General features: G+C 48.7%; 1 protein-coding gene across 2 annotated transcripts; it reads left to right on the forward strand.

Annotated features, from left to right (window-relative positions):
• The first annotated feature begins 17,317 nt into the window (after positions 1-17,317).
• Positions 17,318-97,299, forward strand: LOC126532370 (anionic trypsin-2-like). Of its 2 annotated transcripts, XM_050180094.3 has the most exons (6): positions 17,357-17,511; positions 57,908-58,094; positions 63,192-63,282; positions 77,009-77,192; positions 93,277-93,422; positions 97,107-97,299. In XM_050180094.3, the coding sequence occupies exons 1-6, from the start codon at positions 17,421-17,423 to the stop codon at positions 97,275-97,277; spliced, it is 870 nt and encodes a 289-aa protein (XP_050036051.1). In that variant the 5' UTR covers positions 17,357-17,420; the 3' UTR covers positions 97,278-97,299. The 2 variants fall into 2 exon arrangements, with proteins under 2 accessions (XP_054927536.1, XP_050036051.1); XM_055071561.1 differs by lacking the exon at positions 63,192-63,282 and having other exon boundaries at positions 17,318-17,511.
• Positions 97,300-110,074: the final 12,775 nt, after the last annotated feature.

Raw genomic sequence — 110,074 nt, forward strand, 5'->3', positions numbered from 1 at the left:
GAGACAGAACGTTTTAATACAATCTCGTCTGGACGACTTGGAAGACCGTTCCAGACGTGACAACCTTTTGTTTTACGGCATCCCCGACAATTCAGCTGAAACATGGGCTCAGTCAGAAAGCACTGTGCGTGATTTTCTCTCAAGACAGCTTAACTTGCAATTATCCGATGGCGATATTTCTAGAGCACATTGACTAGGCAGTTTTAATGACAGAAAACCCCGCCCTATTATTGCCCAAATCTCTTCAGCGAAGCTCAAGGACACGATCTTCTCCCAAAGAAGTAAAATTAAAATCTCCGGCATAACTGTCGGTGAAGATTTTTGTAGATCAACCCGTCAATCGCGTAAGAAGTCAATTGAATTTAGTAAGTCGAAGGGCCAGTCAGGTTCACTGCGATATAACAAACTCATGATGAATAATAAAATGTATGCTTACTGCGCAGTTACTGACTCAGTGCGCGAAATAGAACCTGTTGCTAAGACGCACACGCGCGGCAATGGGGGCGCAACTTCAAGTTCATCATAGCTGAGAACCGTTAAGAAAGACGGAAACGATGTATCGCTGCTCTTTACAAATGCGCGAAGCGTTCTTAGCAAGCGTGTCGCGTTATCATCAGCCATAGATTCATGCACTGCTGATATAATTGTTATAACCGAGACCTGGCTCTCTGTTAAGATAAAGGACTCCGAAATATTCCATTGTGAAAAGAATTCCGATATATACCGCTGGGATTGTGACGTCAGATCTGGGGGTGGTGTACTTATTGCTGTTAGTGACATGTTCGCATCCTCGGCTGTTCCAGTCGTATCGTCTTTGGAACTTGTTTGTATAAGTGTATCTATTGCAAATTGTGAATTTATTTTCTGTGCATTGTACCGTCCTCTAGCTACCTCATCTTTTTGTAACGATCTTTATGATGTCCTTAATAGCCTTGTAATTAGGTTTTCCAATTCGCCTCTGTTTACTTTAGGCGATTTCAACTTTCCTACAATACTATGGAACAACGATTCCACTACCGTGAAAAATGTTTCACCTGAATGTTTGCAATTCCTTAATATTTGTGCTGACTTCAACCTTACTCAACTCGTTCATGAGCCGACCCGTACAACCGCAACATCTTCCAGTATCCTTGACCTACTTTTACTACGATTCCAGAGTTAGTTTCTGAGTTAGCTTACCTCCCAGGATTAAGTGACCACTCATTGATTCACTTTACCTTAAAAACAGGACACAGAAATGCGAAAATATATAAAATAATACGGGACTACAACAGAGCTGATACAAGTTCAATATTAGCTGAGTTAGAATTATTTACGGAAGGCTATATCAGCAGCTTCGGCAAACATTCCATAGAAGAAAACTGGACCATCTATAAAGAAAAGATTCTACATCTGGTTGAACGATATATTCCGAAAAAGAAAATCATCTACAATTCCTGGTCACCATGGTTCAACTCTTCGTTAAAGCGCCTATCAAATAAAAAGAAAAGAATGTTACGTCGCGCAAAGTGAACTAACAATACTGATCATCGGGCAGCATATCAGCGAGTTCATGAAGAATATACCGGTGCGATTCAGTGCGCAAAAGATTATTTTCTTAACAACACCCTGCCATCGGTACTTCGAACAAACCCTCGCAAATTTTGGAGCATTGTCAGAGGTTCAACAACACGACTCGTACAGTTATCTGATAGTGATGGCACTATCCTTCCTCTTAGGCTGTCTTACAAACAACGCATTTCTTTCCGTCTTCAATACAGCTGCTCCTGCATTATTACCCCGTTTACCTGACCAAAACTTTCCCCTTATGGACCCCATTGTTATAGATTGGGTTGGCGTTACCAAGCTCATTGACAATCTGAAGATCTCCTCTTCCGCTGGTGCTGACCTACTAAACTCAAAGATGCTAAATATAACCGAAGTGTGCTCAGCAATCATACTTTCAAAACTTTTTCAACAATCGTTACGGTTACCCAGCGACTGGAAGGTGGGGAAGGTGATTCCTATCTTCAAATCGGGTAATGCTCATTCAGCAGATAACTATCGTTCGATCTCACTGACTGCAGAATGATAGAACACATGATACATTCGCAGCTAATTGACTTTTTGGAGAACAATTCTTTTTTTAATAATTCTCAACATGGATTTAGGAAAATGCTTTCGTGTGAGACCCAACTACTAACGTTTACTAATGATCTATTTATAGCTACTGACCTCGGTTTCGATATACACTGCATTTTTCTCGATTTCGCAAAGGCATTTGGCTCAGTACCTCATGACTTACTCCTTGTCAAGCTTAGTAAACTTAATATCGACACTAGCGTATCTCACTGGATTAAAGACTTTCTTTCAAACCGTACTCAATATGTAACTGCTAACGATTATTCTTCTGCTCTTTCTTCTGTTACGTCCGGCGTACCACAGTGGTCTGTACTGGGCCCTTTGTTGTTTCTTGTATATATAGATGATCTTCCTGAAAGTATTGTTTTTTCATCAATTAAGCTTTTTGCAGATGACTGCGTAATTTACAACAATATAAGAAATCTATCTGATTGACTAAATATCCAAAAAGATCTCGGTCAATTATCTCTATGGTGTGACAAATGGCTTATGCAATTAAACATTAATAAATGTAAAACCATGAGAATAACCCGGCGCCCTCCCAGTACAAACCAGTTATTACCTTAAAGGAGCCCCCTTGAATCCCGTTAGCTCCTACAAATACCTTGGCATTAATATTACTAACGACCTATCCTGGAACATGCACGTTGATTACGCATTCGCAATGCTAACCGCACCCTTGGCTACGTGTGCCGTAACTTTTCCAAAGCGCCGTCTTCTTTAAAATTAATTCTTTATAAAACTTTAGTCCGTCCAAAACTAGAATATGCATCCAGTATCTGGGACCCCAGTCAATCCACACTAATCGCTTCCCTTGAACCTGTTCAGAATCACGCAGCCCGGTTTATTCTGTCAAATTATTCCCGCTTCGCTTCTGTATCCACAATGAAGAACACACTTAACCTGCCTGATCTGTCTTTACGTCGTAAATTTCTTCGTCTCTGCCTCTTTCACAAAATCTACCATCAAAATGAAGTGTTAAAAAGCAATCTTTTTCTTGAACCGACGCACATTTCATCGCGTGTGGACCACAAGTTCAAGGTTGGTGTGCCCTTTTGCCGAACCAACTTATATAATTATTCTTTCATTCCCAAAATCAGCGCAGAATGGAACCACCTTCCTGCATCCATCGCTGCCATTATCGACACTAAATTCAGAAGTGCCATTGAAGATTACTTATTTTGTTCACTTGTATTTTCATAAATTGTATTATTGTACACTTGTATATGTATTAACCACTCCTTTCTGTAATGCCCTTGGACTCTGAAAGTATTTGTAATAAATAAATAAATAAATAAATAAATAAATAAATAAATAAATAAATAAATAAATAAATAAATAAATAAAAGCATGTTGTTCTGTTTTATTTTTTGAGCAATGGAAAATTTTCGCGATTTAAGACAGGTTTCTTTCAATATGTAAGATATGAGCTTTGTTTATGTTTTGTTAGAGAAGCTCCGAGATTTGAAAGATGCGTTTTATGTAAACCTGTAGTTTCGCGAGGTGTTCATTACTGAGTAGATAGGCTCTTTTTTATGCGTGTGAGTAACCTGAGTGTCAAGGTTATCGGTGAGAGGCCTATGGTAACGCGTGTGCATATTAGTTAACCTTCTTTTTTTCTATATAAGTGTTTTTGAATTTTTTAAGGTTAAGCGCGTAGATTTTCAGTAAATGCGTAATTTGCACTGAGAGGCGTTCGTAGTTCCATTAGCGCGTGTCCTGCACGGACGGAAAGAAGCAGAAGGTTTATGACTGGGGGTGGGGGGTGCTCGTGTGTGTTTAGGGCAGCCGTATTCTGACTTCTCTAGTTTGCGTGCATGGAACTAGTTATTAGAAGACGCATTATATTAAGGGTTCTGCGGAGTGCGTAAGTCCCGCAAGTTTAATTGTTCGTTTAAGTTACGTGTCCTGTAGGGACTAAAGGAAGAAACGTGAGTAAGCGTAATGAAAGGCTTACCTACGATGCAAGTACGCGTTCTGAATAGTGATCACAAAGCTAGAGTGCTTGTGATTACGTACTTGTGGAGATGACCGGACTGATCAGTGGCACCAGCACCTGCTATGAGTACGCCACTGCGATAGGGTAAGAACAGGCTGTTCGTGAAGTTAGGCGCCATAAGTTATGTTCGGCTGTCTTCATTAATTGTTTAACTTTCTCCCCTTGGTTTTGCAACAACAATGCCACTCTGGCCTTGTCGGCATTCGAGGAGATATGGATAGCAGTTTAGAAAGGTGGTTGGAACTGCTTTATCAAAATTGGGGAAAGAAAAGATCAGGGTTCATTTTGACTTAGTAATAGCCTGGCGAGTCAGAGGTGAAGAGCCTGCGCTTGCGCGTGGTGCACCACTATGTTGTTTTGTTTGTTTGACGTACGTTCTCCAGGGTCCAGGATCCCGAAGTTCGTCAAACGAGGCTCGTCACCAGTACCCTTCATGTTCTTTCAGTGTTCCTCATGGCCAGCGAATTGATTTCACCGGCCATTCCGAACTTCCGGGGCGAGGGGGAGCTGTTAGATACGGGACCTTTTCCTGAGCCTCCTTCGAGTTCACCAGACCACATCGAATCGCGTCACACCTAATTAAGGAGCGCATAAGCACATCTACCACGTTCCCGAGGCGCGGCACATCCAAACAAGTTGGCGTCCCCCTCCTCGTGCGCCGCATGTGGAGCTGTTGTCCCACTGCTTGACCCTTCCCGAAAGTGTAGCGGGAGCCTGGCACTGTTCCAGGTAACGTGGGTCCCGAGCAAAGCTGCTTTGCGGCTCTGAAAGGTCGCTCGAAGACAACCCGTCTCCCCCCATCCGCCTATTGTGACGGCGCTTGCAAGCCGCGAGGCAACGACGGCCGTAATGGACCGTGAAGCCCTGGGAGCAATCCCCCCACGTCTGCCTTTGTGACGGTAGTTGCAGACCAGAAAGGCAATACCGCAGACAAGTAATACCTCGGACAATTGGAGCCCAAGGAGCGACCCTCTGCGCCGGGTGTGACTTACATTCGCACGGGCGCCTACAATTGGCCAAAAATGACGCCACCTGAGCGGGCTCGCCGATTGGCCGAACGTGACGTGACTTCAAGACACCGAAGGGGTTAAAAGCCAGAGACCGGGAGCAGCAAGAGAGCATTCCTTCATTCATATCTTTTGAGCTTCTTGCCACGGGCCGCAGCGTCCGAGTTGCTGCCCGCCCGTAATGACTTTATGACCGTTAATTTTTTTGTACTCTCACTAAGTAAACCTCCAGTTTTCATCTCGAAGTCCTCCTCAACCACGGCCAACTCCCGCACCCAACGGCAAGGTCTAAATGGGACAGCAATTGGGATTGTCCTCCTGATCCAACAGCGAGCATCCGATGCCGTAGCGTACTTCCGAGGCCTACCCCGCAATCCGCTCGGCCCCAGGCGAGCGTCCTGACGGCGATGTCTCTCTTGCTTCGCACTCGACCGTTGCCACAACCGCCACCGCGTGACGTCAGCGACGCAACACCTGTTTCAGTCTGTCTGCGCGCGCCGCTCGTTCCCTCTGCACACGCCGTTGGTGCTCCTTCCGTACCATTATCAAGGTGATGCGCTGTCTCTTCGGGTTCGCGACAAGCAAAGCAGTTACTTTCGATCAGCTTATTTGAGGGCGCTGCTTTATGACGTGTGGGGGAGCGCAGTCACGTGGTATTTTTCATGTTTCGTGGGGTTTTTTACCAGTCGGAAAAAATTACTACGTTGCTGAAAATATCGCAGTTAGATGTCATTTTGCTGTGCCTACAAATAAATGCCTCATGGACACTTTGATAATTAGCACAGTACTCCTGGAGTTAGATAGTTAAATGCAATTACCTAATTGAATCTCAGTAATGAAAAAAATACTGGTCGTTGCTCCACTGTACTGGAAACAATAGGCGCTAGATTTTCTTCGAGTAACGCAATTGCCCTTCTTTAAAATCTTGGTGCATGATAGGTGGGACAACCTGTACAATTCACTCAGTAACCGAAATGAGCCCAAGCCGGTTTCACTCGAAATCATAATCTATAGCAATGCTTATACTCGGTCTCACAGAAAAAGAAATAAAAAAAAAAGAAAAATAGACCGAGAGGGAGAGGCTGCAGTTTTTTCTCAAAGGCGGAGCAGTAATAGTGATAGCGAAGTATAAGAAAATTACATGAAGGAGATTACACCACCTAGAGACGCCAGATTCTTGCTGTTGCGAGAGGACTCAGGCTGTGAAAGTGAACTGTGTCCTACTACGAAGTACTGTAAATACTCATATAAGCGTCACTTCAGTGAACAATTCTTCGAGGTCACACGACGTTTCTTCAAGTGCAAGGTTATATATATAGGGTGTTTCAGCGAACACTTTAAATTTTATTTAGATTGCCTGCGGCAGATAGCACAATTTTAGTCCGTGAGCTGGTCTACTCGAAGAGGCGGACATTGTTAAGAATGGCCGTACGGGGTGGCAACGTGCCAGCTTTCAGCCCGCTGCACGTGTTCCAAGCCCACCAGTCGGGTCGCCCTTCCGAGAACTACGGACGGCCGGCAGCCACGTGGCGCGCGATCAACTCCGGAAATTGGTACTTGGCCGAGCCACCCGGGACAAAGCAGTTCTACGAAGCCCTCTGACGTCGGCACTGAAAGCTGGGTGGTACCGAGAACTGCGGATGACCGGCGGCCACGTGGCGCGCGGTCAGCTCAGGCATGTGGCACTCCGCCGCGCCACCCGAGACGGAGCACAGTTCTACGAAGCCCTCGGTCGTTGACTCCGGAGCCTTAGTGCGGGGTGGCGGCAAGTTTACAATGCTTGGACGAACCTTCCCGACCATTCCTGCTCCGTCCCCGCCGAACGATGACGTCGAACTATGACGTCAAGCGGAGAGCTTATAAGCAGCGTTTGCCGGCTGCTGGGGGGTGCTCGTGTCGTGATCGTTGTCGGGAGCTGAGTGCTCTGTCATACTCGAAATGTAGGAGTGAGCTGTGTGCTCGTAAACTGTTTGCTGTATGTTAGCCTTGCGGGCTCCATATGGGAGTCGCGCTAGTCTGCCAATGTATGTCCTGTTTTTAAATGTAAATCCTGCAATTAAATCCTGCTCGCCTAGCCCTGTCGTCCCAAGTTCGTCTCCACAGCTACGTCTGCCAAATCTAATAACTGAATGGCAGCGGTGAGATCCGACTACGGCTCCTAGATCGGCCTACGACTCGGAGACAGCAACGGCAGCTGACGGACGTTGGCACATGGTGACCGACCGGCATCCTGATCAAGTTGGAGGCGACTTGAGATTGACCACCTCTTGCAACTGGCTGGATACGGCGGGGAAGGACTGGTGATATGGTGCTGCTTCAGTGGGTAAGCGTTTGGTTTTGGCTGTAAGATTTACCAGGCTTCAATTTCACTGTGTTTTTGGATTTGATTCGCTGGGATCTGTTACTTGTATTCTGATTTGCGTGGGTATCGCAGCAAGTATTGTGTGACAGCAGAGCCAAAGCTTAAAGCAGCGACCATGGTCCTAATGTGTTTGACGAGAGCTGACCTGTTGTGGTTGTGTGAGGAGATCGAGGTAAACGTAGATGAGAGCTTGAAGGAATCAGAAATTCGTAAGACAATTCTCGAAAGTGAGAATGATTTGAAATTCATAGAGCAAATGGGCAAACGAATTCTAAGTAAAAAACGAGAACAGGAAGCAATTAGGCAAGAACAGGATGAATTTAGGCAAAAACAGGAAGAAGCTAGGCAGAATCTGAAAGGGGTTTCGCAGGAAGAAGGCCTAACAGAAGTAACGAGGCAGTACATTGATGCATTGAACAATGAGATTCAAGGTTTTGAGCAGTCAATCGAGCAAAGCCATCGTCTTGCTCGCCAGCCATTCTCTTCCTGCCCAGCGGTTGCCAGCACTGGCCAGGCGAGATTTTCCGGGCCATGGAGGAGCTGTTAAGAATGGCCGTACGGGGTGGCAACGTGCCAGCTTTCAGCCCGCTGCACGTGTTCCAAGCCCACCAGTCGGGTCGCCCTTCCGAGAACTACGGACGGCCGGCAGCCACGTGGCGCGCGATCAACTCCGGAAATTGGTACTTGGCCGAGCCACCCGGGACAAAGCAGTTCTACGAAGCCCTCTGACGTCGGCACTGCAAGCTGGGCGGTACCGAGAACTGCGGATGACCGGCGGCCACGTGGCGCGCGGTCAGCTCAGGCATGTGGTACTCCGCCGCGCCACCCGAGACGGAGCACAGTTCTACGAAGCCCTCGGTCGTTGACTCCGGAGCCTTAGTGCGGGGCGGCGGCAAGTTTACAATGCTTGGACGAACCTTCCCGACCATTCCTGCTCCGTCCCCGCCGAACGATGACGTCGAACTATGACGTCAAGCGGAGAGCTTATAAGCAGCGTTTGCCGGCTGCTGGGGGTGCTCGTGTCGTGATCGTTGTCGGGAGCTGAGTGCTCTGTCATACTCGAAATGTAGGAGTGAGCTGTGTGCTCGTAAACTGTTTGCTGTATGTTAGTCTTGCGGGCTCCATATGGGAGTCGCGCTAGTCTGCCAATGTATGTCCTGTTTTTAAATGTAAATCCTGCAATTAAATCCTGCTCGCCTAGCCCTGTCGTCCCAAGTTCGTCTCCACAGCTACGTCTGCCAAATCTAATAACATTAATTAAAATAAAATAAAATGCATAATCGACTTATCAGAAAAAACTCACTAATTATGTTTTTAACAAATTACCTTAAGGTTCATAATGCAATTTACAAATTCTAGCGGGTGAGACTGCAAGGCATACCCACTTGAAAAGAATTGTGTGGACAACACCATTCCTGAGATATGCGCCGTCAAACCTTCGGTAAAAATGCACTGCCGCTCCCCTTACTTTCTTAACAAAACGCGGTTTGAAGCACAAAAGTAGCTGGAACGCCAATGAATTTCTCCGCAAAGTTCGGGACTTAATGTCTGTCATCCGGAGAATTTGTTCGAAGTGGATCACACACACACACACACACACACACACACACACACACACACACACACACACACACACACACACACACGCACACGCACACACACACACGCACGCGCGCACGCACGGACGCACACACAAACACACACACACGCACACACACGCGCACACACGCGCGCACACACACACACACATGCACACATAGAGAGAGATAGAGACTGTCATCAATTAACAGTGTGAATATTTAAAATACTGATGCCATCGGCATATTGAAGAACATATACATATGCCTCCTCCCCTCTCCCCCCAGAAAAAATGAAAACTTTCCACCTGTCGATGACCCACTCGACTGCCTTCCCGGATCCAAATACTCCTCTTCAATCGACCTCCGATCCGGTTATTGGCAGATCTCGCTTGAACTCGACCATGAGAAGACCGCTTTCGTTGCACCGGACGGCCTTTACCATTCTAAGGTTATGCCTTTCGGACTTTGTAATGTCCCAGCAACGTTAAAAAGAATGATGGACTCTTCTTCGGGAATAGAAGTGGTCCAGCTGCTTATGTTATCTGGAGGATGTCGTCGTATTTTCTCCTACGTTTGACAGCCACCTCAGTCGCTTGGCCGCTATTCTTGATGTCTTTAGGGAGGCTGGCCTTCAACTTAATACGTCTATGCCATTTTGAACACAGCTGGGTAAAAGTGCTTGGCCACCTTGTCAGTGCTGCCAGTATACATCCTGATAAGGGGCGTACCCAGGGGTAGGGGGGCTTATGGGGCTTCGGCGCCACGCACCCCCCCCCCCCCCCTCGAATTTTTTTCGTGCTGTCATGCACCACCGACCAAAACAACCCCCGGCTCAGGAAATCATTCTGGATTTTGTCTAGAAGGTCTTTTTCACGCTCGAAGAGACATTTCAGCGCGAACGTTACGAACTCAGGCTGGATTTCGCTCCAATGCCCATGCACCGCGACTCGCATAACGCAAGGAGCCCCATCCAAGCACAAAGTTTGAAGGGAGTTTTGATGGCGAGCGGGCTCGTCTCGGCATCTCGCGGAGGCCGCGGAATCTACGGAGCGAGCACTTGGATTTCAATTCAGAAACTTTATGGGTATAAAGTTGTCCTAAACTTTTGATGCGAAAGGTGCACTGACATTTCCAAAGTCGGGCTTTAGATTTTCAATACCGATACTTTGTGGGTTTAATGCTGTTATAAACATTGGACGGCAAAGGTGCAGTGACTTTTCTAGTGTCGTACAACGGACCATACAACGAGACAAGCCCAATCAACACACTATCACACAAGTTGGCAAAGCGCGCAGCGAGGTCCGATGAAGCGAAGCGTTGTGGTGGTTCATTGTGCCATCATGTCAGAGAAAAGAATATCAACAGTTTTGTCACCTGCGCCAAAGCATCTATGTCAAGACACTAAAGGCAGCAAAGGTAACTACGTTCCCATTATTTTTTATACTTTGACTTGTACTCCCGACAACACAAGCCAGCCAGAGCGCATGTGTTTTTCTCGTGTTGCCCCGACCACTGCGCGGCGCACTTTAGTGCGCGTTCGTTTTCCTCTGGTCGAGCGGATTTTCGCCTGGCAGACGAGAAAAAGAAACAATGCTCGCTCGCCGCCACCACTGCGGGGACTCGACGGATAGCAACGCGTTCGCTTTAGCGCAACGTCTCCGGAAAGTCTTGTCTCGCCGGTGTAGGATATCGAGCAGTACGCGTATGGTTCTCTGTGGACCAAGCGTCTCACGTTTTCTTCGGTATTCTTTCGGTATCCCCATGGGTGCCCAAAGTAGGCATTCGATTGTGGGCAACATGCTTTTCTTCGGGTTTTGTGATTTCGGTGCCCCCACCCCACAAAAGAAAAAAAAGAAAGTCATTCTTGCGGCGCAGCGAGTTGTCGCATGGTGAAAGCTCAATTTTGTTACTTCTTTTGCAGAAAGTAATGGGCCACGGGTTTCTTAATTTGCCGGATACACTTATCATATTATTGCGATATCAAATCTAAGGACACTCCAGGCGCATTCCTGCCGTCGCCGCCATGTTCCGTACAAAGTCCAAGGGCGATAATGTGACTGCGCGCCCCATGCTGTATGTGCGTGTGAAATCGTAGGGTGATGGTGGCATGGGTGAGCTGACAATGGTGGCTCAGTCTTGTGTGCGCAAGGGAAAAAAGCGGGGAAGAAGCGCGCCGCCTGCCATTGCACGCGTTACGTCAGGGGGAGTGGAGGGAGGAGGGGCAGCTCTTAGGATTCTGTGATCTGTGAATATGTGATTGCGCATCATGTTTATTTGCCTTGTTTGACGCATTATATACAGTGACTTTTTCTTAGCTACGTATATTTATTGGAGACATACGTATTTTTATATATCTTGTTACAAGGGTTTGTGTATAGGTACAGTGAACTTTGTCACCAGTGACGCTTTTTGCCATTTCTCAAGCTTTATCTTCGCATTTGTATATTTCATTGTATCTTCGCATTTCTAATGTACGAGGGCGAGTAAAATGAAAGTGAGCGAACCCATCTCACGCAATAATGGTTCGGTTCATTATCTGCGAGGCATGCGCGTAGCACACAGGCATCTCCCATTTCCAAAAGTGACACGCAGGTGTGAGGATAAAGGTTCTTTAATGCTCTATTACACTGGGTTGAACATGGTTGCCTGACATAATGGACACTCCAAAAGTTGAACAGCGTGGTGTCGTGAGGTTTTTGACAGCTGAAGGTGTTTCCCAAAAAGAAATAGGTCGCTGTATGGCTGCCGTGTAAACGTTGAACATTGAATTTCATTGGCCACTGTGGAGCATTGGAGCAAACTATTCAAAGAAGGACGGGGAAGAGGCAAATACGAGCCAAGACCGGGCCAAAGACGCCATGCAATCACCCCCAGCACAATTGCAGAAGTTTATGAGCTGATTACACAAAAACGCAGGATAAGCATCGATGAACTGGCAGAGCGTGTAAACATCACTTACGGTTCGGTTCAGACCATAATTCATGAACATCTCGGTTATCGGCTCTTGTGTGCGCAACGAATGCCCAAGATTTTGAACCCCCGCCAGAAGACCGAGAGGTTCGGCGCTGCTTTGACGCATCTGATCCGGTATCACAACGAGGCTGACGATTTCTTGTCTGCAATTGCGACCGGGGACGAATCATGGTGCCACTACTACGAGCCTGAAACGCGAAAGCAAAGCTTGAAGTACAAACGTTCGAATTCACCGCACCAAAGAAAACAAAGGCCGTCATTTCCGCCGGGAACGTATTGTTGACTTCAATTGCCAGGGGCAATTACTGATCGTATTTGCTAAACCTGGAGAGACTATCAATCGTTTCCAATATTGTGAAACGCCGGATCGTCTGCGTGTCCAACGTTCCAACATCTGTGGAAATCGATGGTGTGAAATCTAATAGCCTGCCTGTCTTATCCGGTGTACCACAGGGGTCAGTGTTGGGACCCCTGCTGTTTCTTATCCATGTAAATGATATTGCTAAAGATTTGGATCCTAATGTCAAGGTGAAATGGTTTGCTGATGATTGTGTCATTTATTCCGCTGTCAGGAGTTCTTCATGCCAGGATACATTTAACAATAGTCTTTGTAAGCTCGCGGACTGGCGCGACGACAAAGGAATGCAAATAAACTTTTCCAAAACAGTGTCAATGACAATAACACTGAAACGAAAAGCACTACTTTATACTTACCACATTGGCAATGGGAACCTTGAATCTATTACGTCTGTGAAATACTTAGGCATAACAATTAACAGCAACTTCAAATGGGACAGCCATATTCACAACAAATGCAACAAAGCCTTAAAAAAACGTTGCTTTCTACGCAGAAAGCTAAATAAGTCACCTTCATCTGTCAAGCTGCAATCTTATCGTTCCCTCGTACGCCCAGTCCTAGAGTATGCTTCCATAGTGTGGGACCCATTCATTAATAAGGAACTTGATGAACTTGAACGAATTCAGTGCCTGGCTGCACGGTTTATTTGCTCCGATTACAATACATCATCATCAGTTTCTGGCAGGTTAGCCCAACTTGCACTGGATCCGCTCCACGTGCGCCGTAAAATCGTCAGGCTGAAATTTTTTTACTCGTTGTTTCATAATCAAGCAGGTTTAGCAAATGCCACATATATTACCTGTGCTCCACAAAGGTCGTCGCGTATTTTTCATTCTAAAGTAGTCCAGTCATACTTTGCCAGCACTAAAATCTTTCGGAAATCATTTTTTCCGCTTACGAGCAAATAATGGAATCATTTACCTGAATGTGTTGTCGAATGCACATCTTATGTTTCATTTGATAATATGTTGAAAAAGCATCTTTCGTAAACTCTCTCCTGATTGGGCAGCATTGCTGCCTGTATTATTCTGTAAATAAATAAATAAATAAAATAAAACGACGTGCAAAATTGACGAATGGGGTGATCTTGCTCTACGAAAATCCTGGTCCCCACGTCGCTGATGTGGTTAATACAAAACCGGCAAACTTCAAGCGGGAAACGCTGCAACATCGGCCATACAGCCCAGACTTCCACATGTTGGGGCAATTGAAAAAACAGCTCAAGGGAACGAGATTCGTGTCGGATGATGACGTGAAAGAGTCGCTTACAGACATTTTGAAGCATCAACCCAAGGAGTTTTATGCAACGGGAATCACGCGACTCATTATTCAGTGGGACAAATGTCTAAGTGCTCATGGAGACTATTTTTAAATAAAGTACCTTGTTTATCATATATTCGCCATTTGTTCACTTTCATTTGACTTGCCCTCGTATATTTTGCAGAACTCCTGCTTTCTTTGTGTGCTCTCTGTTGAGACTATAATTTCGGTGCAATTACTCACAATACACGACCGGTGACAGCTGCTCCTGGGCAATACATTCGAACGAAGGAAAGCGTCATTGAGATTTTCCCTGGCCGTCGCATTTGTGCAAAAATGTAAACAAGGTTCTTGAATGACGAAGTTTCATTAAAATATTTGTCCCCAACTTATTCATTTCATGACCTTTACATTTTTCATATCAGCGACGTGCACTGCTTTGCTGGTATCGAACTGATATAGTTCTAAAGTTCATGTGATATTTTCTTTACTTATTAAAAGACAAAAAACACGGAAGCATTGATATCAGTTATTTCGGGTACAATTTTTTGAAAATGCGAGTATGTTCTCTCATGAAAAAATACATACTTTACTTGTCTTCACAGTATGTAGCATTCAAGAATTCGTTTGTAGCATCTTTAGCTATGGCAATTCACTTATTATTCATGTATTTGATCCCTCGACAAATTCATATAGAGGAGGCCGAGCTGCAACGTGAGACCCCCCCCCCTTACAATACTTCTGGCTACGCCGCTGATACTAACCCTGATAAGATTGACGTAGTTAAGAACTTTCCTGTACCCTGCTCAGCAAAAGATGTGCGCAGTTTCGTGGGCTTATGTTCCAATTTTCGTCCGTTTTTTTATTTTTGCGGATATTGCCCGGCCACTGACCGACCTTCTCAAGAAGGACACTGCGGTTTTTTTTTTTTTTTTTGCGCCGTGAACAAGCCGACGCCTTCGACACCCTCATCCGCTTGTTAACAACGCCTCCGATATTAGGTCACTTTGATCCATCTGCGCCAACTCAAGTTCGCACAGACGCCAGTGGTCTTGGCATAGGTGCTGTCCTCGCCCAACAGCGAAATGGAGTCGAGCGCGTCATTACTGCGCCAGTCGCCTCTTGTCCCCTTCAAAGCGCAATCACCGAGCGCGAGTGCCTCGCTCTGGTGTGGGCAGTGGCTAAATGTCGACCTTACTTGTTTGGCCGGCCATTTTCTATCATCACGGACCACCATGCCCTGTCCTTGCTATCGTCACTGAAAGACCCGACTGGCCACCTTGGTCGCTGGGCACTCAGATCGTATTCCTTCACTGTGCTATGCAAGTCCGGCCCCTTACATCTGGACGCCGACTGCATGTCTCGTCATCCCGTCGATCCTCCTGAGAACGACGAACAGGACGCCGACACTTTCCTTCTGGCCATTTCTGACTTTCGTGACATCTTTACTGAGCAGCGAAATGACGACTCTCTCCGGTTTGAGGCCGAGTCAGGTGACAAAGTCATGATTGGCCCCAAGCAACATGACAACCATGTGTCGTTAACCAAATAAATAATTAAAAGATACAAATACAAGATACTAGCAGATTATTTGTATCCGATACGATGCTTGTCATGCGTATGTTAAGGTAACGGTGTAAGATATATACTCTCTAGGTGGGGACACATCGGCTTTGCTCGCAAGGCGCGATCTACCAGATAAGGTCGCGCGCCCGTTGCTCCACGGACCACAGCGGCCATCCATCGTCGGTAAGACGCAACTTCATGACAAAAAAGGTTTTATGTCCCGTTTGTATAGAAACCGGCGCCTCGCGGGAAACGATTGAGTGACGCGGCGATAGTAGGTCACTGACGGCGAAAGAAAGGCGCTTATCACGTGCTCCTGGCAATAGCGGCTATACGTCTTAGAGCTGACGGCGCAGAAAGAGCGCCCCTGTGTCATTGAATTCAGATTTCCTGTAAAGATATCCTGGATATCTTCGTCGATAGATATTGTCTGTCGTCACCGGACCGACGGGCTACATTATCTGGTAGATCGCGCCTCGCGAGTTTCCTCACTTAGAGAGTATGTATCTTACACCGTGGTTAACGTGCTTCGAAACATTAGTTAGTTCCTTGTTATAGCTCCATTACAGGGACCGCTACAAATTTGCCGGTGTCTACTTGCATATTTCTTATCTCTAGCCAGCTGACTTCGTACGTTCCTTTCAAGTTTTCAAAAAGATTTTCAGATTCTATTTGTCTATCATACACTCGCCGTGGTTGCTTCGTGGCTATGGTGTTGGGCTGCTAATCACGAGGTCGCGGGATCGAATACCGGCCTCGGAGGCCGCATTTCCACGGGGGTGAAATGTGAAAACACCCGTGTACTTAGATTTCATCATCATCATCATCAGTCTGGTTACGCCAACTGCAGGGCAAGGGCCTGTCCCATACTTCTCCAACTACCCCGGTCATGTACTAATTGTGGCCATGTTGTCCCTGCAAACTTCTTAATCTCATCCACCTACCTAACTTTCTGCCACCCCCGGCTACGCTTCCCTTCCCTTGGAACCAGTCCGTAACCCTTAATGACCATCGGTTATTTTAACTCCTCATTACATGTCCTGCCCATGCCCATTTCTTTTTCTTGATTTCAACTAAGATGTCATTAACTCGCGTATGTTCCTTCACCAAATCTGCTCTTTTCTTATCCCTTAACGTTACACCCATCATTCTTCTTTCCATAGCTCGTTGCGTCGTCCTCAATTTAAGTAGAACCCTTTTCGTAAGCCTCCAGGTTTCTGCCCCGTACGTGAGTACTGGTAAGACACAGCTTTTATGCACTTTTCTTTTGAAGGATAATGGCAACCTGCTGTTCATGATCTGAGAATGCCTGCCAAACGCACCCCAGCCCATTCTTATTCTTCTGATTATTTCAGTCTCATGATCTGGATACGCGGTCACTACCTGCCCTAAGTAGATGTATTCCCTTACCACTTCCAGTGCCTCGCTACTTATCGTAAACTATGACTATCACGTATGACTACCACGTAAACGTGTGACTAGCAATGCCGTGGGTTCAGGCTGTCTATTCCTGCCACAAGGGCGGGGGCGTTTTTCATCTAAAGGGAAATAAAGTCATACTTCTTCTACAATGGGGGGAAACGCGCCAGCGAAAATTAGCAGATCAGAGTGCTTGGTTCTTCTTTTGAAATAACCACCGAGCTTATTAGTCGTATAGAGGGCAGGTATTGTACACAAGCAGCCCAGGTGAGAATTCTCAGTGCGCACTGATGAAGCCTCGGTCTTATAGCTGCGACGGCGTGCAGGTGCGATCGACGAAGCCGGCTCGATGTGGATTTGATTTATCCCTGACGGCGACTGGAGAGACATCTGCGCCGACGGTGATGTAAGCACCGAAGGCCACACGATTTCGCGAACAGCTGCGAAAGCTCGTGATCAGATTACAAAAAAACCTACCTCCAGAATAACACAATCTGCGGATTTACAAAGTTAAAGCGCCATCTGCTGTCTGTAGTACCTACTATAGTGCCGTTCAAAATATCACAAAACGCAGGGCTAACTTAACCACTTGGCAATAGGTGTCGCGGCTACCTGTCTACACCGCAAAGGTGACGTCCGCAGTGTTTGCTCCCGTGGTTTTACGGCTCCCGCGGATAGAAAGTGTTTATGCGCAGCTTGGAATGGCCGCGGCCGCGCTCGGCTCGCTCGTGGCTCCGAGTGGCGCAAACGAGGGCCTCCTGCGCTGGCCGGAGTCATGCGGAGCGTCCCGCTGCGTCCGGTGCTGGCCTGCTGCGTGCTGCTGCTGCCGCCGTTGTGCGCTGTCCTCGCCGGCGGCTCCGAAAGAGGTGCGTGCTTTGGGGCGTTTACCCGAATTACGGGCATTGCCTAGGCAGGGGGGTCGCATAATCGGACAAAACACTAAATAATAGTCAGAGGAAGTGGGAGTAACAAGAAGGGCAGTGCAAACTAGTGCGGGCAGACAGACGGTACAAATTACCCATAGTCAATGGAGAACACTTCGAATGAAAAACACATGACAACAAAAAACATTTAAAAACCCGAGTAGCACACATGCAGATATGACGCGAGAAGCTGGTGTCAACACATGTCAGAAGGAAGGAAACAGAAAGAAGTCTCGTTACAACGAAACGTTTTAACAGATAGAACACTTTGTTTAAGCATCATCATCATCAGCCTGTTCTATGTCCATTTCAGGACGAAGGCCTCTTCCTGCGATCTCCAATTACCCTGTCCTGCGCCAACCGAATCCAACTAGCGCCCGCGAATTTCCAAATTTCATCGCTCAATGTTGTCTTCTGCCGTCCTCGACTGCGTTTCCCTTCTTTTGGTACCCATTCTGTAACCCTAATGGTCCAACGGTTATCAAAGCTGCGCATTACATGACCTGTCCAGCTCCATTTTTTTTCTCTTAAAGTGAATTAGAATATCGGCTATACCCGTTTGCTCTCTGATCCGAACCGCTCTCTTCCTGTCTCTTAACGTTATGCCTAGCAATCTTCGTTCCATCTGTCTTTGCGCGATCCTTAACTTGTTCTCAATCTTCTTTGTCAGTCTCCAAGACTCTGTCCCATATGTCAGCATTGGTAAAATGCACTGATTGTACACCTTCCTTTTCAATGATAATGGTAAGCTTCCAGTCAGGAGCTGACAATATCTGCCGTATGCGATCCAACCCATTTTTATTCTTCTATGAATTTCTTTCTCAAGATCAAGGTTACCTGTGATTAAAAGTGATAATATATAGCCAAGGGTTCGACGGAATAACGTCTGGTTATGTAAAAACATATTTAAGAATAAAGCAGGTCACTGACAAAGGTCAAAATAAAAATAAAATGACGCTTCGGGATCCGCACGGATCCCTTGTTCACATTGGAAACTCTGCTAAGCACAAGGTTCTTAACTAGCGTTGAGTACGTGACGCAAAGTTCGGGGTACACGTCGTTTAGAGTGTCAGATGATCCGTTGAGTTATTTGTCGTTTGAATTATTAGTGATTCGAGATTGAGCCTCTTTGTCAAGTTCTCCTCTGTGGCCACGATACACGCGTTGTCCCAGTTTATATCGTGACCCGTCTTCTCGACATGCTCTGCGATGGCATTTGTCACTGTGCATGTGGCCTTTGGCGAGATCATTCTTGTGCTCCTTGAGACGCCCTGCATAAATTTCCGCTTTCACCAACATACACAGATTCACAATTGGCGCATGCAATCTTGTATACCACGCCTGCTATAAGGCCGTAACTCTAGTGAACAATTCTTCGAGGTCACACGAAGTTTCTTCAAGTGCAACTGTTATTAAAGGTTATATATATATAATAATGGCACTGGGATCGACACCCAGCACCTCCACTAAAAAGGGTGTTACGAGGATAACGTATATTTACAAATTATTACTATATACAAGGTTACAACAGCCACAAGCAGTGGTGACTGATGCAAGGCTTTCGCGCGTGCCTCTGGCCACTTCATCGCCGTTGTCTCCGTCCGACCGACAGTAACAGCCCGTTCACTGTCTCGTGGCAATATATATATATATATATATATTGAAAGGGGGTTTATTGCAGCTCGTACGAGGGATCGCAACTAGCTCTTGATCGCGAGTCCTAGCCGTTCGCATCAGCAGCCCGAGCTCGGGGCGCCGCAGCGGTGGCAGTCCGCACAGCGCCACATGCATGTTACCCACTACAATTGCCCCCGCGGCGAAGAGGAGCCATCCTGGCGACCTAAGGTGATGACATAATAAGGGGGTCGTGGTACTACTTCAGGCGGCTGACGTGAACCGTCTCGCGGCCACGGCGGCGTTTGTCCGAAGATGGCGTCACCGGTTCGACCACATAATTCACCGGCGATGTACACGCGACGATCCGGTACGGACCCTGATATTTCGGAGCAAGCTTTGGGCTAAGGCCTGGAGATTGGAAGGGCAGCTGAAGCCGGACGTGAGAGTCCACGGCGAAGGACTGTGTGGGCTGCCCGTTGTCGTGGCGATCTTTGTGGATTCCTTGGGTATCCGACGTGAACGAGCGAGCCAGTTGGCGGCACTCTTCAGCATGGCGAGCAACTTCGGAAAGAGGGGTGAATTCAGAGGCATCCGGATGATATGGTAGCACGGTGTCGAGGGTGGTGGATGGTTCATGTCCATAAAGAAGGAAAAATGGGGAGAAGCCTGTGGTAGCCTGAACGGCGGCATTATACGCGTACGTCACAAAAGGGAGGACATCGTCCCAATTGGAATGATCAGACGCAACATACATGGTGAGCATGTCGCCAAGAGTGCGGTTGAACCGTTCCGTTAGACCGTTAGTCTGTGGGTGACACGCCGTAGTGGTGCGGTGAATAGTGCGGCAAGCGGCGAGTAGCTCATTAATAACTTCGGACAAGAAGACACGGCCTCGGTCGCTGAGCAGTTCTCGCGGTGCGCCATGCCGTAAGATAAATGCCGTAACATGAATGTGGCGACGTCGCGAGCAGCAGCCGAAGCAAGTGCAGCAGTTTCGGCATATCTTGTGAGGTGGTCTACTGCGACAATTATCCAACGATTTCCTTTAGCAGTGGATGGAAGAGGCCCATTAAGGTCAATGCCAATCCGATCAAAAGGACGTGCAGGACACGGTAAAGGTTGCAGAGGGCCAGTCGTATGAGGAGATGTCTTGCGTCGCTGACAGGCTACACATGACCGAATGTATTTGCGGACATAAGAATACATGCCGCACCAGTAGTAGCGCTGACGGAGCCGCTCGTAGGTTTTCAGGACGCCAGCATGAGCTTGTTGTGGGTCGGCGTGGAAATACGTGCATATGTCGGAGCGCAAATGGCGAGGGATGACTAGCAGCCATTTGCGACCGTCCGGCTGATAGTTTCGGCGGTACAAGATGGCGTCCCGTAGCACGAAATGGGTGGCTTGGCGACGAAGGGCTCGAGGGCATGTAGCCGTCGAAGAATTCTGAAGAATGTCAATGAGAGACACAATCCACGGACCTTTCCTCTGTTCAGACGGCATGTCAGTAACAGCAAGTGTAGCAACCGGGCACTCTACGGGTGAGGGTGGCGCTTCGTCGGATCGCATGGGCGATCGGGAGAGTGCATCGGCATCAGAATGTTGGCGCCCGGATCGATAGATGACGCGAATGTCAAATTCTTGGAGCCGAAGAACCCAACGTCCAAGACGGCCTGACGGGTCTTTCAGTGACGCAAGCCAGCAGAGCGCGTGGTGGTCTGTCACAACATCGAACGGATGGCCATACAAGTAAGGGCGAAATTTGTTTAACGCCCAAACTATAGCCAAGCGTTCTTTTTCTGTGACAGAATAATTGGTTTCTCCCTTCGTGAGGGCACGACTCGCATATGCAACCACATATTCCGGAAAGCCAGGCTTGCGTTGCGCAAGGACGGCTCCAAGACCGACGCCACTGGCGTCCGTGTGAACTTCGGTCGGTGCAGTCGGGTCATAGCGGCGTAGAACAGGCGGTGAGGTAAGCAGACGACGCAAAGTGGGGAAGGCTTGGTCACATGCCGGAGTCCAATCGCGAAGGTCACCTGGGCCAGCCAGGAGCTTCGTCAGGGGAGCGATGATGCAGGCAAAATTGCCCACAAAGCGTCGAAAATAAGAGCAAAGGCCAGTAAAACTTCGGAGCTCTTTCAGTGTAGTCGGCCGCGGAAATTCTGCGACAGCACGAAGTTTGCAGGGTCGGGAAGGACGCCGTCTTTGGAAACGACATGGCCAAGTATGGTCAGCTGGCGGGCGCCGAAGCGGCACTTTTTCAAGTTAAGTTGAAGGCTGGCGGTGGCAAGGCAAGTAAGGACTTCGCGTAGACGAGAGAGGTGAGTGGTGAAATCAGGGGAGAAAACTACCACGTCGTCTAAATAACACAGGCACGTCTTCCATTTGAGGCCTCGCAGAATATTGTCCATCATTCTTTTGAATGTCGCGGGCGCATTGCAGAGGCCGAATGGCATTACTGTAAACTCATACAGGCCATCAGGCGTAATGAAAGCTGTTTTCGAGCGGTCGGATTCATTCACTGGCACTTGCTAATAGCCCGATCGCAAGTCCAAAGAAGAAAAGAATTCAGCATCATGTAGACAATCCAGGGCGTCATCTATGCGCGGTAGAGGACAGACATCTTTTCGTGTAATCTTGTTGAGGCGACGATAGTCCACACAGAAACGAATCGAGCCATCTTTTTTCTTAATGAGTACTATGGGCGATGACCAAGGGCTGCAGGATGGCTTGATAACACCACGGCCAAACATGTCTTCAACTTGCTCGGTGATGACACGACGCTCGGTGGATGACACGCGGTACGGACGCTGGCGTAATGGTGCGTGATGTCCCGTATCAATGTGGTGAGAGACGGTACTTGTGCGGCCTAATGATGCTTGGTTCCAGTCAAAAGAGGCGTGACAATCATGTAAAAGAGAAATTAGCCGCTCACGTTGTGTCGGCTCGAGGTCATCGGCAATGGAGCGACAAAAACATCCGGTGGTACTCGGTTAGATGGCACATGGGGTGTCAGTGCTGTTACGTTGGCAGTATCGACGTCGTCGGTCATAGGGAAATGCACAATAACGTCAGCGTCCACAGACTCGACGGTACCAATAGTCGCGCCACAGTGCAAAGCCAAAGTGTACGAATTTGGGTTTGAAATCAGTATTTCTGCAGCACCATAGTGAGCCGTGAGGAGGGCGAAAGGCAACAATATAGGCTGGAGGCGAATGAAGACGGCAGCGGGTGTAAACATGACCGTCGCTTCGGCAAGCGATGCGCATGAAAGAGGGACAAGTACAGCACTGTGAGGAGGAAGGTCAGTATCTGAAGCTACACAGATCCTGCTAAGATCCTGAACTTGAAAGTCGTGAGATGGCAAATCGCACAGAACGGAGAACTGAACCTCAGCACGTGCACAGTCGATGACGGCATGATGGCGCGACAGAAAATCCCAACCGAGAACGACATCGTGGGAGCAACAAGTTAACACAAAGAAATCAATGGAATACAAAATGTCTCGAATCAGCACTCTGGCAGTGCACATAGCGACTGGCTGTACTCGTTGCGCACTGGCTGTTCTAAGCAATGGAACCGAAGGCTTCATGGTCACTTTCCGCAATGCACGACAAAGCTTCTCACTAATCACGGATACAGCAGCACCTGTATCGACGAGCGCAAGGGATTTGATGCCATCAACGCACACTTCAATAACGTTAGCGGGGGAAAGACGAGGACTTTGATGTTCCGACGATGACGCAGTTCGTGCCTCAGGAACTGCGGAAATCAGTTTTCCGCCTCAGTAGTACTGGCACTGGGCCTACGACGCATGGGTGAGAGTGAGCGCCGACGAGGGGAAGGCGAGCGACGCGTGCCGTAGAGCTGTGACTGCGGTGCCGGTATGTCATCAGCAGCGTAGACTTCCGGTGGTGGTCGTGAAGGCATACGGAAAGGTCGGAAGTCGGAGCTGGGTCGTCGCGGGGTGCCCACGAAGGCCGGCAATCGCCGGCGGCAGAAGCGCACTACATGACCCGGGGTACCGCAGGCATAGCATATTGGGCGGTTGTCAGCAGTGCGCCAAGGATTTGGACCCTGCTGTTGTGCACTGAAAAAGGGATCCGCCGGCTGGCGAGGCGAAGGCGGAGGAGAGAACACCGGCGGGCGAGGCGCTGAAGGCGGAGGAGAGAACCCCTGTAGACGAGGCGCCCGTGCAACGGCTTCAGCATACGTCAGAGGCGCGGCCACGGGAGCCTGCTGACACGGAGGTGGAAGAGCTTCGGTCACTTGCTCTTGAATTATCTGTCGGAGCGTTGGAGCCAAACATTTAGAAGGCTTCTCCGTGGTCGGCAAAATCGAGAGCTGTTGTGCGACCTCCTCGCGCACAAATTCTTTTATTTGCGTCAGCAAAGTTGTGTGGTTGTCGCCAATAATTAATGCTGCTAACGAATCTTCCGCAGGCGGTGGGCGCCGAGCTAAGATGCGTTGTTTCCGTAGCTCGTCAAAACTTTGGCACAAATAACTTCGGCCACGGTACGCGGATCCTTGGCTAACAACATCTGAAAGGCGTCCTCATCAATGCGTTTCATAATGTGTTTTATCTTGTCCTGTTCTGACATTGACGGATTCACGCGCTTACACAGGTCAATGACATCTTCAGTGTAACTTGAGAAAGTTTCACCGTGATGTTGCGCACGCCCCCGTAAGCGTTGTTCTGCGCGAAGCTTGCGCACAGCGGGGCGCCCGAACACTTCTGCGAAACTTGTCTTGAATGTGCCCCATGTTGCGAAATCGTGTTCGTGGTTTCGGAACCAGAGGTTCGCGACGCCGGTTAAGTAAAACAGCACGTTGTGCAACTTGGTGACGTCGTCCCACTTATTATGCTGGCTCACCCGTTCGTAAGATGACAACCAATCCTCCACGTCATGATCATCGGTGCCGCTAAAGATGGCAGGATCACGCTGGCGCAACACACCGGAAACGATGACCGCCGGAGGCTGTGGTGCATCTTCCTCGGTGGTTTCGTCAGGCATGGTCGCAGCAGTCGGTAGCGTCCGGCTTCGGAGTTCCAGCTTCTGAGGTCTACCCCGCAGCTCCACCAAATGAAAGGGGGTTTATTGCAGCTCGTACGAGGCATCGCAACTAGCTCTTGATCGCGAGTCCTAGTCATTCGCATCAGCAGCCCGAGCTCGGGTCTCGCGCCGCAGCGGTGGCAGTCCGCACAGCGCCACATGCATGTTACCCACTACAATATATATATATATATATATATATATATATTGTTACGAAGAGTTGCGAAGAAATGCTTTTATTTACAGGCGATGGATTATGATCGTAGCGTGATCGTAGCGCAGCCCGGCCTCTCAAACTCTTCGTTCTCTTCGTCTTCTCTCTTCTTGTCCGCGCCTTTCGTACCCGTTACATTTCCCCGCAAGCAGACGAAGCCCGTGGGGCGAGTCAGGATGGACAAGCAGGGTAGAAAGGCTTCAGGCGAGCAATATGAGTCAGCTGAGTTCTGCTTGATCGCCGACCATTGCACAGGAGGCGAGCTATGACGTAAGTGAGTTCGCTCAGGCGGTCCACGACTACAAATGGGCCTGAATATTGTGACAAGAACTTTTGGCACAATCCACGCTTGCGTTGCGGTGTCCAAAGAAGAACCAAGTCACCTTTTTCCAACGATACTTGTACGTGACGGTCGTCGTATCGCTCTTTCGAACGACTTTGCGAGGCCAGAGTACGAAGACGATCTGTTCGACGGGCTTCTTCGGCGAGACACAGTCTTCGATACAGAATCGTCACTGTGCAGTACGAAGGGTAAGAAAATGTCCAGAGGGCTTCGCGGTTACCTTGCATACAGGAGATGAAATGGGCTATAGTTCGTGGTTTCGTGTTTCGCCGTGTTGTATGCGTAAGTGATGAAGGGAAGCACGTCGTCCCAGTTCTTATGATTGGAGGAGACGTACATGGCAAGCATGTTGGTCAGCGTTCTGTTTGTCCTTTCAACGAGGCCATTGGTCTGTGGATGATACGGCGTGGAATGACGGAACTGTGAAGTGCACAAACGAAGTAACTCTTCAATGGCATCAGCAGTAAACTGGCGATCACGGTCGCTGATGATGACACGTGGTGGGCCATGACGAAGGACCACGGAACGCAGCAGGAAGACCGCCACGCAAGCAGCGGTAGAAGACGGTATGGCTGCAGTTTTTGTATACCGTGTAAGATGGTCTGCGCAGACAATTATCCAACGGTTCTTGTTGTTAGATAACGGGAATGGACCCAAAAGGTCAATGCCTACTTGCTCGAACGGCGTACTGGGCGGTGTCAATGGCCGAAGGGGATCCGGGGCTGCGGTGGTCGGTCGCTTGTGACGTTGGCACGTTTCGCAACTAGCGACATAACGCTTGGTTGTTACGTACATCTTGGGCCAGTAAAAGCGCTCCTGGGTGCGGTGCAGCGTTCGTACGATGCCGAAATGGCCGGATGTCACATCGTCATGCATGGCGCGTAGAACGGCGGAGCGGAGACTCTCGGGGACAACAAGCAGAAAACGCGCTCCATGCCCGGAGTCATTAGTTTTGTAGGGCAATTTATCACGGACAGTAAAGCGACCGCTGCCTTTAGAAGTACGGGCGGCGACAAAAAGCGGATCGAGGGTAACATCATTCCGTTGTTCTCGCTGAAAGTCTGCCGCGTCAGGGAACGTAGAAGTAACAGCAGCGAGACCGTCGTCAAAATTCTCAGCATCGCAGTCGGTAGTCGCAAAAGGAATCCGAGAGAGGCAGTCTGCGTCAGCGTGACGACGGCCACTCTTGTACGATACCACAAAGTCGTATTCCTGGAGGCGCAGCGCCCAACGTGCGAGGCGACCAGAGGGATCACGCAAACCGACCAGCCAGCATAAAGAATGATGGTCGGTGATAATCTTGAATGGTTTACCGTAAAGGTAACACCGAAACTTTTGTATGGCGAAAACGGCTGCCAGGCTTTCCTGTTCCGTAACCGTATAATTGCGTTCAGATTTGCTCAGGCAACGGCTGGCATATGCGACATGTTCTGCGCCACTGTGACGTTGTACAAGCACCGCTCCTATCCCGATTCCACTAGCATCAGTGTGAACTTCAGTCGGGCAAGATGGATGGAAGTGACGCAAGAGGGGTGCTGACGTTAGTATAAACTTCAGTTGAGAGAATGATGCGTCACACTCTGGTGTCCAATTGAAGGATGCATTTTGTCGCAAAATACTTGTCAACGGGTAAACGATGTCGGCAAACCGGGGAACGAAAAGACGAAAATGCGAACATAGGCCAATGAATGAGCGGAGTTCTCGTGCTGACTGCGGTGGCTTGAAGGAGCTCACCGCTTCAATCTTACGAGGATCGGGTCTGACGCCATCCTTGTCGACTAAGTGTCCCAGGACCAGTGTTTGACGTTCGCCGAACCGACACTTTTTTGAGTTTAGAACCAGTCCAGCTTTCTCAATGAAGTCGAGAACGAGGCTGAGGCGTTCGTTATGTTCTTCAAACGTGCGGCCAAGGATTACAACATCATCGAGGTAACACATGCATATCTCCCACTTTAGACCACGTAGTACTGTGTCCACGAATCTTTCAAAGGTGGCAGGAGCATTGGAAAGGCCAAAAGGCATAACATTAAATTCGAATAGGCCATCTGGAGTCACGAAAGCGGTCTTTTCCTTGTCGGCAGGGTCCATAGGTATTTGCCAATACCCCGATCGCAAATCAAGTGTTGAGAAGTAAGAAACAGCGTGTAAGCAACCAATTACGTCAACGATTCGCGGTAGTGGATATACATCCTTCTTCGTCACTGCGTTTAGATGTCTGTAGTCCACGCAGAATCTCCAGGAGCCATCTTTTTTTCGCACCAGGATTACTGGGGCTGCCCATGGACTACACAACTCTTGAACGACACCTTTGTTCATCATCTCCTTGACTTGCTCTGCAATAACTTTGCGCTCGGACGATGACACTCGGTAGGGCTTCTGGCGGATGGGGTGTGCTGAGCCGGTATCTATTCTGCGACGAGCGCGGGACGACGGTAAATGAAGGGGTGCATCTCCGTGCGTGAAGTCGAATGCAGCCTCATGTCTGGCAAGGACCTGTACCAGTGCTTGCCGTTCCGATGTATCGAGAGCCTTGCTGATCATGCCAAGCATTAGCTCTTCAGAATGGCGATTATCGAAAGGAGAGCAAGCTGTAGGAACGTCCGTAGTTAGTGCCGCTATTGAGCTACATGCGGCTTTATCGAAGAGAGCGATTTTCATACCGCGAGGAAGGACAACTGGCGTGGCGGAACAGTTCAGCGCCCATAATGTGGCGACTCCTTTCGTCATGCACACGACAGAGCAGGGCACAAGTATATTTTTTTTAGCACAGTTTATGCGGAAAGGCCTAACTACAAGGTCAACACAATCAGCATCCACAGTAGTTGCAGAAACACGAACGGGAGTCAGGCACCACGATGGTGCAATCACTTCATCAAGAACACTGAGAATGTCTGTGTCCCTGTCTTCACCACCCTAGCTTTGTTCGGACTGTGGTGATATAAATAACTTGTTCAATGATATTTCGCCACAACCACAGTCCACGGAAGCGCCGCACTGTTCAAGAAAATCTATACCAAGAATAACATCGTGCGAACAACGAGAAAGAACAAGGAATTCCGACACAAACACTTTCCCAGCCAACAAAACACTCGCAGCACAAACACCAAGGGGTTGAAGCCACTCGCCGCCTACTCCACGAAAGGTAATACCGTCGTTCCAAGAAAACATAACTTTGTGGCCTAGGCGGTTTTTGAAAGCGAGGCTCATCACAGACATAGTCGCCCCAGTATCAACTAACGCCATGGTCGGTATTCCGTCAATCGAGACATTCACTTTGTTTTTGAACATCACAACTGGCAGAGGTATTTCTTGCAAAGACGGTCCGGCGACCACACCTCCATTGGCCGAGGATGCTAGTTTCCCGGCGGCGGGGACGAAGAACGGCGCCGAGGGGACGGAGAGCGACGGGGACGGTTACTTGGTGGCGTCAAACTCCGCCCAGAAGCTGGCGAATCGCTGCGTCTGGTCGCGTGTGAGAAGTGGTCCATTGGAAGCAAATCGGTCGTCCGCAAGCCATATGAAGTACGGGTTCTGGGTGGCGAGAACATCGGTGGTGTCCTTCGTGATTGACGGCCTTGGCGACAATACCGAGCTTATGGCCTGTGGAACCGCAGTTGTAGCACACGAGAGGGTCGCGGTTCACAGCATCTTCCTCGAAACGAATGCTAGGCTGCTGCGGGCGGCGAGAAAGTTCGTTGTCATGTGGATAACGTGTCTCTGCTGCTCGCTGAAATCCGTTATATCGTTCATAAGTCGCGTCGTGGTAGTAGGGTCGGTGCTGTTCTTGTTGCGGCCTGACAGAAGTCACAGGGCCTCGGGGGTAAAAACGCGGCTGCTCTCGTTGTGGCCGAGCGTCGTAAGTAGGGCCTCTGTCGTAGAGACGTGGCTGCTGTCGGGGCGCGAGTTCATAATCCTCAGTGCCCCTCGCCGCAGGGTACGGGGAGAAGGATGCCACGTTCGGCTCGAAATCTGGTGGTAGGCGGAAGCTATGAGTGCCTGGATGTGTCACTTGCGCGTGCAGGCTGAGCTCTTCCCGAACTATTTGTCGTATCGTTGATGACAGATCGAGGGGCTGGTTGCTGTCCACGCTTGCAACTGTGGTCACATTGGCTAGCCTGCCAAACTTCGGCGTGATGCGCCTCGTCTTCAGTTGCTCGAAAGTATGACAGTGCCGAATGATGTCAGCGACGGAAGCCAGGTTGTCCTTTGCGATGAGGAAATTATAAACGTCTTCGGCAATTCCTTTCAGGATGTGCCCGACTTTGTCTTCCTCAGACATTCCAGAGTCTGCCATCCTACACAGTTTTATTACCGCCTCAATGTAGGTCGTGCAGGTTTCGCCTGGCACTTGCGCACATTGCAGTAGCGTCTGTTCTGCCCTTTTCTTTTTCGTCGCGGAGTCGCCGAATCGCTCTTTGGTTTCGGAAACAAATCTTCCCCATGTTGTAAACGTTTCCTCGTGATTGTCGAACCACAACAACGCAGTATCCGTTAGAAAGAACACGACGTTCGAAAGCTGAGAAGCGCTGTTCCACCTGTTGGCGGCACTCACCCGGTGATAATGGATGACCCATTTCTCGACGCATTCGTCCGATCTTCCGGCGAAGGGACGCGCATCTCTCAGTTGTAGAACGGAACTGGTCGGCGCAGCAGTTGGAATGGGCCGTTGTTCGTCTGCGTCGTGGGACATATTCAACTCCGGTAGATTCGGTGGGAGTCCAGCAAGGCGATGGCTCCATCGAAGAACTTCTGCTTCAGCCTCCGTCTTCGGGTGTCGATTACCCCGCACCTCCACCACAACTGTTACGAAGAGTTGCGAAGAAATGGTTTTATTTACAGGCGATGGATGATGATCGTAGCGTGATGGTAGCGCAGCCGGGCCTCTCAAACTCTTCGTTCTCTTCGTCTTCTCTCTTCTTGTCCGCGCCTTTCGTACCCGTTACAATATATATATATATATATATATATATATATATATATATATATATATATATATATATATATATATATATATATATATATATATATATATATAGTTGAAGAAACGTAGGGGGACACTTATTAAAATTACATGTTTAATGATTTAACGTTTCGGCCGTGGCATGGCCTTCGTCAGAATAAGGTCTCTGACGTTGCGGACGCAGAAGATCCCCCAGTGCGACGATCACGACATGACGAAATTCACTTGCAGAGAAAGCAGTGTAGAACGGTGTCAGTATCTTGCGACTTACCATTAACCTAGATTACCACGAAGTCATGGCGGTAATCGACACGGGTGCGGACACGTCTGTTATGAACCAGAATCTCGCGCGTATAGCGAACAAGGTTCGACGCAACGGACCGGAACTCAGATTCGTACTGCAAGAGGGCACTTCATAACTGCAGTAGGCCCGGGCACGGCCCGAGTCATAACTCGGGGCTTCACGTACATGGGCGACCTCGCCATTCTTCCTGAATATTCAAAGGACCTTATACTCAGCATGAATTTTCTTCTGGTGAACATCATCGACCTGCAAGAGTCGATAGTCGCTACTACGCAAGCCCTAGCGAAGAGTAATGAAAACGACTGTGACATCGCGCTTCGCGTACCCGATGATCAAATCGCGTTGCCACCCAAGAACAGCGTGCTGAATGCTGTTCGATGCCATGGGGAGGACGACGCCGAGGGCATTGCTGAGGCAAGCGTTGCCCTCCTTCTTGAACGCAACATTCGCATACCCAGAGGGCTTAATGAGGAAAAGAACCGCGACTTCAGACGGGACGTAAGACAAAGGAGTGGGCAGGACGACCACTCGTCCTGTCCACTCCTTCGTCTTACGCACCGTCTGAAGTCGCGGTTCTTATCCTATTTAAAGGTACCGGACCAACTGGCCCAAGGGTCCCCCCTCTTGAACCAGAGGGCTCCTTCAGGTGCGAATCAAGTGTTCAGTCACTCTGCTAACAAACTTTAGCAACGAATATCGGCATGTACCGCAACAAACGACAACCTCCTTTTTTCGCGGAATTATTGATGTCACCGACTCTGGCGCATTGGAACTCTCATCGTCACAGCGATCTGAGTTACCCAGCCTAAAAGAACGCATTCACGTTAACGTTGATCTGCCAGACCATCAGAAAGACCATCTATTAAGTCTCGTGAATAAATTTTCCGACTGTTTTCCAACGTCGTCCAATGTACGACGCACGTCCATCACAAAGCACCGCATTATTGCGGAGGAGTCAGCAAATCCTGTTCGCTAGTATCCTTACAAAGTGTCTCCAATGGAAAGGGAAGCAATCAAGCAGCAGGTGAAAGAGATGCTCCACGACGACGTCATCCAGCCGTCTACAAGCCCGTAGGCATCCCCTGAAGTGTCAGTAAGAAACAAGGACGACACACAACGCTTCTGTGTAGATTGGAGAAAGTTGAATCGTGTCCCCAACGATTTACCTTTCGTTTCCGATAGTTCCATGAATTGCGCCAGCGTATGCAAGCTGCCCCAATACTTGTGCATTTCGACGAACAGGCTGACACAGAAATTCATAGTGACGCTATCAGTGCGGGCCTCGGCGCAATTCTTGTGCAGTGGCAAGATGGTGCAGGACGCCCCATTGCTTATGCAAGCCGCAGTCTCACCAAGGCTGATACGAACTACTCAACCACTGAAAAGCAGTTTAGCGTTTGTTTGGGCAATCAGCAAGTTCCGACTATACTTGTACGCTAGACAGATTAAGGCTGTCAGCGATCACCACGCCCCGTGCTGGCTTGCCAAGCTCAAGGATCCTTCAGGCAGACTAGCCTGTTGGAGCCTGCGCTTACAAGAATGTTACGTTACCGTTGTCTACCGATCTGGAAAGAAACACAGCGACACTGACGGTTTGTCACGGGAACTGCTCTCTACAACATCATCGGACCCTGACCATGGCTTGTCATTTGTCGGCGTTATCGACGTCGTAAAGGTAGCTGAGCACCAGTGCCCTGACCCTGAGTTGCTACCGCTGATCGAGCACCTTCAAGGAGTTGAGACTGTTTTACCTCGATCGCTGGTGCGCGGCTTATCGTCGTACTGTCTGCACAGCAACGTCCTTTACAGGAAAAACTGCGGAAGCGGTCCAAATACGCACCTACGTGTCGTGCCGTCGGCGCTTCTGCGCCAAGACACTTTGCAAGCCTGTCACTATGAGCCATGTGCGGGATACCTATGATTCACGAAAGGCTCGCTCACACTAGGCCGACCCGACACCGATTTCGGTCTGCCGACTGTCGGCGCGACAGCGTTTTACAGCGAAAGCTGTATATGACTAACCTTCCGTAGTTTTTTTCGCCGTCCGTCAACAGAAAAAATCATCATGTGGGCCGATCCTGGTGATAGTATAGAAAAGGTCCAAGCTCAATGGCACATAACCCTGTGGTTTCGGGAACCTGTAACGCACCCTTCGGGATCTTCCGGATTGGCCCACGTATGGGGAGTGCTTAACGCCAGCTTCAACTCCGCCGCGGGTCGGCCCGGGATTGTACTATCTTCGGGATTGGTCCACGTATGGGGAGCGCTTAATGCCTGCTTCACCTCCGCCGCGGGTGGGCCCGGTATTGCACTATTTTCGGTATGGGCACACATATGGGGAGTGCTTAATGCCTGCTTCACTTCCGCCGCGGGTCGGTCCGGCATTGCACGACCTTCGGGATCGGCCCACGTATGGGGAATGCTTAACGCCTGGCGCAGGTAGGCCCGATATTGCACTAGTATCTTCGGGCCGACCCGCGGCGGAGGTGAAGTACTTTGCTTTTCGTTTGGGAGCTTTGACTGTCGTCAGCTTTCGCTGCCATTTCATCTTCACTGATTGGAATGGTTGTCATTCTTTTTTACCTTCGTGTCGGCGCCTCTGTCACACTGCACCTACGCCGAGGTCTCCGCCGACCGTCGGCAGATTGTCGGCGTGGGTACAGTGTGACAGTGGCGCCGACATGAAGGAAAAAGACGCTGTCGCCGACAGTCAGCAGACCCAATTCGGTGTCGGGTCCCCTAGACATTAGCAAGGATTCGACAGAAGTATTACTGGCCCCAGCTGCTTTCTTCTGTGTAACACTACGTGAAGACTTGCCGTGATTGCCAGCGCCGCAAGAAACCGCCCGTTAAGCCGGCTGGCTTTCTCCGCCATGTGGAGTCTCCTCAAGCAACGTTCCAACAATAAGGAATGAATCTACTTGGTCTATTCCCAGTGACCTCATCGTGCAACAGATGCGTAGCCGTCGCCACCGACTAATTAACCCGGCACGCCGAAACCGAAGCTATTCCGCGAGGAAACCCTCACCAAGTTCTTTGGCCGCCATATAGTCCTGCGACATGCTGCACCCTCTGTTCTCATCGCCGATCGTGGTGCAGTATTTACAGCCGAACTAATGCAGGGCGTTCTCTAGTCAACGCATAGCTTTCACCGCAAGAGCACTGCGTATAATCCTCAAGCAAATAGATTAAATAAGCGACTGAACAGAACGCCGGCTGATATGCTTTCCATGTATGTCGGCGTAGAGCACAAGACGTGGGACGAGGTCTTGCCATGTGTGACCTTCGCCTGCTATACGGGAGGCCTTCACTGCTATACGGACGAGACACCGCACGAGACATTGCCGGCGCCAGCCAATATATCTCGAAATGAAAAAAAAAAAAAAAACAACAACTTATCGAGCAGCGCTCAAATTTCGCATTATCGCAATCGTCGATGATTTTTTTACATTTTCTCTTTACTTCTTTGTTTTGTTCGGGGGTAGGGTGTAAAATTATTGCATCGTTCTATATCTGTATATGAAGTAACGCTGTTTGCAACATATGTATTTTGAATTCATAGGTACCATCTCTGTATATAATTATATGCATTTTGTGTGCTATTTGTCCGGTTTTTCAGTTCTTTTTCTCCATGCTTTTCTCTTCTTGTATGTATATAAAATTACGCCAAACTGGTATGTACACAAAATAGCTATTGGCGTCGAGGACATAGCGTGGCGCCGTCATCTCTTCGTGACGTAGAAGAAAACGTCATCACGTGATACCGATTGCGAAAGTGTTCGACGTCTCCAGTGGCTCAGCCCGTTCAGCCAACGTTGTTTTCTGTTGCAAGCGTTGAATGTGTGCGTCTTAGCTGCAAAACAACTTGGTGCGCAGGCCAACAAAGGCCAGCGTACGGCATCGTCCGCTCTCGTCGGAGCGTGTTCACGCGGCGCCATGGACGACGAACGTGAAGAGCCCACTCGCGTATGCGGGAGCTGCTACGAAAAGTAATCTACAACTGGAAGCACTATCTCGGGTTCATTTATGCTTAGCGAGGCAAGCGCCAAGCCATCTCTTGCTTTTGCGTGCACGGTGCGCGGACGAGAGGTAAAGTTTCGATTTGCGTTGACTGCCGAGAATATTTCGCGGCAACGCTTCGCCCTAGCTAATTAAATTGGCGACACATGTGATGCTTTGATATTGGTTGTTGAGTTCGCGTGACCTTTAATAAAGGGCATGCTGCTGCACTTGACTTACAATGTTACGGACGGCACGGCTACGAAACGGCCGAGTTCACAGGTGGAGTCGGTGCAATGAACGTTGTGCGGTCGACTCCCGCTAATTCGACTTTTCACTTAATTCGGACACCCTAGAAGGCCCCCTGCGAGAAAGCAGATATTGCCGTAGAAGAAAAACTGCGCAATGTTCGCAGCATTCGTCGTGGCGGCGTGCCACTTTCGCCAGAATTATCGCGGGACGATGATTTATCACCCGTATATTTTAACAAGTGGAACTTCAACCGATTATATTTTTGGTGTCCTCGATCCATGCTTCCACTTTTCGCGCTTCTCTGCGCAGGGTATTTTCACTGACCTGATATCAAGTGAGCACGCTGTAAGCCCAGTGTGCATCGCTTCCTCGACTCCTAATTACGATCCCCATATTTCGTTTTCAGTCGCTCTGCCGGTCTCTAGCATCAACCGTTGACCAGCAGTTCAGCACATCACGACTGCTAACAGAAAGATGTGTGAAGCTGATAACCTTCGAATATGCAGCGTAAAGGAACAGCGTGAGGCCGAATTCCGCTTGATTAGATAATTAGTCTTAAATAATTATTCAACTTCTAAAAGATTGTAATTAGATTAAAAGTGTCAAGAGAAAATTGTAGAGCAACATGAGAAACTGCCGTTACAGCTTTCTGTAGCTCAATACGTGCTACATAAGACTGCGCTTCCGAGCGCGAAAGAAGCAATCGCGAATACACGCAAAGTGCCTCGAGCGACCAGTCCCACGGCAATGTTGCGTCACTTTGCGCGGTGATGGTGTTATCGCCCTTCGGCTTTACATATAAATTCACGGCGACGGCTGTAATGCGCTTGGAGTGTCCATATAATTGCTCTCACAATAAAAACTTTACGCAATGAAATCACACCGAGCGCTTCACAAAGGCAATCGTCAGGTTCCGAATCGCACGTTGCGTGTAACCTCCCACAATTGATGCAACCCGAAGGAAATCAGCCGCGAGCTTATCTCCAGCCCCCGATTCCGGCGAAGCTCGATGTGTTTTGGACGGTCCAAGGGCTGGAAAGGAAGCCTCGCCGTTGGCACTGCTCCGGGAACACGGCAACGTATTCTCCGGCCTGGCGCGAACAAACGCCGTAAATTCTAATATATAAAGTCCCAGGAAGTTCCACGTCGTACTAAACTGAATATTTTAGCTCCAACGTCGTACACAAAATCTTCTTCGCGGAAGTGCTTGCTACACACGCGATAATGAATGCTGGGCTGCTTCCTCATTCTCAGCTTTATCAACCATGCACCCTGCTGCTGCTTGGTTTTGGGGTACGCATGAAAACTCGCAATGGGCTGCGTCGAATACGTTCGGCACAGCGGCACCGAGCAGTAAACCATGCTGAAGCAGTAAACCAAATTACTGCCTTCGGGATGAAAAGCCACGAGCAACGCAGGCGTGGCTGGATGCGGCAAAGGCGACTCACGTGATGTTGTTTTCTACCTCACAGCGATAGCAGCGTCGGTCTCTCTTGTGGTGGCCCTCGAGGCCAATGTATTTATGAAATGTATATATGTGCGTGTGTTACGATGCCAAAGATGGGGGCAAGAACTTTTATCAAGCTGCTAAATAGCAGTTTTTTGTTATTGTCCTGATGTTGACACTGTGCTGTGAGATGCTGATGCTGTAACGAATACAAAATAAGCACATTTGATCTGATGTGGCCCAAGTGCCTTATTAATCGGCGTGTTGATATTATGTCTTTAAGCACTGTGCCATGAGCGGCAAAATAATTTCGAGCATGAAAATGTAAATATGCGAACCGGATTCTTTAAACTGAAAAGCTTAAAGGGCCCTTCACCAGCTCTGGCCATTTTGAGCTGACAAGCGCAGAGCATACAATGCGCGCCAACGAACGTGTTTGCAAAGAATTACATCGCTACGCGCTGTTGTGCCCAGCGGCCCTTCAGAGCGAGGAATGCCACCCCGGCGACATGTCATGTCTCATGCTACGATTCCTCACACCTGTCAGCAGCCCAAATTGGCCTGTCCACGCCGGAGATGAGTGATGTGCATCCGTGTCCGACCAAGCTCCCTTCGGAGGGAAAAGGCCACCTGACGGCATCGGTCTACCGACGCCCTCGGTGGCCCGATGTCATCGGTCACCCGACTCCATCGTTTTCCCGACGCTGGGATTGGTCTCCTGACGCCATCTGACTCCTGACGCCGGATTGGTGAAAACCATGAACAATGGTGACGCAGGCATAAAGAGCGGATCCAGACGGCTGTGAGGAGGAGGAGGAGGACTCTCGAAAACAGTGAGACATTCGGACATGCTAAGACGCTACCATAGTGTGCTCCGATAGTTGGCGCCGTTTTGTAAATCTCAACCATGTACTTCTTTTAAATATAATCTTTCTTTTTTCATTCTTTTAAGCGTCGCTCGAACTTTTTCTCCCGGCACCTGGCACAGCATCATCGATGGAAACTTCGTTGGCCGCACGGACCGCCGACTTCACAACAGCGCTGCGGAAAGATCTGAGATTTCAATCCAGACGCAGTTTTCCCTTCTCCTCGCGGTCGCTGCACTTCAAGCCGGACGGTGACGTACTCGCGTCCTTGCGCCTACGTACTCAGGTCAAGCGTGTGACGTCGCTCTGGCGATGTCCTTCGTTACAGGGACCCAATCGCCTTACGGAAGAAGAATGGAGCTCTTTCATCCAGAGCTCAGAACCTTCACGGCAAACTTGGGCTGTCCAGAGAGCCCACGATGCGGCGGTTAGGCTCTGCCTACAAGTCTCCACGTGGGAGCGGCCCGCAGCTCCGCCCTAGGGCAAAGGTTCTCAGGACCTTGTAAATAAAGTTATCTGTCTGTCTGTCTGTCTGTCTGTCTGTCTGTCTGTCTGTCTGTCTGTCTGTCTGTCTGTCTGTCTGTCTGTCTGTTCGGGAACTATAACAAATTTGGAGGGCGCTTATAGGGCCCCTCACCAGGTCTGGCATTTTGAGCTGACAAAGGCACAGCATACAATGCGCGCCAACGATCGTGTTTGCAAAGTATTACATCGCTACGCGCCGCGGAAAGGTCTGAAATTTCAATCCGAACGCCGTTGTGCCTTCTTCTCGCGGCCGCTGCGCTACAAGCCAGACGGTGACGTACTCGCATCCCTGCGCCTACGTACTGGGGTCCGCAGTGTGACGTCGCTCGTAGTGACGCGTGACTTCGAGAATTATTCAAGGCACCATCTGTTATGTGTGCGCTCTGTTGCTTGAATTGACGAATGGAAGTTTATAGAAATAAAAATAAACACACGAACGGAACGTCTGTGTGTTTTTTGCTTTACTTTGCACCGAAGCAAGATAGATGTACTTCCGCTTCTGCTTGTTCGCACGGCCGTGCAATCACGTGCGCAAGTACCAAAACTATGCCATTTTCTACCGTGTTCCAGCGCCGTGATCATGCTCTGCGATCCGCTTGTTCTGCCTCAGTAATCGTGTATCACTGAATTATACCGCTAGTCATGTGTCCTTGTGCACAGCGCGCAAAATCGTGCACTGCGCGAAACCAGACGATGAAAACAACTTCTGCGCAGCGCCGCAAAAAATAAATAAATAAATAAAATAAAATAAACAGCGAGGAGAAAAAAAAATGAAGGCAGGGTCCGTGACGCATGCGTCACGCGAACCTCGAGGTCCTGTATGGCAGAACGCAGGGAAAGAATTTCGCTTGCGGAGGCTAGATGGAGCAAGTGGAGAGAGTGTCTCACTATGCAGTGGAGGTCGGCTCCTGAAATCATGGGTTCGCGGCACTGAAATATTTTTATCTCGGCTAATAATGAGCTGATTTGAAAAATTTTTGCGGCAGCACGCTCCCTAGAGGACGCGTCACAACTTACAGTGTATAACCAAAATTTGCTATGGGGCCTGTTGAGGGGTCCTTTGACATGTGCCCACCCCATAACAACAGCACTGCAGTTATCTGCTGAGTGTTCATCAATAACATCAGGTAGGACTTGCCGAGTCTTGGATTCAGCTACTAATTCTTTTACAATTTTCCGAATTTCTTTTGCATTACTGTTAGCTATTTCAGTGAGATCAGAGTAATACATCTTTTTTCCTTCCCATGCTTGACACAAACTAATGGCATAGCATTTTGAACTGACATAAAAAATACTCGTAATCTTTATGCTTTTAGAGCGAAGGCTCTACTACGCCATGTCTTTCAAGGTCATTCATTGCGTCGCAATGACCTTGAGCCGCCGGAGCGCAAGTGTGGCAGGTGTGACGTCACGTCATGTGATCCGCTGCGGAGATGTCGCAGGTGCGCTCCCTCGGAGCCTCGCCGCTGCGGTACCACATGACTAGGCGAGGGTTTAAAGGGCTAAATATAGTCCAACGTAGCGTGAGCGTGCGAACAGGTTGCCTCACGTTGGCGGGAACAACAGCGTCAATAGTTCGACTGATGGTTCGACGCAGTGGCGCAGCCAACGTAAAGCCCAGACCACACGTACGCTTGCCGGCGCGCGCAAGCTCGCGTCAGCGCGCCTTGCACTTGGCGCGCCTCGCGAGGTATGGTGGTTTGCATCCACAAAGACGCGTTTCCATGCGCGCGACAGCACACCATCACTGGGCTTACACATAGACACCTTGGAAGACGCCACTTCGTACTTCGTTATTGACGGTGTTTCAAAATGCTTCGATATCTATAAACTTAGTTATATTTTTAGAGCTGTTACATGAGCCCAGAATGAAAGATTAAGCACTTTCTTGCATGATATAAATCACTGAGAGTTGGATGTACTGCGCCATAGGTGCGCAGCCAGGCGTGCCGACGTGAGGCAGCCCAAGCGCGCGACAACAGAGAGCAGCTGTTCAGCGGGATCGCACCGCGTTTCGACGCGTACGAGCCATGCCGCACTGTCCATAGAGAAAGAAATTCAACAAGAGGGGGCACTCTTCAAAAACTGGCAACAGGAAACACGTCACGCCTAGTTTCAACTCCATCCGTTAGTTGACGCGAGCATCAGAAAAAAAGAATGTGAAATAAACTTCCAGACAACGTTTTATTTTTTTTTTATTCTTTCCCACTAAAAGTGAAAAAGTTTTGCGCGTAAATGAACTTATATTTGCAACTTCTTGTTGCGTTGCCTAGCAACAAGCTAGCGGCACGCCAGACGCGCTTGCATACGTCATGTGCCAGACAAGCCGCAGGAGTGAGCGAGGCCGGCTGCGCATGTGAAGCTCGCGTGCTCGGCGAACCGTCTCTTTTGGATGTAGCCCGTTTTGGGGGCTCCCGGCGTTCTCTTGTGTTCCGTCTGCATTAGGACACGGCACCGCTGCACTACTGGACTACAGCAAGGTGAGGAATTTTGTTTGACAGTCTGCGACGCACTTCAAGCACACTTAGGCTTACTGCACAAAGCTGAACCTATGTAGTGACGCAGTTATCGAAAAACAGCTCTGCAGTCCAAGCCTAGTTAATGAGTTAATTACTCGTACTGGGAGATGTTTGCGACGCTTTCTATGAGCCCAAGCATAATTATAACTTTATAACTTATTTCGGTAGTTTTTGGGCACGCTCGCCGCACCGGGCTTTCTGAAGAAAAGCACCTTGGCCGTGTGACGCAGTTTCGCGTGTAATGAATCTTACCGGGACAAGTTTTGGCGCTTTCTCTGACCCCAGACATTATTGTAACTAATTTCACTACTTTTTGGGGTACTTTTCAAGCACAGTGGCCGCGCTCGGCGTAGTGGCGCAGTTAGCGAAAAGCAGCTCGGCTGTGTGCCGCAGTTAGTTTCGCGTGTACTGAATCTTACTGGTGGAAGTTCGTGACGCATTCTCTGACCCGAAAAGGTATTGTAATTTATTTGGTAACTTTTTGGGATATCTCGAGGCATGCTCGCCGCGCCTGGGGTTGTGAAGCTGTTAGCAAAGAAAGCGAGCCGGCCATAGTGAGTTAGTTTTGCGTGCACTGAATTATAGTGGGACAAGTTTGTGACGCATTTTATAGCCCTGCAACAACATATACCTAATTTCGATACACACGCTTGTCGAAAACGCGACGAGCGATTGCCGAGAGTGATAGCACGGGTGTGTTGCATGCGCCGGCAGGACGCGTAAAAGATAACACGGAGGAGCAGCTCAAGAACATGATATTTATGTATTCTGAGCGACTGAAAACAGGCTTTGCACCCACGAATCAGTCTTGAGTGCGACTAGAAGGCATTCTGCGAGCGTGTAACATGGTCTGGCTGAGCCTGTGTTGTAGCCACCTGTGTGTACTTGGCGTACCATCGCGTCGACTGAGGCCAAGTTGTTTTGGAAACGCGCGGTCACCCGTGTATTTGTGCACTTAAAGTGCAGGAAATAATGCCCGGGAAGGGAGGGGTGCTTGAAAATCGGATGTTTTGTTCAGATTTTATGGCATTGTTTGGGAGGAGTCTTTGCTGCGAAATGTACGTAAAAGTGAATTTATCTGTAATGCCTCTCGTTCACCACTTACGCACGTTTCGCCTCTACACGCAATACTCCTGTTAGGTCAATATACCAAAATGATACATGCTTGTAATTTACTTTCTTTCAGCTGATGGCATCCGGTGGAGCTTCGTACGGCAACGGCTGCTGCTTACCTGGTGCCCCTACTTTGGATGAATGTAGAAGCCCGGAACGAGTACTTATATAGAGCAAAATAAACATTTCATCATTTCAGAAGACGTCTTGGGTTTTCTTTATGAAATTGCACCTGACGGATTCGGCGGAGTCTTGTAAAGGTCGTTCGCAAACATTTTTACTAAATAATGAAACGATTCCCCGTCAAGGCCACGCGGAGTTCAGCAGAAGAAAAAAAAAAAAGGCCCGCCGAACAGCGGAGCCGGCGCGGCGTGTACCAACTGGTGTTCAAAACGCGCGCGCCCGAAACCGGAAGGAGTTAATACCATCCGCTTGGTGTGCTACAGTCAATTCGGCCGCTGGGCTCTATGGGAGTGTCCGCTCTTGTTGAAATTTCTTTCTCTATGCACTGTCTGCGTATGCGTGGGTGCGCGGACAGGCAAACTGGCTGACCATTGTCGCCACTGTCGTAATTGCACGCCTAGGTTCCGCGACGCTAGAGTCTTGAAGATGTTTGCGTCACAACTGAGCCGAGAAATCTATGAAGCTTACTGTATAAAAATGCAATCTGGCAGCTGCGTAAGCAGCTCTTCAGTGTCATCGAGCGATAAAGCGTTCAAATATTTACAAGCAAATTTGTGGCACTCACGCCCGCATGTCAACGTCGAGTGATGGCTGTCTGATGATTAGCAAGTGTGATTATGATACTTGTATAAATGTGGGATTTCCCGGAGTAAATCTTAGTTGAAGTTCCGCGCCTGTCTTGTGTGTTCCTTCTTTGTCCCTTGTTTTTGTGCGGTTACATGATGCATTCCAATAACGACCACCAACTAGCCCGCTTATCCCTGTTAAATATGGTACTATTAGCGTCAAATGAAACGTGAACAGCGGAGCGCGTGCCCCAAGCATAAGTGAAGGTGTAATGTGCGCCGTCCAGTCATCACCACTGACAGGCGCGCACATCCGGTTTGGCCGCACAGCACCATATTTTCGCTTCTGCTCTGGTTCTTACATTTGAAAGGGAGAAAACAAAAATGAGAAAGCTAGAATATTGCAGCTTGTGGCGAATATAGTCGCGCACTTCGCCGAAACCATAAGTGCTATCGGGGCGAACAGCGGTTCGCGTAGTGCAGTTTGCACCGTCATCATAGATTCGCTCATGTGGTTTGCCGCTTGTGCGCTACAGTCATTCTTTCAATCGGCAAGTTTGCACAGCGCAGTTTCATTGGCAGCCGCGACGGTGGCCGGTGCGGGCGTGCCGAGCGCGCTTGGCCGTTTGTTCGACTCCCAAACGAGCGCCGTGCGGCCAAATCGGATGTGTGTCAATGGTGACGACTGGACGGCGCGCGCTACACCTTCACTTATGCTTGGGCCACGGGCTCTCCTGTTCACGTTTCAGTTGACGCTGATGCTACGTGTGGTGTGGGCTTAACCGAATGTGGACAACGCGCTCCGACGCGCCCGGCGTCGAGCGACGCTTGCCCGCGCGCCGATAACGTCGGACCATGGTCGGACCATAGAGTATGGTCGGACTATAAACGCGCCGTGAACGGCTGCTTGCCCGGCGCTTGGTCTCGCCATGGATGGTGCGCCGGCTGAATCCACTCAGGGACAGGCTGAATGCACTCATCCAGTAGATATAGCTGTAGACGGCAGGCTGTGAAATCTCAAGCAATGTTGCCTGCTGAAACACCGGAGCAATGGCAGGCCAGATGAGCACGTTATAGAGAAGCTTACCAAGCGCGGAAGTGTGCCAAGATCGAAGCTACTGCAACCGCCACCGTCGTTCAGCAAGACGAACGACAAGAAGGAGGCGAAGCCGTGGATACAAGCGACGGCATCCACAAACGAACGCAGTTAAGAACGGCCAGCTGCAGTGCAAGTTTTGCCACCCAGTTGCGACTGTGGAAGCAACATTCCGGGAGCGTCACCGCCAACCTCTAGCCACGGCGTGACTAAGTCGACTTTGTGTCATGAACAATACGCGCATCCTCCACTCTCCGTCGCTTCAGCTAGGGTGCGTTCGACGAAGCAGGCTTTGTGCTGAAACCGTCACCATTACGCTCTAGCTTCATCGCCGTTGTGACTGAAGGAGTTCGACGAAGCAGGCTTTGTGCGCAACAGCACAACGCCGACCTGATCTGCTACGGGTTGGGGAGTTGACGCGGGGACGCCGACGCAGGCTCCTTCCCACGCACCGACCAGGACGCAAGACAACGCGCAACCCGGAATGGCTCCGAGTTCTACGAAGCCCCTCTGACGTCGGCTCCGGACCATCGCACCGGTGTGTATGCGTGTGTGCGTGTGTGTGTGTAACCCGTCCCGGAGAGAGGCGGCCTGTTTAAAATGACTGAACGAACGTTAGCGTCATCTTGTATCGGGAGAGGACCGAGTGTTTAAAAACCGCTGTTGTGCGGCTGCTCAGGTCACTCTCTCTCAAGCATTCATGTTAGACTGATGCACTTTCTCAAACTGTCATGTTAGACTGATATAAATACTGCAAATAAACCCTTATTCCTCGTTTTCGATCAGAAGCAGTCCTTCCCTTCATCAACGTCCTCAGCGTGGATAAGTTGGACGACGGCATGGGCCAGCTACCTTCTAATTCATGCCCGACTCCAATCTTGACAACGGATCACGAGCGATGGGATTGAACCCCCAATCATAACAACTGGCTGACAGCGGTGAGATGGACTTTGCGACGGGGTGCTGTGACTGCGGTGAGTGCTTGGTTCTTGCTTTGACTCTCTAGGCTTCATTTTGTGGTTGTTCTGTTTAGAACAGTAGCGAAGCTAGATTGTTGAGTGTTAGCTAGGTTGTGTTTTCCTAGCTAGATTTAGAGAGCAGGATCAAGGCAGTAAAGCAGCAATCATGGAGTTAAGGACACTGCTGAGAGACGAGTTGTTGATTGTTGGTGAGGAACTGGGCCTAGATGTACGCAAGGAAATGCTAAAATCGGAATTATTGCACATAACTTCCGAACAGGCTAGTGAGGAAGAAATTGAAATGGGGTTTGAACTTCTGAAGAAGAGAGAATAACGAGAGAGAAAAGAGCAAGAGAGAGAGGAACGCGATAAAGATCGCGAGTTAAGAAAAATGCAACTTGAATTTGAAAGCAAGCGTTTGGAGTTGTCTCAAGGAAATGAAGGGGCTCTGGGACGATCAAGTGAGGCAGAATCATACCGCATGGACGGGCTATTAAAGCCATTTGAGGTCGGGACTGACATAGCCTTGTTCCTAAGAAATTTTGAAAGGACTTGCGAGAAGATGAACTTCGGCCCGAGTACATGGCCACAGCGGTTGCTGTCTATGTTGCCGTGTGAGGCGGCGGAAGTAATCGCCAGACTGAGTGCACAGGATGCATATGATTATGCAAAAGTTAAGGCGTCTCCTGAAGAAATACCGCCTTTCAGCCGAAGCTTCTCGGCAAAGGTTTAGAAGCACAGGCAAGAAAGGTAGCGAGGGGTATCCGGAGTTTGCATATAGCTTAAAGGCCAACCTAGTCGAGTGGCTGAAAAGCGCGGAAGAGACATGATCATAGAATGCATGTGTCTAGAGCAGTTTTACAAAACCATCCCCCAAGCTGTGAAACTGTGGGTGCAAGACAGAGGGAATGTAAACACCGTGGGAAGGGCGGCTGAATTAGCCGAAGAGTACGCAACCCGTAGAAAGTTGAACGCCGAGGACGGAAATTGGGACGGTCGAAATAGACCGCGGAAACCATTTCCGCTCAAAAGGGGTTCGCAGACTAGACGATCGGAGCCTGTAGATGTGGAAGAAAAGCCCGCAGAAAAGAGCGAGGAGAAACTTAACGGGGAAATCGCACAAAAGGAAGAGAAAAGAAAATTCGAATCTTTTAGGCCGATCCGCTGTTATAAATGCCACAAACTGGGACATATAGCTGTAAACTGCGGGAAGCCTAGCGTAGTTTTTTCCTACGTAGAGGAAAAAGACGAGAATATGGAACTTTTAAGACCTTATCTTCATGACCTGCAAGTTAATGGCAAACCATGCCGAGTGCTAAGAGACAGTGCCGGCATGACGGACATTGTCCATCCGTCTTACGTGACGGTAGATGACTTCACCGGAGAAGTAGCATGGATCAAACAGGTTGTAGAAGAACACAGCGTATGTCCGTCCATGGCCAAAGTCAAAATCAGTGGACCATTCGGGGAGCTAGAGACTGAGGCTGCAGTTTCGAAATTTTTGTCACTGCAGTACCCTTACATCTTTTCGAACCGTTCGAATCAGTTACTGCATGACAAAGGGCTTAAACTGGGAGAGGGCATAGTACAGGCATTGACGCAAGGCCAAGCCCGTAAAATCGCGTCACTTTCGGCTGAAGATGCACAAGCTGCTCCATCGGAAGCAGAAAAGGGGATAACTTCCATACCCGAATCCGATCTAGGCTCGAGGGATGAAAAATCATTCGAGGAGAGCCTGCCAACTTACCAGCTCATTGAGAGCGTATCACTAGAGTGTCCAAGTTCAAGCCTGCAGGAAGAGCGAGCTGACGCACTCACAAGCGAGACAGGGTCGTTAGTATCACCGGCCTCAAAGAACTTTGATAAGCTCTTACGTGTGCATAGAGAGTCATTGGCAGCCGAGCAAAAGAATGATGAGAGCTTGGCTAAATTACAGCACACAGCCAAAGAAGGCATTGCTAGGCGCAACGTGACGATACATGAGAGAGGAGGATTGTTGTATCGGCACTACAGAGATCGAAAGGGTAGGATTTTAGATCAGTTAGTCGTACCTACTAAGTATAGGGAGGACCTTTTGAGTCTCTGTCATGGAAATGGGTGCTCCGGCCACCTAGGCATAAACAAATCAAAGGAAAGATTGCTTATGGAATGCTACTAGCCTGGCTGTTTCAAAGACGTAGAAAACTTTGTAAGATCATGCGACGCCTGCCAGGGCTCTGGTAAACCAGGTGAGACATGGAAAGCTCCACTGAAGGTAGTGCCCTTAATAACAGAACCTTTCAGACGACTTGTAATAGACACGGTAGGGCCTCTTCCAAAGACAAAATCGGGCTACAGGTACTTGTTTACCATGCTGTGTCCGGCTACAAAGTTTCCAGAAGCAATCCCTCTGAAAGAGCTCAGCTCAACCGAAGTAGTAGACGCGCTTTTGACAGTGTTTGCCCGAGTTGGGTTTCCAGCCGAAATTCAGGCGGATCAAGGGTCAGTATTCACCAGCGCACTGACTTCCACATTCTTGCAAAAGTGCGGGGTAAAGTTAAAACACAGTTCTGTCTATCACCCTCAGTCAAACAGTGTAGAGAGGTGGCATTCGGTGCTTAAGCGAGTTTTGTGTGCACTCTGTTACGAGCACAAGGAGGACTGGGAGAACTGTCTGCCGGCAACTTTGTTCGCTTTGCGAACGGTTCCACATGAAGCGACAGGGTTCTCGCCAGCAGAACTGGTGTATGGGAGGACACTCCGTTCTCCACTAAGGATGTTGAGAGAGATGTGGGAGGAAAAAGGGGAGAGTCCAACAGTTGTTGAATACGTGCTAAAATTGCTGGAACGGCTAAGCGCAACCCAAGAACTAGTCGGAAAGAACATGGGAGTAGCTCAAAAGAACGCCAAATTCTATTACGACAAGAATGCGAGGCTGCGTAAGTTTAACGCCGGAGACCAGGTAATGATCCTCAAACCTTCAAGAAAGAACAAGCTTGAAGTTCACTGGGACGGGCCCGTTAAAGTGTTGCACAAACTTTCAGATACTAACTATGCTCTGAAAATGCCCGGTCGCAGGAAGGAGGTGAGGATATATCACTGAAATTTGATGAAGCCGTATGTAGAGTGGCGCGGAGTCGTTAACTATACCATCAAAGTGCGGGATGGCACTAGTACCAAGTTTAAGGAGTATAGGGCGACCTCCAACTCTGAAATCGGCCTAGAAGAAGTAGTAAAACATTCGGTAAGCTCACACACTCTAAGACCCGAGTAGCTAGATGAGCTAAAAGGGGTGTTAGGGGAATATCTCGACAGGTTCAGCGATCGGCCGGGTAGAACCGAACTAATAACGCATGAAATAGAGCTGACATCAACCGAACCAGTAAGATCAAAGCCTTACAGGGTGTCTCCAAGACAGAGAGAGATTATGGAGGCAGAGATACAGCGCATGCTAGAGTTGGGAGTTATCGAGCCCGCTGAGAGTGACTACACGTCACCGCTAATACTGGTAGAAACCCCTAACAAGGACCCTCGTCCGTGTGTTGACTACAGGAAGTTAAATGCCATCACTAGGGATCAGCTGTACCCGATACCCAAGATTGAGGAACGAATTGAAAGTGTTAACGCTGCTAAATACATTTCAACTGTAGATCTCGTGCGGGGGTACTGGCAAGTTCCCCTTTCAGAAAGTGCCAGCCGCTATGCCGCATTCATCTCACCTGTAGGCACTTTTCGCCCTCTCGCACTCCGCTTCGGGCTGAAGAACGCGCCGTTTAGCTTCTCTAAGTTAATGGATATTGTCCTAAAAGACTTGCAGGAGTTAGCCTTGTCCTATCTTGATGATGTAGCAATTTTTTCGGACAGCTGGGAGCAACACGTATCGCACCTCAAACAGGTGTTCTCACGGTTGAGGGAAGCCGACTTAACGATGAAAGCGGAAAAGTGTAGATTTGGTTGTTCACAGGTTACTTATCTGGGCCATGTTGTCGGCCAAGGCACGAGACGGCCGGCCAAGCTGAAAATAGCTACGATTGGACAATTTTCTCAGCAGCGCGCGAAATCAGAGCTTCGTTCATTTTTGGGACTTGTGGGGTACTATCAACGGTACATTCCGAATTACTCGCAAATGGCAAGTCCATTAACGGACGTCCTCCGAAAGGGAGCACCGAGTAGCGTACACTGGGATAAAGACAAAGAGAACGCTTTCCAAAGTTTGAAAACGCTATTGGTTTCTCGTCCTGCGCTTCGCGCGCCAGACTACACAAAGGAATTCATAGTTCAATGCGACGCAAGCGAGAGAGGTATGGGCGTGGTACTTAGTCAGGTCGGCGACGATAACGAGGAGCATCCTATCCTCTATGCCAGCCGTAAACTAAATGTAAGAGAGGAAGCCTACAGCGCTTCTGAGAAGGAATGCGCTTGTTTAGTTTGGGCCGCCCAGAAGTTGTCGTGTTACTTGTACGGAGCGAAGTTCATCTTCGACACCGACCACTGTCCTCTGACGTGGCTCAATGAAATGTCACACAAAAATGGCCGCTTGCTCCGATGGAGCCTCACTCTCCAAGAGTACAACTTCTCCGTTAGAGATAAGAAGGGAAAGTTGCATAGCAATGCGGATGGTTTGAGCAGACTAATTTGAATTCTGCGTTTGAGGGTCCCGCCTAAATTTTAGGGTTACTAGTGTTAATTTTGTTAAGCCAAGAAGATCCCCTCTCATTTAGGAGGATTCCCTCCATGATTGCTGAATTTGTCAGCACGAAATTGCTTCAGAAATTGGCATAGCAAAATGCAGCATTTTGTTTTGTATCTGCGTTTATGTTTTTTTTTTGAAGCCTAGTGGGTTTAAAGTGAGAGCCAAGGTACGTCATCTCGGCGCAGAGCCGTGTTGTGGGGTTCATTTTGCAGTTGCCTGTCCTTGTTGGATCTTTTGGGGCCGTGGCATCATTGCACAAGTGGTTACTGCGAGCCAAGACATCACTCGCTGGCCACCAGCCGTTCTCTTCCTGCCCAGCGGTTGTCAGCGCTAGACAGTCGAGATTTCCCGGGCCATGGAGGCGCTGTTAAGAACGGCCAGCTGCAGTGCAAGTTTTGCCAACCCGTTGCGACTGTGGAGGCAACATTCTGGGAGCGTCACCGCCAACCTCTAGCCACGGCGTGACTAAGTCGACTTTGTGTCATGAACAATACGCGCATCCTCCACTCTCCGTCGCTTCAGCTAGGATACCTTCGACGAAGCAGGCTTTGTGCTGAAACCGTCACCGTTACGCTCTAGCCTCATCGCCGTTGTGACTGAAGGAGTTCGACGAAGCAGGCTTTGTGCGCAACAGCACAACGCCGACCTGATCTGCTACGGGTTGGGGAGTTGACGCGGGGACGCCGACGCAGGCTCCTTCCCACGCACCGACCAGGACGCAAGACAACGCGCTACCCGGAACGGCTCCGAGTTCTACGAAGCCCCTCTGACGCAGGCTCCGGACCATCGCACCGGTGTGTATGCGTGTGTGCGTGTGTGTGTGTAACCCGTCCCGGAGAGAGGCGGCCTGTTTAAAATGACTGAACGAACGTTCGCGTCACCTTTTATCGGGAGAGGACCGAGTGTTTAAAAACCGCTGTTGTGCGGCTGCTCAGGTCACTCTCTCTTAAGCAGTCATGTTAGACTGATGTACTTTCTCAAACAGTCATGTTAGACTGATATAAATATTGTAAATAAACCCATATTCCTCGTTCTCGATGAGAAGCAGTCCTTCCCTTCATCAACGTCCTCAGCGTGGATAAGTTGGACGACGGCGTGAGCCAGCTAACTTCTAATTCATGCCCGGCTCCAATCTTGACAACGGATCACGAGCGATGGGATTGAACCCCCAATCATAACAACGCCTGACGAACGGCTGGCGGCAAGCTCGGCTGCGATGGCCACCGCGACTTCACGGACAACCCCTTCGGCAGCGTGTGCAACGTGTGTGAAAGACTGCGGCCTAACTTTAATGAAGCACTGTGTGCGTAGCCTTTGCAAAAACCAAGCCAAACAGACATTTCGCTAGTGAGAACTAGGTTTACAAGAGTCAGACAATTTTTTTTCTATTCATTGCCGGTGTAAGAAATGATCTGCAGGCGTTCATTATAAAACCATGTTCACTAATACTGGCGTGCCCCAGGGTTCCATATTGGGTCCGCTTTTATTTTTATTATACGTCAATGATCTGCCTAACTGCCTCTCTTCTTCGAAATGTATACTTTGTGCAGATGATACTACTGTCATTAACTCCTATGAATGTCTTACAACCTTAGTACCTAACCTTAATGGCGATTTACACAGCCTGCTGGAGTGGTGCCATACTAACCAGCTGCAGATAAACCCGTCGAAAACAAAATTTGTTGTATTCACTTCCCACCAACGAACACTTCACTCCATTTATTCCTATTTTTCTGGGTGGTGGTGGTGGTGAAAAACTTTTATTGATGAGAAGGACAAAAGTAAAAACAAATTAAAAAGCAGCTTTGTGGGCGGCCTTCAGGCTGCCGGTTGTGGCGTCCAGGCCATGCCTAGTCGCGAAGTCCTCCGCCCAGTTCACCAGCCGGAGTTGGATATCCGGCTCGGTGCTGGACAAAGCAGCCTCCCACTGCTGCGGATTGCTTAGGCGCCAAGAGGCAGGGGGCAAGTGTGCCGGGCAGGAGAATAGGACGTGAGCATAATAGGCGCGGGAGCCGTCACATAAGCGGCCGTCCCGGGGTGGAAGAGGGCAAGACGTGCTGGAGTAAGATAAGTATGGGCCTGAAGGTTGCGCCATAAGTGTTGGTGGGGCTGGGAAAGGGATTGGTGCGGAGGGGGGAAGGTGAGACGAGATAGGCGATAGTGCTGCGTGATATCGCGGTACGTGAGGAGCGCGTTGCGCGTATCCATTCCCGGCGGGGGCGGGCTTGCCCGGTCAGTCGAATCTCGAGCGATGGAATTGGCCGCCTCGTTACCAGGATGGGCCGCGTGAGCGGGCACCCAGATGATTTGGATGGGGCGAGAGGGAACGGTATCGGAACGCAAGATTCCGATTGCCGGGTGTGCCAGCCATCCAACCGCGTAGTTGTAGACCGCAGGTTTGGAGTCGCTGAAGATGTACTTCGCGGAGGTTTGCGTGATGGCAAGGGCAATAGCTGCTTCCTCGGCCTCGACAGAGGTAGAAGTGTAGACTGAGGCAGTAAGAGTGGGTCGGAGAGAATTGTCAATGACGGCAAGGGCATGTGCTGGGTAGCGGCGGTACGGGGCAGCATCTACGTAAGCCACGGCGGCCTGCCGTTCGTACTGACGCCAGAGCGCGGAGGCTCGCGCTGCTCTACGGGAGGGGTAGTGTTCGGAATGCATATTTTTAGGGAGGGGATTAACGGTTAGGAGGGGGAAGACATGGGAAGGGATGGGCAGTGATGTGGGAAGAGGAATAAGAGGGGAGAGATTAAGGGTGGAGAGAAGTGCGCGACCCGGGCGGGTGCGGGAGAGACGGAGGAGCTGCGCCGTGCGATGGGCCTCCGTCAGGGAGTTGTGGACGCCCATCGACAGTAACCGAGCCGTCGACGTAGATGTGGGAAGGGACAGGGCTGACTTATATGCGTGGCGAATGAGGCTGTTGACTTTGTCTTCCTCAGTACGAGAAAGGTAGAGATACGGAAGAGAATAAATGAAGCGGCTGAGAACAAAGGCCTGGACCAGGCGGCGGAGGTCGTGTTCGCGCATGCCGTGGTGGCGGTTTGCAATGCGGCGTATGAGGCGGACAGTGTGGTGTACAGTGTTTGTGAGTCGAGTGATGAGGGTGGTGTGCTTGCCATTGGACTGAAGAAAGAGTCCGAGGATGCGGAGGGTAGAGACGAGTAGAATGGGTGTGCCGTCAAGGTAGACGGTGAGTGGAGAAGGCGACAGGGGGGCCATCCGCCCAGGCCGAAGGAGCAAAAGCTCCGATTTGGTCGGGGAGCAGCTCAACCCGATGGCCCAGGCGTGAGTTGCTACCGCGTCCACACCTGCCTATAGAGCGGTCTCCATGTCGCCAAGATTGCCGGTGGTCACCCAGAGGGTGATGTCATCGGCGTAGAAAGCATGAGACAGAGCTGGGATAGCTCGTAGAGCACGTGCCACCGGGAAGAAGGTGATGTTGAACAGAAGAGGGGACAAGACAGAGCCTTGGGGGGTACCCTTGTTGCCAAGGGAGAAGTAAGGAGATGAAAGTGGGCCGTATGAGATTTCGGCTGTGCGGCGGGCGAGGAACGCGGTGACGTAAGCATGGACACGGGGTCCGACATGAAGGGAGGAGAGAGCGTCCAGGATGGCGGTGTGGTGTACATTGTCGAATGGTTTAGTAAGGTCCAGCGCCAGGATAGCTCGAGTGCGTTTGTGGTGGGAGGGGTGTAGGACATCCTCGGAAAGTTGGAGCATGACATCCTGGGTGGACAGCTGGGGACGAAAACCGAACATGGAGTCCGGATAAAAGTCATGATCATCCAGATAGGTCTGGAGGCGGGCCAGAATGACATGCTCGAACAGCTTGCCGAGACAGGAGGTGAGAGAGATGGGGCGGAGGTGTTCGAGGGTAATAGGTTTGCCGGGTTTGGGGATGAATGAGACACGTGCATGGGTCCAGGAGGATGGAAGAGTGCCAGCCTGCCAATGTGTATTGAGGAGATCAGTAAGGGCTTCGAGGGAGGGGGTGTCTAGGTTGCGGAATACCTTGTTAGTGATGCGGTCCGCCCCCGGGGCCGAGGTGGTGCGGAGTGTGAGTAGCGCCGCACGAACCTCGCCCACGGAGACGTCCGCCTCAAGGTCAGGGTTTGGGGAGCCGGAGTAAGTGGGAAGCGGAGTAGGTAGGTCGGTGAAGAGGTAGTGGTCCCGGAGGGCAGCCAGGAAGTCAGTATCGGTGAGTGGGGAGGCATAAAGGAGATGGGAGATATCCTTGCGCTGGGAAGCTTTAGTGTGTGTAGGGTCTAGCAGCACCCTGAGAAGCGACCACGTGTCGCGGAGGCCCAGGTTGCCTGCCATGCGGTCGCAGGTCTGGCCCCACTGTTGTCTAACGAGAGAGGCGCAGTGCTCCTCCATGTCCAACGCGAGTCGGGTCAAACGGAGGCGCAGGCGGCGATTGTATTTCTGAGCCTGCCACCGGCGGTGGACAGCGTGATAGGCCTCCCAAAGGTGCAGCAGACGGCTGTCTGCCGTAGTGGAGTGTGGTGCTGTAGGGAGTGTGGATGTGGCAGTGTGGACGTCCGCCAAAAGGGTCTCGGTCCAGGCAGAGGGAGGCAGAGAGAGAGATAGGAGCAGAAGAGGAAGTAGAGAGACGAGTGGAGCGAAAGCGGCCCCAGTCGACTATCTGGGTCAGACGAGTAGAGGCGCGAGCAAGGTAGGGGAGTGGGAAAGTTGTACAGAGGACGTAGTGATCGCTACCGAGGAAGACCCCTGCATTAGTCCAGGTTGGATTGGCGACATTTTTGGCGAGGGTAAGGTTCGGATTGGTTTCTCGTTGAACACTAGATCCGATCCTGGTGGGGCAAGCGAAGTCATTAAGGACCGAAAGGCACTCGTTGTGGATGAAAGTCCAGAGTGAGTGGCCTTTGCGAGTGTTCTGGGGGTAGCCCCAGCTGGTATGTGGGGCATTGAAGTCGCCAAGAACAACCAGGGCATTGCGGCCAGCGCAGGAGAGCGCTCTGCGGAGGACGAGGAGGAGAGGAGCTGAAGGGGCTTTGGGAGGACTGTACACATTGAGAACAAAGAGGCTTGTCTCAGTGCGACGGCGAGGAAGGATTTCAAGGAGGAGATGGGCACAGTCCGAAACGTCCAACTGGTGCTGCACGGCAGCAAGGTTGCGCTGCACCAGTGTGGCAACGTTTGGGTGGACCCCAGAAGAAGGATGGAAGGAGGTGTAGTCGCGCAGTTTCACGGGAGTTAGGGGTTCCTGGAGTGCGAGGACGGAGGGGAGAGTGTCGGGAGGGATGTTCTGGAGGTGGAGCTGCAGGGTGTTCCGCTTGCTGCGGAACCCCCGACAGTTCCACTGCCAGAAATTAAGGCGCGTGGGGTGTCTGGCCATGATGGATGGCGGAGTCCCCCGACAGAGCTGGGGTAGGCGCCGGGGTGAGTGGGGCAGGGAGCGACAGGTGTGCGACGGTGGCCTCAGTCGCGCTTTGGCGGGTCTCTAAGCCGCGACCCTGGTGTATAGGGCGGTAAGGTGGGATTCGATGGCGGCCACACGGGTGTCGATACTGGCGACGCGCTCCTCAAGTCGCGCAAAGCGGGCCATGACGCGCTTCTCAAACGCCTCGAAGAAGGAGGTTGTTTGGCGAATCACGTCACGCTCGCGCGCGACGGGGTCGGAGGAAGGTGATCTGCGTTTGAGCGGGGCACTGCGGTTGGGAGAGGAGGCGCGCGATGATGCAGCCGAGGATGCCGTATTTATCGGCTCCACAGCTAGCGACGACGGCTGTGGAGGTGCGGGAGCTGGGGAAGTAGGAGGAGGCACGGGGGAGGACAGATGTGCTAGCGCGGCCTGCAGCTGGCGCGACAGCTCCTGAATTTGGAGCTGCTGGGCAGCGATAGTGGCCTCGAGGGCCGCGGTTTGGGGGTCCGACGTGTGAGGCTGCGGTTTCCAGCTTACCGGTGATGTGGTGGTGGTGGCGGGGGCGGTGGACGCCTCGGACCTAGGCAGAGGCGGGAAGGAGACGGAGCGGTGGCGGCTGGCAGACTAGGCACCACGGGAGACAGAGTGGCGGCGGGGGCGGGAAGGCCGGGAGGTCTTGAGGATGGGCACGGTGGGTGGCGCTGGTGGGGGAGGCTGGTGCTTGGAGGTGGCCGGGGGCGATGACGGGCCATTCCGCTCGAACCGGAGCCCGCACGGGCGCGAGCCCGTTACGTGGGCTCCCTTGCACAGAATGCAGCAGGGGACGCAGGTTGGGGGCTCGACTGGCTTGTGGGCCTGGCCGCAGCGGTGACAGAGGGCGGACTTGGGCTTGGTGCGGACACCCGCTCGGTGGCGAGGAGCCCAGCAGTTCGTGCAGGCCTCGGCTCTCGGGCGGAACGGGTGGCAGCGGTAGACCCCGCAGTTGAAGACGATGGTGGAGGGACGAGTAGAAGCGCCGACGAAGGTGATGAGGATGGACTGGGAGCGCCCCCATCTGGCGTGCGTCAGCGATGGCATAGGGGGTGTTAACGTTCATTGACTGGAGGTCTTGGACGATCTCGTCCTGGGTTTGGGAGTCCACTGCGTTGTGTATGATGCCGCGGAGGGCGTTGTCGGGTGCGGCCATGTAGGCACGCAGGGGGTAAGATATGGCACCCAGGCGGAGTTCCGAGACCCGGAGGTAGAGGCGAGCGCGCGGCTCAGATGGGGTGCTCACAGTAAGGGAGTTGTACGAATTTATCCGTACACGGTCGGCGGTGCGTGCGGTGGCGTAGTCGATGGTCGCACGAGTGCAAAGGATTTGGAGCAGGGCTCCGTTAGTGGTTGTGCGGAGGTCAAGCCCTCCTCCCAGTCCTCTGCCGGGAGGCGAGGTAGGGGAGCGTGACGACGGAGAGTGGTAGTGCAGGCATACTTGGATGGTGTCGAGGCAGGCGGTGGCGGGCTAGTGGGCCGCGGCTGCACGTTGTGCTTTCAGGGCACGGACCCAGCGTGAGTCAGCTTCAAGCTCGGCAGGGCTGATGGAGGTGTCTGCGACTTGATATTCCATGTCGGCGTGTGAGCTGTATCGACGGAGGGGGCGAAATCGAGCTGCGTCGACAGCAGGCGTTGCGCGGAACGCAGCTCCCGCGTAGGCAGAGTCCGCTTCAAAAAGGCGGTCGGTGGGAAACGGCGAGAAGGCCGCTTCCCATATGACTCCCGACGATAGCGGCCCGGGCAAGGGCGGTCGGTGAAGGTCGCGTCGTCTCTGTGGTTACGGAGCGCGCTGACGACACGTCCGTTCACTTCGGCTGTCTCGTTGTTCTCTATTTTTCTGGGCGCAAGTCCTATCCGTGCAAGTTTTTCATGTAATTATCATGGCATAGGAGTAGGCAGAAATCTTAAATTCATTGAACACTTAATCAAAGTAAAACAGAAGATTACCTACGGGAGTAGGGTACTTCTAAAAGCACGAAACATATTTAACCATCAAATATTACTATAATTATACTTTTCATTTATTCATTCCCACATTAACTACTGTGTTACTTGCTGGGGAAACACTTACGTAACCCACTTAAACTCATTGCAAATCCCACAGAATCAGGCTATTAGGATAATTACATTTAACCCATAAAACAACAACGCCTCATACCTTTTACGAACTAATCACATTCTGTCAGTCACGCAACTCGTTAAATATAACCTAGGTACCTTTTTGTTCAGTCAAATCAATTACACACGATGCGATAGCTTGATACCAAAGTCTTCTCTAATAAATACTAATATTACGAGGTTTGCAATAAATAGGAACTTCATTTTACCCAATATATAGTACGTATACGTACTAATTACGGCAAGCAGAGCGTCCATTCTTCATCTGTCGCGTTCTGGAACCCACTACCATTACATATAAAAACACTTAATATTCACGAATTTAAGAAACAACTAAAAGGCATCATATAGGCATCAGATTCTGTCGAATACGGATGCCGATATAGTTCATACTCACAACCATTCTTTCAGGGTGCCTTCATTTCATTTTCATTGCCATACGATTAGGTTTCTGTCTTTGCCTTACATGCACATTAGAGTAAGCAAATTATACCGTGTTTGTCACGTCAGCTTCTCTGTTACTTTATTAGTTGTCAACGAAATTATGCTACAGTGCTTTCTTTTTTTTTTTTTTTTTTGACAGATATGTACATGTAATTCTTCTATGTTAACGATTTGTTGAAAGCGCTGTATTTTTTTTTTACGTTTACCTTGTAAAGGAGGTCCCATCGCAGTCGTTGACTTCGGGACCTCCTTCTGTATATTAATGTCTTGTAATCTTTCTAATCATCTCAATAAAAAACGGTTGTGAGTTCTGGAGGCGAGGGAGCCACTGCAGGGCACGCCTCGGACAAGCCGGCGCGGTCCCCGCTGCTGGCGCTCGTCGTCACGGCGACAGCGAATGCTTGCGGTGATCGAAGAAACTCTGTTCGTGAGTGTTCTTGCATGGGCATATGAATGAAACCGCGCGTGTTTAGCTATAGTAAGCGAACGTGTGTGCTTCAATTTGCAGTAACTATAAGCACGGCAAGCTTTATTTAGGATAATATTCCAATACTTTGCTATCGCTGTCAATACTAGGCACTTCGGGAAAAACTGCGACTTTTTAACGCGAGAGCTTTACTAACCTCGTCGAGACCAGTTTTGCCGTCGCCGCGAATTTGACCTTCATTTGACCGCAGCTCCGCCGTAGCCTTGGCAACGCATCACGTGACTTGCCGCGCCGAGATCCAGCGCCGGCTTGGCGCATGCGCTCTCCGCATCTGAGCTGCCGCCTGACCACGCGACTCGAGCTTGACCTCGAGCCGAGTGCGAGCTTGGCCATGGATGAGAGCGAGGCCGTGCCGTCTTCCCTGACCGTTGCGCGAGAGGTTTTGAGCCGTCGTCGCCAAGCGGCGTCTGACCACCCCGCGGATATCGCCCGGCAAGCACTGGAGAGGGTCCGGAATGCAACAGGCGTCGCACCGTCGACATCACTGTAGCGACCGCGTTCGCGCCCTGTCCCTGTGTGCATCGACGCTGCGCCTGTTCGCGGCGTCTGTTTGCATGTCCAGCACTTGCGCTTTCCCTGTGGCACAACAGGCGCCGCACCGTCGAACGATGCGTGTCTACCCAAGCCTAATCAAAGTCGTGCCTAACCGCCGACCTAGGCGTAGCCGTCATACCTGGCTTAACGATGATTGCATACTGAAGTATAATAATTACAGCTAAATCAAAGGTTAACGAAGCCAAACCAAGACTTAATCAGGCTAAACCAAGTTTTCGTTTTGCATATTTAGGGTTAGCTGAGCTAAGCCCAGCCAATTTTCTTTATATATTTCGCTGTAGTGCGCAATCATTCCCCGGAATATATGAACCGAACATTTTGTTCGATATGCTGCATGCAGTGTAGGACTTTCTTTTTTTTTTCTTTTTTGCACCACTTTCCAGTACAAGGGCTTCTTATACGCGCTAGCACAACAAGAAGTATAATAGAAGATCAGTAGTTTGATTAGTACAACGTACGTTGGAAGTGATGAGCTTTGTATCCGTCACTGATTCTTGAATGCTGGACGCACTGTTATTGAGGACGTGAAGGTTGCTTTCTGCGGTCATTTGCAACGTGTGAGACCGTGCGCGCCTGTTCCCATCACGACTGCGTTTGGCTCAAGCGCCCTGGTCTACCACTGTGCAGCGTCGGAGTGCGGCGTGCGGCCCATGCGGCCCCTGGGTCGCATTGTGGGTGGCCGTGTCTCCAAACCAGGCGACTACCCGTGGCAGGTGGGCATCAAGTACCGCAGCGGTTTCCGCACCATCCACCTCTGCGGAGGGGCACTCGTCGCCGACAGATGGGTGCTCACGGCGGCGCACTGCTTCCAACAGTAAGGCACTTCGCGCACCGGCTGGCGCATGCGCAATCGAAGAGATAAACGAGCGCGGAGTGATATGTTGCCAGTGCGGCACGATGAGCGAGGCCTCTGTCAATGAGAATAACCTCGAAGGCGGGTTTAGATCAGCGTGTCAGGAACATTAGTAATGCAATAAGACACAGAGATGCCCTGTGTACGTCTGAACGAAGGCTGCTGGGGATGATAGCATAAATTGTTTTCGGGATGAAATTAAAGCGCATGAAAAGAAATAGCTCGTTTAGTTAAAATGCTTAGCTAATTAGTTGGCTTACATTGTTAGTAGCTTGATTAGTTATTTAGCTTTAATTACTATATACTCTTGGTTACCTATTGGTCACTTAGGTAAATCATTAGTTTTTCATTTAGCTAATAAAGTTTCTTATTTATGCGTAATTATATTTAGTCAATGCGTTTGTTATTATTTCGTTTAGCTATTAGTTAGGTTAGCTATTAGTATGCTTAATTACTCATTTATCTAATTGCTTAATCACTTAGCTATTAGTTATGTAAATGGTGTATTAGTTCAATTAGTTTTGTTACTGTAGTTACGTTAGCTATTTTGGGAGTTTGGGTAGTTATTAATTATGTAAGTAGTCAAATGATTTTAGCTTAATTAGCTTATGTGGTTAGATTAGTAAGTTAGGTTAATTCAGTTAATGATTAGTTTGAGAATTGTTAAGTTTAGTTAATGACTTACCTGTGTCGTTAGATAATTTGAAATAGTTATATTGTGCGAGTTAGCTCATTAGTTTAGTTTGTTTTATTAGTTTGGGTAATGAAGTTATTTATAGTTATGTTTGGATATATACGTTAGTTAATACTTCGTTTACTAAAATTAGTTAAGGCTAGCATTAGTTGACTACATTGTTTAGTTTTGTTGGTTAGTTAGTTAGCTTATTAGGCTATTAGTTGGATATTTAGTCAATCAGTTTTTTTGCCCTTGTTAGTCAGGTTAGTTACTATTTAGCTAAGTTCAGAAATAACTAGTGTTTATTAGTTATATAATAAATTTAGTTAATTAGTAAGTTTAGCATTTTATTAGTACAGTTAGCCAGCCTAGTTAAGCTCCCTTGCAACTGAACCGACACGCAAACACAGAACAAATGTTAGGCATATTGTCGCTATCACGAAGCCTGCTGTCACTATACAGGGTGTTTCAGCGAACACTTTCAAAATGTTTAAAGGTTGCCTGTGGCAGATAGCTCAATTCTAGTTTATGAGTCGGTCTACTCGAAGCGGCAGACGCTACTTGCAAAAAAAATTGCAATGCAAAATGGACTAATTAACAAGAATTCAAGAATGAACTTTTTAGCTAATTATCGGTGGTGCCAAAAAACGTGCACTCGCCAAGAATGAAATGAAAATTAAAAATAAAGAACCGACGTTTCGGGCCCCGTACGGGTCCCTTGATCACAATGAAGATGTAAGCATGGGCGCGCGGCTATTTATGGGTGAGGTTGCGCAGTGTTCGGGTGTATATCTCGCGAAGATTACCCCGCGTCCTGTTTATCGTGTGTCTAGTTGATTGGATGCGAAATGATTCTAAAAGCAAACGGGCAGATATGTGTTTTTCTTTTGCGATGATGGCTGCCGAGTCCCAGTCAATGATGTGTCCGGTTAGTTCGTGATGTTCCGCCAGGGCGTTCGCGGCTGTGTGGCCCTTGGCGACGTCATTCATGTGTTGTCTCAAGCGCCGTTTAAAATTTCCGCTCTCGCCGATGTGCGACACGTCACACTCCTTGCAGGGTATTTTGTATATCACTCCCGGGTAGTCCGCGTGTTGCAAAGGGTCTTTTGCGCGTACCAGCTGTTGGCCAAGTTTTCGGGAAGGCACGTGGGCGATCTGAACACCGTAGCCCTTAAAAATTCGTGCCAGGGCTTCGCTTGTTCCCACTGTGTAGGGTACCGCCGCGCGCTTCACTGTTTCTTTCGCCGTTTCACGGCGGGGCTTCGCTGCTTTGCGCTCCTGAGCAGTTGTCGAGGGTAGCCATTGTTCAACAGGTCCCTTTTTACAACCTGTAGCTCTTGCCTACGTTTCGTGGGGCTAGAGCAGACGCGGAATGCCCGGGAGAAGAGTGCTGCAGCGACGGATCGTTTTTGCCCAATTGGGTGCGCCGAGTCATATTGTCGCCGAGTCGCCGAGTCAATTATCATATTACAATTTACAAATTTTAGCTGTGGAGTTCGCAAGGCGGATCCACTTGGAACGAATTCTCAGGAAGACACCAGTTTCTAGATATAAATTCCGGAACTTTGCGGAGAAATGCATTTGCGTGCCAGTTACTTGTGTGCTTCAGTGCATGAAACGGCTTTTTCTTAACAAATTAACTGGAACGCCAATGGATTTCTTTGCAAAGTTCGGGAATTGATATCTCGAAACTGGTGTCATCTTGAAAATTCGTTCCAAGTGGATCCGCCTTGCGAACTCTACGGCTATAATTTGTAAATTACAATATGAGCCATAATGAAATTAGTTAAAAGCTTAAATAGGAAATTTTATTAATTAGTCGATACTGCATCTCAATTTCTTGTGCAAGTTTTGTCCACCGCTTCGAGTAGACCAACTCATGAACTAGAATTGTGATATCTGCCACAGGCAACTTGCAAAGATTTTTGAAAGTGTTCGCTGAAACACATTGTATATCTCTAGAGACACGAACCGTTCAAAGATCGAAACGCGAGCTGCAATTAACGCAGCCCTTTCATGCGTGATTACATAAAAAGTGCGACATAAAAGCCGGTTTGTAAAGAAGGAGTAGTCGCAAGTGTACCTTTTGAATTATGAATTAGGCCGCCGTTACAAATACAGGTGAACATGGAAATGACACAACGCGTTGTATCATGAGAAGCCAACATAGAAGGACACCAAGGAAAACATAGGGGAAATTTCTTGTACTTACTGATTGAATTGAAGAAATGATAAATTAATGGCAATGAAAATGGATGAAAAACAACTTTGCCGCGGGTGGGGAACGATCCCACGCGCCACCACCACGCTAGCTAACACTCCCAAGGTTAGTTCTAGTAGTAACACATAAATACCCAAGAAAGCGGATGGGAAAACGGCGCCGCGGTAGCTCGATTGGTTAGAGCATCCCACGCTTAATGCGAAGACGTGGGATCGTTCCCCACCTTAGGCAAAGTTGTTTTTTCATCCACTTTCATTGCCATTAACTTATCATTTCTTCAATTCAATCAGTAAGTATAAGAAATTTCCCCTACGTTTCCCTTGGCGTCTGTGTTTGTTGGTTTCTTACGACATGATTAATAAAAATCGGGCCCCTCGGTTAACCCCATTTCTTGTTCTTACAACGCGCTGTAGTTTTTTCCGAATTGTACGCGTCAAAAGTTTTTGAATACTGCAAAAGCGGCGCGGCGATTTGCAAGTTGTGCCGCCAGTAATGACAGTCAGCTCGTGCGCGCACAAGATTTACTACATTGATTACATTGTTAACTATATGCTTGCGCGAAAGCAGACGCACAGAACGCCCATAGTCTGGGGTCCGGGCGTTTACGCTCCCACGCATACACAAGTGCGCAGGTAAAGCCCGGCCTCAGCGCGCAGGCAGCCCGGGGTGCCCAGCCGTGTGGCTTTGGCCCAGCGCGGGCGATATATGCACGAGGCGTTCCCATAGCGTTGCGCGAGAATTTCGTGAGCAGAAGAGAAATTGCCGGTTTCACTACACCGACTGCGATAGGAAACCTCTACGGTTTAGCGTGGCGCTTGAACTTCTCAGACGTCGTTGTAATTACAAACGGGTCCGAGTCTCGAACGCGATATACGCAGGTGCGCCAACATTTATGGCACCCTTAGAAGCTTTACCACGCCGTTACTACGCACTGGTGTGTAAAATAGCGAGGCTAAAATGATTGTTTGTGTTGCCTTGTTGCCTTAAGCTTCAAATGTTACTCTTGCCTTCATATGTAATATGCCTACCACCACTCCAGGTTGAAACGTGGGCATTAGAGAATAAATTACGATATACAATTTCTCTTGCACATTCACCGGCCTGTGCTGCTGTGAAGGAATTCTTTGAGAGAGAGAGAGAGAGAGAGAATCAACTTTTGTACTGAGCTCTTAGTGACGGTTGGTGCGCGCTGGCACCAGATGGAGTGGAACCTTCTTCTCAGGTCCCATATGCGTCCAGCAGTTCCTGGCCCCTAGCCGCCAGCGCGAGCTGGGTCGGTAGGTCGGGGCTGGACAACAAGGTCTTCCATCGCTTGGGGGGGGGGGGGGGGTTGGGGCTGGGGATGGGGGGGGGGGGGTTCTTGAGCTTAGTGCACTCTGCAAGGATGTGTGCTACGGTGCCTTTTGACCGTCTGCAAAAAGGGCATGAAGTGTCATGCTCTGTTGGGAACATCTTGTGTAAGAGCACCGGATGCGCTAGCGACCCCGCTTGCATGCGTCGCACGATCGTTTGCTGCATTCGGCTGAGCTGCGGATGCGGACGGGGAAGCCTACATCTGCCGCTTCTGTACATTTGCGTGATTTCTTTGTAACTTGTCACGGGGTGCGGTAGCTCTGGCTCGTCCTCGGCCCGGATTGACAGCTCTCGGGCATAGTGGTCGGCGAGTGCGTTGCCTTCCACTTGCGAGTGAGCCGGAACCCACACGAGCTCAACGGCCCGTCCCGGTGATTTGTATTTGGTGAGGATCGCTAGTGCCGCGGAAGAGATGTTCCCCTTGCGGCAGCTCGCGTAGGCGGTCTGGGAGTCTGTGACAACGGTCCTCACTCCCGGTTGTGCGAGTGACAGGTGCTTTGCACTGAGGCCGAAATCCATCTAGCAGCCAGTTACGCCACGGTGACTCATTAAAATTTAAAGTAAGTAAGCAAGCGTAAGAGGTGTTCTACGGCAGTCATTCCCGCTTGAGTTTTATAGCTAAAAGGTTTTATACGTGCGCACTAATGCTTAAACTTCCTCTGCCACCGCTGAAACAATGAACAGGCTGATTTGTTTAAGTACCGTCAATGCCGCTACGGCGCATCAATTGCAATGTTGATGCCGGTATCTGTACCGATTCGTCGCAATTCAAGCTACACACTTGGTGTCGTTTTTCTGCTGCCTGTAGCCGAAGAAACATATCGAGGTACATATTCCGCCTTGGAGACTACAACAAGAGTGTCATGGAGCCAGGTGAGATTCACTCCAAAGGTGACATGGTAAGTGGCCTCTTCTCCACTGATTCAGCTGAAGGGGACCTTCAAAACACATCCCCTAAAGCAGTCAAATAATGATTACAATAACAACAGCATTTCAGATTTGTGAAGGCACAAGTTCTTAGCAGGCGCCCTGAACGCGCAATAAAGAAAAAAGAAAAAAAAACCAAGCTTGTATCTTAACCGGAGCGACCGGTTAACACAACAAGAAGCAGGTAACTCTTCTCGCCTCTGAAAGTTAGCACTCTAGTTTTGTGACCGGTTACGAAAAGAAAGCATCCAAGGTTCGTGACGATGCCTCTCTTTGACTTGAGCGGATGGCGTCATCGCTTTCAGTTGAAGAGACTGAATTAATAAAGCAATCGACTCCACATCTTCTTGCGACGAAAACCCAAAACTCGGACATTTGTCAACATTAAACGTAGGTGTTGAACCCTCGGGCGGCACAACAAATAGATGTCAGAACAAGGCATCTCAGGGCGCCCTGCGCGGGTGAACAATAGCAGGAAAGCTGTGTACATGACTAGAAACTATCACATCGAGAAAGTTACTGACAAAACTAAAGCAAAGCTTGATCGGCCGGCACATGCTCTTCCCCAACCCAACCACGGAACGTCACGGCGAAGATACCAGGTACAGAAAGAGAGCTCATAACGCAAAAGTCGGCGTCGCATCATCATCATCGTCATCATCATCACCATGTCCGCTGTACGACAAAGACCGAAGTAGATATGAGCAAAAGAACCGCACTTATGTTAGGCCGCGCCCATTGAGCAATGCGCCTCACTCGCTTCTGAGCACTCTTAGCGGAGGCAAGAGCCTTCGTACTATGGATATAGTCGTGATGGCTTGAAAAAACAGCGTTTTCTACATCGTAGTGAGCGCAACTAGGAGGCGGAGAAACGGCGGTCGGTGACTACCAATACGCGCTTCACTGAATGGCACGAGTCTAAATAGCTGAGGGGACATGTAGGTGTGGCTATGTCGCCATGTCAATTGTTTTCAGCTAAACGCGTTTCACAACAAGCCAACTGCGAGCGATATCTGCACAGACATATAGCAAACAGCACGCGGCGCGAGGTCGTGGCTCGTGCTGTCAGCAGCGGTCTATGCACTGGAGCTGCCGGACTACCAAAGTAGTCACTGGTGATTGAAAAACAAAAATCGTTTCACGTTGTTGTATTTTAGTGAGTGACAGTGCGCGAAGCCAGTGTCGTAGATAAAAGGAGTGGTGCGGCGGAGACACCGTAACATCGAGAGCGAATGGGTGGGAAGCCGACGACGAAGAAGCGACGCGCGTGATATCTGACGCGCCGTCAAGACAAAATACTAAGAAGAAAGGAATCGTTAAGGGCCGTACACGATGGGTTACGTAGAAGAAAATGAAGGAAAAGGGAGAGACCCTAGAACGGCGTGGACGCACGCGAGCGCCGAGGAGGTCAGCGACCGCCGGGAGCGGGAGTAAGCCGTCGGGCTTCCAGACTCCAGAGCCTGGACTGCCCAGCCTCCGGAGCTAGGACAAGGTCCCACCGCGTGACTGGAGTGAGCTGTCAGGCCTCGAGCTTCCACATTCCCACAGGCCTGGACTGCCTAACCTCCGGAGCCAGTACAAGTTCCCATCGCGTGACAACCTGGAGTTCGCTCGAGGAGCGACCAGTGTCTTCCGTCGACGACGGCTCGGCACTCTTCGCCTACGCGACAACGTGCCAGAACTGTTGGTGAGCCGCACCCCGCTCTCAGTCTACTGTCCCTGTGTATTCGGACACACCTAACAACTATAGGATTAGAATAGCGGTGACTGATTAATGAGGACTGCCTTTGTTATAAGCAGTGTGGAGTGCTCTTTATCCCTTTGTTTCTTTTTCTATCCTTTGTTCATGTGTGTTTTCTTTCCACTTTCTATATGTATGGTATGGTATGGTATGGTATGATGAACTTTATTTAATGTCCTGAAGATCAACCCTTAGGTTGACGCAGGCAGCTCCCACGTCGAGACAGTAAAGTTTAACCTTACCGCCGTATCATGGGCCTTCTGGACGGCCTGTACTTGATCGAAAAGACCTCCACTGTGTAGGACTCGCTGCCACCAGTCTCTCTCCTTGTCACAGTCTGTGAAAGTCACAGGACACTGCCAAAGCATGTGATCCAGAGTAATGATGCCATTACACTTCTCGCAATTGATTGGTATCTCTCTTTCAGGATATATCTTGTTAATAAAGTTTGGACTTGGATAAGTTCTTGTTTGCAACACTCTCAGAGTCCCCGCTTGAGCTCTATTGAGCTTAGCGTGTGGCACTGGGAATTCCCTTCTGTTCATGTAATAATGCCTCGTGATTTCATTATATGTTAGTAATTGGTCCCTGTTCTCCTCCTGTATATTATTAAGGTCCTGGTCGCGTAGTGCACGGATAGTAAGTCCTCGTGCAGCTGCGTTAGCCCCCTCGTTTAAATTCTTCCGAGATGGATCGACAGACCCCATGTGTGCAGGAAACCAGCGGATTTCGATCTCTTGGCTGTCCAACTCACCGATCAGCTGGGCAGCCCTTTTGGTTACAAAGCCATTGGTAAAGTGTCTAATAGCCATTTTAGAGTCACTGTAAATCTTCGTCCACTTATTATTCCTTAAAGCCAATGCTATCGCTACTTGTTCCGCGACTGTCGTGTCTTTAGTCATGATTGTAATAGCATCCCGAGTGAGACCATCTGCATCTACTACTACTGCCGTAAAAGCTTTCTTTCCTCTGACCCACGCAGCATCTACAAATGCCGCATGTTCTCTGTCGTGTTCTATCTCTTGCAGGAGAGCTTTGGCCCTTGCATTTCGTCTTTCCAGGTTGTGCACCGGGTGCATATTTCTGGGGAAAGGAGTCGTCTTGATTACCTCTCTTATGCTATCTTTTAGTTCTACTGTGCCTTCACCTGAAATTTTGGATTCGGTTGGGCACCATCCTACCTCTTCTAGTATTGCTCTACCTGGCCTTGTTCCAGAGAGCCTCTCTCTGTGGGCAATTTGCTGAGCTTCAATTATCTCGGCTATTGTGTTGTGGAGCCAGAGTTTCATTATTTGTTATCCGGAGTGTTAATCGGTAACCCTACTGTTGTTTTGACTAGCCTTTTAATTAATCTGTTCAACTTCAACACCTTTTCGCCGTTAGCCCTCTGCAATTGGACAAAGTTTTCGGGCTGCACCCACTTCACCTGCCTGTTGCGCGACGTCACAAAACCGCAAAAACTCACCGCGTCAAAGTGACGTGTACGCGTGAAAGATGTATTAATATGCCGAACAAAACTGCATTTTCTTCTGAATAGCCGCAGGCTGCCCCGTTCCGAAAGGAATAAAGGATGGCTGCCACCGATCGCTCAGGCACTGGCTATCTCGCACCTGCCGGAGAGCATGGTTTTTTTTGCATACAATAAAATTTTTGCGTGGCCCTGTAACATTTTCGAGCACTTTCGGCACGTTTACGGCCTCGCTCTGCCAACTCTTCTTTGCTGAGGATCCGTTTTAGCGTTATTCTTACCATTCCGTTGCATGCCGCCGCGATTTTCGATGAGCCAGTGCAAGCTAGTAAGAGACAGTGGACCAATCGCAGACGCTGGTACCACCCTCTTCATCGGGTTATCGATTTTCAGTGCACTGGCTCGGCCCGATTGAATCCCTCTCCACTTGAGCGTGCTCTTCGCCTTTTGTCAGCCAATTAGATAAGACAAGCCGCTAAGTGTAGGCAATGTTATTCGTTCTTAAAGCGAACAAAAGTGACCTCCTATAAACCGGGCGGTTACCCTGCGGGTAACCGCCCGGTGCTTGCGTCGGCGCTTACGCAAATTTGACGTCAGGAGATCGGAATAAAAACATATTTGAATAGTGTTACGTTATACGGCCCTTGGAATAGTTTTACGTTATAGCGTCCAAGGTGTATTTTACAGGTACGCCCTGTGCGGTACACTTCTCCCTTACTTGGCAAACAAGGAACTGCGTCAAATGGACTTGCGCAGGAGAGAAGCGCAGGAAGAACAACACTACCAAGGACAAGTAAAGAAGACAAAGTGTAAAATAAAGATTACATTAATAGACTACAACTAAAAAAGAAAGCAGCAGTTGGCAACCAAGGCACACAAACCGCGCGGGGTTGTGTTACTTCGCCAGCCAATCACAGAAGCTAACAAAATCGTCGTCATGCGGCCTTTTCAAAATGGCGTCGTACTTGATACCTCCGGAGCGTCTGCTGTTCTTGGAGAGTATTTTAATCGGTGGAAGCAATGATGTGTGCAACAGACGTGGGCAAAGTTTATGGAGTGCGAGCATTTCACTCTTCAAAAGTCTGCGGTGCCATTCACTTCACTGCTGAACCCGTTTTACTAAGAAACTTCACTGCCAACTAAAGTGAAACTTCACAATAGATAGTTGCAGCAAAGCAAGCATGTTATTTCATTTCAATAAAGAATTAGGGTTTGGCCATTCCACTATAATAGGCAAAGCAAAAGGTATAAAATTACGCGCTAATAATTTTATTTTTGTGGTTGCCGCCTTATTTGGGTAACAAAAGAAGTTTGAAGTACGAATTATTTGCAGCCCCCGGAGGAGCAGTGGCTGGCGATTATGAGGGCGTGAGCGGGGCTTCACTGCAGACTTAATTTGTATCCGACTATAGTAGCGTTTTTTGAATTAGCTCTGGAAGGACTATAGATAAATATATATTTGCGGAACCGTCACAGTTCATTTGGATCCCTCGTTTATGCTCTACTAAGTTAAGTGCCGCAAACGACTCGTATTGTTATTTGGGAAGTTACGTAACGATACGTGGCTGCCAGTTTAGTACATCTTCGTAGGGCGCAGGACGCTGCGATTCTAGACGTACTGCGCCCACCGCGGAAGCTTAGAAAGACACTTACATAAGCACAGCAGAGAAGTGGCTACATCAGGCGGCTCGACTGATAACTGTAGAGGCGTCATTCAAAACACACGGAATTGTTCTTCACTTCCGGCGGCGTTTTTTCTATTTCCTCTTTAAATGAAAAGATGTTGATATATAAATATTTTCATAAACAACGGTTAAATTTGTTAACTTTCGCTTTTTCTTCCTGTTTGGCTGTTGCCTCGGTTGCCGACAATGGATTTCTTAGTAGATCGCTTAATTTCTCAACGCCTTGCGACTCTTGTTACCATATGGCAATTTTGCACGAAAAGTGCTCTAAGATTAGGCAAAAACCAGGCGAGGTAACGGATGACATTCATGTCGCATATGGATTTAACGGTTATTGCAGGGTTTGATGATGGACCCTGTTTCGCATTATTTTACTTTTCACCTTATCTAACCCATATCGCGGGTATATGGTTCCGAGAATCTGTCAGCGTCGCGGCGAGCCGTTACTCGAAGAAATAAAGAAGCAAAAGGAAAAGTTAAACGCAATTGGCGTTTTCTCTTGCCGCAACTTGTTCCACGTGCATAAAGACCAGCTGATCACGAACCGAATCCCTTTCTTGGTCCCTGGATCAGTCTAATCGAAGAAGGTTACACTAACGAAGCAACAGCGAAGCGCGTGACCATCGAAAAGATGGTGACAACTGAATGCATCTTGAGTTGATCGCGTGGGCACCGAATCGATGAGGAAACTGGCATTCACCACCCCAAAAGATACCGATAACTACCGCCATCCAAAAGGAGTGAAAAAGGAAGCAAAATGTTGACCGCCGAACAGCTGTCAAGTTTCAACATTGATTTGGGGGCGCTTTAGGAATGTGTGTGAGAAGTGGTGGCGTGAGCGGGGAGGGGGGGGGGGCGGTATGCGTCTTAATTTCGGGGGGGCCCCACCCCCCCGCCCCCCTCCCCCCCCCTCCCCCTTGGGTACGTGCCTGGCTCCAGAACACTGCGCACCTAATTTTTTACAAAGGGTGTAATTAACTATACACTTAAAGGATTCAGTACACGTCTCCCATAACACGGACCCCATTCTCGGCAAATATGAAATTGCTAGCGCATTTTGTTCTAACGGGGATGTCAGGAAAGAATGTAAGCGTTTCATATACCGCTTCCAAAGAGGCAGAAAATGGCGGTTTAGCAAGCTTTATTTAGCCCCTAATTTACCCACATACTACAAAATTGGCCTAAACATCATCCTTATCACGCCTGCTTATCCCCTCTAAATATAACTTCGGTCAATGATCTGCTTCTGTCAGGACACAGTAAAAACCAGCACTTTCGAGCGCTTCTATGGTCGCACTAACAGCATCGCTGTAAACAAATGTCTGGCATCCACAGCGACAACAAGGTTTAGCGTTGCGCAACAAAACCGCGCTCAACGCAGCAATTGCAGCGTGCCCGGAAGGCGGAGACACGACGCCCTGCTCGAGGCAACGAACTCTCGCGCGCGCCGTCTGTCGGGCTGGCACGCGAACGACCGCCGCGCTCGGTTGACGGCAGCTGTCTGCCAGCAGCAGGTGGAAGCACTCGAATGCACGCCATCAGGAACTGTCGTGGTAGGTCCGCGGCAATGATGCGCAAATGAAAGAACATTTGCTGCTCTAGGTCAACTTCAGAAAGACGGTGACTCCGGACAGATTTAGCAAATACTAAGCGATGTGGCGAGGCTGAATCAAAAGACTTACTCCCGATAATGTTTTGACAGGCGTAGTGAATGAGTTCAATACCTACTTTAATAATATTACGCGAGGCCTATCGGGCAGCGCTTCGTTCTCACAGCCAACTTGTTCATATGTAGGCGTCGTCACTACCTTCCATTTTAGGTATACCACGTCTGAAGTATCACGTGACTGTCACTGAGAATCTGTGCGTTAGCCCTCCCCCCCCCCTTCCACTCCCTCTACCCTTGTTTCAGACATTCAATCAATTCATTGCTTGTAGTACATTTCCAGACTTTCTGATAAATATATGAAGTAATCTCACCCTAGAAACATTGCGATCAAAACCGTCTCCTAGATGTATGACACTTCTCAGATATTTTTTGAAAAATGCCTCCTTTTTAGAAGATCTCGGAACTTCTTTCACACTCGACCAGAGAGATGGCTGGTATAGCCTCGTAGAACAATTTTCTTTTTCAATCGCTAACGCACTGAGTTCTTGTATAATAAATAAGTTAATAAAGTAAGTTGGCGGTTGTGTAGTGAAAACAGGCTTTCACCAAACGCCCGTGTTCCGTGCATTCGGTGCTCATTAAAGAATTATCCGGAGTCCCTCACCACGGCGTGCCTCATAATCAAATTGTGCTTTTGGCACGTAAAAACCCCAATTTTTTTTTAGCGGTTTCACCACTGAGGCTGATATGTATGTTTCTAGTTTCTGACTCACCTCCACTCGAATAACTGTGCTTGTTAAAAAAGATTATCTTGTATTTTTACAACTTCCGAGCATATTTTTCTTTTTTTTTCATTCTTTATTTTTGACATGAATGTTCATTCATCATCATCATCATCATCATCATCGGCCTAGTTACGCCCACTGCAGGGCAAAGGCCTCTCCCATATTTCTCCAACTACCCCGGTCATGTACTAATTGTGGCCATGTTGTCCCTGCAAACGTCTTAATGTCATCCGCCCACCTAACTTTCTGCCGCCCCCTACTACGCTTTCCTTCCCTTGGAATCCAGTCCGTAACCCTTAATGACCATCGGTTATCTTCCCTCCTCATTACATGTCCGGCCCATGCCCATTTCTTTTTCTTGATTTCAACTAAGATGTCATTTACCCGCGTTTGTTCCCTCACCCAATCTGCTCTTTTCTTATCCCTTAACGTTACACCTATCATTCTTCTTTCCATGGCTCGTTGCGTCGTCCTCAATTTCAGCAGAACCCTTTTCGTAAGCCTCCAGGTTTCTGCCCCGTAGGCGAGTACTGGTAAGACACAGCTGTTATACACTTTCCTCTTGAGGGATAGTGGCAACCTGCTGTTCATGATTTGAGAATGCCTGCCAAACGCACCCCAGCCCATTCTTATTCTTCTGGTTATTTCAGTCTCATGATCCGGATCCGTGGTCACTACCTGCCCTAAGTAGATGTATTCCCTTACCAATTCCAGTGCCTCGCTACCTATCGTAAACTGCTGTTCTCTTCCGAGACTGTTAAACATTACTTTAGTTTTCTGTAGATTAATTTTCAGATCCACCCTTCTGCTTTGCCTCTCCAGGTCAGTGAGCATGCATTGCAATTGGTCTCCTGAGTTACTAAGCAAGGCAATATCATCAGCGAATCGCAAGTTGCTAAGGTATTCTCCATCAACTTTTATCCCCAATTCTTCCCACTCCAGGTCTCTGAATACCTCCTGTAAACACGCTGTGAATAGCATTGGGGATATCGTATCTCCCTGTCTGACGCCTTTTTTTATTGGGATTTTGTTGCTTTCTTTGTGGAGGATTACGGTGGCTGTGGAACCGCTATAGATAGCTTCCAGTATCTTTACATATGGCTCATCTACACCCTGATTCCGTAGTGCCTCCATGACTGCTGAGGTTTCGACTGAATCAAATGCTTTTTCGTAATCAATGAAGGCTATATATAAGGGTTGGTTATATTCCGCACATTTCTCTATCACCTGATTGATAGTGTGAATATGGTCTATTGTTGAGTAGCCTTTACGAAATCCTGCCTGGTCCTTTGGTTGACAGAAGTCTAAGGTATTCCTGATTCTATTTGCGATTACCTTAGTAAATACTTTGTAGGCAACGGACAGTAAGCTGATCGGTCTATAATTTTTCAAGTCTTTGGCGTCCCCTTTCTTATGGATTAGGATTATGTTAGCGTTCTTCCAAGATTCCGGAACGTTCGAGGTCATGAGGCATTGGGTGTATAGGGCGGCCAGCCTTTCTAGGACAGTGTTCCCACCATCCTTCAACAAATCTGCTGTTACCTGATCCTCCCCAGCTGCCTTCCCCCTTTGCATAGCTCCCAAGGCGTTCTTTACCTCTTCCGGTGTTACTTGTGGGATTTCAAGTTCCTCTAGACTATTCTCTCTCACCTTATCGTCGTGGGTGTTACTGGTACTGTATAAATCTCTATAAAACTCTTCAGCCACTTGAACTATCTCATCCATATTAGTAACGATATTGCCGGCTTTGTCTCTTAACGCACACATCTGATTCTTGCCTATTCCTAGTTTCTTCTTTACTGCTTTTAGACTTCCTCCGTTCTTGAGAGCCTGTTCAATTCTATCCATATTATACTTCCTTATGTCCGCTGTCTTACGCTTGTTGATTAACTGAGAAAGTTCTGCCAGTTCTATTCTAGCTGTAGGGTTAGAAGCTTTCATACATTGGCGTTTCTTGATCAGATCTTTCGTCTCCTGCGATAGCTTACTGGTTTCCTGTTTAACGGCGTTACCACCGACTTCTATTGCGCACTCCTTAATGATGCCCATAAGATTGTCGTTCATTGCTTCAACACTATGGTCCTCTTCCTGGGTTAAAGCCGAATACCTGTTCTGTAGCTTGATCCGGAATTCCTCTAGTTTTCCTCTTACCGCAAACTCATTGATTGATTTCTTATGTACCAGTTTCTTCCGTTCCCTCCTCAAGTCAAGGCTAATTCGAGTTCTTACCATCCTATGGTCACTGCAGCGCACCTTGCCGAGCACGTCTACATCTTGTATGATGCCAGGGTTCGCACAGAGTATAAAGTCGATTTCATTTCTAGTCTCACCATTCGGGCTCCTCCACGTCCACTTTAGGCTAACCCGCTTGCGGAAAAAGGTATTCATTATCCGCATATTATTCTGTTCTGCAAACTCTACTAATAACTCTCCTTTGCTATTCCTAGAGCCTATGCCATATTCCCCCACTGACTTGTCTCCGGCCTGCTTCTTGCCTACCCTGGCATTGAAATCGCCCATCAGTATACTGTACTTTGTTTTGACTTTACCCGTCGCCGATTCCACGTCTTCATAGAAGCTTTCGACTTCCTGGTCATCATGACTAGATGTAGATGCATGTTCATTATATGCATGCAATACGTTGTTATTGGCCGTACTATACTGAGCTTTTATTTTATTTTGCTCTGCGACTGTATGAGTGCACCTATCTTCGTGTAGCATCACGTATGTTTTTGTAACGTCAAATCACTTGTTCACCTCTATGGCTAGATTTTATTTTACAGTTTGTATGTCTTGCGGCTGTATGTCGCCTGCCAGTGGCGCCTTGGCCCCTTCAAGCCGTTTGATACAGGTTCCTTGCCAAGGTGGCCACCAACATTTTGTACATGTCGGAAAATAATTATGATGATGATGGTCATACTAATGACACAAGGAGGTGCAGGCCAATATCGATACAGAGTGCCATTGGTAACATTTTTGAGATAGTAGTTCAGCTGCAGTTAAAAAACTTACACTTTGGATAACAACTTCAAATGCTCCGAACAGCACAGTTTTGTTCCCAACATGTCTATGTCGACGGCACCAGTAACTTTATCACATATTCTGAACTCATCCTTGCGTATCAGTGATATAGCTGTTGGGAGTGTTATCTATCTATCTATCTATCTATCTATCTATCTATCTATCTATCTATCTATCTATCTATCTATCTATCTATCTATCTATCTATCTATCTATCTATCTATCTATCTATCTATCTATCTATCTATCTATCTATCTATCTATCTATCTATCTATCTATCTATCTATCTATATATATATATATATATATATATATATAAGAAAATTGAATACCTTTCGATAAGCGAAGAGGTCGCGGCGTTAACAGCGGCCCACTGCAATGCATCTCCACTGACCTCCCTTCACGCAAACAAAGACGTTATGATGAAGGGCATTAATTCAGGATATATAGAGAAACAAGGGGCGTAGCTCCACAGGATTCAGTTTTAGCGCCCATTTTACTTTCGTATAATGTAAAACTGCTCCCTCACACACTTCAACATTCTAGAGCTCACATGTTCGTTGACGACACCGCCGCAATATGTTGTTGATGATGATGGTAGTGATGATGTATGGCGTATCGCGGCGCAAGGGCCAATGATGGCCAAAGAGTGCCAATCAGCGTAATATTCACGGGCCAGTTGTTGACACTGATAAACATGAGCATGAACTTATGAACGTTTCATCTTGGTTTCAAGTGAATTAGCTAACACTAAACATAGAAGAAAAAAATGAAATACGTTGTTTTTCACTCCAAATACAGTCGAACTTCGATATACCGAACCTCGATGTAATAGTTCTGTGGAAACCTGCAAGGTGGAGAGAAGTAATTAATAAAAGGAAAATCAGACATCCAGCCTTTCGTAGCAATTGCTACGAAGGAAACCCATAGCAGTTCCTCGAAAGAAAAGCCTCCCAGTTGAAGAAAAATTCGTCTTGGTCCGGGACTCGAACCCGGGACCACCACCTTTCCGGGGCAGTCGCTCTACCATCTCAGCTAACCTGGTGGCTAGCAGGTGGTAGGGCGTCGAATTTGTCAACGACTCGAAACCGGCAAGGTGGAGAGAACTAATTAATAAAGGGAAAATCATCCATCCACCTATTCGTAGCAATTGCTGTTTCCTTTGTAGCAATTGCTACAAACGAGTGGATGTCTGATTTCCCCTTTATTAATCGAACCTGGATGTAACGAAATATTTTAATTTCCCGATATTAGTTGCATTGCAAACCGCGTATTTTCTTTCGCGATTTAACGAAGTAGTTTCGTGACATGGTTTCGATTTAACAAAGTTTTCGGCCATCTCATGCGTGAACTTGGGCCTGTGTGGCTCTAGCAAAAAACTATAAAAATGTCGGACGAGGCAAAAGTTATTTCAAATTCCCTTCTGCATGAAAAGCTTGAGCTTCAAAACCGCCGTCAAAGCGCGCCTGCCGGTACGCGGTAGACAGGAAACACAGCTGCGCCATTTGACACATCGGCAAACAACTCGCAGAGGCAGCAGGCCTCGCGGCAGCGCCCGGAGAAACGCTGGCCTTCTGCGCAAGAGGAGTGGGGACTCAAGCACGGGGCGGGCAGGAATGCGCGCCTCCTCTCAAGCGCTGCTTTATCTCGGCCTCGGTGGCCAGTCGAGTCCAAAGGGTTGGAGCCCTCACGCGCACGTTGTTGTTCCCACGCGGCCGCATAATCTCAAGCTTCCAAGACACGGTGCGAAGCGCTCGCTCGCGTTTCGACTTCGTAGTCATCGAGAGAGATATGTTCATGTTTGCCTGAGCGCGCGGGACACCAATAAAACTACGAACCTTACCTCGTGTAGTTGTCTTTTTGCTATCGTCATCGACGCTCCACCTTTCTGGTGAAACTGAAAAATTTTTTTTTCTTCTCTTTGCTCAGGACGAATACTCATAGGAAAGTGCAAGAAGATACTCGTATCTTCTTGCACTTTTGTTTTTAATTTGCGGGCACCGGCTGCGGGCACTAAGCGTGGTCAGGCATGGCGTCCAAGATTTACGGCACCGTGCGACACAACAGACGCGAATCTCGGACGCCGTGAGCCCCGCCGCTGCATTGCTCGCGGCGCGATATGCACAGCATGCGCTGGCGCTCATAACCGCGCTATTATGAACCGACCTTGTTGCAGTTTGTTTATAGGCGAATATTAACAAGACACTACTCACCAGAAATAGTCTGTGAATTTGTCAAGTTGTTTTTAATGCTCAAACTTTCAAACCTCGAATTAACGAAATTCGCAATTTAACGACGTTTTTCGCTCCAAGTACAACTTCGTTATATCGAGGTTCGACTGTGTAATGACGTCACTTACAACTTAACTAATCCTTCGTTAAATCATACATATCTACAACGTGTTTCATCGTTTAAGTATTTCATGTTGCTTTGATAGTAATTTACACTGGAAAAAGCACGTGCATAAATATGCTATACAATAAGTCGCCTTTGGATGTTACACACTTCTCATTGAACTACAATAGTTTCCAGAGCCTTTCTACTACTCACTGCCCCATAGCCACATTAGTTACTCCACGCATTACATGTCCTGCTCAACTCGATCTCTTTATCTCAATGTCAACTAGAATATCGGCTGTCCCTGTCCGCTCTAATTCACACCTAATGGCGGCCTCCCCGTTTGCTATCCGATTCACACCGTCCTCTTTCTGCCTTTGAATCTTACGCATGTTTCGTTCGATCACTCTTTGCGCGGTCCTTAACTTCTTCTCAAGCTTCTTTGGCGGCCTCCGAGTTTCTATTCAGTTGCTATTACTGATAGAATGCAATGATTGTAAACTTTTCTATTATAGCGGAAAGCTGCTGGTCATGACTTGACATCCATTTTATTTTTATTTCTTCAGTTTCCTTCCCATGATTAGGGTTTCCTGTGACCAAGTGGCCTAAATAAATGCGCATAGATTCTATAGCCCCCCCGCCCCCGAGCGCTAATCACGAATTCTCCTTTTCTTGGCACGCTACTGAACATTACCTCAGTTTTCTGCATATTAATATTCAGACCTATTCTTACGCTTTGTCGGCTAAAGTCATCAATCATGTGTTGCGAACCATCTCTATCATTGCTGAATAGGAAAATGCCATCTGAAAACCGCACGTTGCTCACAGCAAACTATATTTTTCCTTTGAAATAGGGCAGAACAGACACGCGCAAAGCTCCCTAACATCTGACGCTGTGAAAAATTCAACTGTACGTGGTTTCAAACTACCAAGAGAAGCAAATGAAGGAAGAAGTAATGAAAAATGTTCACATACTCTATTGGGACCGTCTTTTTGTAGACCTCCGTGAATCACTGAGTGGTCACTCATATGCGGAAACGATGGTGCGCAGATGATCACGCACAACAAGTTTGACATCCAGACATTCCGAAATGACATCGCCTTGGTGCGGTTGGCGGAGCCCGTGGACCTGGAAGGGAGTAACGCCAACCTTCAGACTGTCTGCCTTCCCGACGAGAGCATGGACTTTTCCAAGGCTCGCTGCATGGCCACGGGCTGGGGAGAGACGCAGTTCAGTGAGTGAGGGGCAAGAGGCGACACGGCGCAAGAGGCAACACGGGGACAAAAAAGAAAGAAAAGAAAAGGAACTGAGTGGGAAATGGGCGCTTGTCCCATCTCGTTTTCGCCCCCCAGTGTCGCCTCTTCTGCTGTAAACGCTCAGAGGCCTCGCAGTATGCTCTAACCTGTTTTGCAGCCGTTATCCCTGACGACACTAGGAGATAAAGTATATATCTTACTACATTTGTGTCTGATAGAGATATTCTGCTACCTCTCATACTGAGTAACTATGGTGGACGTACCGCATATTTTCCATATGGTCTTTCTGGGACGGTCTACCACTTTACATTAAACGGTGGTCATCATTGTATATATATATATATATATATATATATATATATATATATATATATATATATATATATATATATATGTTTTCCTCCTTATTATGTTTTGCGGTGTCTTTCGAGCATATCGTTCATACCTTTATCTTTATTTCTTATTTCTATCATCATCACCATCAGCCCATTTTATGCCCACTGCAGGACGAAGGCCTCTCCCCGCGATCTCCAATTACCCCTGTCCTGCGCCAACCGATTCCAACTAGCACCCGCAAATTTCCTCATTTTGTTGCACCACCTAGTCTTCTGTCGTCCTCTACTGCGCTTCCCTTCTCTTGGTACCCATTCTGTCACCCTAATGGTCCAACGGTTATCTACTCTACGCATTACATTACCTGCGCAGCGCCATTTTTTTCTCTTCATGGCAATTAGAATGTCGTCTATACCTGGATGCTCTATGATCCAAACCGTTCTTTTTCTGTCTCCTAAAGTTATGCCTAGCATTCTTCGTTCCATCGCTCTTTGAGCAGTCCTTGTTCTCAAGCTTCTTTGTCAGTCTCCGTGTCTCTGCCCGATATGTCAGCACAGGTAAAATGCACTAATTGTATACCTTCCTTTTCAATGATAACGGTAAGCTTCCAGACAAGCGCTAAGTCCTTCTCATGGTCAGGGTTCCCTGTGATTAGTTGGCCTAGGTAAACGTACTCCTTCACCGACTCTAGAGGCTGACTGGCGATCCTGAATTCTTGTTCCCTTGCCCGGTTATTCATCATTATCTTTGTCTTCTGCATATTAATCTTCAGCTCCACTCTTACACTCTCTCTGTTAAGGTCCTCAATCAGTTGTTGTAACTCGTCTGCAGTGTTGCTGAATAGAACAATGTCATCGGCAAACCGAAGGTTGCTAAGGTATTCGCCGTCGACCCTTACTCCTAAACCTTCCCAGTTTAACAGGTTGAATATTTCTTCCAAGCACGCAGTGAATAGAATTGGAGAGATTGTGTCTCCTTGTCTGACTCCTTTCTTTATAGGTACCTTCTTACTTTTCTTGTGTAGAGTTAAGGTGGCTGTGAAATCTCTGTAGATATTTTTCAAGGTATTTACGTAAGCGGTCTGTACTCCTTCATAACGCAATGCCTCTATAACTGCTGGTATCTCTACTGAATCAAATGCATTTTCGTAATCTATGAAAATCATATAGCGAGGCTTATTGTACTCTGCGTATTTCTCGATAACCTGAATAATGACATGGATGTGATCCATTGTAGAGTGTCTCTTCCTGAAGCGAGCCTGTTCCCTTAGTTGACTAAAGTCCAGTGTTTCCCTTATTCTATAGGGGATTATATTGGCAAATATTTGATATAATACTGGGAGTAAGCTAATGGGCCTATAATTTTTCAATTCTTTAACGTCTCCCTTTTTGTGGATTAGTATAATGTTTGCATTCTTCCAGTTTTCTGGGACCCTTGCAGTCGATAGACACTTCGTATAAAGAGCCGCCAGTTTTCCAAGCACTATGTCTCCTTCATCTTTGATTAAATCGACTGTTATTCCATCTTCTCCTGCCGCTTTCCCCGTTTCATGCCTTGCAAGACCATACTTACCTCATCTTTAGTTATATGAGGAGTTTCTGTATCCTGTTCAGTATAGTTTCGAATGGAGTTATCCTGAGTCCTCTGGGTACTGTACAGGTCAATATAGAATTATTTCACAGCTTTTACTATGCCTTCGAGATTGCTGATGATATTACCCTGCTTATCTTTCAGTGCATACTTCTTGGTTTGTCCTACGCCAAGTTTTCTTGTCACTGATTTCAGGCTGCGTCCATTTCTTACGACTTCCTCAGTCTTTCTCACGTTATAATTTCCAATACCACTTATTTTCGCCTTGTTGATCAGTTTTAACAGTTCCGCGAATTATAGCTTATCTCTTGAGTTGGACACTTTCATCCTTTGTCGTTTTTTTAGTAGAACCTTTGTTATTTGGGAGAGCATGCCTGCTGTTTGCCTTGGTGCCTTGCCTCCCACTTCAATTGCTGCCTCTGAAGCCAGCCTCGTTACGGTTTCATTAATTACCTCTATGTTATCATCATCATCTCTCTGTTTTAAGGCTGCAAATTTGTTTGCAAGTACCAGCCTAAATTTGTCTGCTTTTACCCTTACTGCCTCTAAGTTAGCCTGTTTCTTCTTGACCAATTTTACTCTTTCTCTCTTCAAATTGAGGTGAATCCTAGCCCTCACTAACCTATGATCACTGCACCTTACCCTATCTATCATTTCTACATCCTGCACTATGCTGGGGTCAGCAGAAAGTATGAAATCAATATCATTCCTTGTTTCACCATTAGGGCTTTCCCAGGTCCACTTTCTGTTGCTACGCTTCTTGAAAAAGGTGTTCATTATTCTGAGCTTATTTCTTTCTGCGAATTCTACCAGCATCTCTCCTCTAGCGTTTCTAGAATCGACGCCGTAGTTGCCAATTGCCTGTTCAACCGCCTGCGTTTCCCCCCCATTTTGCATTGAAGTCACCCATTACTACTGTATACGGAGTTTGCACTTTTGTCATCGCTAATTCAACCTCTTCATAAACCTTATCTACTTCCTCGTCGTCGTGACTGGATGTTCGAGCGTAGGCTTGTACTACCTTTATTCTATACCTCTTATTAAGTTTGATTACACCTACTGCTACCCTCTCATTAATGCTGTAGAATTCGTCAATGTTGCCCGCTATGTCCTTCTGGATTAGGAATCCTACTCCGTATTGCCTTTATCAGGGAGACCTCTACAATAGAGGACATGTCCGTTATTCAGCAACGTATAAGCCTCACCAGTTCTAATCTCGCAAAGGCCGATGACACACCAAACAATGTCTGATAGTTCCTAAAGGAGTACTGCTAAGCTAGCCTCCTGTCCGGAGGCTGAACCTGGCTACGTTTAACGCTACAACGTTATATAGTAAGGCGAGTCTAGCAGTGCTATTGGAAGAATTAGAGGGCAGTAAATGAGATATAATAGGGCTCAGTGAAGTTAGGAGGACGAAAGGAGCCTATACAGTGCTGAAAAGCGGGCACGTCCTGTGCTACCGGCGCTTAGTGGAGCGACGAGAACTAGGAGTCGGATTTCTGATTAATAAGGATATAGCTGGTAACATACAGGAATTCTCTAGCATTAACGAGAGGGCGGCAGGTCGTGTTGTGAACTTAATAAGAGGTACAAATTGAAGGTCGTACAGGTCTACGTCTCTACATCCAGTTATCATGACCAGGAAGTCGAAAGCTTCTATGAAGACGTGAAATCGGCCATGGGTAAAGTCAAAACAGAATACACTATACTGATGGGCGACTTCAATGCCAGGGTAGGCAAGAAGCAGGCTGGAGACAAGTCAGTGGAGGAATATGGCATAGGTTCTAGGAATAGCAGGGGAGAGTTATAAGTAGAGTTTGCAGAACAGAATAATATACGGATAATGAATACCTTCTTCCGCAAGCGGGATAACCGAAAGTGGACATGGCATCATACAAGATGTGGACGTGCTCGGCAAGGTGCGCTGCAGTGACCATAGGATGGTAAGAACTCGAATTAGCCTAGACTTGAGGAGGGAACGGAAGAAACTGGTACATAAGAAGCCTATCAATGAGTTAGTTGTATGTGTGAAAATAGATGGATTCCGGATCAAGCTACAGAACAGGTATTCGGCCTTAACTCAGGAAGAGGACCTTAGTGTTGAACGACAATCTTATGGGCATCATTAAGGAACTTGCAATAGAAGTCGGTGGTAACTTCGTCAGACATGATACCAGTAAGCTATCGCAGGAGACGAAAGATCTGATCAAGAAACGCCAATGTATGAAAGCCTATAACCCTACAGCGAGAATAGAACTGGCAGAACTTTCCAAGTTAATCAACAAGCGTAAGACAGCTGACATGAGGAAGTATAATATGGATAGAATTGAACATGCTCTCAGGAACGGAGGAAGCCTAAAAGCAGTGAAGAAGAAACTAGGAATAGGCAAGAATCAGATGTATGCATTAAGAGACAAAGCTGACAATATCATTACTAATATGAATGAGATCGTTCAAGTGGCCGAGGAGTTCTATAGAAATTTTTTACAGCACCAGTGGCACCCACGACGATAACGGGACAGAATAGTATAGAGGAATTTGAAATCCCATAAGTAACGCCGGAAGAAGAAAGCCTTCGGAACTATGCAAAGGGGGAAGGCAGCTGGGGAAGATCAGGTAACAGCAGATTTGTTGAAGGATGGTGGGCAGATTGTTCTAGAAAAATTGGCCACCCTGTATACGCAATGCCTTATGACTTCTAGCGTACCGGAATCTTGGAAGAACGCTAACATAATCCTAATCCATAAGAAAGGTGACACCAAAGGCTTGAAAAATTATAGACCGATCAGCTACAAAGTATTTACTAAGGTAATTGCAAATAGAACCAGGAACACCTTAGACTTTCGTCACCCAAAGGACCAGGCAGGATTCCGTAAAGGCTACTCAACAATAGACCATATTCACACTATCAATCAGGTGATATAACCAACCCTTATAGATAGCTTTCATTGATTACGAGAAAGCGTTTGATTCAGTCGAAACCTAAGCAGTCATGGAGGCATCGCGGAATAAGGGTGTAGACGAGCCGTATGTAAAAATACTGAAAGATATCTATAGCGGCTCCACAGCCACCGTAGTCCTCCATAAAGAAAGCAACAAAATTCCAATAAAGAAAGGCGTCAGGCAGGGAGATACGATCTCTCCAATGCTATTCACAGCGTGTTTACAGGATGTATTCAGAGACCTGGATTGGGAAGAATTGGGGATAAGAGTTAATTGAGAATTAAGAGTTAAGAGTTAATAAGAGGATAAGGATAAGAGTTAATAAGAGAATTTGTGATAAGAGAACAGCTGATAGGTAGCGAGGCACTGGAAATGGTAAGGGAATGCATCTACTTAGGACAGGTAGTGACCGCGGATCCGGATCATGAGACTGAAATAATCAGAAGAATAAGAATGGGCGGGGTGCGTTTGGCAAGCCTTCTGCGATCATGAACAGCAGGTTACCATTATCCCTCAAGAGAAAAGTGTATAACAGCTGTGTGTTACCAGTACTCACGTACGGGGCAGAAACCTGGAGGCTTACGAAAAGGGTTCTATATAGGCGACGCAATGAGCTAGGGAAAGAAGAATGATAGGTGTAACGTTAAGGGATAAGAAAAGAGCAGATTGGTAGAGGGAGCAAACTCGAGTTAATGACATATTATTAGAAATCAAGAAAAAGAAATGGGCATGGGCAGGACATGTAATGAGGAGGGAAGATAACCGATGGTCATTAAGGTTTACGGAATGGATTCCAAGGGAAGGGAAGCGTAGCAGGGGGCGGCACAAAGTTAGGTGGGCGGATGAGATTAAGAAGTTTGCAGGGACAACATGGCTACAATTAGTATATGACCGGGGTAGTTGAAGAAGTATGGGAGATGCCTTTGCCCTGCAGTGGGCGTAAATAGGCTGATGATGATGATGAACTGTATGATGATGATGATGATGGTGATGAAGCTAGCCTGACTCGACAGAGTTCGGCAATTAAAGGTTGACAGGGTCAGTTTCCATTGGCAGCTTGTCCGGACCCAGAGATTTTTAGCACCCTCTGCTGCGTTACAGGTCTGACCGCCACCTTGGACAGGTGCTCCGCAGCTGCTGGGGTCTGAGGGCCGTGAGTTAATTGTAGATATCATTGGGGAGGTTGTGGCAGAATATTGCACCAGGGAGGCCAATTCCTGTTCTGGTGAGGGAGTGTTCTTGTTCAAGCTTAGTGGGCCTTCCTAATTTTGTTGTACCTGGATTAGCATAGCCCCACTCGTTCTCGGCATCTTTCACCGGTGTCAGGCGCCACTCCAAGCCAGTGCTGACGTTATTTTTTTTATTCAACTGAGTTTACTACCGTGTTAAAAATGTTTAAGCAATTACTCTGCAGCGATTGATGGGAGTCCCATCTTACAATATTAAGGTCTCTGACTTACTTCTGTAAACTACTAATTTTTCTATTGCTGTCATCTTATGAACCTAATAAACATGTTGTTTCCTTGAAAAAGAATTGAGGTGAGATTGTTAAGCTCAATGCTGTAAGATGTTTTTTTCGTGCTGGTAGACATGCAAGTGTGCTTGTCCTTGTATTTGAGCTCTTTTTTGGCGTCTTACACTGCGAATAATTTTGGGCGCTGGTTTTCGCGAGTTATGATCATTGGCTATGTGTTGAACCTATACCCGATCTAAGATGGACAATTTTTGGAAAAAGATGATCTCGTTCTTGCATGCACACAAAAAATAGAAGAGTCAAGCATGGTACAGAACATGCAGCATCTGCTCTATCGAAAATGCGATTACTCTTTTACAACTCTCTTCTAGCGGCGGAGTAGAGGGACATAAAGCATTTGCAGCACATTTAATCTTTTACAACTCTCTTCTAGCGGTGGAGTAGAGGGGCACAGAGCATTCGCAACACATTTACTCTTTTACAAGTCTCTTCTAGCGGCGGAGTAGACGAGCATTGAGCATTTCCAACACATTTACTCTTTTACAACTCTCTTCTAGCGGTGTGGTAGAGGGGCATAGAGCATTTCCAACACATTTGCTCTTTTACAACTCTCTTCTAGCGGCGGGGTAGAGGGGCATAGAGCATTTCCAACACATTTGCTCTTCTACAACTCTCTTCTAGCGGCGGAGTAGAGGGGCATAGAGCATTTGCAGCACATTTACTATTTAAAACTCTCTTCTAGTGGCGGAGTAGAGGGGCATCGAACATTTCCAACACATTTACTCTTTTACAATTCTTCTAGCACCACAGTAGAGAGGCATAGAGCATTTCCAGCACATTTACTCTTTTACAACTCTCTTTCAGTTGTGAAGTAGTGGGGCAGAGCATTTCCAACACATTTACTCTTTTACAACTCTCTTCTAGCGGCGGGGTAGAGGGGCATTTGCAGCACATTTACTATTTTACAACTTTCTTCTAGTGGTGGAGTAGTGGGGCATAGAGCGTTTCCAACACATTTACTCGTTTACAAGTCTCTTCTAGCGGCGGGGTAAGGGGCATAGAGCATATCCAACACATTTACTCTTTTACAACTCTCTTCTAGTGGCGGCGTAGAGGGGCATAGAGCATTTCCAACACATTTACTTATTTACAATAATTCTAGCGCCACAGTAGAGGGACATAGAGCATTTCCAACATATTTACTCTTTTACAACTCTCTTCTAGCGGCGGAGTAGAGGGGCATAGAGCATTTGCAGCACATTTACTATTTAAAACTCTCTTCTAGTGGCGGAGTAGAGGGGCATCGAACATTTCCAACACATTTACTCTTTTACAATTCTTCTAGCACCACAGTAGAGAGGCATAGAGCATTTCCAGCACATTTACTCTTTTACAACTCTCTTTCAGTTGTGAAGTAGTGGGGCAGAGCATTTCCAACACATTTACTCTTTTACAACTCTCTTCTAGCGGCGGGGTAGAGGGGCATTTGCAGCACATTTACTATTTTACAACTCTCTTCTAGTGGTGGAGTAGTGGGGCATAGAGCGTTTCCAACACATTTACTCGTTTACAAGTCTCTTCTAGCGGCGGGGTAAGGGGCATAGAGCATATCCAACACATTTACTCTTTTACAACTCTCTTCTAGTGGCGGCGTAGAGGGGCATAGAGCATTTCCAACACATTTACTTATTTACAATAATTCTAGCGCCACAGTAGAGGGACATAGAGCATTTCCAACATATTTACTCTTTTACAACTCTCTTCTAGCGGCGGAGTAGAGGGACATGGTGCATTTGCAGCACATTTACTCTTTTACAACTCTTCTAGCACCGCAGTAGAGGGGCATAGAGCATTTGCAACACATTTACTCTTTAACAACTCTCTTCTAGCGGTGGGGTAGAGGGGCATAGAGCATTTCCAACACATTTACTCTTCTACAACTCTCTTCTAGCGGCGGAGTAGAGGGGCATAGAGCATTTGCAACACATTTACTCTTTAACAACTCTCTTCTAGCGGCGGGGTAGAGGGGCATAGAGCATTTCCAACACATTTACTCTTCTACAACTCTCTTCTAGCGGCGGAGTAGAGGGGCATAGAGCATTTGCAACACATTTGCTCTTTTACAACTCTCTTCTAGTGGCGGAGTAGAGGGGCATAGAGCATTTGCAGCACATTTACTATTTAAAACTCTCTTCTAGTGGCGGAGTAGAGGGGCATCGAACATTTCCAACACATTTACTCTTTTACAATTCTTCTAGCACCACAGTAGAGAGGCATAGAGCATTTCCAGCACATTTACTCTTTTACAACTCTCTTTCAGTTGTGAAGTAGTGGGGCAGAGCATTTCCAACACATTTACTCTTTTACAACTCTCTTCTAGCGGCGGGGTAGAGGGGCATTTGCAGCACATTTACTATTTTACAACTCTCTTCTAGTGGTGGAGTAGTGGGGCATAGAGCGTTTCCAACACATTTACTCTTTTACAAGTCTCTTCTAGCGGCGGGGTAGAGAGGCATAGAGCATTTCCAACACATTTACTCTTTTAGAACTCTCTTCTAGTGGCGGCGTAGAGGGGCATAGAGCATTTCCAACACATTTACTTATTTACAATAATTCTAGCGCCACAGTAGAGGGACATAGAGCATTTCCAACATATTTACTCTTTTACAACTCTCTTCTAGCGGCGGAGTAGAGGGACATGGTGTATTTGCAGCACATTTACTCTTTTACAACTCTTCTAGCACCGCAGTAGAGGGGCATAGAGCATTTGCAACACATTTACTCTTTAACAGCTCTCTTCTAGCGGTGGGGTAGAGGGGCATAGAGCATTTCCAACACATTTGCTCTTTTACAACTCTCTTCTAGCGGCGGGGTAGAGGGGCATAGAGCATTTGCAGCACATTTACTATTTAAAACTCTCTTCTAGTGGCGGAGTAGAGGGGCATCGAACATTTCCAACACATTTACTCTTTTACAATTCTTCTAGCACCACAGTAGAGAGGCATAGAGCATTTCCAGCACATTTACTCTTTTACAACTCTCTTTCAGTTGTGAAGTAGTGGGGCAGAGCATTTCCAACACATTTACTCTTTTACAACTCTCTTCTAGGGGCGGGGTAGAGGGGCATTTGCAGCACATTTACTATTTTACAACTCTCTTCTAGTGGTGGAGTAGTGGGGCATAGAGCGTTTCCAACACATTTACTCTTTTACAAGTCTCTTCTAGCGGCGGGGTAGAGAGGCATAGAGCATTTCCAACACATTTACTCTTTTAGAACTCTCTTCTAGTGGCGGCGTAGAGGGGCATAGAGCATTTCCAACACATTTACTTATTTACAATAATTCTAGCACCACAGTAGAGGGACATAGAGCATTTCCAACATATTTACTCTTTTACAACTCTCTTCTAGCGGCGGAGTAGAGGGACATGGTGCATTTGCAGCACATTTACTCTTTTACAACTCTTCTAGCACCGCAGTAGAGGGGCATAGAGCATTTGCAACACATTTACTCTTTAACAACTCTCTTCTAGCGGTGGGGTAGAGGGGCATAGAGCATTTCCAACACATTTGCTCTTTTACAACTCTCTTCTAGCGGTGGGGTAGAGGGGCATAGAGCATTTCCAACACATTTGCTCTTTTACAACTCTCTTCTAGCGGCGGGGTAGAGGGGCATAGAGCATTTCCAACACATTTGCTCTTTTACAACTCTCTTCTAGCGGCGGGGTAGAGGGGCATAGAGCATTTCCAACACATTTGCTCTTCTACAACTCTCTTCTAGCGGCGGAGTAGAGGGGCATAGAGCATTTGCAGCACATTTACTCTTCTACAACTCTCTTCTAGCGGCGGAGTAGAGGGGCATAGAGCATTTGCAGCACATTTACTCTTTTACAACTCTTCTAGCACCGCAGTAGAGGGGCATAGAGCATTTGCAACACATTTACTCTTTTACAACTCTCTTCTAGCGGTGGGGTAGAGGGGCATAGAGCATTTCCAACACATTTGCTCTTTTACAACTCTCTTCTAGCGGCGGGGTAGAGGGGCATAGAGCATTTCCAACACATTTACTCTTCTACAACTCTCTTCTAGCGGCGGGGTAGAGGGGCATAGAGCATTTGCAACACATTTACTCTTCTACAACTCTCTTCTAGCGGCGGAGTAGAGGGGCATAGAGCATTGCAGCACATTTACTATTTAAAACTCTCTTCTAGTGGCGGAGTAGAGGGGCATCGAACATTTCCAACACATTTACTCTTTTACAATTCTTCTAGCACCACAGTAGAGAGGCATAGAGCATTTCCAGCACATTTACTCTTTTACAACTCTCTTTCAGTTGTGAAGTAGTGGGGCAGAGCATTTCCAACACATTTACTCTTTTACAACTCTCTTCTAGCGGCGGGGTAGAGGGGCATTTGCAGCACATTTACTATTTTACAACTCTCTTCTAGTGGTGGAGTAGTGGGGCATAGAGCGTTTCCAACACATTTACTCTTTTACAAGTCTCTTCTAGCGGCGGGGTAGAGAGGCATAGAGCATTTCCAACACATTTACTCTTTTAGAACTCTCTTCTAGTGGCGGCGTAGAGGGGCATAGAGCATTTCCAACACATTTACTTATTTACAATAATTCTAGCACCACAGTAGAGGGACATAGAGCATTTCCAACATATTTACTCTTTTACAACTCTCTTCTAGCGGCGGAGTAGAGGGACATGGTGCATTTGCAGCACATTTACTCTTTTACAACTCTTCTAGCACCGCAGTAGAGGGGCATAGAGCATTTGCAACACATTTACTCTTTTACAACTCTCTTCTAGCGGTGGGGTAGAGGGGCATAGAGCATTTCCAACATATTTGCTCTTTTACAACTCTCTTCTAGCGGTGGGGTAGAGGGGCATAGAGCATTTCCAACACATTTGCTCTTTTACAACTCTCTTCTAGCGGCGGGGTAGAGGGGCATAGAGCATTTCCAACACATTTACTCTTTTACAACTCTCTTCTAGCGGCGGAGTAGAGGGACATGGTGCATTTGCAGCACATTTACTCTTTTACAACTCTTCTAGCACCGCAGTAGAGGGGCATAGAGCATTTGCAACACATTTACTCTTTTACAACTCTCTTCTAGCGGTGGGGTAGAGGGGCATAGAGCATTTCCAACACATTTGCTCTTTTACAACTCTCTTCTAGCGGTGGGGTAGAGGGGCATAGAGCATTTCCAACACATTTGCTCTTTTACAACTCTCTTCTAGCGGCGGGGTAGAGGGGCATAGAGCATTTCCAACACATTTGCTCTTTTACAACTCTCTTCTAGCGGCGGGGTAGAGGGGCATAGAGCATTTCCAACACATTTACTCTTCTACAACTCTCTTCTAGCGGCGGAGTAGAGGGGCATAGAGCATTTGCAGCACATTTACTCTTCTACAACTCTCTTCTAGCGGCGGAGTAGAGGGGCATAGAGCATTTGCAGCACATTTACTCTTTTACAACTCTTCTAGCACCGCAGTAGAGGGGCATAGAGCATTTGCAACACATTTACTCTTTTACAACTCTCTTCTAGCGGTAGGGTAGAGGGGCATAGAGCATTTTCAACACATTTGCTCTTTTACAACTCTCTTCTAGCGGCGGGGTAGAGGGGCATAGAGCATTTCCAACACATTTACTCTTCTACAACTCTCTTTTAGCGGCGGGGTAGAGGGGCATAGAGCATTTGCAACACATTTACTCTTCTACAACTCTCTTCTAGCGGCGGAGTAGAGGGGCATAGAGCATTTGCAGCACATTTACTATTTAAAACTCTCTTCTAGTGGCGGAGTAGAGGGGCATCGAACATTTCCAACACATTTACTCTTTTACAATTCTTCTAGCACCACAGTAGAGAGGCATAGAGCATTTCCAGCACATTTACTCTTTTACAACTCTCTTTCAGTTGTGAAGTAGTGGGGCAGAGCATTTCCAACACATTTACTCTTTTACAACTCTCTTCTAGCGGCGGGGTAGAGGGGCATTTGCAGCACATTTACTATTTTACAACTCTCTTCTAGTGGTGGAGTAGTGGGGCATAGAGCGTTTCCAACACATTTACTCTTTTACAAGTCTCTTCTAGCGGCGGGGTAGAGAGGCATAGAGCATTTCCAACACATTTACTTTTTTACAACTCTCTTCTAGTGGCGGAGTAGAGGGGCATAAAGCATTTGCAGCACATTTAATATTTTCCAACTCTCTTCTAGTGGTGGAGTAGTGGGGCATAGAGCATTTCCAACACATTTACTCTTTTAGAACTCTCGTCTAGGGGCGGAGTAGAGGGGCATGGAGAATTTCAAGCACATACACTATGGCGAACACGCAACTGCTCTCTGCATCGACGGCAAGAGGTCTGCGATAGTCTCTGTTAGTAAATAGGCTTCACGGCAGCGAAGCGATACACCGATCATCATCATCATCAGCTTCGTTACGCCCACTGCAGGGCAAAGGCCTCTCCCATACTTCTTCAACTACCCCGGCCATGTACTAACTGTAGCCATGTTGTCCCTGCAAACTTCTTAATCTCATCCGCCCACCTAACTTTGTGCCGCCCCCTGCTACGCTTCCCTTCCCTTGGAATCCATTCCGTAACCCTTAATAACCATCGGTTATCTTCCCTCCTCATTACATGTCCTGCCCATGCCCATTTCTTTTTCTTGATTTCTAATAAGATGTCATTAACTCGAGTTTGCTCCCTCTACCAATCTGGTCTATTCTTATCCCTTAACGTTACACCTCTCATTCTTCTTTCCATAGCTCATTGCGTCGTCCTCAATTTAAGTAGAACCCTTTTCGTAAGCCTCCAGGTTTCTGCCCTGTACGTGAGTACTGGTAACACACAGCTGTTATACACTTTTCTCATGAGGGATAATGGCAAGCTGCTGTTCATGATCGGATAATGCCTGCCAAACGCACTCCATCCCATTCTTATTCTTCTGATTATTTCAGTCTCATGACCCGGATCCGCGGTCACTACCTGCCCTAAGTAGATGTATTCCCTTACCACTTCCAGTACCTCGCTACCGATCGTAAACCGCTGTTCTCTTCCGAGACTGTTAAACATTACTTTAGTTTTCTGCAGATTAATATTTAGACCCACCCTTCTACTTTGCCTCTCCAGGTGAGTGAGCATGCATTGCAATTGGTCCCCTGAGTTACTAAGCAAGGCAATATCATCAGCGAATCGCAAGTTACTAAGGTATCCTCCATTAACTCTTATCCCCAGTTCTTCCCAATCCAGGTCTCTGAATACCTCCTGTAAACACGCTGGGAATAACATTGGAGAGATCGTATCTCCTGGCCTGACGCCTTTCTTTATTGAGATTTAGTTGCTTTCCTTATGGAGGACTACGGTGGCTGTGGAGCCGCTATATATATCTTTCAGTATTTTTACATACGGCTCGTCTACACCCTTATTCCGCAATGCCTCCATGACTCCTGAGGTTTCGACTGAATCAAACGCTTTCTCGTAAACAATGAAAGCTATATATGAGGGTTGGTTATATTCCGCACATTTCTCTATCACCTGATTGATAGTGTGAATATGGTCTATTGTTGAGTAGTCTTTACGGAATCCTGCCTGGTCCTTTGGTTGACAGAAGTCTAAGGTGTTCCTGATTCTATTTGCGATTACCTTAGCAAATAGTTTGTAGGCAACGGACAGTAAGCCGATCGGTCTATAATTTGTCAAGTCTTTGGAGTCCCCTTTCTTATGGATTAGGATTATGTTAGCGTTCTTCCAAGATTCCGGTACGCTCGAGGTCATGAGGCATTGCGTATACAGGGTGGCCAGTTTTTCTAGAAGAATCTGCCCACCGTCCTTTAACAATTATGGTGTTACTTGATCCTGCCCAGCTGCCTTCCCCCTTTGCGTAGCTCCCACGGCTTTCTTTACTTTTTCCGGCGTTACTTGTGGGATCTCAAATTCCTCTAGACTATTGTTTCTTCCATTATCGTCGTGGGTTCCACTGGTACTGTATAAATCCCTATAGAACTCCTCAGCCACTCGAACTAGCTCATCCATATTAGTAATGATATTGCCGGCTTTGTCTCAACGCATACATCTGATTCTTGCCAGTTTCTAGTTTCGTCTTGACAGCATTTAGGCTTTCTCCGTTCCTGAGGGCACGTTTAACTGTATCCATATTATACCGATACCACCGATATATATATATATATATATAATTATTATTATACCACCGATACTGTGGCAGAAAACGAGCATTAAATGTCACAGTTTTCGCACTGCTTCACTCTATATGGTTCACCAACTGCGTGCAAATAACAGAACAGCATTCGCTCATACGACCACAGTAAGCAATTCTGGGCTACCGTGTGTGACACTTGTGAATACGCTCGTCGTCACATTTGTGGATTCGCTCCCGGCGGCTGCAAATTTATCTAAGACACGCAGAAATGCTCCCGTTCTTTGCGCGTTTGGTTAATTTCACAACAAAAGTAAAGTGAAAACATTGTGTCCATGTGAGACGTTTTCATATTTGGCACAGGCACTAAGCGAAGAGAGAAAAAAAGCGGGGAGCGCCATGGAGTCAAGGTTTCCCTGCATATGCAAAGCACCTCCTAAACACGTGCTCACTGTTGTACAGGGTTTTTCATTTAACTTGAGCCAAACATTAAAAATATGCAAATGCTACGTAGCTGGACAGAACCAAGGCAACGTTGTCTACCGTCGCTTAGAGATACTCAGATTATTATTATTTTTTTGTATTCCACCTAATTACATACTCAGTTTTAATTAGTTAATGAACTTGTCAAATATTATAATTAGATGAAAAATGTCAATAAAAAATTGTAGAGCACCATCAGAAACTCCTGGTAGAGCTTTCTGTTGCTCAGTACGTGCTGCATAAAATTGTCTTTACGAGCATGAAAGAACCCCACGAATACACGCAAAGTGCCTCGAGCGGCCCGTCGCGCAGTTGGTGCTGGAGCCCACCGCCGGCCCACTGCCTCCCTGCCATCCCAACGGCCGTTCGTCTGACAGAGGACGACGGCTCGTTTGCTCTCCGCCTCCCCCACTGGCGTGCTTTGTTGCTCGCACATGCGGCACACGACGCGTGACGATGGCAAGAAATGTGCCTGGAGTGTCCATAGAATTTCTGTCGCAATAATAAACGAATAAATAAATAAATAAATAAATAAATAAGTAAATAAATAAATAAATAAATAAATAAATAAATAAATAAATAAATAAATAAATAAATAAATAAATAATCTGCTGACTTTTCTTACAAAACAGGGAAACTGGCGCTGCGCGCACGCTTGAACCCGATTATATAACAGCGCGTTTTTCAGTCTTTCGTGTTGAGGTGTACGCGTCCACTTCTTCGAAAACCGCTGCCACCTGGCTGCCGATTAAGTAAAAACGTGTACACACGCATAACACTTGTGCAGGCTGTGAAGGGCGTCTCGCCCAGCAAAAGCTCGAAACTGCTCACCAGAAACGAGACGCTTGGCAAAACGCTTGCTCTGGATCTTCTTGCCATGGCCGGCACAAAGCATGGCGACGAATCTATCCAGATTGTCAGTTCAGACTACGCGTACGTCGCCGATGCAGTCTTCAGAAATGAGTAGCTCTCCGTCGGGCCGTACGACCTCTGGTGAGCCAATTCGAGCCGCCGTCACATCCGCGGCACGTGTACGGGGATTTCTGCTCACGGTTCACCTCTTCTGGTGATTCGCAGAGGGCCGCCACTCGGACGTGCTGATGGAAGTGATGCTGCCCGTGTGGCCGCACGACAAGTGCGCGCGAGCCTATAAGAATTACAATAAAATCACCACGTCCATGTTCTGTGCCGGGTACGTCGAGGGAAAGAAGTCATCCTGCAGCGTGAGTGCCTTTTCTGGCGTCGGCCTTTTTATGTGGCACCGTTACCACTTGATCTGGATAGCGCAAGTGGCGTCCATTATGAGCTTTCATTTGCGTGGTCCCCAGTTTTCCTCAAATGCATGCAAACTTATTCCTTGTGGTACTGCCCCACACTTTACTGAAATGATGTGCGCAATGTGCTGCATCATGTCATCAAGGTTTAAATGCGTGGAGAGAGCCTTGCTTTAGCTATGGCGAACTGAAACTGTACGAACCCAAATCAGTGTTTAAGGCTGTCCTCTGCTGCCAATATACCAAATTTACCAATGACATCATAAGCTAAAGCTATACGCACTCCGTAACATTGCGTAACTCTGTAGCCAGCTACCGTTTGCGTGTGAGTCAGTTGAGCGCGTGCAGAGCAACAGCGCCCGTAACTGTCCTCTGACGAAGGAAAGCTTAAGCAATTGTGCACCCGACAAAGTTCCTGCCATCAAATGGTGCTGCCCTCCACGCACCAGCCACAGGCTGCGCCCGCACGCGTGTCGTGGTTTTGACGCCGGCCGGTCGCGTTTCTTCATTCGCTCCCCGCTGCGCCGTGTGAATGCTTCACTTCGATCGACAGCTTTTCGACAAGCTGTCAAAGTAGCCGTCGCAATTGCGCTTCCACGAGCAACGCCCGGCGCCGTATGAAGACTAGCTTTCGGTCATACTTGGCGATTTTCAGCATCTTGAGGAGTCTTGAAAAATAAAACTTCGACAGGAGCATTCGCGGAAACTGGCCTCCTAGCTCTAACGCAATCAAAGAACGCAGTCTTTTTTTTCTGCTCGGTTACATAACTTTTCAGTGGCAGCAGCGCAGCAGGGCTTTCTCTCTGGTTGTCTAATTTTCAGCTTGGACGTCACGCTGCTTTAACGACGCCTCAAACATGCCCAGGAAGAGTGCGTTGTTTTGATTATTGTGATCGACCATTAAGTGCAACTTAAGTTCTTGCGGGTTGCTTTTACCCATTATAGTGTTTTAAAAGCGTATGTGCAGCATATTATGAGAAATTCTTCCCGTAATGTGGAATTTTCAATGACGCAAAAGTAGGCAGTCAATTTCAGAGCGATCTTCCGCAGAAGCTTGACTACTAGTGTGGTCTCTTGTTTTGCAAACACCACCCGGTGCAAGTTCCTATTCATTAAGTTGCTATACTGTGCAACACCTGTACATTATACGGTACAACAATTTACAAATACTGCGCAAAACACGAGAAGGCCCCAGCGTCAGTTGAAAATACACGACAGCCAGCTTTCTTACATCGAGAAGTTATTTGTAGCGCAATAACCAGTTTACTAAACATGCTAACGGGCGCGAAAAGTAAACACATGAAGAACCCAACACACACATATTATTGTGTGTGGCTTGTTCTCGGAGTGCTGCCTGCTTTCCGCGTTGCAAGAGCGAATTTAGATCGAAGCGTGCGGACTGATTGCTGCCATGTTGTTACGTAATCACGCTATGGCCGCGCACACTTCATTCAGGGCGACAAGCGAAATTTGCTGGCTGGCGAAAAACCGGCGACGCGACAAGCGACAGCGACGGATCGCCTTCGCGGAGGGCGATCCGTCGCTGTATGTATATATATATATATATATATATATATATATATATATATATATATATATATTATAATACGAGGACATCTAAGCGCTTTTTGTGAGTTGTGAATGCGAAATCATTAACGTCGAACGGAACGCCGCTGAGGGGTCCTTATGAACCCCTCGCGCGGGCAAGCGAGCGCGTGTCATGCTAACTTGCCCGACTGCCATAGAGTCTGATGGGGACAGTCCCGAGCCAGTGCTGAGCGGTATCGAAGATACATCTATCCTACATGCTATCTTACTCTCTCGGTATCTGTATCATGATACGTCTGGCAAGACGTGTATCAGTATTTGTATTTCCGATACATGAAAGAATGTATCAAATATCCTTAAGATACAAGATACTCGGCTATCGCAACATCGCCGTGTGAAACTATAAACGTTGGTTGGACTCCCCTTCTCAAGCTTATACTGCTGCCACTAAGCAACCTGAATAAAACTAAAGCCAGCGACATTCTTTTATCTTTCCGCCACATCGAGAACTCCAGCGAGGGCAGGCGATGATGTCAGGATGAAATAAGTAGAATATGAAAGGTCACTGCAGCTTTATGTGCTCTCTCTATACATGATGCGTCACATAAAATGTCGCCACCAGCCCTGCTGTACACCTGTCCGGTGATCTGGTATTGCGTAAACGGTAATACCTTTACGGACAAGGTAAAACTCCACAGTGGTATTTGCGCCTTCGTGCAGAGGCTTCTTATTGAAATTCGTGTAAATCGATGGCGACCCGCTAGCTGGTCGGCAAGCAGAGCAGCGACTCCCATCAACTACAAAAGTGACCAGCAAAAGCCGCTGATAATGCAGTGTATAAATAGCCATCATGTTAAGCGTCTAAAGTAACTCCAATAGATTGTTTCGGAACGAAAATATTATACTTTGAGCAGAAAAGACGAAAGTTTTGGGATACTAAGAAATCTTTCATTCAAATGAAAGAGGTTGGTCGGAATTAAGAAATTTTCAAGCAAACATCTTTGTCCATGCGCGTTTGCTGCAACATTATTTAGATCTGTAATAAAAAATTTACGAATGTATCGAAATATCTTAAGATACGAATGGAACGTATTGTATCGGGTACTATGATTGTGGTTGTATCTTGTATCAGTATCTCAAATACTTGTTGCGTGAGTATCTTGTATCGTATGACGATACAATTGCAAAGTGTCTTTGCCCAGCCCTGTCCTGAGTAAGCCGCGGTGATTTTGACGTCACCGATTTCGTCACACCTGGCATGGCAATGGAAATTTCGGTCCAAGTATAGAGCAGAGGCCTGCCATTTGGGAGACGCTGGTTTAGCCCAGTGGGCAAGACACTTGGTCACTGAGCGTGGGGTCGTAGGTTTGAAGCTCACTACCGCCAACGTTCTTCTTTTGGAATTTCTTTTTATACATAATATTCTTTATAGCGATTACCGAGACGAAGTTCGAAGGCAGGCGGGAGCTTGCGCGGCCAAGGAACACGCAGATGATACACAGGCCTCGCAGAGCGAGGGCGGTGCTACGTCGCGGCGATGCCCTTTCCCCTCACGAAACACTTGGCGCGTCAGCGGGCAGCCCGTGCACCCTTTCGGCCGCTCTGCACCGTCGAGGTCTGAACGTGACGTGGCGTCTCACTCAATGGGAACTTAGCTGCCGCTTCGCTGCTACAGACGCCGGCTTTCTCGCTCAATTCGATGTCTTAGCATAAAAGAAATGTTATGTCTGTTTGCGCGCCTGAGGTGTGCGTTGGCTGTGTTTTCGAAAGTATTCAGCGCTACATCGTCAATATTGCGGGATGTATCTTGCAAATGATTTCGCTGCTAGTGGGGAACCCGCTCTGCAATACAAGTTCCCGCGAAGAAGTTTCATGCGGTTGCGTATTGTAGTAAACAAAACACGCGGATCCCTGGAAGGGCAGGCTGTGTGTAGCGAGAGAGAAAATGTTTCTACTCCGTAGCCTCACCTGCGTTTTGATGCATATGCTTGGCCGGCCCTTGAGAGTATGCGTCGACGGGCTGACGCAACGGCGAGCCACAGTGTCCGCCTATACGCGTGTTCTGACAGCGTTCCTCTGCTGCAGGGTGACTCTGGCGGGCCGCTGCAGTGCACGTTCGACGAGCGCACGTGGTTCCTGGCTGGCGTGGTGTCCCACTCGGTGTACTGCGCGCTCCCCAACATGCCCACAGTGTTCACTAAAGTGGCGCCTTTCTTGGACTTTATCCAGCACCAGATGGGCCAGCACTCAACCTGATTAAAGAAACTGGAAAAAGACATCACTGTCTCCTCGTACACCCATTCAAACCGGTTGACATTCACATCTTTCCAAAACGCGAGCGGCGCTGTTGGAACCGCTGGCGCTAAATATCGTTTCCACGTGGAAAGTTCAGTGAGCAGCTCATTCAGGGCGGCAGCCATCATTTCAACGCTCCAGCGCTACGAATACCATAATTTGTAAGAATCCTGCAGACAGGGACGGGGAAGAGGAGGCATGGGTGGCGCGCATTTTTAATAACTTTGCCCTGAGCATGCAACTTCCGTGGTGCTGAAAGATATGCGACGTGGGGCTGGGAATACGATCATGTCCTGGCATCTCTTGACGTAAGCTTGCTGTTTGCAAATGCACTCGTTGATCTGGCAGTATAAGTACGCAAAGAGCCGTAGACACGTTACAGGACACAACACCCATCCCCATCTCGGATCTCGCAAGACTGCTACGGTTCTGCTTGCAGAACACGAACTTTACTCATGACCAGGAATTAGGATGGATGCTATGAGCGACTTCTTTGAAACGGGGTGGTGGCGCCACGGAGCACTTGTTCTTATTTTGCCTAACGCCCTATCTGTCCTTTTGAACGCACACACACGCGCGCGACGGGCAGCTCGATACACTTTGCGTGTATCAGTGCGTTTCCTTCCGGCTCGGAAAAAACACTTTTATGTAGCTCATATTGAGCAACCGAAAGCTGTATCGGGAGTTTATAATGGTGCTGCACAATTTTCTCATTGGCATTTTTTATCTAATATTTGAGAAGTTGATTAATTAATTAAGACCAATTATGATATTAGGTGGAATGCAAAAAATTATCTATCTCCAAGCGACGGCAAACAACATCACCTTACTTCTGTCCAGCTACATGGCATTTGCATATTTTTTTTTAATGTTGGCGCATGATAGTTGGAACACCCTGTATAAGAGACACCGGAAATTAAAGGGAAGCTGAAGAGTCTGTCGAATTCAATAAGACGCTCATATACGTATGCGGGAACCTTATAAACCATGAAGGTAAAATTTTGGGGGGGGATTTTTCACTTAGGAGCGACGCAATCGTCGGTTAAAATTGCGCTGTAGCTCCGCCCCCCGTCGAGCGCTGCTGCTGACGTTGACGATGCGAGCGGAGACCGGAAACGGTGGCGTAGTGACGTCAACACTGGTGTTCCGCTCCTTCGCAGTCTCCGCGACCGTGCCTGAGCGGGCTTATTTCTGCGTGCGTGCCGTCCTAATCTGCTTCGCTCGACCCTACATTCCTTTATTTGTGTGTATTGACACGTGTACTTATCTTTATCGGGCAACCACGTTTCGCCGCTTAACAACTGTAATCGCACAGCGAGGGACGCGCCTGCATGTATCCGACGTTTCTGGAAAGTTATCGACGCTTCTATCCGCGTGTCTGTTGTCGCCGAACCTTGTGTTATCAGATTTCATCGCGTGACACGAATGGTGTAGAACTTTGTGGAAGACACGCGGGTCCCATCAGTTAATCTGGAACATTCGACGACTGATCTATAAAAGCCGACGCGCTTGACCCGCTAATCAGTTTTCCGACGATCGCCGACCGTGTTCGCCGCTATCGTTGTGCTATAAGTGTAGCCTGTTTTTGTGGGCACAGGTTCGCCCAATAAAAGCTAGTTTTGTATTCCACCGTATTGCTTCTTTCTTCACCGTCACTACCACGTGACATCTGGTGGAGGTGCTTTTCGTCCATGTACAGGACGCCCCCGACAAGCCGTGATCCCAGCCCAGACCACAAACAGAACACCAACGTAGTCCCGGACCACCGAGCAAGCCGCCGTCTTCAACAGCTGCCCCCGGAGCACGGACTTCTACCTGAGAAGACCAAGAAGATTGTGGCCAAGGCAACCGCAATGGCAGCCCCAGCGTCCCCCATCGTGCTGCAGCAGCCCAGGGAACCACCAACGTTCCGCGGTTCCACATTTGAGGACCCGGAAACCTGGCTGGAAACGTATGAGAGGGTCGCTACGTTTAACAACTGGGCAAGCGACGACAAGCTACGACATGTCTATTTCGCATTGGAGGACGCCGCCAAGACGTGGTTCGAGAATCGAGAAGCCACCTTGACGACGTGGGACCTCTTCCGAAGCGGCTTCCTGCAAACATTTCAAAGCGTCGTGCGAAAAGAGCGAGCCCAAGCTCTACTGGAGACAAGAGCGCAGCTGCCGAATGAGACGATCGCGATTTTCACTGAGGAAATGAGCCGTCTGTTCCGCCACGCCGACCCAGAAATGTCCGAGGAGAAGAAAGTACGTCTACTGATGCGTGGTGTAAAGGAGGAACTTTTCGCCGGTATGGTAAGAAGCCCACCGAAGACCGTCGACGAGTTTCTTCGTGAGGCGACGAGCATCGAGAAGACTCTGGAATTGCGGAACCGGCAATTTGACCGACGCACCAAGCCAACAAGCTACTCCGGAATTCAATCACTGGCCACGGACGATTTATGCGAGACCATCAGGGCCATCGTACGCGAAGAACTGCGCAAGGTCTTGCCATCGTCGCAGCCTCAAGTGGCCTCGATCGCCGACATCGTGAAAGAAGAGGTGCACCGATCGCTAGGAGTTCCTGAGGTGCAACCACAATTACCGCAGCCCCAGCCAGAAGCGATGACTTACGCCGCCGTCGCACGCCGTCAAGCTCCCCCTCCGCGACAACGCCAGGGCCCTGTAACGCCACAATTCTGTCGTCCACCGCCGCCGCCGCCAGCACGCCCACCCGTCGCCCAGCGCACCTACGCGAGGAAGACGGACATTTGGCGCGCCCCCGACCACCGCCCGCTCTGCTATCACTGCGGCGAAGCCGGCCACGTGTACCGCCGATGCCCATACCGCGACCTGGGATTGCGAGGCTTCGCCGTGAACGCACAGCGCCCGAGGGAAGGTGAACGCCCTCGTGACATCGCCGACTACCTCGCCGCTACTCAGTGGAGCCCTCGACGACCGTCCCGTTCGCCGTCACCAGGCCGCTACCTGTCGCCGCAGCACCGACCATACACCGGCCCAGCCCGGGGCCGCTCTGCGAGCCCATATACGGAAAACTAAAAGCAGCAACCGATGGAGGTGCGGTTGCTGTTCGTCGAACTGACGAAGATCCTCCGCCGCCGACGAAGACGAAGAAGAAACCATCTCGACGACCTAATGACGACACGCCGCCGTCCCGACGAAGTCAGGAAGCCAAGACTACACCGACGAAAGACGATTTGACGAAGCGACGTTCCAGCTTCAGTTCAACACGACGCAGCCGTGATCCGACGCCACGACCTAACTGCAACGCCAGACAAAGAACCACCGACCTTGACGTGCTTCTCGACGGCCACGCAGTCACTGCCTTAGTCGACACAGGGGCCGATTACTCCGTAATGAGTGGACACATCGCCGCCCAGTTGAAGAAGGTTAAGACTGTATGGGAGGGCCCCCAAATTCGTACCGCTGGAGGACACCTCATTACGCTGACTGGAGTCTGCACGGCAAGAATTACCATTCATGACCGGACTTACCCTGCCACCTTCGTTATCCTGCAACAGTGTTCACGAGACGTCATTCTCGGCATGGACTTCCTGAACCAACACGGCGCAATCATCGACCTGAAGTCGCAGTCAATAACGCTGTCGGAAGATCAAGCGATACCATCGGAGAGCCCGTGTAGTCACCACGCCTTGAGTGTGCTCGAAGATCAAGTGAGCATCCCGCCTCGCTCCAGCATCGTTATTTCGGTCGGCACCGAAGCACCCGCTGACGTAGAAGGCGTCATCGAAGGCGACCAACGTCTACTACTCGACCGTGAAATTTGCTTTGCAAGAGGGATCGCTCGACTGCATGGAGGAAACACGAGAGTGTTGCTGACAAACTTCAGCCAGGAGTTCAAGCACATCAACAAGGGCACGACGATCGCATTCATCGAGGAAATACAGGAAACCAGCGATGCCTTTGTCCTCTCGGATTCTGTTGCATCTACCCCGACGACCGCAGTTCCCGAGCCAGACTTCAACATAAATCCAAGTCTCCCCGTGATTAAGCAGCAACAGCTCAGAAGTCTGCTTCGACGATACAAAGACTGCTTTTCGACGTCATCAAGGATTCGACAAACACCAGTCGCAAAGCATCGCATAATCACCGAAGAGAGCGCTCGACCACTACGCCAGAGCCCTTACCGAGTTTCGACGCGAGAACGCGAAGCTATAAGACAACAAGTCGACGAAATGCTGCGCGACGACATCATCCAGCCGTCGAAAAGCCCGTGGGCGTCTCCAATTGTTTTAGTGAAGAAAAAGGACGGAACCCTACGTTTCTGCGTCGATTATCGTCGACTGAACAAAATCGCGAAGAAAGACGTATACCCCCTCCCACGGATAGACGACGCATTAGATCGGCTCTGCAATGCTAAATACTTCTCATCGATGGACCTCAAGTCTGGCTACTGGCAAATAGAAGTCGACGAAAGGGATCGCGAAAAGACCGCCTTCATCACGCCAGACGGCCTCTATGAATTCAAGGTTATGCCATTTGGACTGTGCTCGGCGCCTGCAACGTTCCAGCGCGTGATGGACACGGTTTTAGCAGGACTGAAGTGGCAGACCTGTCTTGTTTACTTGGATGACGTCGTCGTCTTCGCCGGAAATTTCGACGATCACCTTAAGCGGCTTGCGACAGTATTAGAGGCCATCAAGTCATCAGGGCTCACCCTGAAGCCGGAAAAGTGTCGCTTCGCTTACGATGAGCTTCTATTCCTAGGCCATGTCATCAGCAAATCTGGAGTGCGCCCCGACCCGCAGAAGACAGCTGCCATCGCAAAGTTCCCGCAGCCAATCGACAGGAAGGCAGTGCGCAGATTCCTTGGCATGTGTGCCTACTATAGGCGCTTTGTCAAGGACTTTTCGCGCATCGCGGAGCCGCTAACACATCTAACGAAATCTGATGTCGAGTTCAATTGGGAAACGCCGCAGGCCGACGCATTTCAAGAACTCAAACGACGCATGCAGTCGCCGCCGGTACTTGCACACTTCGACGAGGACGCCGATACTGAAATCCACACTGACGCCAGTAGCCTAGGCCTCGGTGCCGTCCTAGTCCAGAGGAAAGAAGGACTTGAACGGGTGATATCGTATGCTAGCCGGTCGCTGTCAAAAGCGGAAAGCAATTATTCTACGACTGAAAAGGAATGCCTCGCCATCATTTGGGCTACAGCGAAATTCCGCCCTTACCTCTATGGCAGGCCATTCAAAGTCGTCAGCGACCACCACGCGTTGTGTTGGCTAGCTAACTTAAAGGACCCTTCAGGACGGCTGGCGCGGTGGAGCCTCAGACTACAAGAATATGACGTAACGGTAATATACAAGTCCGGAAGAAAACACTCCGACGCTGACTGCTTATCACGCGCCCCAATCGATCCCCCGCCGCAAGACGACGTGGACGACGACGCCTTCCTTGGGATAATAAGCGCGGAAGACTTCACTAAACAGCAACGAGCAGACCCGGAGCTAAAAGGCCTCGTCGAGTATTTGAAAGGGAACACCGACGTTGTCCCTAGGGCATTTAAGCGCGTGTTGTCTTCGTTCACGCTACGAAACAACCTGCTCGTGAAGAAGAACTTCTCACCAGTCCACGCCAGCTACCTTCTTGTGGTGCCGTCAGCGCTCCGTCCAGAAATACTGCACGCCCTACACGACGATCCAACCGCTGGGCACCTCGGATTCTCCCGGACGCTGTCGAGGATACAGGAAAAGTATTACTGGCCGCGTCTGACCGCCGACGTCGCCCGTTACGTCAAGACATGCAGAGACTGTCAACGACGCAAGACACCACCGACAAGGCCAGCAGGATTACTACAGCCGATCGAACCTCCTCGTCGACCATTCCAGCAGATTGGGATGGATTTGTTGGGGCCGTTTCCGATGTCAACATCCAGGAATAAGTGGATCATCGTGGCGACGGACTATCTCACCCGCTTTGCTGAAACCAAAGCTCTACCAAAAGGCAGCGCAGCCGAAGTGGCGAAATTTTTCGTCGAGAACATCCTGCTGCGACATGGTGCCCCAGAAGTCCTCATCACCGACAGAGGAACGGCTTTTACAGCAGAGCTCACCGAAGCCATTCTGCAGTACAGCCAGACGAGCCACAGGAGGACAACTGCCTACCATCCGCAGACGAATGGTCTCACGGAGCGCCTGAACAAGACCCTCGCCGACATGCTAGCAATGTACGTCGACGTCGAGCACAAGACGTGGGACGCGGTCCTGCCGTATGTCACCTTCGCCTACAACACGGCGGTGCAAGAAACAACACAGATCACGCCATTCAAGTTGGTTTACGGCAGGAACCCGACGACTACGCTCGACGCCATGCTGCCGCACGTCACTGACGAGGAGAATCTTGACGTCGCTACCTATCTCCAGCGCGCCGAAGAAGCCCGACAGCTCGCCCGCCTACGGATCAAGACCCAGCAGCGTACCGACAGCCGACACTACAACCTCCGACGACGCTTCGTCGAGTACCAGCCCGGCGACCGTGTTTGGGTATGGACCCCGATACGCCGGCGAGGACTCAGTGAGAAGCTGCTGCGACGCTATTTCGGACCCTACAAGGTCATCCGACGTATTGGCGCACTAGACTATGAGGTCGTGCCTAGACGGCATTTCGCACTCACAGCGGCGCCGCGCACGATCTGAAGTGGTCCACGTGGTGCGCCTTAAACCATTTTACGGACGCTGATGAACTTCCTTAGTTTGTTGTTTCCTTTGCTACGAGTGCTTTTCTTTGTTACTTTCGTTTGTTAGCAGCATCGGGTCGATGCTTTTTAAGAGGGGGGTAATGACACGTGTACTTATCTTTATCGGGCAACCACGTTTCGCCGCTTAACAACTGTAATCGCACAGCGAGCGACGCGCCTGCATGTATCCGACGTTTCTGGAAAGTTATCGACGCTTCTATCCGCGTGTCTGTTGTCGCCGAACCTTGTGTTATCAGATTTCATCGCGTGACACGAATGGTGTAGAACTTTGTGGAAGACACGCGGGTCCCATCAGTTAATCTGGAACATTCGACGACTGATCTATAAAAGCCGACGCGCTTGACCCGCTAATCAGTTTTCCGACGATCGCCGACCGTGTTCGCCGCTATCGTTGTGCTATAAGTGTAGCCTGTTTTTGTGGGCACAGGTTCGCCCAATAAAAGCTAGTTTTGTATTCCACCGTATTGCTTCTTTCTTCACCGTCACTACCACGTGACAGTATGTAGGAGTGGTAGTTGACGTGCGCAGCATCAATTGAACTTGTAGGCCGATCATGCCGGCGTTATGTGCAGCCTACGCTTGCACAAACACCAGCGGCCGCTACGATGTTCCGATGTTCCATTAGTTCCTGCAAGACAAGAAGCTTTCAGCTAAGTGGGAGGCTGCTGTGAAGCGAAACAACTTCAAGCGCTCAAGAACAAGTGTTGTGCTCTAACCACTTCCGTGACGATTACTACCGGAGTTTATCAATAATGCGTGCTTTGGGTTCTCCTAAAAAAAAAAGAATAGTTAGCACGCTGAACGGAAGGTGCATGTTTATCGCCCACCCTTGACGCAGGTTTCATCGCCAAGCGCCGCGAATTTTCTATTCGCACGTGTGTTGTGAAACAGCCTGCATGCAGCTACCATAACGCAGTGCAAGCGTAAAGTTTGCATGTGTTGGAAAGCCTGCTCACACCAAGACGCTGCACTCCCCCTTCTCTCGCACACATAAGAAACCGACCATCTCACGTAGCCGACGGAATTCGCCGGTTACGAGTAGCGTGCGGATGGCGCGCTGATGAAGGTTCTATACTACACGTGCTACAACAGCCGGTAAACTTTTCCCGCGTTTAAACCGTCTGTGTAGATTGCCGACAGCTTTGGGGCAGCGCACAAATGCTGGAGATCGCATCACCGCTTACGTTCTACGAGGACTCAGAAGGGTTTGAGTGCGAGCTAGTTGGTACGGATCATTCATATTTAAAACAGCGCCAAAAAACACGGACCTGGACCGTGCAATAAGCAACATGTCGCCAAGCCTGTACATTGCAGTACCAATGTAGTGTATTCCATTCCCACCTCTTGCGGCTGCACTTACATAGGGCAAACAGGACGCTGTATCAATGAACGTTTGCGTGAGCATGCTCACTGTGTCAAGATTAAGACTGGCAGCAATCTGGCTGTTCATTGTGCCAAGTGTGGCTGTACGCCACTCCTTGTCCACACACGTGTGTTGAAAAGGTACAGCAATCAGATGGCCAGAGAAATCTTTGAGGCATTTTCAATGTGTCTGTTAGGAGCTACCTGTGTTAGTTCCCCTTCTACTGCACTTTGCGATAAAGAACTTAAGTTCCTTAGAAGTTAAGCAGTTTGGCCTGTGTCCTCCATGTTATGGTGCCTTTTATTTTATTTTGTTTAATGTCATTGACGCATGCGCAGCAGTAGTTGACCGACGATGACTCGCCTTCCCCTCCCCTTCTTTCACTCTCTTCATACCTGTTGCAAACTGTATATATTTGCGCAGGCTCCAATAAAGGTGTTGTTGGCAGTCAGCGCTCGTCCTGTGTCCTCCCCTGTCCGTGTGTTTTGGCGCTGTTTTAAATATGAATGTTCTACGAGGAGGCATGCAGGAACATAACACTACAGTTGTTTGCCCGGAAACGTACTCACTGGAACGCTGAATGCAGCTTAGCAAAAAAACATACTCGCCAAAGAAAATTTCCAACACAAGGAGATGCTAACACTTCGCCTTCGTTCGCGTGGAAAGCAGTGCTTGCACCAGCATTTTTTGCTTCTTGTAGAGGCCGGCTCTTCGCAATCGGCTCGTACATGTAGTATGTACAAGTATGTACGTACGTGTAGTATGTACAAGTATAAACCCCTTACAAGTGATCTTGCACGCGACAGCGACAGCGCTACAAGCGAGGCGATGGCTGTCGCGTTCACTCGTTGTCTGCAAGCCGAACTCCACGCGAGCGACGGCTTTGAGCGACGACTTCCCGGTATGAGGGCAGCAATATACGCGCCGAAACTAGCGTGACGCATGCTTTATCAATTTAAGTTGATGTATTTTACTGAAGGAGCATAATATATTTCTTAAGGTCTTGCACTTGGTTCTTATTCTTGCACGTGTAAAATTCAATAATTTGCTCGTTCCGTGCGACAAACAGCAGTATTTGAGTTATGTACATCCAGTTTCGGCTTCGCACAATTGGCTAGTCGCTCATAGCATTTCCGGGTGACGAACGACGAGTTCTAGATTTCTAGAAACGAGCCATCGAGCGACAACACCGAGCGATTTGTTCAAGCGACGACGCATTTTGTCGCTCGAAGCCGTCGCCCGTCACCGTCGCGCGCAAAATCGCTCTCGTCGAGTTTGGACTTAACGCCGAACTCCTCAGAGAAACGCAAGCTCTCGAAAATTTCCATGACCGTCTCAGCAAAACACCACCAAACTACTTTGCACCGTGCTTCGTGTGTAGCGGCAGCAGTCGGTCCGGACGAACACCATTGTTGACGTCACGAGGCGCCCGACCAATCACAGGCGGAAACGAGGCGCGCGAGCTGGGCGTGTCTGCTGCTGCACTTTTCGTCGAAATAAAATATGTTTGCGCGTTCTTTCACTCAATTTGGATGCGATATTCTAATTCAGAGGGTTGAAAACCACGGCGTACTGCTCTTCACTCATGTTTTCTGGAAAACCTTTCAACTTCCCTTTAAATAAGGCTGTGGGAACACTGCAATGACGTCAAAAGAACTACAAAGCGGCGTCTACTGCCCTCGCAGGGTATGTGGCTTCTGCTGGGCACATGATCCACCGAAATACCGCCTGAGTAATCGCCACAAAAAGAAAACTGTTTCCGAATTTGCACTTACAATCTTTGATTACCCAAACCACCGCGCACAGGCTTAAGACGAGTGCCGGCGGTGTTTCTCATTCCTGCAACACGTGATAACACGCAAATGAGTTTGCTTCACCGCTTGCTGTCACTGTGAACAATGCTTTCGTGGTGAAGCCCAAAATTTTTTTACAGCAAAGCTGTATACCTCTACCGTACAAAGAAATTTTCGTGTCGTTGTTGGCGTGGTAAGACAAAAAAAAAAATCTCCCCATACGTGGGCCGATCCCGAAGATAATGCAGTGACGGGCCGACCCGCGGCGGAGGTGAAGCAGGCTTTTAGCACTCCCCGTACGTGGGCCGATCCCGAAAATGGTGCAATGACGGGCCGACCCACGGCGAAGGTGAAACAGGTGTTAAGCACTCCCCGTACTTGAGCCGATACCGAAGATAGTGCAATACCGGCCCCACCCGCGGCGGAGGTGAAGCAGGCATTAAGCATTCCCCTCCCCGTACGTGGGCCGATCCCGAAGACGATGCAATGCCGGGCCGACCCGCGGCGGAGGTGTAAAGCAGGCGTTTAGCACTCCCCATACCTGGGCCGATACCGAAGTTAGTGCAATGCCGGGCCGACCCGCGGTGGTGGTGAAGCAGGCGTTAAGCGCTCCCCACATGTGGGCCGATCCCGAAGACAGTGCAATGCCAGGCCGAGCCGCGGCGGTGGTGAAGCAGGCGTTAAGCGCTCACCGTACGTGGGCCGATCCCGAAAATGGTGCAATGCCGGGCCGACCCGCGGCGGAGGTGAAGCAAGCGTTTAGCACTCCCCATATGTGGGCCGATCCCGAAGATAATGCAATGACGGGCCGTACCGCGGCGAAGGTGAAGCAGGTGTTAAGCACTCTGCCAACTTGCAAGAATAAGTTTAATATCTTATGTCCAAGTACAACTCGTATCAGATATTAAGCTGATACGGCGTTTTAAGCACTTGCGTGTTTCCTTCCGCTCTCCCGTGGTGGCGGTCCCGTAAGCGTGCCACCCGCCAGAACTGCGAGGCGGGAAGAAATGCGAACCGTCCATGTGGCCCCGATCCCGCAAACTTGGGACGTTGCACCCAAGCAACGGCCAGGTTTCAGAGGTAGTTTGTGTGGAACCAATTTTGTGTGTCCTGTGCCGTATGTGAGCTTGTGTATTTTCTTGTATATTTTCGCAATTATCGCCTCTTGACTATTGTCGTCAGGGTTCGAAGGGACAGGAATGGTCCTGGCACATTAGAGCTGGGCCATGAAGCCTGCCTGCCTTAGGTAAGCCATGAGTACATGAAGTAGCCATTTCCGCTGACGGTGGTCTCCAACAGGTCGTGTCGCTCATACGGTCAGGCGTATTTACATCAAAACTCCAGCTCTCCGACTGCCATCGTATGCTCCACCTCCGCGATGCCTTCCTAATGTCTAGGTCCAGGTATCATCTACCCTACACGTACCTACGTCACTAAGACATAATTCGTCTTGAGGCACTCATCGGCAAAGCGACAAAGCTGGCGCTGGGCCTTCCTCTATGCGTTAGCACATTTATTCTCACCGGACGTCGGATGCCACATCACTGTCACCGAACTCATCGCCATCTTTCACTATGGTAAGGAGCTCCATCTACAACAAACAGAAGGTCGCCACATATTATATAGGGTAGGGATGCAACCATCTGCCACACCCCCAACAGAGACATAGCCACTCTCTCCACAAGGTAGGCCCCTACTAAAGATATCACCTCTCCCACGATACGAACCCAGAAAAATAATAAGGTTCATAGGCAAGAACGGGTAGCATACTGCACCAGGCACACTGCACGTAAGCCACGTGGCACATACTGCTATTTAAATGCCAGTCGAGAGGAGAAGGGTTCGGTTATTTCCGAAGTTGACCACCACCATCGCACATCGCACACGAAGCTCAGTCAACCCCATCGCAGCCGAGCTACAGGCTGTCGCAGCAGCAATCCAAAGCCTTCCTCCCTCAGCCACATAAACGCCTATCATACTCACAGACCGTGTGCAGAAAACTTCCGCTTAGTGGCGTACCCGCACATATCGCGAAGCACTTACAGCAACATCTGTATTGCCCGGTAGATATCGTCTGTATAGCCGATAACGCGGCAATGTCAGGGAATAAACGAGCCCATCAGTTTGCCTGCGAAAACCCGGCACCTGACAGTCCCCGGCCAGACCCAGACTAATCACTATCGACCCCACCACATCTCGACCCACATTGGGACGCGCGCGGGATCTCCCCAAGCTGCATTCCAATCACCGGCGTGCTCATCCGCCAGGCACTCTTCTGCCCGCGTCCACCTTCCAAATGGCCTCCGCGCGGAAAACTGTGCCACCCTTGGGGCGGCTACCCCAATACTACCCACATCTTATGGCACTGCTTCCCAACACGAGAACCCTTGCCCACCTCCACAACCAACAGCTGCATAGTGGCTGACCGCAATCACTTCACACCAAGGTCAACTGTACTTTGCGATATCCATCGACCTGGAGAACGCTACAAGCGAGGACCTAGACCGAGGGCCCCGGCATCATGCCTAACTTTCTGCGATAAAATGTTCTCTCTCTCTCCGGCTCCCACTGGGTACCTGGCTACGCTGACATCCAGGGAAACGTACTTTGAGATTTCTCCTCGAGAAGCCAAGCATCCGAGCGCACGAGTTCGAGGTCAGAGAGGAAGGAAACAAAACAGAAAATAAGAAACGAGGAACTTCCGCATCCGGCATTTAAGATTCTTTTATTCCGGAAACGTACCGTAACTAGAGTGTACTCTACCGTAACGTTGTCACCGCGTCTTCACCCGACCGCCGGCCTCCTCTCTTTCCAACCCACTTTCGCCGTGCCGGAGCTTTCTGCATGCTGATTGGCTGGGCAGAGCGGGATCCCTT

The sequence above is a fragment of the Dermacentor andersoni genome, chromosome 5 (assembly GCF_023375885.2).
Source record: "Dermacentor andersoni chromosome 5, qqDerAnde1_hic_scaffold, whole genome shotgun sequence".
Lineage (NCBI taxonomy): Eukaryota > Metazoa > Arthropoda > Arachnida > Ixodida > Ixodidae > Dermacentor > Dermacentor andersoni.

Coding starts and splice junctions, on each gene's coding strand:
- LOC126532370 (XM_050180094.3), top strand. CDS start 17,421: ATGCGGAGCGTCCCGCTGCGTCCGGTGCTGGCCTGCTGCGTGCTGCTG. Junction 17,512..57,907: donor CGCCGGCGGCTCCGAAAGAG/GTGCGTGCTTTG, acceptor ACCACTGTGCAG/CGTCGGAGTGCGGCGTGCGG. Junction 77,193..93,276: donor CTGGGGAGAGACGCAGTTCA/GTGAGTGAGGGG, acceptor GGTGATTCGCAG/AGGGCCGCCACTCGGACGTG.